Below are 130,195 nucleotides of genomic sequence, written 5' to 3'. Positions count from 1 at the left end.
ATAGACTTCTAAAAATCTTTAAAATTTGAAATCAACCAATGAGTTCTTAGGTTTTAGTTTTTCTTTTCTTTTCTTTTTTTTTTTACACCCTGCTGCATCACTGTTTATATGTCCTTATATACTCTCTCATTTTCTCAGGGTGGAAATGTGATATGACTGTCATTTCCTTTGCTGCTGTCAGCTTCTTGTGCTGTCTCATACCACAGTTCTCTGCCGTTCGCATCTCACTGTCACCAAACTGCTTTTTGTTTTAAATGTTTTGTCTTTCTCTTTCTCTGTCATTGTCTGTCTCTCTCCTCCCTCCTCACAAGACATAAGGGAACTCCTCATATCTGTCTGTCCCTTGACTACATCTCCTCCTTTCCCTCTCCTTGCTCCCACTCTACTTGGGCTGTAATTGGATAAGTAGACACAGTCTCATCTCTCTTGTAGAAATGTAGTGTCTGAATATATCATTAATGTTGCTAGTCTTTCATTTAGAATGTCACTTGGCTGATATCTTATAGATCTTCGTATGTCTTTATATTTGCCTAGGGATTTGTGACATGTTCAAATCTTGTTTTTTTTTTTGTTAGATATAGAAATTTGTTTTTTAAAAATCAGAGCCCAGTATTTAGATTAGTGTCTCTGATAAATATCTTGTTTTCCTCACCTAATCTTGTTCTGTTCAGATATCTAATTTCTCTGTGGTTAAGATTTGTTTGATCCAACAACAAAGTGCATAAAACTCGGGCTGCTCATAAAAGAAGGTAGTGCATCGAGTGACGGATATTCTTGTTTATCTTTTTCTCTGTTAGCTATCTCTCAGGGGCTGTGTAAGCCCATTTGCTCCAATAATTGCCTTCTATGGTTACAGCACAGTGTACACTGTGAGCACCAATGCTCCTAATGGGCAGAGAGTGCATGTAGAGCTTAGTAAGAGGCCAAGTTCAGCCAAAGTAATTGAACCCCCCCCCCCCCCCCCAAATCTGTGATTCACGACAGTTGTTTGGTTAACCGAATATAAAAAATTATTTAGCTTAATATCCTTTTAATGTTTTTTCTTAGAAAAGAACATTGGTCTTTTTTGATTAAGAGTTTAAATAATGAATTTAAGGTTAACTGAAGACATATAGCCATCTCTGTCATTAAAGATTGCTGGTCTTAATAGTTGTTGTGACCACTTGTAGTCATTTGTAGGGAACACAGATTGTCTTATCTGAGCCTTATTTTGATATTGAAGAAAACAGAAGTCCTTGTAGTCCATATGAGGATTATAATTAATTGAAGAAGAAGTGAGCTCATTACCATTAACCTCAAGTTCTCATCACAGCTTCTCTAACCCACAGCCTCTCACTTCCCTCTTACCACAACTCTCTGTTCTTTCTGCTTCTGTTATCTGTCTTAGTTAGCCCTAATTTTTTTCTGGAACATCTTGGAAAAGATTTGTTAAGTGAAACTGTTTTTTTTTTTTTTGTTCGATTTTTTTTTTTTTTTTTTAATTTCATTTTTAATGATGAAGTTTTTCCATCAAGCTTCTCTTTGAAGGGCAGCGTGGGGAAGACAATGGACTGTACTCTGGCATGCTAACATCCAGAGCAATTAAAACATCACCTGATTCTAGTCCTTGCTTTGTTCCATTTTTATTAACTGTGGGCACTATACTCGAAAGTTTACCAGTACTGATAATTAACAAAGAGAAAAAAAAAAACACTAACAACAAAAAGAACATTTTCAAATCATTTGAGACTTGCATGAGGTCTTGTTCGTGCTGACAAACAGGCTCTTTGGAAAAACAGAAAAGCACTTAACCAAATGCTTGACCGTTGTTTCCTGTTTGTTTGTTTGTTTGTTTGTTTGGGATTTCTTTTTTTTCTTTGTGGTTCATTTAGCTTCTTTTCCTTTGCTGAGTGAGTCTTGGGGTGAGAATGGGAGGGAAGAGCAGCTGCACTGACCGGAGACCACAGCAAAGGAATGTGTCGATAACTCTCCTCATCTCTTAAATGTATACACATCTGAAACGTGTGTGTACATGTGTGCTAAGGCCTCCTTTGATTTATCCTTACAGCATGAGCCTGGCTGGTTGTCATCACACGTTTGTTTCGTTAGCAGAGCGCGGCAGCTACACTGGAATGAAGTAGTCACTCTCTGTTCTCTGATGGGTTTTTTGTGCTACTCTCCTCCTTTTCCACGTTAGCACGACTGAGCCAGCTTCATCATCACCAGCTCACCAAACTCTTCTTTTCCCATCTGCACCTGTTTGCAAATGCTGCATGTCAAGCAATGCTCGCTCTGTCTCTTTCTCTCTCTCTCTCTCTCTCTCTCTCTCTCTCTCTCTCAATCTTTCACAAACACACGCACATTAACGATTTAATGATCTGCCTCAGCTCTGTCAAAAACTGTTACCAGCAGTAATTTTCTGACAGTGTTCAGATATCTACAGAATCAGTTTTCCGCATTAGTACAACTCTTAGAAAAGACTCAGACCATTTTTGGGGTGAGTTTAGCTGCTTGTCCGTAAATGCAATGCGTTGTGTTTGTTTGTCGTCCTAATATTCTGTGAATGACAGTGCAGAAGGGCTTGCGTAGCCCATCTGCCACAGCGCAGATATTCCAGGCAGAACACTGTCAGTGTGACAGAGGAAACGTCAGGTGTCAGACTAGGGTAAAGGCGTCCTGTTAGGTAACTCACTTCCCTTATTAAGTCTTAACATATCCTACTGAGCCTTTTTGTCTCCTCTGACAGTTGATGTGATCCAATCACATAACAGCATAGCTTTACTGCAACATTTTTTTTAAAAAGATATCATAGTTATGGTTACGGATCCCAACAGTATGTACTTGGTACCCTCATGATTCAGCCTCTTTAGTTTAAGACAATAGAAAAAAAAAACCTGATTCACTGATTTGTTTATGACCTCATTATGCATGCTAACACCTAACACTACACTATGATCTCATGACCAGAGTTCCATGGCTTTAATATGCATTTGTCCGTGTTGTGAATCATGTCGTCCTGACTGCTGCTAATGCAAGTGATACCTTCATTACACTTCCTGCCTTTTCTAACCTCCATTAGTGTGGGTGCACTGCTTCACCCATTTCACTGCAGGCTCCATGTGCATCCTCCATCCACCTGGTGGATCCTCATTCATGTGTCTCTACCCCAAACATTTTGGTTCTTTCACCCCATCATTGTGTTGTGGATTCTAACCCGTCTTCCTTTGGCTGCGTTCTATGTGTGTATCAAGGCATCTGTCTATTTCTCTTTTTCCTCTCCCTCCTCTGTCACTCTTTTTCACTCTTTCAGTTTTTCAGCTTATGGTCAGTATACACACATAGCTGGCGTTTATTATTATTTTTTTGATATTGGCTGTTACATGTTGTTTTGTCTGTTCGAAGCTTGTTATTTTTGTTAAGTTCATGTGAATGTCCATTGTCTTGATTCAGAGTGATAATTTTGAACTGACAGTTTGAATACATTTCGTGAGGTTTAAGTTTTTATTTATTTATTTTTTTAAATCATATTTCTTTCTTTGAGAAACTCTTGAGATCGGGTTGCACATTATTTATAATTATGCATGAAATGCAGAAAATATACGTTGCATTCAAATTTTTATGAAGCCTCAATATATTAAAATTTTTCCCTGCTGGGAGAGAAACGACTTCAAATATCGGAATATTTGCGAGAAAGAAAAGGCTTCTGAACCATTTCTTCTCTAAAAGGTTAAAGAATTAACAGATGTACTACATCACAGCAACCTGATCTTGAGTTGTCTGTGCACTCTAAGGCATGTCCAGACAGGGTGAATTACTGTACTCTTCTTTGGCTGGTACTGAGAGACTGTCTGCTCCTACTCTTTTCTCTCTCCACCTCTATCTTTACCGCTCCTCTAAATTCCTCATTCCATCTCCTCTTGCTCCACCCTCTTTCCATCTCTAAACTTTCCCCCCTCCTTCTTCTTCTGTCTCATCCCCTCCACTCATATCCAGATGCGGGTGGTGAAAGCGTTCCGTAGCTCCCTTTACGAAGGCATTGAGAAACCGGAATCCAGGAACTCCATCCACAACTTCATGGCTCATCCCGAGTTTCTCATCAACGACTACATCCACAACATCCCTCTGATCGACGACACAGACCTCGATGACGAATCCGAGCTCTCCAAGCACAATCACCACGTGCACCCGGCCTTTCGCAAGCCCCCTCCGCCACCTGAGCCCCCACAGCGGTCCCGCCACCCGCCACGCCCCTACCGTCAGTATAGCCTTCCTGTTACCCCCAATCGCAACAACAACGCCATCGAGACCAGTAGCCATCCACATCCCACAGGCCCCAGTAGTCATTGGACCTCCAACACCCGTCAAGTCTGCCCCCTCCTCAGTTTGGAGACCTCACTATGACTGCCTGGGCTCCCATGAAAAAGCTATAGAAGGACTGAGGATGTGAACATGTGAGCAGCAGGAGCTGGAAGTGGTGGGTGTCTCCTGTGGACATATCATTGGGTGAAAACAACCCTATTCCTCCACGTGACTGCCATCACTCATCCTTGGCCCCACCATCCACTTTACTATCATTATTACCCACATTCTTACAGCCCTACAGACAACCACTCCTCTCGCTTTATGGAGGGGACGCCAGAGAGATTTTGTCTGTGGAACCTGAGGCAGGACTGAGGAGGGTGTGGAACACAGTCCAATAGCAGAGGTCGAGTCAGACTGGACATTTATAGGCTAACCTACATTGGTGACCTTTGACTTTCCGGAATGCAAACGAACACAAGTTTCTCAGAGGTGAAATGGGGGTCAAAACACCTTCACTTTTTATTGGTGTTATTAATGTCATTGTTATTATCATTATAAAATACATTACAATTTAATTACTATGACCATCATCATTAGTGCTCAGAGTCTCATCTATAAGTTTAAAATTACAGCTTATGATATTACTTATGCTTTATGGATTAGCTTTAACAACATTTATTTATCATTATTTATTTATTTATTTATTTATTTTTATGATTTATTTGTTCACGCTGCAAATTCTTCTCATTTTTGCTTTGTTTATCGCTCTCTCTCTTTCTCTCTTGCTCTCTCTCTCTCTCTCTCTGTATATATGTGTTGTGTCTGTCCTGAAGAACAGAGGAATATATATATATATATATATATATATATATATATATATATATATATATATATATATACATATACATATAACTATGAACAAGTACTAACAAAACAAAAACATGGTAAATTTAAACATAAAGTAATTAAATTACAAAGCATCTGCTAAAAGCAAAACAAATGAAAAACAAGTAAACAGAAAAAATCACTGCATTATTATCCTCCATCAGTCCTCGTCATCAGGTTATTTTTAAAGTTAAATGTTTTTCCTCATGCCTGTCAATGCAGATCATGGAGTGAGCATTAAACATGATGAAGACTAGGCTTTGTTCAGCTGAGACAAAGACATATTGCTCTTTTGATCATTTCTGCTGATTACGTTTAACCACTTCCCAAACAAGCCATAGAGCAGAGATTTGTGCAACGCCAACCCCCCCCCCCCCCCCCCCCCCCCCAATGCCAACTTATTTTCAAAGCTCTTATCCACAGCCGTGGACTCATGACCCTACAAGGCTTAGTGACAGGATTTCTTTTAAACTGAGTTCAGGATCATGTGTCATGATTTCAGTATATGTGCCCGGTCTCACAGGTTGCCATAGTGTTCCTTGATTTATGCTCCTTGTCTCTTTCACGGGACAGTCTGTGAAATGTCATACTGACTGCATCAATAAATGCACTGACCCTTTAAAGCATCTTAAAAGAATAAGACTTGCTCACATCGTTACATAGCGTATGTGCTGGCCCTTTAAATATATTCATATGAATATTCATTCTTGCTTTTATAATTCATTTTCAAATAGTTTAAAAATAATGCCTATTGCATATGACAAACTAATATATTTGTTTGCCAACTGCCATGGTGAGTGGTGTTACATCATATTAAGAAAATCCATCTTATACTGCCACTGTTCTCATCATATGAAATTAATATCAGAGATATTAATGGTGGACAATCGCTGAATCAGACAACACATTTGCACATTATTGAGGTTCACTGGTATGTACAAATGGTTAAAAAAACTTGAAACACCACTATGGTAGCTTGAAAAACTAAATGAAATGTAAACACAATGTTAAGTTTTGCTCCATGGTGTGTTATGAGTTCCAGTCACACTTGAAGTGACCACACAGAAACATGCCCCAGCATGCCGTTAGCACGCACTACATATCAAATTCCAGGATGTATCATAATATGCTAAACTCGAATACATTCCATTTACATTCCATTGATCAGAGTACCATCAGGGGGTAATCTCCTCAGTTCTGGGTCGGTACGACAAGAGATCATAATGCTATTGTCAATGCATTGCAATGCAATACAATCATATGGCGAATGGGACCTGCCCTTATGCAACAGACTGCCCTGTCCACAGTTCTGTGAAATAGGCTTGATTACATGTACATAGGGCTCTCTCAGAAATCCTTTATCTGTATAGAAACCTTTTTTCTAGAGCGCCCGTATCAAAAGCAGACAATGCAAGTATGAAACACTGCTGGGTCATAACATTGCATTGGTCAGTAGATACTGTGCAGAGCATGTGTTGATATCATAGCGTATTCCCACTGTCATTGTTGGACTTCACTTTTGTCTGTTAATGGTCCGGTGTCACTCTCACACTGTGTCTCATGAGCAGTAGATGGATGTGTACTTTTATCCTGTGGTTGAATGCTAATTTTCACCCTCTTGCTCCTCTCCATGTCTCAGAAACAGTACAGATATTCTGGGGGGTGGCAGAGCCTCAGTGTTACTTTAATTACTATACTCCTACATGTCTGGAGATGCACTGCTTTAAATGGGTGGGTTCTCCCAGTTAGCGCTAAAGGGTTTGGATTCAGAAATGTCTAAGTCTTAGCACCTCCTCCATGGACATTTCAGACCCACAGATGAGAACACTGCACACAGTCAGTGCTTGTATACCTTCTGCCCATTTTAAGCTCTGTATAGCAGAGAAAACCTGACTTTTTCTTTGCAAGTTCAACCTTTACACGGGTACCAATATTTCCAGACAGTGCCAGTGGAGTCTCCAGTAATGAGAGCGCTGGCAGGTCTCCGAGAGAATGGACCCATTTGAAGGTGGAAACGCTAGTCAGCCAGACATGTGATCATTACGTCTTGTTAGAGGGTGAAATTATCATTGAACTTAACTAAATCATAGACACAATGTACCCTTGTCTAACTTTATCTAATGATCATCGTAGCCTAACTGTACTGATATAGTCCTTAAGCTGTATCTGGCTCTGACCCATCTCTAACATAGCTATATTCAAATTGTATGCCCTGATCTCATCCAACTACACCCAGGCTGTAATAAACTATATTACAATGACATACATTCGATAACTGTCCTCCCCACCTCCCCATTTATATATGAAAGGATCCAAAAAGTCCATCGTCTGCCTTCATTTTGTTCCATTCTGTTGTAGGAAATTCACCTGAGGTGAGGCGAAAAAAAAATGAGACAAATGTGAAAAAGAAAATAGAATATAATATATTTAATATAAAAAGTTATAAATTATTGTACAACTGCACCATTGCTGTACATTTTTGCCAAAATGTGCACACGTGCATCTTTTGTTTACTATTTAAGCACTTCTTTTGTTTTAATGTCTAATGTCTCTTCTTTATTTCTTTTTCCTGTTGCTTTTTTGTAAAGAATTAAAAATTGAACAGCTTGTACATTATTATGATGATTATTATGAATATTATTATTATTATTATTATCATTATTATTATTGTTTTTTCCAACAGTGCTCTTTTGCTGATGGAAAAAACAGACAGTTGCACATTCTCCTGAGCATACTCTTACTGCGTTAATATGAAAAAAGACAAAAAAAAAGAAGAAGAAGAAAGAAAAGAGAAACAAACTTCAAACTATTAAATATATTAATAATTACCTGCCTGTTACTTAAGAGAAAAAAATATCTATATATGATGAAAGAACACACCTGTATACTGTAGACTAAGCTGTATGGAAATCTAAGAATTTACTGGGAAAATAAGTCAACACTTTTTGTCTGTATAAAAAAAATCAAAGTATTCTACAATAATAACTTTGACCAGTGTCTGCGGTTGTGTTTCATTGTGTTACTACACTTACATCTCATTACTATTCTCTTCCACATGTCATATGAGACTTAGTATGGTGAAGTCTTCGGCTTGCACTTTGTTCTGAAATGTAGCTTCGTGTTACTTTTAGAGTTGTAACCTAAAGACAAAACTGAAGGTAAAACTACACACAGTGTTTAATTGCTTACACTGCCTTTCTTTCAGCTGGTGTCCGGTTGTACTTTAATACAAGATTTGTAGTTTATTAAGTGTGTGATCAGTTAGGCCTCACCAGAGATCCACAAGTTACAATTGTTAAGCATCTATTCGGCAGTTAGTTCTCAGGTCTTTGCTTGTAGCATTTCCGCCTATTTTATAGATAAGAAGCATTCCCCTGGCTCCAGGGCCGGCGCCAGGGGGGAGGGGGCAAAGGGGGGCGCTGCCCCCTCAGATTAAATTTTTGCCCCCTCAATTTTAACTGTAGCCTTAGGCCTAGGCGATAAAACAATAGCGATATGTACCGCGATAGACACTTCGTCAGAAGCAATAAGAAAATATTCGATAGGATGTTCGATAGTTTCACCTAAATGCAAACCGCAAGGAAAGCACATAACGTATACGCAAAGTTGGATTGTATGAACAAATCCCAAGCGTGCTTCATCCCCCTGCCTCATAAAAAGCCTATCATATCCCTGCTTCGAGTGTCACGCAAACAGCCATTCATTTAACAGGTGTACTTTTCGGTTGCACCATCGACATGTGATACAACAACAGAAACAGACGGTGGATAAATTGTTGATAAAAGTAAGGTGGTTCAATTCCGAAGTACGACGGAGTATTAGGGCCACATTGAGGAAGAAAAGAAATTCTCAGATTTCGACAATAAGGTCATAATATTACGAGAATAAAGTCGTACTTTTACAAGGAAAAGTCCTAATTTTAGGCTGTGTGTTATTTTAAAGGGGAAGTATCAGATGAGCAGCCCGCCGCCTGCATTAAAATTCGGAACGTGGAGCATCTTGTGAAGTTATAGTTTAGTGTAGAAATAACGAAATACTTACTCTTGGCACATCAGCACCACATGAGCATCAGGACTTTGAAAAGATTGTGCAAGAAACTGTCTATTGCGAAGGAAGAACCACACGGACTTGGAGGAAATTGCCTCTTTTGTTACGATTTTATTCTTGTAATATTGTGTTTTTTTCTGGTAAAAACACGACTTTATATTCGTAATATTTACTTGAAATGTTATGACTTTATTCTCATTAAATTACGACATTATTCTAGTTATATTACCCCCCCTTTCCACTACTACCTTATTCTCGAAATCTCATTGTGGCCCACTCCGTCGTACAAAATAAAGTGGTTAAATTCAACTTCTTTCCTCCTGGTAATTATTAAAATAGGTCATTTAAAATTGTCAGTAATAGACTGAAAAGAAACATTTTATCGTGATAAGTTTTTCAGCTACATCGCCAAGCCCTACGCCTAATCATAATGTACACGTTTGCCCCCTTGCAAATCTCAAATGCCCCCTCAGTCATTGCACCCCGCAGCCGGCCCTGACTAGCTTGAAACGAAGTTCTTCCATCATCGTACCTCCATATGTCCATGCAGATAATCTCTTGTAGCAGAAGAGACAGCTTTGCGATTTGTATGAGCTCTCAGCAATTTTAGTTTTGAGTTAAGGAGAAGCTTTCATTTGGCACTCTGTCTATCTATCTATCTATCTATCTATCTATCTATTACCAGAGACTGACTGAACTCACTCAACCATTGGCTAAAGAGAGGCAGTAAAAAGCTATATCTTTCACAATGGGTGTTAAAGACAGTTTAGCTTTGTTTAGTAATAGCCTACTATTTTCAGTCAGTTACACCAGGAAAATAGTGAACTGATATACTTGTGGAATCGCGTTGACAAAAACAGACGATAGTTAAAACAGGCCCACATATCAAGTAAGCCCCTTTTAATACAAACTATTTCAGCACAATTCATATTTTTTTATAACTGAACCAGTTTTCAGGTTTCATATTTTACAGAAGTCAATTCTCCGCTCGGTGTCGCTGTAGTTCCACCAAAAACCCTGTAGGACGTCAATAATAAAAAGGTGTTGTCTCGCGTGACTCTGAAAGTATCTGGCTCGCTCGCTCTCCGCCTCAGTCAAGAAGCAATATGGCGATGGCGGGGATTTCGAAAGAACATCAACTGTCTAGAGACGTTTACAATACTCTTCAAGTAAGTTTACAGGACAGTGTAATCCAGTTTGCTTTAATGCTGAGTAGTCCAGAAGTAGAAAAAATGAAAACTAGTGGGGTTATGTCCTTATGTCTACAAGTTCACTGATTCTTTTTAGCTACAACACAACTTCTAAACAGTAATATAGCTAGCCTTGTGACATAAATGACATCACCGATGTATTCCATACAGTTCCAGATTTTACTAACAAGCTGCATATTCTTAGACTTACCATATATGTTGACCGGCATAGTGCTTGTGCGGTTGAATCTATCACTTAGAAACTCCTTTGCCTGAGCTAGCAGTTGCTGGATAGCTCTGCCAACTTCGCAGGTCCAACCTTTGTGTATAGTTTTCATACGTATCTCCTTCAGAGTTCTATGTCAGTTGCATTTGCGTCTGAGTTCAGTCAGTGTATAATAATTGTGGACAAATTACCACTTTACCTGGGATTCTTCAGCCAGCGCTCATACTCACTCTTGTTTACATCAAGCGTTTGAATTGTCCTCTGGTTGAGGGTCTGTACCTGAGGGAAGCAGAGAGCATGCAAGAACTTCTCTGTACGCCATCAGTACACAGAACAGATATTCTGAAATGGACTTGTGTAAGGTGAGTGTTGTGGCTTCCTCAGTATTTGCTACATTGCAAGTAAGCAAACAAGTGGCTTGCCAGTAAATGGTGACATTTGCAGAAATGAAAACAAACTTTGTTCAGATTTGTGCTTAATAAAAAAAGAAAAGGAGATAGGAATTCTTGATTTGTGTGAAAGCTCAATGTGCGTTTACTCTCTCTCTCTTTCAACAAAGTATTTGTCCCTCACTGAGAATGAAGTTCTCTACCCTCAAGTCAGCAGAAATGGATAAAATAAATCAAGGTAAGTAATTTCAAAGCTATTCAGAGAATTACCATAGAAACATGAACAAATGTTCTGATCAAATTTGCACCTTTCTTACATCTCCCCATCTGTCTTTAACATGTGCAGAAATTGTATGTCTGGGCTATGAAATGATGATATGCAAAGCTGATGACCTGGAACTGGTCAAGGTAGGGACTGATTACAGATCCTAACAACTATTAGAAACTGGTGATTACTGTGTCACAGTATGTTTGCTGTCATGGATAGTTAATTAGCCAACTCAATGCTAATGTAACTGAAGATACTGGATGTAAAAAGTTGTTCTATATGTAGATTAGCCATGGAAATTTGATGTTTTTTAAAAGTCAGACATTGTAGCTTAGGCCTATAACATATGGAATACATAAATGCCTGTAAATGATTGGAAGGAACAGGTGATCATTCCTTTTTAACAGGTGATTGGTCATTACAAAGTTGCTCGTGAAATCTGTATTAACTGAGCAACACAACAGTTTTCTGTAGGATAATTAAAGTTTTATCTCCTCAGTAAAATAGGTTATTTTAGACCTAAAGCTAAATGCTTAAGAACCAAAGCTGTATCTGTTCACTGGGCTTGCTATCGTTTTGGCATGTTGCTATGGTTACACAGGTTAGTTTGGTACTTTGTGGTACTATACAAATTTAGAAGATTGTTTAAACTTCACTTTAACTTCTTGTTCATTAAATGGTTTTTACACAGACCTTCCAGCCAGTCATCATCAAGTACTCCCCCAGACATAGTATAAGGATGCATAACTTTCATGATTCCCCATATCTTTAGTAACAACAATCAATGGAGAATCTCAACTACGTCGAGAAGCGGCAAAATACAGTAAACAGCCAATGAGAACATGTTTGTATTTTTGTTTGTGGCTCGCTAAGAAAATCTCATTTTTTTCCAGGGCTATGTTACCCCTTTACAACAACTGCTGTTTTGGGGGGAACTCCTGTCACTGATTCCTCCGCCTCCTCCGACAGAGAAGAGTGAGAATAACACCTCCTCTTCCTCTGGGTATGTATGGACTTTCTTAAATGAGTGAACATGTGTTGCTCAAGCTCTGTGTGTTTGAGAGGTACATATAACATTTCATGAAAATGCTCTTGAGGCCTTACTAAGGAAGTACTCATTTCTCCATTTTGTGCTAATAAGCTACTGTTATTACCTTGTGCAGAGTGGATTGCTTCTGAAATAGGGGCCTGAAAAAAGAAACCCTCTGGAGAGGAGCTCCAGTGGGCGTGGCTGTGCTATACTGAATAAAGACTACCCTGTGTGTTGTCAGGTTTACTCAGTTGTATTGAGCAGGTTTTTTGACATCCATGAACAGGAAAGAGTTATGTGCTGGAGCAGCCATGGGAATGAATGCGGAATTTCTCCGGGAGCTGATCTCTCAGGAACATCTGTCAGACTTACATCAGCTCCTGACCCCAACCAGCAAATGCCTCAAACGCACACAGTGTGCTCAGAACAACACCGCTGCCGTCCGCTCCCAAAACATGCAACGCCATAGAACAACTAAACCGAAGGGCTCCTTTAACAAGTATGTTATGTTTTCCGTATTGCTTCACAATAACATATCCACACCCCGGTGAATCTGATGGAGTGACTCTATGAGAACTCACTTATATTTCTGTCTGCTGCTGCTCTGTGTTCAATATAGCACTGTTGTTCTGGGTGAACTATATTTCTTTTGTCACTCAACACGTCGCTGTGATGAGTGGAATTACAATAGAGCTCACTTGACCTGAGTTGACTTGAATTGCTTCATGCCACATTCACTTTATTGGTTAATGCACTATATTTGTATGCAGACATTTAGATTGATTTAGGGAGCTGAAGACACAATTAAAGTTTCATCTTTTGTGATTTTAGGAGTCATCAGAGCTCTACCCAGACTCCCCTTTGTGACGATGACCCTGCGGATGCGACAGCACTGCTGCATGCCACTCAGAGCGCCATAGAGAAGTTGCACAAAGAGGTTAGACTTAAAGCTTCTGTAGATTACACAGTTTTGATGGGTATCCATGTAGTCTTACTACCTCTGACTTCTCTATCTGCAGCCTTGCATTTGTACTTAGGTCATGTCTTTTTTTTGTCACTCTAAACCTCTTCTTCTCTTCTCTTCTCTTCTCTTCTCTTCTCTTCTCTTCTCTTCTCTTCTCTTCTCTTCTCTTCTCTTCTCTTCTCTCAGTGTGAGTTCATGCAGGCAAATGCCTCTGGTCCTGGAGCAGCAGTTTTGTCGCCTTGTGCACTGCGAGTGGCCATATCAGACCTCTCTCAGCTCATGTCTGCATTCAGACAGGTTTACAACACAGACTTCAAGGGTTACTGTCAGAGATCACCCCCTGCCCTCAGTCCCAATGCACACATCTTCCAGAACGTTCATCAGCTCCTGCATACCTGCAACATGGTACAGCCAACACATCACACAGGGGCTCTGATATGAGAGAACAGTTTGCAGTGTTAGGAGGGATGAAGAAGTGTTTGACAAAGATATGTGTATTATGATGTGTATTTGTGAATTAAATATTATCTTAGCCCAGTTATGCTATTATGAGTACACTGTTCCCGATTGTTTTGTAGGTTAAAAATGGCCAAAAAAACCCTTTATTTGCCGAAGTTGTTTTGAATCATGAAACACTCCTTATCGTGTCGGTGGAGCGAGACCCATACACAGTTTTAACTTTGTTGATAAAGGCTGGGAATTTGTGATTTGAGGTTTTTTCTGTCTCTGTAGGAGCTGCAGGCTCTTCAGCAGCTGTCAGATACATCCACCTCACTAACCGAGGCAGTGAAACATGTGCAGGCAGACAGGCGCTACTGGGCTAGTGGGGAGAAACACACACTGCGTGAGTACCATTATGCACATTTTCAAGGACAGATGTAGGAAGAGAGTGGAGAATGACATGAAATGATATTGTGACTAAAATTTTGGCATGTGTGGTTCTGTTTCTTCAGTGTGAATAATTTTGTTGTTTAAGTTCGTATATTGATAAACTTTCCTTTTTTATTTTTCAGCTTACTGTCTGGAGGAACTGATTAACAGATATACTGCTTTTCTCTCTCTTCACCAATCGTGAGCTTAAAGAAATATGGAAGCTGTCTCTCCTAAAGTTTAACCCATTGTATAGCTTGTGTAATCCATCCCCAAGCTCTGAAAAAAATAGCCCATGGTTTAGCTTGTAGAGAAATTCACTGAGGCAGTATTGCTGTTAATAAATAATGTAATTTATTTGCATGTTTGTCTTTGATAGCTGATGCAACTAATAAATTTAATGAAACCTGTTGGTTTTGTTTGTTTCTTGATGCAGTAAATTTATTATGTGAAATTTGTAAAAATGATTTAAAGTAACAAATCATAACATTTTATTTGTCAGAGAAAATATTAGAATAATGAATAGTTATTTGATTCCACTGTGAAATGTGACTTAATGTGCACAGATTAGCCGGAGAGTTTTTCATTTAGGCCTACACTCTTTAGGAGGTGTAACCTTTTGCCAATGGGATGAACCTTTCTAAAAGTTTAAGAACTCTTACCGACAAATGTGGGACAGACTCAAGGCAGCATCTCAGTGGTGGAGTCACAATATCAACATTGCTCACTGCTTGTCTACAGGGCATCGATTACAGAGGCATCGAAGGTAAACTAGTCTCAGGACCCGGGCAAAAGGGAACAAGAGCAACTTTGTTGTATTTTCATATATGAGATGCACTTTTTAAATGTCTTTCCAGTATGGAGAAAGAGGGGGGAATACCGAATGGAGAGGATATTGCTATCGGCAAAATTGATGACGCTGAGGTAAGGCAGACACAGATTTAAGGGAGACGCTATGGAAACTAATGACTTCTTGAGAGAAGTTATGTTATCGGTTCACGGAGCAGTTAACGTGAATGTCCGAACTTAGTATGGACCAAAATTGTGTGTACGCCGCGTTCCACCAAATTAAGGAAATGTTTTCCTAAATTCCTTCGATCACTGAACGAGGAACTTTGTTCAGTTTCTCTTGAACAGCATTCCTCTCACACTGAGGCGATAGAATGTCTGGGTTTTGAAATAGGTATTTGAGTTACCTCTGTTCGCAGAAAGATGTTTATTTGTCATTTACTTCACATGGCAATTCCGCTTAAAGTATCCTACGTTTCAGTCGTTTTAGGTGGGTTTCCGATAGATTATTGATATAAAGCTGAAATAAGACAATCTTTTATGGTTAGGGTTAGGAATAGGGTTAGGATTAGACGGTCAGCCACTGGCCAGAAACTGCTGGTCTGAAACTGCAGCTCTGCAGTCTGACCCTTCCTCTAAAATTCGGACCGTAAATACCGCATGATACTTCCGCCAGTTTAGGTATAAAATGTGAGAGCGAACGAGTAGCGAACTTAACGGCTTTACTGTTCTTATGTACTTCAAAGTTTTAAGTCTGTAATCAAGAGGGGAATATACAGCATCCTGACTGGAAATTTCCACCTTGCTTTTGAGAAGTTTCACACACAGACCAGTCACGCAAGTAGACATCACAGGCCACACCTTGGTGTTAGCCTCATCAAGGTGTTACTCAATACCTCTGCAACGGCAAAGACGCACGTTCTGTACCTTTTATCTGTTTCGGTGATAATTACTATGTTGTTTCAATTACTCATCATATCACTCTTTCATTTATTGTTCACTCTGACAGTGCCTTCATTCACAAACCTTTGCTGCTATTTGGTGTTCATTCTTACATCTATTTTCAGTCAAAACACGTTTAGATGTTTTCAATGTGTCAGCCATGCATACATGTGGCTGAACATGTGAGGTGTGTTTGAAATAGAACATACCATTCCTCAGCTGTCCATTGTTAAGAAAAATAGATGTCCTTTCACAGATTTTGTGTATTAGAATTATCATTGTATGAAACTAAAATATATAATGACTATAAAAGAGCTGTCTGGGTTATGGCCTTGGAGCTTTGTTGGGTTGAGTATATTATGTTGAGTATATATCTATTTTATGAATCCTTTCAGTGATATGCAGTTACTTTATAGAGGGATTAGAGATGACAAATACATTTTGAATTATTATTTGAATTAGCACTGGTTGTATGTTTACTTTCATCAAGTGTCATCAAGTATTAGAGTTGTTCAAGGCATATTTAAAGCTAAGGAGGGGGGGCATTGTTAAACTTTCACAGTTTTAAAAATAATTGTGGCAGGGTTCCCCTAAATTTGTATTTGGACTGTCAAATCCAGGCACATGTTTCAGTTCCAGTATTTTTAGATCTACAGATTATATATGTATATATGTGTATGTGTGTGTGTGTATTTATATATTTATTTATATATATATATATATATATATATGTGTGTGTGTGTGTGTGTGTGTGTGTGTGTGTATATATATATATAGCTTAGTTTTCTATTGTACAACCTAATGCACTTAATTTTGGTAATGTAAACTCTACATCAATATTAATCAGCGTCATTTGGACTCCATAGGTGGGTGCCCAAAGGGCAAAGCACCAACAGGCAATTAATTTGAATCACTATGCCACTAAGAAGAGTGCTGCCCAGAGCATGTTGGACGTGGCCCTGCTCATGGCCAACTCATCCCAGCTGAAAACAGTGCTGTACGAGGGACCCGAATTTCGCTTCTACATTCCTCTCATAGTGCTCATCTCTCTCTCCATCACTCTTCAGGTCATTGTTGGCCTCCTGCTTGTTTTCATAGGTCAGTTTTATCTTTTTAATAACTTATTATCTTGAACTGGGGTTTTCACCCGTTTTCTCTGTTAATCAGCCTTTTACTCAGTCTAACTCAGTTGTGTGAAGTAATTTTTGCATGTTGCAGTTTTACATCTTATGTGTTGGTTAAGATTTTACTACTCACCAGACTGTGAATGGTAAAAGAAATGGGGAACATTAGATGTAAAACTAATAAAGTCAAAAGTAATAAATAAAAAAGATTTCTATTAGTCGTTATCAGGAGCATACTGGAGGTGTTCCTGTGAACAGAAAGCTTAGCCAGTTCGTTTAAACATCATTTTGATTCTTCCTCAGTTAAATATGACCTGAATGATGTGAGAAAACAGCCCAAGCTTAACAGGATGAACAATGCGACCACAGTTTTTGTCTTCTTCACGGTCCTCATCAACATTTTCATCACTGCCCTGGGATTTGAGTCTAATCGGTGAGCAGAGACTCCTGTCAGTGACTCTTTACAACTGTCCTGTGACAGCTGCATTGTAACAATGTGTAGTGCACGAAACATTAATCCGCCCTTCTTTTTTTCAAAGTACTTAATTTTTTTTTTATCTTTAAATTGGCATTAGTTAAATCCACAGTGTATGTGTTAAGTGTCCATGTAATGTTAATGAGCAGCAGTACTCCTTTTGCCTTATGCTCCCTTAAAATCTTTAAACACCTGCAACACTAATTAATTTAATTTTGGACATACAGATGTTTTAGATTTTTATGGTGCTTAAAACCTTAATGAGCTCATAAAATGCAGTAGGAATTGTATTGGTTGTTTAAATTTAATTTTTTTTTTTTTTTTTAATTTACAGAGAATTTACAAGTGCTGACACAAATGAATATTAATCCAAGTGAAAGCATCATGTTTAGTGTTAGACCGTGTTTATCACTGCTGTGGGAAAAGCCATGGGACCATAACATATTTCTGTCTTTTTTCAGTGTTCAATCACACTCTCAGAATCATGTCCCAAAACAAACTCTTTTTTTTAAACTGTGAATATGTACATATAACTTGGTGTGTCACTCCATGCCTTGTTTTCTATTACAGGAGCAGTATAATGTCCACACCTTAAGTTGCTGCTCTCCCACTGAAACGCTCTAATAACCACACAGGCAAAGACTAACTCTCACAGCTTCATAACAGGGATTCCCTTGCTCCTTTTTACGGCCAGCACACTCTACAGCCTCCCTCAGGGTTTAGATGGCACAAAACAGTGTTGTCAGGACCCAGTGTACAATTTGTTATGACATGTTATGTGTCATTCCAGAGCAACTATTCATACTTGTTTCAGGAACTGCACTCAGTATCACGCCTATGAGTTTAGTATGCACAGGTGAACTGATAATCTCTACCTGTGTAAATGTGATTCAGTGAGTAAATACGGCACTCTCGATTTCTTCAGTACTACACCATTCATTGAATCAGGATTGTACTTGACAATTTCAAATAAATTATGTGTTATAATTAACAAATATGCTTTTTTTAGTGAGAATGGGACTTTTCTTCTATTTATTTAAAATTCTTTTTTTAAGTTATTTTTACGTACCATGTACAAAAGAAGAGACATTATAGAAACGCACATACTCACATATGATTGTACTGGTAATGACCCAACACTGAGAGTTACAAAAATGCCTCTAATGCAACAAAACATAAATGTTCAAATGTACAATATGTCAAATGTCCTAAATGTACAATAGAAAGCAATGTATTATAGTGCTACATTGTCCACAGAGACATCAGCAGAATATTTCCATGTTTACTACTTTTATTCAACTCTATGCATATCTCAGTGCAGTAAATTAGAGGCAGACAGACTTACACTACCTTTTGTAAATGAATTAAAGTCAGTGTTTTAGCCATTTCTCATATTAAGCACTCAATAAAACATATTTATTCATGGGACAGTATTTTATTTTATTTAATTTTTTGTCAACATCACATCACAGATTTTATTCTAATCTCAATAATCAGTACTGTTCATGAAAGTATGCAAAAAACAAAGAAAAAAAAAATCAAAGAAAAAAAATGGGCTGGCATAGGGGGGCTGTGATTTGTGTGCATCGTTTAGTATTCTTTGGGCAAAAAAAAAGTCAATTTACAAATCCGCTTTCATACTGAATCACTGTCAACTCACTGGATGTACAAAAATCATAGACAATGAATGGACCTACAGTCTGCATGAACACACTGTATAATCCAGCAGATTTTACAATGTAGTGGGGCAATTAATGATGTACTATAAAACCTAATTACAAAAAAAATCCATAATGCTTATAAATCAATACAACAAACGTTGTACAAATGTGAGTTTGGATTTGTATCATGCATAAAGCTCAAGGAAAATCTTTCATAAACATGACAAGTAGAACCACAACTGAACTTGCCCCCCCTCCATCAAAAAATTAGTGTTGTCTTCAATATATATAGTCCCACACTTTTTCAATAATATCCCTACTGTATTAAACATACATTTTGAGTTTGTTCTTCATAGATGAAAATCATAGTCCATAAAACATTTACAAATGTATGTATATGGTATTTAAAAAGGTTCTTAGGAAAATACTTTCATCATTGTAAAAGATCTGATATTAAATATGTATGTGTGGTATTTAAAAAAAGCTCACAAAATTGGGCACACAAATAACATCAAATCCAAATACTAAAATACACATGCTAAAGAGCACAGTCCTGAATTCATGTACATTGTTTCAACTATACAAGTATTTATCTTACTCTGTGTTAACAAAACATGTTTCTCTTTTAGACCTACCAATAAAACACAAACACAGGTTACGCTGAAATCTCATTGAAAGGATTTTCCTCTGCAGGCTCCATGGTTGAATAAACGTAATATAAAAACACTGCAATGACCAGAAACACCAGGATTTGAAGCCAGCCTGGGAAACCCCCAGACTTGGCACTGTTTGTATCAGTCTTGCGAGAGATGGTTTTTGGGGGTGCCGATGTGGTACGGGAGGCGCTCTGGTAAGTTACATGCGTGGGCCTGATAATTGGGCTTCATGGCAAACAAAGGAGAAAAAAAACTAAGTGCAGGACTGGAGCAAACATGTATTTTGGTCATTGTAAGTCTTGGATGCTACACGCATACAGTGGAAAGCCAGGAAGGCCAGTGATGTAAAGTCTCTTTTTTAACAGTGATACAAGAGGACGAAGAAGAAATTTAGATGATCATTGAACACGATTATTGATAGGAGCATACCAACATGTAGAATACACACATACCTCTAGATGGATTTACGTGTAGCTTAATTTCTAACTTTGAAAATGGAATGACAAAACCCCTTGACAACAATGGTGAAATTCAGTGTAGGCCAGAAGTAAAATAAATATATAAATAAATAAACTCACTCACTCATACTTATGATCCCCTGCACTGTCAGTGTGGTCAGTATAGTCCCTGGCCACTGTTCTCCTTGTGCTGGCGGCACATGATAAAACGTTAAAAAAACTGAGATCAAATCAAGTGGTTAATACATACACTGTTGAAGTATCTGAATTTTTATATCATGAGGCAAATCAAACTATGCAGTGACCCCAGGCGTATCTGAAATTAGACATACTCACACATCTCCATAGCCTTCAAGTCTGGTCTGTTAAGAAAAAAATATTTAAAAAATGTTGTTTGGTATGTTAATAACAACCAATTTGTTTTTAAACTACACACAGAAAGCACTGATTTACAAACAAGTCTTATGCTGTGGTGTTTATGTTTTCATGTGGCATCATTTTTGGGGGGTTGTACTCACTGGTGCATGGTAGGTAATGTATTCAACCTCTTCTGCTGTAAGGATGAAAACAAAAGAGTCATTTCATGTACAAATCAAAAGATAATCTTTTGTAAATAAGGCTCATTGATGCTGCATTGCTTAAGTGCGCTTTTCATACACTGATTCAAATTTTGTATCCATAAAAGAAGCAAACACTGAAATAATTGAGAATTTTGTGACTGATAAAAGTGTGGATCTTCAAGTTTATACATGCTCAGTCACAATTTCATCAGGGTTTACCTTCTTCTCTGTAGTAGGTCTTGTCAGATGAAAGCGGCTTTGAGTTTTTAGCCATAGCCTCTCTAAGCTTCTTTTCATACAGGCCCCTTGTTGAACCTGCAGAAACCAAAGCATCAGTATACACAACATTCAGATAATATGCACACACACACACACAAAAAAGCCGTTCGGAATCAGAGGCGCACCTCTGCATTGCTCCACATTGTTCATACTGATCAATGGTAACTCTTCGTTGTCCGCTTACCTACTATAGGTCCATGTTTGATGCCATAGTCATCAAGGAGATCACTGATTTCCTTGTCGGATTTGTTGCTCAGTGATGACATGACTGCAAATCAAAACATCACAACAAAAACCTAAAAAAAAAAGTAAACTACAACGGCCTCTTCCTGTTAAATCTATCATGCGTTACATTCTCGTTCTGTTAGCTACAGCGAGCACAGATGTTTACCGAAGGTATGCACAGTAAATACTCGCACGTAATAGAACGTAGCAGCTCATATTGTCAATAAAAATAAAATATCACTTGCATGTGTCATTTAGAAGTTCATACATCGTAAAGAGGATTATGTTAAAATAACACCAGAGTTTCGATATCACTCCCTAGACCGCAACATGTAACGAGCACTAGCGTAAACAGCTAGGTACTTTCATGGATCTCGGACAAAACTGCTGGTGATGCAATAAATCAGAAATCAAAATAAGCTTTATACAGCAAAGACAACAAATTATAGCTAATGAATGGGCCGTGCCACATTCACTGATACTGGCTGGACAAGTTTTTAGCGGAGCGTGAGACTGCTGGGCTAGTTTTTAGCGTTTACTTAGCTACATTTTATATTAACGTTAGCGCCAAAATGTGCAGCGGTTAGCTTCCAACTGAGACCAACATTGATAATCAAATTACAGGTTACATTAGGAAGAAAAGACTTAACACGCTTGGAAAAAAAATAGTTGTACATATGTGACATGTTAAAAGCTTATGTTTCGCTGCTCAAAACGTGCACATTTTTGTTGTTCATTCCCATAGTACATGGCTCATTCAGGCTTAGTTCCTGCGCTGACGCTAGCAAGCCAGTCATGTTCGGATGTATATTTAAAATCAAAACAAAATCGTGCTTCGCTTAAGATAAGAATTTGTGTCGGCTGTGTAACGTCTAGTTTAATATACTGAAGTAGAATTTACTTACCTTCTGAAGCGTTTTTCCAGAGCTGTGTTAAGTTTCAAGCTACAGTGATGCCGTGCAGGGGCGTGTCTTCAAGTTAGCTGGAGCCCTTTGACGCTGCCCGTCATAACACGCCTTCAATTCAAAATACGCTCTAAATTCTCCCGTTATTTTCTCTCAAAATGTATTATGTATCAATGTATCAAGGAGAATTATCATAATGCCGCAATCTCCCAGTATTAGTACACTATTGTTGTAAATATTATCGCTCAGACAAGTTTGTTGTCTTAGAGCTCCTCAGTGAAGGTGCATAGTCTTATTGATATTACTGACAAACTTCGTAAGGGACGTTCAGAAGTTTCCTCAAAATGAAGGTACGATCCCCCTGGACAGGAGAGACACGATATGATAGATTAGAAACAATATAGATACCGCTACTTATACGCCACCTAGTGACAATCGTAGGTATGTGGTGAGATATACCAGTACCAAATATGGACAATATATGAAGTTTTTTTTTTTCCCTTTTGGATTTCGAGTATTTTATGAGTGACTCAGCTGCATGCTATGGGCGTTGGCCTGGTACGAGGTTCAGTGTAAAGCCACTTTAATATATCCATGTGGACACATAAACATACGTATCTGGACCTTCTTTAACACGTTTTACTTTAAATATTTATTTTCTTGTAAATTTTCCTCTGAAAATAATCAATGTGAGCTCTAGGCACTGTTACATGTATGACTAAGCAACTAAGCAATCCACAAATTAAACCAATTAGACTTAGGGGGCAGTTTGGTTTTCACCACCAATATCTATTAAAAAATCACTGAGAAAAAGAGAAGTTTGTTATGCCCACCTGGTAATTATGGTTGTATTTAAACCGAAGACAAGTCTGGTTTCCTACAATCAACATGCAACATGGTGCTATTGAGGTAATGTGACAAAAAGCCATCTTCTTTTCCTCACTGTGTGATGCATCATGCAGTAAGTACCTAAGGTTTGTAAGGACGCTTTTGTAAGGATTGTATTTTTCATTTTTATGATTCTTTTCAAGGCTCAAGTTAATTATTTTGTCATGATCTCTGAAATGAACTGAAAAAAAATCTCCCTACTACTACTACTACTACTACTATTCTTGAATTCAGTTACTTTTAATTGATTAAGAAATAAACTAAACTGCACAATGTTTTGAAAATGCTAACAATCTTGAACATGCTAAAAACTTCAACAAAGAAAACACCTAACTAAACTGTCAAGGCACAAAATAAACACAAGACTTAACATTTTGATTGACAGAAAAATAGTTAAGACAACTTTATTGTGTATCAAAATACTGTAACAGTCTTACAAACATTGTTGGCTTTCTTTCTTTAAAACACAAGATTAATTTCTATGATGTTTGAATACTGATTACACATTGACATTGAAGCACGGAAAGGCACTGAGGGGTTGGGGAGTGAAAGTGAACAGGAAACATTTTGCTTAAGGAATGCTGAATCACTTTATAGCCACAGAACATCAACATGTAGCCAAAATCTTACTTTCGTTTCACACCCCACGGCAAGTGACATTCACAATTATCCCCTTCATTCCAAAATTGTGTTTCCCTTTTTTTTCTTGCAAAATATTGATGCTAAAGACCATCAAGCAAGCATTAATATCCACCTTCTAATAAGTCATCTGGTTTCAGTCAGATATTTCAGTAATGTTTTCACACTTGGAAATACCCTCAAGAGGGCAGAAAGTAGTTGAATGGTTTGCCACAGAGGATTCACACATAAAATACACGGGCAAATCCATAGAACTTTGGCACCAGTGTTAATTTAGTTAAAAAAGGCATGATAGACATGTTTCAGATTACTGTGTGTCACTTCCCCACTATTCTAAGTTTAACAAAAACAAAAGGATGTTATTCTGGAAGTGCAACACTTCAGTCCCTCCTGGAGCAAGCAAAGACTATTCCAATCTGAATAGCAGTGTCCTAAACCAGGCAAATATAGCAGCAGCTACTTACTAGGGATAGATTCATGAACGAATACTATTGTAAACCAACACAGAGTGAGCCAGGGCTAGAAAATCAACTGTATCCGCTTTAATATCAGTATTGTGGTGGACATCCACTACAAAGACCAACTGAAGGTTAAGACCCAACTTAAGATGGTTTACAGCAAAAAGGTGCGTCTCTATCCTCTCTGAACATTATGGGGGCAGGGGTGATGGACAGATGAGGCAGAAGGCAAGAAATATGAATGCAGATGGAGAGAGAGAAATAGAGACGGAGAGAAAGAGTGAATGTTCAGTGTGTATTCATATTTTGGGCACAGGGAAACAATTCTTGGGTGGGGTTAGAGGTGACTCTAAGCAGTGGCTGGGAAAATTAAACAGTGATGTGGTATGGGCTCCCAGGAATGTGCTCATCACCCCACTTCACCACTAAGATGTATTCGCCTTTCTCTTTCAGCTGGTAAGACACATTATAGAGGCGATTGCCCAGGTGTTTAACAAGGATCTCTTCACAGGGCACTTTAGGTCCATCCACTCCAACCAGCAGCATGTTCCTCCCTAGTAGGAGAAACAAACAGATGAAATTCACTAACTTAAAGCGTTATGTGCTAATGGATTATCAATCCTGATCCCCAGAAAGTGATAAACACTTTTTTAGTATTGAGAACTCCAGCTTGGCCAAGTTTAAATGGTTGTGTGTATGAATTAAAGTGTGGGGATAACTGTATTCTTCAGACTTGAGTATAAGCACTGGCCAAGGCAACTGCCAAATAGGTAATGTGATTGACTTAGTGCATCAATGACCAGTACCTGCTTTGCTACAGTCCACACTAAAGCTGTTCTTCTGGCCAATGAAGCCCTTGGTGAGACCCAGGCCCTTAGCAACAACACGGCTGGCATCAGAGGCTGCCCAGCCGGGTGCTGCCTGCTGACTAGAGGTCACACTGCGGGTCACAGGGTCAACAAGCACTGACGATGTCTCATGCATGCTGTGGCTGCTGACCAAGCGAGATCCTGGAAAAAAAAGGGACAAGCGAGTCATCAGTTTCTCACAATTCTTCAATAAAATCACTTACAAATGAATGATATTATGATAACATGTCATTAACCGAACTCCATTAACACAAAGAGCAAAGGAAACATTCAGTGACAATAACTGAGTAGTGGTATCTCTCTTCGTCCAAATGGACTTTCTGTTAGAGAAAACTGACCATGATTCAAACCAAAAAACATACTCTCAATGAAATCAAAAAACCATTCACACCTGTGATTTTAGCTTTGAAAGGGCTGCCACCAATGTGGTATGGTCCACCATATTTGATAGAGATTAAGTAGTTCCCAGGGGCCATGGGGGTGTAGGTTACTTTGTACCCCTCTGAGCACTCCTGGCAGTCCATCTTCACCTTAGATGGGCCATCAATGGTCACTGCCAGGGCACCAGGACCAGCAGAGCTTGTGTTCACAATGAACTCACATGGAGATCCTGTAAAGAGGATCAGATATTTAACAACATCCTCAGTAAACAAAGTATCATTTCAAGATCAAGGAAGAGAGCAAATCCACCACAGCTACAAATAAGACAAGTTTACAGACAGATAAAAGCCGACGGTACCTGTAGTGCCTCCTTCCAGGCCAGCACCGTAAGCAGACACCATCCCTGGGTCTCCTGCCTGGCCTGTCTCACCCACCCGGATCTTGAAGGGGCTACCGGGGATGTGGGAGCCATTGAATTTCACATCAATCAGATACAGGCCATTCTCCCTGGGGATGAACCTTACCGCATACTTATCTATGACAGGGTGAGGAAAAGAATACAGAAAACAGTCTATGAAATCATGCAGTTAATTTAGGGTCCATGAGGCACTTCTGAGTGAGATTTCAGTGGTATTATTAATAGCAGCTTTTAATATGGATTCAGCATTTTTCCAGGGAAAGACCTCCCAGGACAGTATTCAGTAGCAGTGGATGTCGGCTGATCTGTTTTTACCAAGATATACAGCTCTGAGATATGTTCCTACACCACTCTCTAACAATTCTAAAATGAATCGTTGTGATATATTTGCCTCCTCTGTATCCATGGTTACCTTCATCAATCTCTGTAACACAGCATTCCTCCAAAGCTCCTGATGGGCTGTGAACTTTAGCATCAATAACACCCTTTGCTCCATTGAGGCTCACTGCGAAAGAGGCTGGTTGGTTCACCTTTAACCCCGACTCCTGTGTTCAGATGACACCTCCACATTCAACTTCAGCATCAAACACTTCACAAAGCCTAGTTTCACAATTAAACTCAATACCTTACCTTCAGGCTAATAGGGTTAAAGAGAGAGGCCAAGCAGAGAGGAAAAGAAAATTATAGAGTGAAGAGGTACAAAAAATTTACACGAAGAAAGAAAATTGACAGTGGAGAATGAGCCTCATTTGCTCTCTTTAACCCTTTAGCCCGTGGATTCCATCTGTGTATCTCCAAGAAGGAGGATAGGAAAGGGACAGGGGAGGGCTGTTGAGAGCCTTTAGGACAAGGCACGAGAAACACAAACAGTCCTTCATTATCCCAGAAGCCCTGGTGCATCCCTTCAATACAGCAGCAGCAGAAAAACTTAGCTTCTCCTCATGATGACTGAACCTCACCTGACTTGCGTCACACCTGCCTCTGACACAATAACACTGCTTTTCACTTTTTCACTGACGCTTCATATTTTAGGGTCTGAATTTTCGTAGTGACGAACAAACCATTAGAGAATGCTACAGTAAGAGACACCAAACCTTCCATTTAACCACTTACTGTATTGAACATCTGCCCATTTTTGAGTTTTGGTGAGGCAGAAGCAACCCTAAAGCAGATATATAATACAGCTATGGTATAGCACATTGCCAATTTTCCAACTTTTTGGACAAGGTGATTTCTCTTTTGTTTCTTTGGCTGTCTCTAAGTGACTGCAGCTGCTGCATTGTGGGTAGCCGGGGGCTTTTCTTGGGCGGACAAATGTCTGTCTTCCTCGAAGCCTCACCTGAAGACTGGCAACAGTGAGGCGACGGGCATCGTCTGAGGGCGAGGCCACGGGCACCACGAAGGGGCTGTCAGGGATGTGCTCATCATTGAACCTGATGGACACCTCATAATCTCCTGCAAGGGAGGCCGACAAATCAATCAGCTGTATGGTGTGCACAACTTCAAAATCAGAGCACAAACAAGTACAACTCTCATGTTTCACTATGACAGAAAAAAATACTACTGGGTTTGGAACAGTCACTGATCATCTTACCTGGCTCCTGGACAATGTAAGAGACTCCACTGGAACCGTCTTTGCGGTCTTCGAAGGCAATCTCTGCTTTGCTGGGTCCCTCAACAGCAATGGACAGACCTCCAGCCCCAGCTTCACGTGTCCATATACTGAACTCGGCTGGTCACGGAGGAAGCCGGGTAAATAAAGTACTGAAAGTCAACTTCACTACATGCCATGCAATGCCCTCACCCCACACACAGCTGTGCCTGCATTGCTGTTATATTTTAAAGGTGTACGTATCCCCACACCCCACAGAAGCATTTTACCTGGAACTCCGGCCTCTGCTCTCTCCAGGCCTGGTCCTCCTGCACGGACCTTGTGGGCTCCTCCTTCCCCGAGTGGTCCCACAGTGAACTGGAAGGGGCTCCCAGGGACATGCTGGCCTTGGTATTTCACACTGACTGTATGGACGCCCATTTCCGTGGGAACGAAACGGATGCAGTAGGTGTTGTTCTCACCCTCCATGATCTCAGCCTTGTGAACCTTTCCAGAAGGGCTGGTCACTTGAGCAGTCATATCAGCAATGCTGATCTCTGAAGTTACATTTAAAAAAAAAAGAGGAACCAAGAAGTGTTAAAAAAACAAACAAACAAACATTCGACCTAAAGAGATACTGTGATTCACTTCATTAGGGGGCAATTTGACTGAGCCTGGCTGTCAGATTCATTCTTTATGGATCAGGTTCAGCATGTGCAACCTCAGTCACTGTTTTTCCTGTGTTTTGACCCTGCCTGGGACACTGATAGCTAAGGCTTGAGATTTCTTTGAAGAGAACTTACCAGGGATTTTAAGACTTAGATCGCACTGACTGCCAATGTTGGCCACAGATGCAGCTCTTCTCCTTCTGGTGATACTCTCCTTCATCCTGCCTTCTCCAGTCACCTTCACTGTGAAAGCACTTCCTGTGATAAAAGGTAAAGTAGGAGAAGCTCAGTTCACATATTTAAAATGTATATCAATGAGAAGATCAATTAAAATCACACATCATATGCCAGGAAACTGGGCAGTTACCTGGAACATGCTGGTCAGCAAACTTAATGTTGATGATGTAATTTCCTGGCTCAGTGGGACAGTAGGTGACCTTGCAGGTTCCATCCTCCTGGTCCTCAGTATTAATGTCGACCTTACTGGGACCTTCGATGGACAGACTGAGACCTCCATAGCCTAGAACAGAAAAATGAGCCATTTAAAACTCATTCAAAACTCAGTCAGCAGTAATTAAGCCTCGTGAGATATTATGTCTCTTGCTCGCTAATAATGAGCCCCCTTTTACCTGCTTCACGAGTGTCGATGATAAACTCAGCCGGCTCAAAGGTGCGAGCCTCACTCAGGCCCTGGCCATAAACACGCACGCGGCTAGCATCGCCAATCTCTGACTGGTTGATCATGACAGCAATGGGGCTGTTGGGGATATGGCGGCCATTCTTTTTGATGTTCACCAGGTGTTCTCCAATCTCTTTAGGCACAAAAGAGATACCTGCAAAAAACACAATGAGAAACTTGTAGTACAAACATTGTTCTTGTTAACAATTTAATACTGGTCTAAGTCGGTCAAGGACATCTAACTCAGGTCATCAAGAATCCGATAAATTCACAAAACTCTGTGTAGCTTCTCCATTAGCTAAAAATCATGCTCTCTTGCTTTACTTCTGAAATACAGTTGTAAATCTCTCCGTTCAAACCTTGGTAGGTTCAAATTTTTGCGTCTGTTCCAAATTACACTCACCCACATGACCGTTGCGCAGCATTTTAAGCAGGCATGGCTCCTCCCGTCCAGATGGGGTGGTCAGAGAGGCTGTCAGCTGACTGAGGTCCAGCTCTCCAATATCCAAAGGAATGTCTGCAGCTGAGCCCACCTTCAGATGGGACATTCTCATGGAGTCATCACCTGTCAGCAGGGAAAGACAAGCACAAATCTATCATTAACAATGAGCACAAAAAACCCTGCAAAACTCCCAAACAGCACAAAGAGTATTTTAGCATCTGCCCTGTTTGGAAATCATTTTTCTTGCAGCAGGTTAATGGTATGTGTGATATGGAAGGACTGACCTGTGATCTTAGCCACAAAGGGGCTACCAGGAATGTGCTTGTCATTGTACTTGACCAGGATGTTATAGTCTCCAGGAAGGACAGGCAGGTAGGACACGGTGCAAGTGCCATCTTGATTATCTGTGCAGCTGATGTCTGCCTTTGAAGGCCCCTCGATAGCCAAAGACAAGCCACCTAAAAAGGAGGAAGCACATTTATGTCGTACTCATAAAAATACTGCATATATATGAAGAGTTGAAGAAACAACTTTAACTGTCACTTATAACTCTTTTGTATAATAATGAAATTAGAATAAAGTAATGTTTATACTCTGATCAATTCAGAATGATTATTCAAAAAGCCAATACATGTGTATAATTTACATGCAGGCTAAAAGAAAATGGTACATATTTAAAAAAAAAAAAAAAGCTAAAACAGCACCGCCCCCCCCAAAAAACCATAAAAAAGGCTGTTTTACCTTCCCCAGCGTCTTTGGTGTTGACAGTGAACACTGCGGGCTTGTTAACCATGCCATGAATCAGTCCAGGACCATAAGCAGTCACATGTCCACTGTTAACATAGTCCACATAGAACTGCAGTGGACTTCCTGTTTGAACAGAGCATTAGTTTAGGGTTAATGAAACTGAATACCTAAATTATTCCCATCAAACCTTAAACCTCTTCACATTATTCCAAAACCTTTCGTCAAGATTTAAAGTTACAGTATAACTGAAAATTTAAAAAAATTGAGTAAACATCATAGCATCTCATATTCTCCATTTCGTAGAGCTCTCTCACCTGGGATGTGTATTCCGTCATATTTAATATCCATCTCGTGTAACCCAGCCTCAGTTGGGGCATACTTCACAGTGACTGTGCCGTCTTTGTTATCTGTGATGTCAGGCTTGGCCACTTTTCCGGATGGCATTCGCACATCACCTAAGACAAACAATATTGAGTTTATCTCGCGAATTTCCAAAAAACCTTCAGCAAGGCCATGTAAACTTGAGCAGAGATGTATAAAGACACTCACCTGTGATCTCACCCTTCTGGATGGTGAATGGTATGACCAGGTCGAAAGGTCGCAGCCCAGCCACATCTAATCCATTCATGCCCATTGGACGGTCTGTTGCCTGGGGGACAAAATGCATTATTATACAGTTAGCCTGAATTTTGACAATGCTGATAGCTTAATGAGCTAAGCTGTGAACAATGTCACACCTGCATAGGGTCTTAGACCAAGTATGCATAACTCAAGATATGTATCTATCAAAACCAAAAGGCTCCTGAAATACAGTCACACAGTGAAGTCAAAGGCACATACGCCAAGGGAAAAAACATAAAACACAATACAACAACAACATGAAAAGCTATGATGTTTCAGTACACCTACACAAATGATGGGGGAAAGAGGGAAGTGAGGTGAGGGAAGACAAATTAAGGAAATAAAATGATAAGAAGAGAGTGATATTGAGAATGATGACGAAGAGTTATGATGATGTAATGATGATGATGATGAAGATGCAACCATCAAGACTGATACTGCAAGAAAGAATGACATTATGACAGAATGCAGCACCAGGGTCAGTGATTGGGTAGTCTGGAGGCAGGAAGTGGTTTGAAGGCAAAGCGGACAAAAGAAAAGGTGACTAATGGAGACAAACCACAATGACCGAACCAGCATGAGTTTCAGGAAAAACCATGAGGTCGGCACCAACAAAGAGCAACACCCAACACAGAACAAAGACACATCAGTTTTAATGTAGGACCAGCAGCCATTTTGTTAAATGTAGACAAAGTTTCAGTCCACATTCAATCACTCACAAAATGGCTGCCAACATAACATCGAAAATATCCAGTGTCCACAAAAATGTAAACAAAAAACTTTGGTTAGATGACACAGGACCAACACCTGCAGAGAGATATTAAAGTAGCGATAGACGACACGAAACAAGATGTTGCTAAGTGACAAAAATGACACGGAATGGAAGATGTGATTGTGGAGAGTGGGGTATATCACTACCCATGGCTGGCCCATGTTGGGCGCGTAGGCGTACTGCGGGACCTGCGTCTGCTGCATTAGTGGTTCAGTGGAGGCACCTTCCAAAGCCTGAGACAAAGCGACAGATTCATGGATGAAACACTTTTTTCCTCATTATAACTATAGGTCTGACTCACAGAGGGAGGTAAGACCGCCAGGAGGCTATCGAGCAGGAATTAAGTTCACAGGAGTTAATTAAGTCATAAGTAAAGACTTCATATGAGTCAAAAATGACATGTTATGAAGCAGTGATGACCAGAAGAAAGAAATTAATATTAATGGATAGGCCGGGAAACCTAGAACTCATCCCACACGAAACGGAACACATCAGTTCTGAGGCAATGTAAGGGTGCAGTAGACGAAAATCACTAGTGTGCTGAATGAGAGACTAAAGGTCTTGACTACATGTGCCTTTTTCAAGTTAGCACCTTGAGTAACCAGTGTCTTTTGTTTTTTTACTTTTGAAAGATAATGTGCAGTATGAATACCCTAAATAAGCTGCTACTAAACTGAATTAGAGAGCAATTCAACATATTCAGAGATATGTGAAAAGTATGCATGTATCCTCAAAACACAGTCCCATCAATATATATAAATTTTAATTTGTCATATCATGGCTCAGGGTAAATGTGGTAAAGTTAGACCATCCTTGCCGGGTTTTGCAGGGCTACCCTATATCACCTAATTTAATACAGTTTCTATGTTAAGGTCAAGGCAAACGATATAAGATTAAGAAATCTTGATATCTGTACATACCGTGACCTGGAAGGGGCTGTTCGGAATGTGTTCCCCTCCAAAGCGCACACAGATGACGTACTTCCCAGGCTGTGGGGCCGTGTAGAAGATGTCAAAAGTTCCATCCTCGTTCTCAACCACATCCACATCCACCTCTGCTCCATCTGGAGTGCACACTGTGCACGTCACCTTGCCTTTCCCAGCAGCCTTTGCATCCACAGTAATGACTGTCTGTTCTCCAATTTGAATAGTGGGTCCCACTCCAGCTCCTGAAGGATACCAAAACGAGTGTCTCATTTTTCAAAACTCGCACAATTTTTTGACTTAAGTGATGTACTAATGTTTAGTCTCCATCCCTCCTTGGAAACATTCAGACATGCAACTGGCCTACGACGAAACATGACGCTGACACTGAGGGAACAGACAGGATACAGTAACTGAAAACGTCTGAAAACTCTACCCTACCAGCTCAGAAAACTGCTTTACTTTTAAACATTTCTGAATGTTTTCTTTTTATACTGTTAAGGAAGGGTAGTAAAATAAAACTAAAACGGGTAATAGTTAGACACAAAGGGTGAACTGACTATTTTGTATAAAACCTGATATGTAATTTTTAAAGGACAAATGAAAATGTTTTTTAGGGTGTCTGTTACCTCAGTTGTCTGAGCACTCTGTCACTTATTAATACAATCACTAACATGAAGTAGTATATAAAGGTAAACAAATAAAAAAGCTCCAGGCTTAACATTATATAACATAACTCAGATGACCATTCCACCTCACAGGCATAGGAAAGTAGAGCTCAAGTTAGTCATTAGTCAACTAACTCCAATGGAACATGCTGTTTGTTACACCAACCAGACAGAGAGAGAAATGGGAGGGGCAGACAGAGAGAGAGAAAAAGACAAAGGGCTGGGTACCCCCTACTGAACAGCAGCCGCAATGATATAATGTTAAAATGTTGTCACTACTCCGTGTATCACCAATCTATAAGAGGTTACAGAGGAAATACCACAATGCTCCTCCATGCTACAAAACAAGATAACTGATACGCCCAGGACTTCTGCTGAATGGAGTGAGAGTACAGTGAACTGGAAAAGACAGGCCCTTTCTTAAGAGGGATGGCGCCGTTGTGCATGCAAAAAAATACAGTCAAAAATCTGATACAAGACATTTATCGAAGCGCTTACCCAAACCGTGACCTCCAATTGAAACTGAGAAATCGTGAAAAGCAGAGAGCGAAAAAGTGAGAAGTAAAAAAAAAAAATCAGTGCAATAAAACAAAGGCAACAAATGTGCTCGAAAAGAATGACTGGGGAAAATAAACAAACAAACAAACTAAAAAAAAAAACAGCATGTGATGGGAATGTGAGCAGCGCTGCACAACAGGTGTGTCCAAGTGGGAGTAGCACACACACTAAATACGCAGTCACAATATACACAAACACTGCATGTGTATCCTCCTAAAATGTGTGAAGGTTTTCAATGTCACGTATTTAAATTATGTGCATGTGTGAACGGCTAACTGATTTGTGACCAGTTTTTACATGTGGTGTGTACCTGTAACAGTGCATTTGCTGGCATCTCCAGTGGGAACAGCTCTGATACGGTAAGGAGAGTATGGAATCTCATCTCCACCGTACTTAATGAGGATGGTGTAACGACCAGTCATGTCAGGTACGTAAGACACAAGGTAGGTCCCATCCTGATTGTCACGAATGTTGGCCTTCTTTGGTTTCCCTTCTGGATCCTAAACAATTGAAAGAAATCTTCAATGTGTCATGTCTTGGTAAAAAAAAAAAATGCACCCCAGCTGACCACTTTTATGTTGTGTACTCATCAATTAGACCAGTGTTTTAAAACATAGCCTTGATGACCCAAAAGACTGAATTCTTATCTTCAACTCATTACTAACAGAACTGATGTCTGATAATTAACAAACCCTTAATCAGAAGGGTAAACAGAAGGAAACATTGAAAGTTCTGTCCAGCAAGATGCCAGGACTGGGTTGAAAAAACACTGACTATTCAGGCCCGCACTTGAAAAAGCACCACACGAGGAGTAAGACAACTGCACTCACAGTGATCTGGACTGCCAGGAGTCCTTCCCCTGCATCTTTGGCATCGATAGTGAACTCCACAGGCATACTGGCAGGCACTCCCGTGGTATTTAGTCCAGGGCCGCTGGCACGCACCTTACTGGCATCGTGAGTGGGAAGAACCTTCACCTTATAGGGACTGAGAAAGAGAGAAAAGATGCGGTGGAGGGAGGGGTTAAAGAATGAGGACAAGAACAGGGAGAGAGTTATTTAAACTAGAACATGAAACTATTTGGCTCTACACTAAGCATGATAATATTGATAAGTGTGTGTTTGTATGTACCTCCGTGGAATTTCCTCATCAGCATACAGCACATTTATTGAGTACGGCCCTTCTCTAGTGGGCACGTAATTCACAGTGTGAGTCTGATCTCCATTGTCCACTATCTCAACTGGCTCCACAACTCCTTTACAAAACACAGCAGGGATCAGACAAAATAATTAATCAAAGTACACAAAATATATTAAACACACAAAAAATAAATGTAATAAAGCTGCATGTTTTGCCATGGTGACAACAGTATACAGTTACTCCAGAGGGCTGAGAGCCTAAGCACTACGACTCAAACTAAACAATGAGACTGTTTCCTCACCTTTAGGTCCTTGCACTCGGACCTGCAGTGGGGCCACTCCCGCCTTACTGGCGTCTACAGTGAAACTCTGGGGAATGTTGGCTCGCACATTGTTACCCAAGCCCTGACCTTGACATTTGACCTTTGTGGCATCAACTGTGTCATGGACAGGGACAGAGAATGGGCTCCCTGTATAAATATAAGAAAGAGAGAACAAAACATAGGAGTTAGAGATCGACAGAAATGTAAAAAAGACACAAGTAAAGCCCAGTTTAATCAGCACAGAGCTAGGAGTTTTAGGATAATGCAGATCTCAATGAACTGGCTAAGACAAGAATCAGGATAAATGAATATACTTACCAGTAATTGGCTGGCCTCCATAAGTTATGTTAAGGTTGTAGGTGCCTGGCTCATATGGTATGTACTCAACAGAGCAGCTGCCATCTTTGTTATCAGTGCACGACATCTTAGCTTCAGATGGGCCCTCCATGGCCAAGCCCAGTCCACCAGTACCTGCCCCACTGCGATGGGAAAGAAAGTGTTGTTAAGCAACATTCCCTGAGCTTACAGACTGATATGATCTCAGTCAAACAAAAACATGCTACACTGCTCTGTCAATGCTATGGGCATGTATTACTGATATAGTGGGCTAGACTATCGGAGCCTGCAGATAAAGCCAAATGTTTATTTGTTTATTTATTTTACCGTGTCTCCACAGTGAACTTGTTGGGTTTGTTGGTGGTGCCACACTGTAGTCCTGGGCCATGCACACGCACACGGGCTGGGTCACAACCCTCCGTCACAGGCACACGGAATGGACTTTTAGGCACTGGGGCATCATCATAGGAAACCTCCACACTGTGTACACCTGACAGACAAACCTCACATAGTTCATTCGGCTCTAAGACTAAACATTGGTTCCATTTATCAATCAGATAAACAATTCTTTAAGCTATGGTAAAGAGATACTATAGACTTGTATGTCCCTTGTCATTGCTTCAACTAAAAGTTCCAGATATAAGACCAAATCCTCACCCTCCTCATAGGGAGTGTACTCTACTTGGTAGGTGCCATCTCCAAGGTCCCTGATGAGAGCATCAGTGCGATTGCCAGATGGGTTGTTGATGGCAGTCTTGATGTGGTTCCCGCCAGTCTTTGTGAGGGACCGAGCATCGACAGTGAAGTCTGTGGTGGCTTCCCGGAAAACTCCTGTAAAACAAAAAAACAGATAGTATGAGCTGGGGCAGATTCCACGTCTCTACTTAAACAAGATTTGAAGTGATTCTGACTCCAGATGTGGCAAAATTCTTTTCCTTTATATTCTTCAATGTCATTATCTACCTTTGCCCTCCACACCAGGTCCAAACACCTTCACGCCGCTGGAGTCCACTGCAGGCTCTACATTCAGCCTGGCTGGGAAGTTTGGCACATCCTGGCCACCGTAGCGGATGGTGAGTGTGTATGCTCCTGGATACAGGGGGATGTAAGTGATGGTGTAAGTTCCGTCTCCATTGTCCTGGATGTGCACCTCTGCCTCAGTACCATTGTCTGAGATGATCTCAATGGTCAACTCAGCTGGACCAGCATTGGTGCAGTCAACCACAAACTGACCAGGCTCCCCAACTTTGGCTCGTTCCAGGCCTGGTCCAGAGCAGCGGACCTGAGGATGGGAGAGACAGTGTGTGAGACAGTCTTTGAGAGAGAGAGAGAGAGAGAGAGAGAGAGAGAGAGCAAGACTCATAGACTGTCTTAGTCTATATTCCCTATAGCTAGGATAGGCCTTAGATATTTACATTTGACATAGTCTTACATTTACAAAACATCTCTAGAATTTCACATATTTTCAGAAAATCTTACTAAAAAGGGGAAATCATGTAAACATCTTTCCTCACCTTGGATGGGTCAGTTGGAGCCACAGCCTCGACTGGGAATGGACTGCCTGGGATGGGGGCTCCATCGTAAGTGAGCTCCACCTCGTAAGGCCCCTTGTCTCTTGGGATAAAGCGAACTTGGCTTGTCTCAGGGCTCAGACCTGGTTCTACCTTGCAGGGTACAGATTTGCCTGCTGGGCCAGTGACCTTTGCCCCCACCTTACCCTGACCCCCAGCACCCTTAGACTTAACAGTGATATCTTGGTCTTTTCCGACAGTCATCTCTGAAAAGCACAGGAGGTTAGGAGTTAGTTATATACTGGTTTTCACAGCAGTGCCCACAACACAAGAAAAAACAAGGTTTAACCATTTACGATCACTAAAATTAAGTCCAGCAGTTCAATTAAAATTACACAATGAACACAGCTAAGACCAAAGCAAGGCAAAGAATAAAAGTAAATGGTAGAAACTTACTGTCTCCAAGGCCTGACACCTTTATCTTGCTGAGGTCCAAGGAAGGAGCCACAGGCACAGAGAAAGGGCTCTTGGGAATAGGGTCACCTCCATATGTGACATTGACACCCATGTTACCCTAAGAAAGAAAAGTAGGATTGAGCACTGTGCTATTAAAAGATGGATGTTACACAAAATACACTATTATTCTCCCCGGTTATTCCATTCACGTTTCCAATTTACGAAGCAATTTTGCAGACTTAAATTTCATCTTGTAATGTGTTCCTCACCTGTTGTACAGGCGTGTATTTGACAGTGTAGGTGTTGTCATGGTTGTTGATGATGTCAAAGTCACGAACAACGTCGCCCTTAGTGGGCCCTGTGAACTGAGCATCCAGCTTGGCCTTGCCAGCACCCTTAGTGTTCACAGTGAAGTGAGTGGGTTTGTTCAGCTCCACACCTGGAACAAAACAGAGACATACAGAACAGCATTACTACATTAAAGATCATTAACTGATTATCACTTGGAACTGCAACCGCCCTATTTGTTGCTGCAGGAAGCACGAACATAACCTTCACCTTTGAAGGAACTACAGTAGTAAAAAAATCCATGGGAATCAGAAATATTGATCTCACCACTGCGGTTGAGACCAGGTCCCTCAGCTTTGACTTTGCTGGCATCATGAGAGGGGTCAACTTTGATTCTGATGGGTGTCATAGGAATGGCCTACAAAACATAAAAGAACTGAGAACTGAGCACAGGTCCAAAGCCACATGCATGCACACACACACAGAAACACACAGACACACACACACACACAACGATCTGATTTGTTACCTGATCAGCAAACAGCACCATGATGGTGTAGGTGCCAGCACCTGGAGGAGTGTATTTGACAGTGAACGTGTCGTTATCATTTCTGATGATGTCAAAGTCGATATCAGCCTCAGCTGCACCCACGACACCTGGAGAACACTTAATTCCAATGCTGATGTCACCTGGAGAGAGACCGAATGGAGGGAAGGGATACCAACATCAATGCCTCAGACACTATATCACAGGTAGCAAAGTGGAATCATTGTGAGTCAGATCATTCAGTCATACTTTAAAGTATTATTTAAGGCACTTTAAATATGAGCCAGCAGGCCGCATGTATTTGAATGTTACTTTACCCTGTCCAGCCTCAGCGCAGTCTACAGTAAAGTATGTTGGCTCAAAAGCTTTCAGGCCAGTCTTGGCAACACCAGGTCCAGATACTTTGACTTTGTTAGGATGACAACCAGCCCCAATGTTCATCTACAAAAGAAATTGAGGAAAAATGGCAAATGATGTTATGCAAGTAAATTATGTGTTCCAAAATAACCTAACATTTACAGACTTTAAGATTATTTCATTAAATATATATGCAGTCTTGATATGAGAAATATAAGACCCTGCCTGACTAACAATTGATAAGTTGATGCTGTAATGAAATTTTCAGTGTCTGCAGGTATTTGGTCTGTGGTGACTAACCCTGAAGGGGCTTTCAGGGATGTTGACTCCGCCCCAGGACACCATGACAGTGTGTTTGACGGGCTTGCGTGGGGTGTAGCTGCAGCTATAGGTCCCATTGCCATTATCCTTCACCTGGACATCCACTGGGTTTCCATCTCGATCCTGCGAATCAGAAAACCCAGGGTTGATCAGTGCTCTGTTCATCCAAAGTCCTGTTAAGTAGAATATCCTTAAGTTTGTCGAACTGACAAACTAAAATACATGCCTGAGCTTGGATCTTCAGAGGAGCTTTTCCAGCCTGTTTAGCATCCACGGTGAACTCAGCAGGCTTACCCACTGACAGTCCTGTGCTCTGAAGACCGGGACCATAGGCTTTCACCTTAAACACACAGAGACCACAACTTAACCCATCAATTCATAAAAACAGACCGACACTTTAAATGAACTCAGATATGTGGCCAGGAGCAGCCAAAAGGGGTTTTAAAAAGTTTATTGCACAGACAAAACCAATTCAATTCAACCAATTTTCAGTTACTCAATACTCTGACTGAGGTATTCTGGTTAAAGGCGGATCAGTTCAAATCAAACAAGATGATAAAACAGACAGTACAATCCCTGTGTAATGGTTGTGGGTGTATTGTTCTGGGCTCTACCTTGTCTGGGTGGAAGTCTTTTCCAGGGGCTGGTAGGATTTCAGCCATGAAAGGGCTGTGCTGGATGTCCTCATTCTTACAGAGGACATGCACAGCATACTCTCCAGGTTCTGTTGGCCAGTACCGTACATCACAGGATCCATCACCCTTATCATCACACTCAATCTTAGCTGGTGATGGTCCCTCTACAGAGAACCCTGTATGAAATGGAAAACATTGGATAAGAACGTTTTACTGTCACATTCTTAGCTGTCGAGAGTTTAACCTTAAACGTAGAGAAACGGGAAGTTAATACCGTAAGCTAAACCCACCTAATGTGCCAACGTCATCTCCAACTGCCTCCACCACAAAGTCAGCAGACTTGCCAACTACACCACCCTCCAATCCTGGACCCCATGCCCTCACCTTCTGTGGCCCTGCCTCACCTCCAATCTTAACCTCAAATGGGCTGAGAGCAGAGGGATTGATTTAGGAAGAAGGAATGTAAAATAGACAGAACATACATTTTTTGTTTCAGCACTCAGAGATATTTATATACTGACTGATCAAGGATAAGTCATTTTTATTGGTTGCAGCTGACAGAGTTACGGTTAGCAAAAGTTTTAAATACCAAAGTAGTCTTTCAAATCTGAAATAACAGTGGCCTCACCTGCGAGGAATGTGCTGACCGCCCCATGTAATGGTGATGATGTAAGTTCCTGGGGTAGTGGGGTAATACTCAAAGCTATAGACTCCATCTCCCAGATCCTTCTTCTTACAAGGTTCCTCCAGTCCCTCTGCAATACACACACACACACAGACACAGACACAGTGAGATACAACCTCAATGAACAGTTTGAGCAGTCCTGGGCATGTTACCATCAGCTGCTCTACAACATTAAGTTTCAAATTTGAGAAAGGCAAATTTTCAATCCAAACACAGAAAATGTCAAAATTTCCAGTTCCTGCTACAATCCTACCATGTGGTATGAGGATTTCATTAAATCTTTATGACATTAATGAAATTTCACGAATATATTTCAAGACAAGGCCTAGTTACTTGAGTGATGATTTGCTGCCTCATGAAATTGACCAATAGGATGGGTGGGAAGTTGGAAGGGAAACAAAGTGTGATTATTGTCCACTTACTTGGTCCTTTGATAGTGACTTTCAGGTCTCCTGTACCAGCTCCTTTTGTATATACCTTGAACTCTGCAGTCTCCTTAATTCTCAGGCCTTTGGGCTGCAGACCACGCCCCTTAGCTCTGCAAAGGCTGGGGTTGCAAGCTAATTGGAAAAGAGAAGGTTTTGAGAGATCTAGTAACTACATGAAGTATTTCTGTCACACTCAAATCAAACTTCTCATTTGTGATCTGTTAGATGCCAGGGCTTCAACTACAAAACTCATTCTGTTCTTTATACTCTGTTGCAGACAGGAAATACTTGTTGGAGATAGTGCACTGAAGGATATATGGCTGCTTATCTACTTCACTTTGAGTCTAAAAATTACCATGGGAAAAGGTTCCTTATGACCAAAGGGAAGACAGTGTGGCAACAGTGACAGTACATAACACGAGGAAACAGGTTTATGCCAGTGTCTGATAATAAAAGCTATTATTAATACCGCTAAAGTACTCATGTGTCATTTCAATATGAGTCATTGAAAAAGATCCAACAAATGTGGAATGAACGACTCAGAAGGGAAAAAAAATGTGTCTATACTTACGGGAAAAAAAAAAAAAAAACCTATCAAAGACATTGCAAACCTATCCCTGCCAAAAAGTATGCCAAATGAGAACATCAGAAGGTTCTGTTTGTCATTAAAATAACGAATATTTTTTTATTGGTTTCACTTGCTGATTTTAGTGGCAGTGCAGAGGAGATTTGCTGCCCAAAGCAAAACCATGCAGTTCACCAACAATAAGCAGCAGATCAAGTACCCAATAAAGCTCCAAGGAAACAGGAAATGACATCAGAAGCCAAGAGGCTGATCCAAAGAGACAGGAAGAGATATCACTTGACAAAGATGACACGAGTCTATCAGGAGAAGAGACAGAAGCAGCAGTGAAGAGATACTGTCCAACAAAGAGTGCAAAATAGAGAAAGAGCCGTTTAGACAGGCATACGAATCAACGAGGGAAAAAAACAGTAAAGCTTCGCACAAGAAGCTAAAGAGGACAAACAGGCTTTACAAATAAATACTATTAGGTCTATTTCCCTCTGAAGGCCTTTCAGTGGCTTAACTCCACCTCCATCCATTCTCCATCCACCCCATCTACACCAGCTCCCATTTTTATGCCTCTTGCCCTACATGCATCGCCCCTCTAGTTAGCTCTCTCACCTTCTCCCACAGTGACTGTATATGGGCTCTTGGAGATCTGGCCACCAGCAAAGGTGATATAGATGGTGTGCTGGCCCTCTTGGGTGGGCTTGTAGGTGCAGCGATAGCTACTGTTGCCTTTGTCCTCAACATGGCATTCTACTGTGTCCTTCTTGCCACTGGGGTCCACAATGACCACCTCAACCTCGCCCACGCCTGCACCTGAGAGAGTGTATGTAAGAGTTATTTAGTAATGTTTTAGCCAGACTTTTTTTTTTTAACATAGAGAGGTGCTAAAGCATGTTCTATATATATGTATTGTCTTTAAACTGCTTACCTGCTGTGTAAACATCAAAGTAGGTGCTCTTGTTTGCAATGTTCCCTGTGGCCTCCAGTCCAGGGCCTTGGGCTGTGACTTTGCTGGAATCTCCCTGCGCCATTCCCACAGCCACTTCAAAGGGACTCTTTGAAATGTGCTGTCCTGCGAATAGCACAGTCACCTAGGAGACGTGACAGGGATCAACATTTAACCAGGCAGTGCAATAATCATGAAAGCGTTAAACTGGAAATTCCATACTGTTTTCAGTAACTGACAGATACTATTAGATTATCTCAACATAACATCATTTGTACCAGTAGAGAATCATTACCTTGTGCATTCCAGTGACTTTGGGTATGTAGAATACTGAGTAGGTACGATTTTTGTCATTGTTAGGAGTCACTTTAGCCTAATAGGAGAGAGAAAAATGAACACAGTTAAACTGTCATTAAAAAATAAAAGCATAAAGGTGTTCACTAACTAAGTAAATTCTCTGACTTAAAAATTTCGTTTTGAGTGAGGTATTATGTCTAAAGAAATTGTTCTAAGTCAGAGAGCTGATATAAGACAATGTTTATTTTAGAGCATTAGGTATGCTATTGTGTCTGTGTGCTCAGGCTGTCTTCACACCTCCTCACGGTGTCCAGCAGGGTCCTCCACATACACCAGCACCTCACCCATGCCAGCACTGATTGTCTCAACAGTGAATACAGCCTTCTTCATCACCACATTACCAGTAGGCTCAATACCTGACCAGAGACAGCAGGGTTTCAGCACATACAGGGTTTAAAATACACTCTCGTATTACTGGTTAAATAACACTCCCTGGCTCAGCCTTTAGAGTCAGGTAACAGTACTTTCAGTTAGAATAGCAGTGATGGTATAACATCTAATCCATAGTGTCAGTGAGCCATACTAACGGGAACGATGTTAACATGACCTGATCAATTATGCCACTGCAAGCTTACCTGGTCCATAGGCACGGGCCTTTTTGGGATTGAGTTTGGGGCGCAGGGGGGCACCAGGCTTGAGTTTGGCTTTGGGGAATTGAGACAGGTAAGTCATGACAGAGTGCTCATCCACATTGGGATCAACAATCTCCTCTGGGGTGATGACCTAATATTCAAAAGGAGGAAAAACAGGGAATATAGAGATATGAGCTAAATGGGACATATAACAAGTATAGAACAGCCTGATGGTATCGTGACTGTCACTGATCAACAAGAGGAAATATGGTGTTAGTGTTATGAATTGCTATGACAACCGCCATCACTCGCGACAGACTGGCAGCCAACAGACAAACCACATTTTTGTAAGCTCTACTTGTACCTAAAGAAGGGAAATTCTGTCAACCACACAAGCAAACGACAGTACACAATACACAGCGCCTGGCACGCAATCTTACCAAACACCAAAAGCCTGAGCTGCAGGCACCTTTAACCAGAATACCTCAGTAAGAGTATTGAGTAACTGAAAACACTCATATGAAACCATTTTCATTCAAAGGAAGTGCCTGGCTTGGTGATCATGTTTTCAGGTGTATAATCTATAAATTAACTTTTAAAACAATGCACTGAAATACAAACTGTTATAAACAATGATTTCTAAAAACACACTAAGGTTTTTAAAGATGTCAACTAGGCATTGAATGATGTGTATAGAATGCTGAATGTTGTGTCCTCATTTCACCTGTAGTTAGCACAACTGCACAGAAACTCGGGTGCTACAGTCTCAAAACCCTCGACCACTTCTTTTATTTGAGTCATGGTGTAACCACAGCCACCAGTACAGGAATAAACTGTCACTTTTGCCCATGTGTTTGCTAGAATTAACAACGCAACCATTTCTGCATGGACATCTACAACAATCTCCACATCCACACTTCCTTTCAACAATTTCCTATTTTATCAATCATTCACAGTCACATTCTAAAGAATGCTTGAATGAGCTCTGAGGCTTACAGTTAAGTATACAGAAGATGTGTTTAACGTTTCGTACGGATGCCTTTGTTCAGTTATTTTTTGTGAACTGAAAAAAAAAAGACCAACAATTTGTCTATCAAATGGATCTTTGTAGTTGTATGTACAGTCTTTTATATACAATGTTAGCTGTGAAGGCAACTATACTTTTGGCTATTGAGATGGCTCTGATTCTTGGAATACACAATATTCATGAATAAAGACAGAATGTGACCTGTGTCATTTATAATTTGCTTTGTAAATCCTAATACAACAAAGCATGATTGCTTTGTCTCTATATTGGTCATGCAAGATACACAAGATATACACTAAGTGTACTTAGTGAGTATCATAACAGATATGCCAAAGACAATTTTTTTTTTTAATCTGCATTCATACCTGGGGAACACCCAGCCAATCGTCTGCCTGCTGCATGGCCTCACGTGCATTATCCACAGGTTTAGTTTGATCCCAAGAATCCCAATCAGGACACAGACCTACAGGGAAGAAACATCATTTTATAGATAGGCAAACTACAAACCACTAACCAAACTACTTCAACCACGATGGACAGAGCTTTTGTTGCCCTTTTTGGCAAGCAGCAAATTGTAATGTTCCTGTTCCTACTCCCATTACTGCACTCTCTCCCCCCTTTCTCTCTCTCTCCCTCAATTTGACGACCACCTTGTTCCAGGTTCCTGATCAAATTACACAGGTATGCCAAACATCTCAGAAATGTAAACAGCCCTGTGGCCCAATCCCTTTTAAAATGAGCCACACTGGGGGTTGAACCAGCCGTCTCAGTTCTCAGCACCCATCTGTGACCCTCTGCCTCCCTCCACCCCCCACCCCCCCTCACCTGGGGCACAGCTGTCCACCAGAGCTCCAAGGGCCTTGCCCGACTGCCAGTCGCGGCTGAAATTGGTGATGGGCAGCTCAGGCAGTTTGTTCTGGATCCATCCGAGCAGCCTCTGCTTGGGTGTCTTCTGTTTGTTGTCGTCTGCATCCTCCTCCTCGTCCCACATGGGCATGGAGATGGAGTAGTGCAGGATGAGAGTCCATATCAGCCCCAGGATCAGCTTCAGGTTCCCATCCACTATGGCTTTACTGTCTGAGAACAAAAACACACACAGCCAATAGAAGGGTAAGTTAGAGAGGGTAAAAAAAAAATGAAGAGGGAAATGAGGTATAGTGATGAGTGTAAAGGAAGGGAAAGTGTGTGTGTGTGTGTGTGTGTGTGTGTGTGTGCATGTGTGTGCATGTTTGGGGGCAGCTACTGAAGGCAGAAAAGTTGAGTAACTGTTTTCAAGATATAAAGCTCTTTTTACAAATTTAAAGAGCTTCCAACAACTGAAACAAATGATGTGAGGATTTTTACATGTAGGTGCCCCCCCACACACACCCACACGCACACACGCACCCACACGCCCACACACCCACACACAGTCATCTAATGACCCTGCTTTCTATAAGTAATACTCGAGTTATTAAGACTGTTTACATTTTTTTCTTGAATGCACGTTGCCTACTGGCATGGGTCCAACCCCAGAGTGTGGAAGATATGAATAAAGGCATAAAGCCCTGGGTTTAAGCATGCAGGGAGCTGTTATTGTCTCATCTGTGGGGCATTTAAGGACAAACTCAATTCAGCTCCTTCCAGAACACCCTGTTACAGAAGAACTCCTGTGCATGCTGCAGAAGACTGAAGCAACAGCCTGTAGACTCAGTCAGCAAGGAGGAAGTAAAACTGGCCCTCCCTGGGTGCCTCCACCCTTTATCAAGGGTAGACGCACACATACCAACACACACACACACACAAAATTACATTCACACTTGCCTAACTTACTCATTTCAACACTGGGGTATGCAATCTTTCACACTTTCTCTGTATATCACAAACTGTTAGAGCACACACCCATCCAGCCAAATGAGAATGGACAACATATGCCCTCCATGTATCCTGAGTCAGTGCTGACGGTAAAAATGCGATTTATGCACTGGACTAGATGTGTAAAGATAACATGGATGATTACTGACTGTTAGTGCAGTTTTGCTTTCAGGGGAGGGGTGGGGCAGATAGGGCTTTTCCTGTTCTAACTGAAGCGTGCTCCCTGATGAAATGGATGGGAGTTGAAATAAGCTTGACTGGTATGAGAGAGGAAGCAGTTTTCAGTCTGAGTCCACCCTCCCCAACACACAGCTTAACAGTTAGAGAGAGAAAGCAAAGATCAAAAATGACATTATTACATCACCTTCATGGAATTCATGCAGACTAGACAACATGTTTGTTATACAGCTTCAGATTTAATGAGCTTAGAGAGTGTGCACTTAGACATCTCTCTCTCCCTTCTACTTTTTGTCTCCCTGTCCGTCTGTGAATCTCCCATCTGTTCATTGGTCTAACCGTCCATCTCATTCTTGGTCTCAGCAGGGAAGGTTAATTGTTCATGTGTGTATTGTCTAAGACCAGACTAAATGCTTCCTCTCCACATTGCCAGACAAAAATAGCAACTACTACATGTTAAATTAACATGCTGCTCATAACACTGCAAACCATAAGAAAGGGATACAGAATTATGAACAATAAACCGACGTAAGTAGAAAGTGATGATGGTCATTTCAGAGTGTATTAAGAAATATTTTTGGATATCACTCTTGACCCCCCCTCTGGTTACCTAACAACCCTACTTTTGCCATGTAAAACAGCACATTTGCACTTTTTATTTTTTTTATTTTTTATTTTTTTAAGAGAATGGTTTATAAACCTCAAATCCCCAAAGTCTGCTGGAATCTGGTCTGGCTTCTGTGAAGTGGCGATCTGAACTTTTTTTTCCAGATTCTCTATCTGAAGGCTACAGCACTGGAGATTGTTTTCAGACCTCAGGGAAATAAAATGGAATTTATGGACCCAGAAAAAGAACCCTTCTTGTCCTCAGACCTTTAAAGAACATGGGGAGAAATGCAGGCTGCTTTTCTAAGGCTTCCAAAAAAGCAAAAGTTCACTTACTAAGTAGAACATCCAAAAGCTCACCATCACATATTCACACACAGTTACACTACTCACAGCAGAGTGGTCAAGAGAAAAAAAAAAGTGTGTGGATGACTGACCAAGCCCAAAGCCCAACAACTGTTCTGTTGCCATGACAGCCTGGACAGTGATTCGATCTGTATGACAACAGGGTGGCTACTACTGTCTGACTCACTCTCACAGCAAGACAGAAAAAACAAAGGGTTAGAGAGAGAGAGAGAGAGACAGAGAGACATATAGACCAACAAATAGAAAGAGAGATAAAAAAAAAATGTGGAGAGTGATGGAAAATCTTGTTCAGTCTGCTATGTGGCAAGCAAGTTGGAGCTTGTCAAAACAATTAAAAACTATGGACTTGTTAAATGTGTTATTCAGTGCCGGGATGGTCCTGACACTCCTGACACAGCACTGTTGTGCAACATGAAAAGAGATAGACAGGCAGTATCATATTTCAAAAAAAAAAAAAATTCTGTTCATCTACTTCGCCTTAACTCAACCAACATCAACCCCTCTTCTATTTTTTTAAGTCTCTAACCCACACAGTATACTTTCTCATTCAATAAACCAACAGGCCAAGGAGGAATTCTACGCCCCCTATATGGTAAAGAGGACATGATGACAGATTCAGTACACGTCAACTATGAAGTGGCAGCAGCAGATTAAAAAAAAAAAAAATTATGATTCCACAAACAGTAACTGAGACTCAAAGTTGAGGTTGGCCCTTGAAAAACTAAGATACGATCTTTACTACCTCAAGCCTAATGGATAGGGCATTTCATCCATTCCATAGACACCAATGACCCACAAAACCCCACTGTGGTGATGAAAGAATGTATAGTCACATCCAGAAACATTATAGAGGCAGTGTTGTTTTGGGTTGAGGGTGAAGAATTGGGATCTGGTGACGTACGTCACACTGCAACAAACATATAAACCATGACAGGAATCTGAGTAGTATTCCCACCACAGTACCAGGAACTCTGTCTTCACACTGGCCTTTTTTGGATATGGACACTCTGAGGCATTCATCCGTTTAAAAAGACAAATTCCCAAAACATGATTACACAGAGAGAGAAGGGGAGAGAGGGAGAGCGAGAGATGAAAAGATGTAGAATAGAGAGAAAGGACAAGGGGGTGGGTTGTCAGGGGGGGTGGGGGGGTGGGGGGGTGGGGTTTGGGGGTGGGGGGCAATTCTGTTCTAGCCATTTCAAAGCTGTGACGCATCATGTCTGATATGAGCCACAGAATCCCTCAAGCAAAATTCCCATGACTCACCGTCTCTGTAGACATGCTATTAGACAGCACCTCTGACATCAGCACTTAACTCTGACCCTCTATTCACTCACCTCTGTTCTTCACCATCCTAACACTGTCCTGGTATTTGGTGCAAAGAAAAAAAAAAAAAACCTCTGAGAAGACCTGAGCATTTTGTTCTGAATGACCGTCCGACATATCCCAATAAAATGTTCTAAAACCACACTGAGTTTTACCTCAGGCGTCCAAATTAACAGACTGATCAACTGATGGTGCAATAAGCCACACTGTGACAGAGGAAGATTCCTGCATGCATTCCAATAAGATCATCATCAAGCTGGTCTGGACTCCTCCCTAGAAACAGTCACCATGGGAGACACAGAAAACACTCATGGACATTAACCCTTTCACTGCTAACCCTTGGGGGCAACAGCATAGATACTAACTAAACATCATGAACTCAGTAAAGCACTGCTAAAATATTAAGATTATATGGGTACAGCTGGTTTCAATGTCTGAGTATCTTGTCTGTCACATCTTCAAATGTGACTAATAGACATAAATGTTTAAAGAAACCAATGTGTTGAACTGAGATCAAATTGTGGGGAAAAAAAAAAACGGCCAATTCAGGAAAGACTTCTGAAATAGGGCACATCCAAAACATGGTTCTGAAAGCATGAACTCCACGAGCAAACTTCCTCTTTCTTTCCTTTCTGCTGCTTCCAAATGTCCCTCCCTCCCTTTCTCATTCCCTACTTCTCCCTCCCTCTCCTTCTCCCTCTCTCTCTTTGGAAATGTTCCCCTTGGTTTTTTAGCCTTAAAAGGGCAGAAGCAAACTTGATCCTGGCAGGCCACCCATTCCCCTGCTCAGAGGTTTCTGATTACAGCAGAGAGAGGGAAGGAGGGAGGGAGAGAGGGAGGGAGGGAGGGAGGGAAAAAAAAAGACTAGAACACTGAAAACTGCTGTGTTTGGACTTTTGTAAAACCCCATATTGACAGTGTTGGATTGTCATTTGGCTGCCCTTGTCCTGCAGCTGGATGGATACCAGACCCAGCAGCATAACCTCCCATCAGAGTGTATGACTGTGTCCACAGACAAAAAAGCAGTGCACGCGCACACACAGACACACGCACACAGTGGGTAAAGACAGTTGAATGTGCCTGTCCATCTACCTCTTACATGAAAAGTTCTAGCTCAACTCCAGAAAATCACTCAAACTCTGCATGCATATGCAAGAAGCTGGAAAGCCATTTGAAAAAATTAACGCACATCATTACAGCCGCACTGATAAGCCCTGCTGATGTGATAAGAGCAGCCGCTCAAAGAGAAGTCAAGCTCCACTCGGTGTACTCATAAACAACCGGGGAAGATATGATCGTGTGTATACAGTACAACAGCCCAGGACACGAGAGAATACCTTACATCCAATAGTGCTTTTCAATACTACTTGGATTACGTAAGAACTAGGCACTCCGGGACAGAGTCTTTCCGGTCCAGTATGCATATGCAGATAGAATGGCTCTCTTTATTTGGTCAAGCAATGAGGACCTTGACAGTCATTATGGCCACTGAGCAAAACTTCTGAAAACGTGCTTTCACACATCTTTCTATTCTTTATTCTTCCCAACAACTCTGCCTTAAAAAAAGGAAGCTTTGGTGTAACATATCATTCCTTACAATTAGCTTAACAACTTCTGCCAAATTTAATTACCTTATCAACTAAGCTAAAGCCCAGTGGAAAAGCAAATTACAGAAATCTCAGCTAAGCAAAGGAACAAGTCATTCTTGATCTTGTGTAAGTCTTGCTGCCTTTTTCTCAGTTTGTCCATCTATCTGTCTGTCTCCTTCTGCTGAGTGGCAATTGTTTTCTCTTTCTGTCTTTCTTTCTATCTATCCCTCTCTCTTGAGTGCTGAGGTTTAGATCTTCACCAACAGAATGAAACTTACAAAATGTCTTCATGTGGTTTGTGCAGCTGTTGCCTTGGTGGGTCGTGGAAACTTTAAAAACAGTTTTAAATGTTTTAGTAAAACTGCAAGAGTTCAGTGAGTCACAAAAACCCCATCAGTGTTCTGATTCATCCATTTCATTGGAGATCCAAAAGGGAAAAGGCCATAGCATCCCAGGCCTTGAGCAATGAATCTAATGGCAGAAAGACATTAATATTTCTATGCTAAACAACAAGTGGTTTCCATTCTGTGGCACAATATTTGCATGCACACAGACCTAAAAGTAATCACTGGTTTTACAGGCCCAAATGTTGATCAGTTTTACATAGCACCACTTTCCTCCTGCTAACCCATGTAAGGAACTACTTCAAAACCTAAAGAGCCTTCTCCAAAGATTTCAAGCTACTGCCAAAGGGAAAGCTGAAAATGGACAGGAAATCCTGGCATTGATCACAAAGGACAGGATCCTGTCAGAGGGCCCATGGTTAGCACCTATGCAGTGAGCAAAATGGTTAAAATACAAACAAATGGCACCAGCCCAGGATAACATCTGAATAAATGAGCTCCATTCTACTACCAAAATCATCAAACTGACCAGAGCAAACCATGAGCAGAAGGCCACTTTGAACAGATTAGAGCCAAATAGCACAATCTGCTTGAATTTTCGCCTTATCCATACAACATCTAAAGGATTATGGCAAATATTGTAAATTTAAAGTCCCTACTGTTCTTTAACAGACCAAATTACAGAAGACTCTCTTACATCTGAAGTTTCAGCTTTTACAATCCATGCAATTCCACTAAACATCCCTGAACTTTTGATCCTGTTCACCATCCTAGCCCAACAGTCTATTTGCCAGATACTGATCCTTAAAGAGTTACAACTAGGCCCTTTTACAAATTCTTTTGCAAAACTTTCGCAAGATTACATACGATTCGGGGATAGGCATTTAAGACCGAGATATACTGTTTCTTTGAATTTATTATTGTTCTTGCAAGTTCTGTCCTGACTAAGGGGCTTGCAGGAACACTCTTGTAAGATCACTGAGTAACAGATTTGATGAAAACATGTTCCAGATGGCAGAGGCCACACCTAGAACTGAATGACAAACAAGGGATCTGGAGGGAGCCATATCTAACTCTACCTAGAATCCACCCCATCCCTCCACCCATCTCGGCACGAGTCAGGAAAGGTAAGACCTGTCATGACTGAGCTGCAATGAATACTCCCCCTCCCCGTCCTGTTGCCTTTATACAAGCAAGCAGAACATTCCAGACATCATACTGAATAGATGAACCACAAGACCTGAGAACATCTATCTCTAAAATAAAATTAATGTTAAATAAATTTGTTTAGCACTTTGAGTAGGCCTATATTTGTTACGAATGTACAGATGTCCAATAATGAAATTTATTAAAAATCTTCATTCGTCATCCATTCATGGGTTGAAACCTCTAATGTTGTGGGGGGTGCACAGTTTTGTATACGAGCAATTGTCAAGGTTGCAATTCTAAGTTCCTATTTAAAAAGGAGGCACAGTTAGATAGAATTTAACTGAACGCTAGGATCGTGTGTCATATGTGATGATGAAATGATGATACATCTGCATCTTAAATATCTTGTTTGTCTTGAGCAACCATTAATTTAAGGTCAATCAACATTTTGGATTTCTTAAGGAAAAAAGAAACAGCTATTAGCACATGTTTGATTCATATCCTCCAGGGCCTGTTGGAACCAGTGCTCCCTGAAGCAGTGTTCTTGCGCAGTCATCCATTCACTGGTTCACCAATGGCCCGCCATGCTTTCTGTGAGGGATAATGTGTTGTTTCCTTGCGAGACAATTCTTGTCACATATCATAAAATCTGATTTTGTCAAAGACAGAGACACACAACATATCATGCAAAACTGATCTGTTGTACGTAGTGTGTTGATGAGAAATTAGTATAGACTGGAATGGAGTCAGCATAAAGTGAAATATGGATTCAACTACACAGTCAGTAACTAGATTTTAATCTCCTTCCTGACAGACTCTTCTTTACTTTGCTAATTTTTCCTCAGTGTCTTTAGTCTGTTATTATTGCGAGATTTCATTCCTAGTGGTGCACACTTGGAGAAACCACTCCCATCTCCAAAAATGAGCCCTTAAAAATATGTCATATGTCACCAGCAAAAATCAAAGCACAATATTTAAAAAGACATCACACAGAGTATTGAAGCCTAAGTTTCTGATGGCAAACCTCCATCGGCCTCTCCAAACTGACAGCCCTGTCTCTGCATGAAACCCATTCCTGAGGCATACGTCTGAACACATTAAAAAAGCACAGTGTTGCAAAAGTATGTTGCACTCAGTTTTCTCCAGTAAATAAGGTGTGCCTTTTGGCAGTGCTTTGGTATGTATAGACCCAAGCATAAAATGTGATGGAGTCAGGTAGCAACGTGATGAACATGCAGTTAATGCATTTTCTTCTGTCTTTCTCTGAGTTTTTTTCTTTACCAGGATAAATGTTCTCTGACTATCATAGACAGTGCCCTGTGAATGGGTATATGCATTTAGCTTTCACAGCACCAACTTTTTATAGAGGAAACCTATACAAAGTGGCATATAGTAGAATAATTTTCTAAAAAAGACAGAAAATAGTTCTCTTGTTTAATACCCCACGCTCCCAAAATATATAAATCAAGTCCGTAAACAGAGCTTTAACACGGCACCCTATCAAATGATCAAACTGGTCCAGCACTACTGCAAACAATAGCCTAGTCCACTTCTGGATGCCTAAAATTCCCATCAACAGCATTTGCTCCCCACCCTCCTCGTACTCGTCGTAACACTGCCAAAGTAAGATCTAACAAGAAACAGAAAAGTGTTTATGATTATTTCAACATTTGAACCTAACACGGAATTACAACGAGAGGCGCTCGAAGCACCCTGGAACTACAAGCCACGGTGTCCGCTTTACGACATTAAGGGCAGGTCCACAGCTCGCTTAAAAGCTGCGTGCTGGATTGGACCAACTTCTTTGTCACAATCTCAACACATAGGCTATTTAGCAATATCGTATTTCCACTTTCACTCAGTTACATGTTTAAAATGAGCGGTTGACCACAAAGATGTGATAGTTAGCATACAAAATAAAACTCTGCCGCAAGAAATGGGTTTCCAGCAGAGTTAAACTTTACATAATTCAATCCCGTTATTGTGTGGCCTGAGTTGGTTTCGTGTCCTGAACATAACTCAATCTGAGCATGTTCTCAAAAGTGCATATCTTTGGGGTTAGCCAGTTTTCAGTAAAAATCACTGCATCCGCGTTAACTGCCCATATGGAGTAAAAACAGCGTACAAGATGTAAAATAACTTAAATGCAATCGAATACAATCGTGTAGACAAATTAAATTAATTTTAATTAACGTAGCTAGAAGTTAGCCACTCTGTGGAATTTCAACGAACTCTTTATATGACACAAAATTCAGAAATCATACAAAACGCTCACCAACCTATTGACACAAGTTTGATATTCTCCCTATCAAGGAACTCTAGAGCCACAGAGACGTTCTCCAGCTGCATCTGCCGGAACGTCGGGCGCTGGTTGTACTTGCGGAACATCTTCTTCTGGCTGAGCACCTCCAGTAGCCCGATCAGCCGGAGCCCATCGCTCAGGTCCGTTTGAAGGTTCGCTATGCGCTTGTTCACACATTTTAGGTGTTCGTTACACCACCTTGTGAATGTATTTTGCTGAATCTTCTTCCATGGCGCGTCCTCAGCAAGATCCTTCTCCGTAGCAGGCATGTCTGCGTCCTTGTCCTGGGCGAGAGAGGCGTTGGATACGGGAGCGGCAGTGGCGCTCGACTGGTGGAGGCGTGGGTGTTGACTCATTTTTATTGACTCTGGTCTCCCTTACTAGTTCGCTGTCTAGCTTTTTTGGGTGGAGTCTTGCAGGATTTTTACAATCCTTCGGCTCTTCTTTGTAAAGTTTTTGACTGCTGGAGAAAGAAACAAATGGAAGAAATTTCAATCTAAAAATGTCTTAGATAGAGGAAAGCTTAATTGTGCAGACGGTGCAGAGTTGTGCACGCCATTACGCTGATACATTTCATACACTGGGCAACATTTACCACTTCACTCTTAATAGACTGATAACCATATCATTCAAAAGACACAAATCTTGTTTTATGAATGAATGGATTTTGAGCAACTGGAAACAGCATATTATTAACACAACGGTTTTCACCGCGATTATAGCTAAATCATTTGAAAAAACATATCATATCATATCATATCATATCATCTCTCTCTGCCCCCCCACCCCCACCCCCACCCAACGCTCTCTCTCCCTCTCTCTCTCTCTGTTTGTGTGTGTGTGCGTGTGTGTGTGTGTGTGTGTGTGTGTGAGAGAGAGAGAGAGAGAGAGAGAGTAATCATAGAGAAATAGATTGATAGATATTTCATAGAGACAGCATGTCACTCTATCCACTTAATAAGACAGTGGTTTTAAATTACTGCCAGTACATGGACATAAATATTTATTCATTTATCTCACACATAAATGTTAACCTAGTTCTGAAGCTAATATGAGTAAAAAAATCTTGGACATCTGATGTCCAAGGCACCAAAAGCTCTTCAGCTACGAGTGCAGCACAAAACTATGCAAACATTTTAGACTCTTGAATGTTTTTTTCTCTCTAGTGTATAAGCACGGCAAAATATTGTGGTAAACATTGGTAAATACTACTTCAAAAGTCATGCACCTTGTATCTGCACTTTAACTGTGTGGAAACAGCTTCCAACAGTCACATGTTTCTAATGAAAGGTATAAGATGTTTGTTTCTTTTCTTTTTCTTTAAGTTTGAAGATTTAAACTTGAAATATTGAAAACTGCCAATCCGTAAATTTATTCTGGGGATTATATGTGGATTTATATGTGATTTATATGCATATATATGTGATTTATATGTGTATATATGTTGTTATGCATCCTCTATCCCTTTCTTAAAAAGCAACAATAAATGAAAAAGAAGTATGAAAATTCTGTTAAAAAATAAGGTATTTTGACATCCTTGGATGTATTCATACATTTACAGTATGATGAATCATTTCCTGCTTTTTTCCACTTCAATGTGAGAAAATCCCTAATTGGGTGAAATCTGGCTCACATAACTGGTGTATTAATCCTGCCTTGACTAAATAAGGCAACTCTGCCAAAAGCTTGAGTGAGGACGCAGTTCATAAAGAATGTTTTCCTTAGGCCCTTTTCCTGCTTCTGCCTCTCCAGGAGAATCTAAGGAATGCCAGTGTCCAAGTAGTCAATGATGCCCCCTGACCCCTATCAAGGCCTCTGCATACGTAAAGGTAGATGTGCACTCTGTACCCTCCCCCTCTGATGTTTTAGACACACACACACACACACACACACACACACACACACACACACATCTTTGTTGTCTGAATTACATGCCATCCCATGAACTGAAAAAAAGTGGCCTAATAGTCCCTCACAATGTGTAAGATCGGTGATACTACTACCAGTTTCATCGCAGAGACAACAGGGACTAAGATAGTAGGGGCTGACAAATTTCGCTGTGCTGTAAATTGTACTTTGGCGCCGACTGCAGGACCTTTTGGGTCCTACATGAGAACCCCCATGAAGTTATGAGTCAGATGTCCTTATCTTTACAACAAGCGCAAAAGGTAAACAGGGCATAGCTCAGTAATGTCGACCAGAAACAGCTATTTGTATCATGATGCAGAATTTCAGTTTTTTCATAAATGGTCTACACCACCAGTAGAGCACCTAAGTTCTGTAGAAATGTTTTTTTGTTGTTGTTGTTGTTGTTGTTTTTTTTGAGAGATACGGTGTTAAAAAAAATCCGAATATGCTGATTTGAGACGATGCGTAGGATGTTATGGATATATAAATGAATATTTTATTACAGCAATATGCAGATTATAACATACAATTACAACCACGCCTCAGCGGCACGGGGCGGGGGGGCGAGCGGAAAAGGAAAAGGCGAGCGGTTAACCTACATCGTTGTTGCAAACCACAGAAAGCGAAGTGCGTCTTGTTTAAACAAATGAAAAACAGAGATTACAGTTTTCTAAGAGGAAAGACGACATCTAGAACTGGACAGTTTTTAAATTTTTAGATAAACAGGACGTACGCTAAGCTACATTGTAGCATGGCACCCCCGATAGCTTGATAAGAGCTATTTAGTGCGCTTTTTAAAACTACGATGCTGAAGAGCAAATCACGTTTGTCAGTTAAATTACATCATTATTTTGTGACTTAGTGTACTTTAAGAGGTAAAGAACATTCTGTGTCAGAAACACTTCATGTTACACTCCTAATCCACATTCGACATTGTCAAACATGGTAGGCAAAACTTTCTGTCAAGTGGCGTACCCCGATGTAAGAAGCGCAGTGAGCGTACGGGGGCGCACGTAAAACATCAGTGCCTTGGCAGACAGAAGAGCTTTTTCATATTTTCCCTTATTTGGTGCGGGGCCTTTATTAGATTACTTGACTGATGTGTTTAAAATTCTACACAGCATCGAATGATCTGTTTACATGTCCATAGCTTTGGCATGCGAAAGCCACAAAGGCGGTGTAGGTGACTAGAATGGAAACGGACAAATGACTCTGCGGTAGAGAACATAAACTGCAATTCCAGGGAAATCTTGTTTTGACAGTCATTCAGTAAGAACAGTTCTCACAGGATCTGTCTTTAGCGCGCTGATGGCCCGATTAACTATCCAACAGTAATAATAACAACAGAAGGCACCAATAAGCAGAACAGAACTCTTAACACAGTTCAGAACATCATAGCACAGCTGTCATTTGTTGAAAACAGTTTAACAGTAGTTGGAGATGGAGACGGGGCATACAGTAGAATGCAGTACTTTGAGAGCTAATACATTATTTTTTATACAATGGAGAGTCTGGGAACTTTACATTACACGCCCATGCGATCGCCTAAGGTCACATTTATATTAAAGTGTCTAAAACATATTTCTGCCGGCAGCAATTTTTGTATACAGCCTGCCGCATACTGCGCACTACTGTTGCGCGTCGTAAGATCAAAATGCAAGTTTGTTTATAAGATAATAAATCCGTCCCAATATATCGATAGAAGGGCGTAGAGATATCAATATTCTGTGGCTAACCAGAGCATACACACATGCTTACGTTATCTCGTTGAAGATATAGAGACAAGAGAAAAAGAACATTTCTTACATGTTTGTTTCACCACGGGTTGATCGAGTTGAACTGTTACCTTGAGGTGATACTATCTTCCTCTGTACCCTTGATGGGTCTGCGTGCGGCAACGACAGAGAGCGGGGCTATCTGACTTTACCTCCCACCCAGACCGGACGAGCCTCCCTGGTGCAAACGCTTGTTGAGAGAACTCGAAAGAGAACAAGAGTGACACCCGTTGTTCTGTTCTTCTCCCTCTCTCTTTGGACTCCTTATTGCAAGTGCCTTAATTGGTAAAGTATCAAAGAGGAGGGTTCCTCTTCTCCTCGGAGTGAATGTGTTTCAGCAAAGGCTGACGTTATACCGGCGACCGCGCCTTCGGATTTTAAAGGTATGATGTCACCCTGTTCAGTGCGCCTGTATCTGCTACGTCTCCCGGTGTGGGATGCCTAGGGACTGTTTCCTCTCAGGTTGCACTTTTAGACAAATGGCTCCTTTATATTAGAAACATCCCTAAGGTATGGTCTAGTTACTCTCGTGATTTTTTTCAAAGCATATCAAACCAGAGGTCAATAGGAAGACCCTACTGTGAGCTGAAAATAAGCGTATGCCATTCGAAGAGGGTTTTTTTTTTTACAGAATCCCACGGTGTCCATTGATTAGCCTTTACTATTTCGTGTCCATACGTTAAATTTTCTCTGTATCGGTCACATATGGAATTACTGAACAATTGTAATATTAACGTTGTGCTGGAGTAAAAAACAATAAGACTTCCAAAGAAACTTCGGTCTGGCCATAATGTGTACTCCCTAATACTGTTATGTCAGGAAATGCATTCATTCATTTCCAGATCATTCCCAGATATGCATGATCTACATTAGACTTTATAATGGATATATGGTACTGAAATTTCCTAATGCTCCTTTGTATCGTTCTTCCACTGCATGTCAGTATAGTCCAGTATGGGCGGACTGTCTGAGAGGAATGGTCACCTTTATGAACATTCTTAACTATTTACGCCTTAGAGGGAAATCTGAGAGTCCAGCTGCGGCAGTCATGAGTTTATCAGGGCATCTTTAGAGCCCAGTGACAGTACATTGTTCCATCCATGACTGTGAACAAATCTAACAGACCAACTTCGGACCTAGTCTCTGACACCATCTGCACTTAAACCCAAGTATATGTTCACTCCCAACCCTCCATGCTAATTTTAATGGTAATTTTTTAATACTAGTGATAATTCTATGTAATCCTAATTCTAAATAATACTAATACTAAAAAAAACTAATTCTTTAATACTAATTTAAACCAGCTGTTTGGAAATGATTTGCTTCACTGACTGTGGATATAGTCCAGTGGTCAGTGACAATACACCCAGTCTTAACTCTTATCTAATCTCTCTAATCCAGGTATGCAAACACATCATTGTTATGCTATGACAAGGCAGATAAATAGTCTTTTGAATATCTTCATGACACTTAGACTTACAGTCTCTTTGTTTGCACTCTACATTCAGAGAAAAGGAAATTGTGAGAGAGACCTTCTCGAGTATATCTACATCTGTGGTGCTGTGAAGCAAAATTTGATTTAGCAGCTGCTGTTTTTTTCTGTCTTTCCTTTTTTTTTTTTGTTCATCTCTCATTCCCCTCAGACCCAGAGTTGGAGTCGGTTAACACAGGTCAAGACTAGACAGGCATGACACAGCCTCAGAGATCTGCTGGCAGACCAGAACAGAGAGAGAGAGAGAGGGAGAGAGAGAGAGAGAATAAGCGAAAGGGCAAATGAGGATAGGCACATCTAAACCAACATGGTACTTCGCAAGGTGATAACAAGCAGTCAGTCTAAACACTGGGCTGCAGGCACAGAGCTTGTTAAGAAGACTGTAAAAGTGAAGTGAGTTGAACAAGCAAATGTCACACACAAGGAGCCACACAAAATTTTAATGTTTGATTGAGATGATTGCATGACTGTGTCATCTGCATTAGTGGTCTTTGTTCTCTGTAAAAATTCATAAAGTCTTTTGTTATCTGTCTGCTATGGGGTACTATTACAAACACACACACACACGCATGCATACACACAAGGACACATATTAGCATGCATACACGTAATGCCAAAGAGAACAAAGCAGACAACAGAGATTCCATCTGAAAGTTGGTGAAAATAGGAAAAATGTTCGTCATTCAGTGGCATGGAGTGAACTAGGAGTAATATGGAGTAATAAAATATTTTGTTGTGTTTTTATGGCCAGTAAAGTCAAAATTAGCAGTTACAGACCGAATATTAAAGGCAGGAATACAGTATTGAAGATGAAAGCAAGATGAGGACGTTAGCCATTTATTTCCCTTCATTACTTCCCATTGTGTCCAAGTTGTTTAAGTGTCTTCTTCTAGATGTCAGCAACAAATTATCACTGATTTGAAACACTAAGGAAATACATGAAGTAATATCATCATCAGATTTTTTTTTCATACATTCGTGGGCCCACAGAAAGTAATGAACAGTAATAGAGTTTTTTTTCCTTAGTATTCAACAGAACTGAATAAACGCTGCTAAGGAAAAGAGAGGTGTGAATGTGATTCATGTGTTTTCATTGTTCCTCTGTTTCAACAGGAAGTAGCCATTACAGATATATCACTTTTTCCACGGGAAATCACAGCCCAACACGATGGGATGGACTGACAGAGTGGTCAGAACACTGTCACTTATTAAGAACCAAAGGCCTGTTGAGGAGAAAGGGGACCTTAATGTATGTTGGGCTCTCCTTCACTAACCTGAGATAAGAAGAGACACACTAACTGCTCTCTCTCTCTCTCTCTCTCTCTCTCTCTCTCTCTCGCTCTCTCTCTCTCTCTCTCTCTCTCTCTCTCACACACACACACACATACACACACTAGAAAGAAGCCTGAAGGCAGTTAAGCTATAGGTGCCATCTGTTGCTGTGTGTTTGTGATTACAGTGATCTGAGTCACATTGTGAGGAACTCTGACTGCGTAATGGGAGACATTGGCTGTAGGTTTGGATGTAATGACTCTCTTTGTTCTCCACCCCTCTGTAGATCAGAATACTGAAACAAGCTCAAATCAAAGTCAAGTCATTACAGATGGGGAAGAGCCTCTGTTCCTCTAGGATCAAACTGGACACAAATGTACAAATACATTCCTGTGCTATGAACGAAACAAATATTTAGAGGCTCAACTTAAAACTTGGGATGCTTAGAGCCTTTTATAGTGCTGGAGATATCACAGATCAAATTTGGAATGGGACCAGTACATTTGTAACAATGGAGTGGTATATGGTTTCCAAGATACAGCAAATTCAATACCATTAAATTAATTCTGGGAGTATTTATTTAATCCACACTGGCGAGTGTGGATCGTATAAACACTTTTTTCAGTGTTTACATAAATCAACAAACTGCAGAGTAAACACAGTTATTAAAGCACTCGAAAACGGCAACCAAACGCAAGTAACTGTAGCACTGTAAATTGTCAGTTAACATAATTAACTATTATTAACTAAATTGTTAAGTAAGGACTGTGAAGTGGGAAAGAGTTTTTGCTTTTGAAAAGCAGTTTGCTTTACTGATGAAAAATAACTGGAACCTCAGGAATGACCCGAGCCATTAACTTAGTTATGTAACAATGTATAAGTTAAGTTTGTCATGCTTTAGGATGCATAGCTTGATGGAGTCATAAATACTCTACACAAGGTTAACTTGCTCTCACTGGTACATTTGTAAATTCAGACAGTCAGAGACAAACGAATGTACTGTATCTGGGCCTGCTCCACCTTATTGTGAAATCTCTGAACAGCACAAGTACTTGGCATTGCCTGAGGCATTTTGCCATTTTATTAACATGCTTTCTATGACAAGGCTAGTCTTAAGGTGATTGCAGAATCTACTTGGTTGCCACATAGCTGTGTAAAAAAAAGGTTATGACTGAGATTGCATGAGAACCTTGCTGATGAATGAGGATCATTGCAACAAAAAATAACACTACTGCAAACTTGGATAAAGCAATTATTCTGATTGGTGCACAGATGCACTACTGCATAACCCACTGTTAAATTCATGTGACTTGTTTTGTAAAGTTAGTATTATCACATCAAGCAGGGAGGCATACCCCCCTTTCTCTCTATTCTACATCTTTTCATCTCTCTCTCTCTCTCTCTGTTAGAGATCTGTTGCTCATTGCTTTGCCTTCACTTGTAGAGCACAGAGAAAAGAGAAAGTTATCAACAACATTGCTCTTTTGTTTTGGGACCACAGAATTCCTCTAAGATGAACATTAGATCACTTTCACATGGCTTTTCTGTGGCTTAATAATGGTGTTTGCTACTAATTACTATTATTGCAACTTTTCTCTTTCTTTCTCCATGCCATCACACACACACACACACACACAAACACACACTCACAAACACTCCCCTCTCAAGTCTTACCATATTTAGGAACTTGTCTTCGAAAAATGGTAGCAGTTACAACACGACCTAGTTTGATATATGCCTCTCAGCATACATATATGTGTGATTTTGTGTGAGTGTGTGTCAGAGTTTGTATGTGTGTGTGTGAGGGGGCACAAGCTTCAGCCTACATTGGCTCATGGTGTATGTGGGTAGAGAAAAGAAACATGTATAAAGTGTGTTGGTATGTGAGGATGTGCTGGTGTTCTGGTTGCTGAGTCACTGAGAGTTACAAAGCCGAATGGCCAGAAGAGGCAGAGCAGGGTCAGCCTGGCTATAAGCTTAGTGTGAAGTGCCAGGGAGAACCCTGCCTTTACTAGCACTGTTATGTGAGACTGTTGATTCATTGATGATTTAAGAGAGAGCGCATGGGTGGGTGTCAGTGTTTGAATGTGTGTGTGTGTGTGTGTGTGAAATGGAGAGAGAGAGAGAGAGAGAGAGAGACTGTCTTGGTCTGTTTATCGTCAGTCTGATTCATGATGACTTTAAAAGGTAAGCCAACTGAACCGAAAGTGAGGAGTGCATCAGAGCCAAAGAATCTCCCACCAACTACTGGTCATTTCAGCCATCAGACAGATTCTTTCTCACTTATACACACACACACACACACTCATACATACGCATGTATCCTTACAGATTGTACTGTCTTCTAGAGCTGTGCCAAGCTTAGTATTAACAGGAAAAATCATCTTTGATCAGTTCATCAATTTGAACAAGAAGCTTCAGGCTTTCAAACACGCACACACACAAACTTACACATACACGTACCCTTTTCCTAAGCTCTACGAACACAGCCATTTATGGTAAGCTCTCTCTCTCTCTCTCTCTCTCTCTCTCTCTCTCTCTTCAGCCATAAGCACAGGATTGGTTGTGAAAACAATCAGTCAGAATAAAGTATTGAGAAGGATTTCCCAGGGGGCCGTGATGCCCTGCTCTCCACAAGGAGAGCACTACAGCCGACACTATCTGAGCATTAGGGATATTATTGATAATTATTGGCTGATATGGAGTAGGAGCTAATGTCAGTAAATAAGGAGTGAAAGAGAGAGAGAGCCGTGTGAGAGCTGTGTGATGGTTTTCAATGACATGTTCATTTTGATTTCTAGGATTATTTCACCATATTTTAGCATATCTATAGACTGACTCTGAAAACAGGGTAAAAGTATTGAATGTCAGTAAATGTCCTTGCAGACCCAGTGCGAGTTATCTGTCTCAGCTTTAAAACAGCCTTCTGACATGAGTGAAACCAGGAGTTACCACTGATTCCACAAAATACAGAAAAATTTGGTAACACAACTCCAAAAGTTTAGTCATTCTTATCAAAGAACTCCATGTTAAGCAGAGCAGGTGGTAACCCAGATATACTCTAGCAATAATCAAATTTGAGAGACTTTTGATGAGACTGTGACTTTTATAATCCTTTTTTGTTATATATCTAGAGCAGTGAAATATTGTAAAAATTCAGACTCAAAACACTTATGTTTTGGATCTTTGGGGCCAGAATGTTGGCATCTACTGAATCTACTGCAATGAACAACATCCAAAGCTGGAATATGAAGGATTAGCCCCAGCCCTCACTGACAGAGCTGAAAGGACACTGGATTTCATTGGTTGCTCAGATGATGGGCAGATATTTTCTAGCCTGTACAGAGAAAAGCAGATGTATAACCTTGTCTTTCTCAGAGCTGCGCTCATGAGAGTCTGGATCTCTCAGACCTAAAATAAGAGGCCCAGAGAGCCCTTTCCTTCTGACTTCAGTCTGAACTCCAGATCATCCCCCTCAGAGGAGCACACAAAAAAAACCTCTCCCTCATTCCATGTGCTACAAACACATCAAGCGCACTACCACAAAACAATACTGCAGTATACAAACCATTAAAACAGACAAACAAAACCAACTAGATAAACAAAAACCAACCAGATAAACAAAGATTTTCCCTACAACCACACAAACAAATAGGCTGTAAAATTCCAAAGCGGCAAATACCAAAAACCTAAGTTACAGTAAAAGATTATGCTTATATGCATTTAAACTCTGTCGGATCAGAGATAACTGACCAAACCTTATCTAATAAGCAAAGCTAGGTATAGATTTTAGACTTTCAGTAAACCATGTCAAATGATATTACCACAGAGAGAGGGGGAGAGAAAGGGAGAGAGATCCAGTAGTTTTGTCCATATTTGGGAGGAGGAATGCGGAGGGGGTTGCGAACTAGGCAGCTATGAATGACTGATCTTTCTTTCTGTACATGACCAACATCTCTCTCCATTAAACAACCTCCTTCCAGCACACGCACACACACACACCCAAACACCTCCCCAAAAGAACCAATGAACATGGACACAAATGTGTCTGTATCACACAGGTACTGCAGCAAGGTGATTATCTGTTTTAGTAGATTACAAATGTATGTTTGAGTATGCAGTGTGGTTCATATTGCAAGAGGACCATAAACAAAAAGAATTCATTACAGATTATTTCAAGCAGATATAAGACTATGGCTCTGACTTTCTCTCTTGATACACACATTACCACGACAGATGTGAGGCTAAAGTAAAATAAGGATAAAAACCAATATAGGCAAGATAAACTATACTTTTCAGAAAAGTTTGTAATATTAGCATTGTACAGGGGACACACACCTCTCTCTCTCTCTCTGTCTCTGTGTCTCTCTGTCTCTCTGTCTCTCTCTCCCCAGACACACATATATACATATCTACTAGGTTAAACAGAAATGAAAACACGCTCATTTGTGTAAGTGATGAGTCTAAAATGTCCACTCTGACACTCTCCATAAATCACTGCAAAAACTTACATAGTGACACCAATTTCATACCTGCATCTGGAGTGAATCAATGGAAGCAGATGTTGGAGAAAAACAAATGATGATGTCATTGGTTCAGTGATGCTGAGGCCTGCAGTGGTTTTCTGGTGAAATGAATGCCCCCATAAGAATCCCTCTTTAGCTCATTGACTGAGTGAGTTTGTGTGTGTGTGTGTGTGTGCGTGTGTGTGTGTGTGTGTGTGTGTGTGGACAGGCTAAGCAAGAAAAGATCTTATTACTAACTAGATGGGAATGACCACTAGGGACCCCCACAACATTGTGTCATAGATATGAAATTTGTTTACTACGCCATAAACATTAATCTTTCTTGGTAACATTGTTTTTCAGTGTTAGAATGTTTCACTTCGTTATCATCATAATGCTATACAACTATCTAAATCTAAATTGTAAGTTGGGCTTTTCCTAAGGAATTCTGCTATAACGCACTCATATTCAACACACTGTTTTGTGCATATCAGTGAGTTTGCTTGTCAGTGAACCTGAATGACATCATATGATCTCATGACTCAGGCAGTCAGGATGAAGCATAGACTTGTGCAGACAAGCTGCTTCAGTACATGACTCCAGATGAGCACACACTGAGACATACACACACACACCCACTCACACACACACACATACACACAAAGATAGAGGGAGAACAAGAGAGAGAGGGAGAGAGAGAGCGAGAAAGAAGGAATAGATAAAGGACAGGCAAAGAGGAAGAAAGAAACAAAACACTGGGCAAACTTTCAAGGGGAAGAGAGGAGAGGAGCCATACTAGTCATGAAAAAACGGAATATCCCCTGTAATTAAGAATAAAAAGGAAGTTACACTGATTCATTGTGGATCATTCTTTTTTCCCTTGTTTAAGTTTGTTTGCAAAACTGGCATTGATCTCCGTGGCAACAGTCAAACTTTCACTTCCTGATTAGAGCAGTGTTACAATTCTGGTGCCTACTAACCTGATTACTGTCAGTTCTGGGAAAGAGATTACACATAATGAGGACATTGTTTTGCATTGTCAGCAAATGATAATAAAAAAAGTGAAAATTTTGTCTTTCTTTTTTTAATAATGCATTTTTAATTACTAATACATTCATTTTTATATAAGAAAAATACTTAAGATGCATTGTACCTGACCTTTGATAAGCTGACCCTGATACATGTTATGTTTATGTGGCTAGTAGATGAGATATTTGAGTGATTATGTATAAAATATGAACACTCAGACAATACACATAAATGAAGTGAAATGGCAAACATACCATACATTCATGTGACAACGCCCATAACAATGTCCTTTAATTCATATTTCTCTTTACTGAATGTATGTTTCACCTTCGGTCCTTTCTCTCTCAGACTACCTCATATTTTCTGTTCTTCAACCTGTATTTTCTTTTTTTCTCTCTCTCTCATTTGCTCTCTCCATCTAACTCTCTCTCTCTCTAATTGTTTGTCTCTCCATCTAACTCACTCTCTCTAATTGTTTGTCTCTCCATCTAACTCACTCTTTCTAATTGTTTGTCTCTCCGTCTAACTCACTCTCTCTAATTGTTTGTCTCTCCGTCTAACTCTCTCTCTCTAATTGTTTGTCTCTCTATCTAACTCACTCTTTCTAATTGTTTGTCTCTCCATCTGTCCCACTCTTTTTCTGCTTTCCTTTGAATGTTCCTCCCAAGACCCTTCTTACATGATTTCCACCCTTAAGCACTTTCACATTTGGAGTTCATTTACACAAAATTACCCCATACCCCACCTGAGTGCATGTGCACGCACACACACACACACACACACACACACACACAGACACACACACACACACACAGAGACACACATTAATTAATATCATGAAATATTTGTAAATAACTGTGATCTTGTTTCTGTGTAACACTTTCACTCCAGAACCCATTATTATACCAAGTGCATGATGCCTTAAAATGTTTACTGCAGGGGTGGCGTGCCTTTATACTTGTGCCTAAGACTGGACTGCAAAGATACACCCATCTTGTGGTTCTATGACAGGAAGTGAAACTCTCTAAGTAATGGGCGTGAGCTCGTTAAGAGCCATCACGCTGCTGTTTTCTGACCTTTTTAACTTTGCAAAAAAAAACTCCAAACAAACAAAAAAAAAAATATACAGAAGAGAGAGACCGCAGTTCAAACCACAGGGTTATCTTGATGCTGTAAAAAAAAATGCAGCAAAGAAATTCTCTGACATGCAAATTTTAATAACATGAAAAGGTGTTACCAAGAGAAGGTTACAGAAATATTCTCTTATTGAACAAATATATGTAAGGACAAAAAAACAGATTATCGTTGAAAGATGAGTTTTAGACTAATGTTTATCAATACTTCCCTCTCTAAGGAAAATGCACAGTCCTTGAGTGTTAATGTTTGGTCTTCATTCTGTGAGGAGACTGCTGATTTGACATTCCTAGCATGTTGTGTCTATTACGATAGTAAAATAAAGAACATTAACACTTCATAAAATGATTGTGTGTGTTTGCGTGTTATTTTTAGTGCATAGAGCCTCTCTTACTCTCCTACAGAGACAGTCAAACCTCCTTCTAATTGTTTGCCCTCCCACATACCTTTGTTCTACCCTGAGTCTAACACATCTGATTCAAACTGATCAAGGTTTTCAGTAGCATCTGAATGTTGGAACTAAGCATATGGGATCAGGTGTAATACAAAATCCTATAGGAAGAGTAGATCCTCAGGGCTCGATGACCACAGCTTTATAAAGTACATAGTGGTTATTATTGGCTTTGGACTGACTCCAGAACAGATCTGTGGCAGATCAGATGATCAGTATTGTGCTGTGACGTCAGGCTTCATCTGACCTTTAGAGAGTCCCATCTAAGGCAAAGAGTGTTTGCCTGGCCTATCAGTGAGGAATGCAGCAGGCTTGGAGACAAAAGAGAACAGTTTAGGTTGCTTAGAAGCCCTTCAGCGGAAGCTGATGTTTGATTAGATCTCACAGGTTGACAGGTTGTTGAGAAACATGAACTCTTGGTCCTCACTCATCATCCAACCCCTATAATGTGTGTCTTCTGTGCATTGTTTCAGTGGAGCTATTACAGGTAACTGGGCAAGCCTTAGAACAAACATTTTGACAATGCAAGAGGTAGCATCAAATCAGAACCGAGAAATATGGTGCTAAAGTTTATGGTTTAGGGTTGAGGACAGAGGATGGTTACATTATTTTAAGTAATCTCGGTACTGACTGTGAACAAATGTTAATAATTCCTTGAATTCCAAAAGCCCAACCCAACATTTGTTCTTCATTAACCCAAAGTGTAGAGATGTGAGGTCATTCCTTTTGAGAAATTAGGGAGATTGAGGAGAGGGCAAATTTTACAGACGTTTCTCACGACAGCATCACCTGCTGGACTTCTTTGTCAGTCGGGGGCTACCGATTTACTGGTCTTCGTCGCCCTCTTGTGTGTCTTTAGGTGCACAGTTTTGGTACTTTTTATCACAATGTGCACGCGTAGAATTTACACTGATCTCGGAACGGTTCCTCTTGCCAGAATTGTGACCTCAGTCATTGTAAGACTAATGGCCATAGAGATATCAGATCAAACGTGTTACCCCTGGAAATTCTGTAATATACTATACTATTCTATAATATATAGGAGAAAACATCCCCAAGCCATAGCCAAATCAAATGAGTAGTTTTTCCTGAATATTTGACCACTGTCAAACGGAGATCTCAGCCAGATATTGGCACGTTGCTAAGTGCAATGGACTACAAGTAAACAGAAAACTACACTTCCCACATTTTACATTTTAAAAAATAGGAGGACAGATATAAGTGTTTTTTATTCACAATTCAGACCTTGTTTTCATCTTTATATTTTAAATTATTCAAATGAATTTAAACATGAAAAGGTAATTGCAAAAGTTGAGTAAACAGCAAATACACACGCGCTTGAATGACAAAAACCTCATATAAGGAGTGGCCTTTTAAGCATATTACGCAGCGGAAGTCTCTTACACTTCCTTTCCTCCATTAGGTGAGTGCGTGGTCAGAACGCGTTTTCGCTCGCTCTCTTAAAGCTCCTTAAAATTTAAGCATTTCATACTCTCCTCGCCCCTTTATTTATATTTACAAACTTTTGTTTGTATGTTTATTGCAGATTGCAACCATGGGCCGCCGACCAGCCCGTTGGTGAGTTCCAGATTTTGTCATTTTCTTAGGTTGTAGAGTGTTAGCAATCTAGGCGAAAGGCCGAACGAAAATGGCAGGCCCGCTAAAACTGTGACCATGTGCAATGGGTCTTACGTGAAATAATCCACATTGTAGTGGTGTACGAAATGTAACAGGAATCGCCAATATTTTTCTATTAGTTTTAATGGACAATTTTAAGACATGCAGTTGATGCGCCGAGTTATTCAAAGTGAAGTCATGATGACATGTTAAATGCTAGCGTTAGAAGCCTCGTTGGCGTTAGCTTGCCATTAAGATGCTACATTATCAGGGCAGTTTGGCGAACTTATGAGTCTGAAAAGGAAAGGAAGAATATAATGTGTTAAGCGGAGCTGTCTGAAATTTAGTGGTCATATGTCTTGAGTATAATTTTAAACATATTTTGACATCGACAGGGTGTGATATGTAGGCTCGGAGTTTCATTGGTCGTAGAATAAATGTGACAAATGTGTGGTACATCTATGCTGAACATATTGAGTTTATATTGAAGCATCTTTTTTTTTCCTATATAGTATCAAGAATGTCAGTGAGCATCAATGCTCTTAACATTCGCCAGTTCATAAAACTAATACAATGTCTTGATACAGTTACAGATATTGTAAGAACAAGCCTTACCCCAAGTCCCGTTTCTGTCGGGGTGTGCCTGGTAAGTGTCCTTCAAGCCATTCCACATGTTTACACAGGCTGGTTTTTAGTTGTTATGCCTATGCCCAAATGTTTGTGGCTGTTATGTTTATGTGCAACACAGTTCCCATGTAACTCACTTGAGTCCATTGATATTGCTGACAGGATTCTGATGTTCTCCCCTTGCTGGCTGTGTTTTGTAGGCGTGTTACTTCATTGTGCACTGCTGTTTCTGTGAGTTTGGTACTGAGCTGTACTTTTCATTTCAAATTGATACACAGATCCAAAGATCAGGATCTTTGACCTGGGCAGGAAGAAGGCTAAGGTGGATGAGTTCCCCCTGTGCGGTCACATGGTATCAGATGAGTATGAGCAGCTGTCCTCAGAAGGTGAGAGAGGAGCTTTGTCCCAGCGCAGAACTCAGGCTCCAGGAGTCTGATGTCTTTGCTTGCTGTTTTGAGTACACATATTTGTATTTAAAGTCTTAAGATTTTGTAATGAATGTGCCTTGATGTTAGTTTGACCGTACTGACGAGGTTTAAACTTGACACATTTGTGCTCAATTCCAAGCTGTCTGAGACTAACCTTAACTCTAAAATTATCGATAAATGTTTGCAATTCCACTGATCTGCTTAACTCTGTCCAGCTCTGGAAGCTGCCCGCATCTGTGCCAACAAGTACATGGTGAAGACTTGCGGCAAAGATGGTTTTCACATCCGTGTGCGTCTGCATCCTTTCCACGTCATCCGCATCAACAAAATGTTATCCTGTGCTGGAGCTGATAGGTGAGGGAGAGGCTTGAGCCACAGATGTAACTGCAGTCTATTAAGCCGACCAGTCCTGTTGTCTGTACTAGTCTGGTGTGCAAAGGCTGCAGACATTGAAGTCTTTGGTTTGTGTATGTGCCCAGCTGGCAAGTGCTGGGTCCTTAAAGGGACCATTGATACAAAACACAAAACTTAAGTTATCATAAGCCTGCTCTGAAACTTTGTCAACTTCCCCGATGACTTCAGTTTCGTGTGGAATAAATATACTGTAATTGGTAGCAGTGGTGAATCTCTAACCTGTGGCTTTTCCGCTCTTTCCTTTCACCTCAGGCTCCAGACTGGGATGCGTGGTGCCTTTGGAAAGCCCCAGGGCACAGTGGCCCGTGTGCACATTGGTCAGGTGATCATGTCTGTGCGCACAAAGACCCAGAACAAGGAACACGTCATTGAGGCTCTGAGGAGGGCCAAGTTCAAGTTCCCCGGACGTCAGAAGGTATGGTTTGTAGAAAGTATTTGGAGTGTCTTTTTTTTGTTTGTAATTGGGGCTTTGTAGTAGTAGTGGGTTTTATTTTGTAAAAGGGTAATGAAATTTCATTTCTTGGCAACACTGAATTTCTGCTTTCCTCCCCTTAGATCCATATCTCCAAGAAGTATGGCTTCACCAAGTTCAACGCAGTCGACTTTGATGACATGCTGCAGGAGAAGCGTCTGATTCCTGATGGTTGTGGGGTGAAATATATCCCCAGCCGTGGGCCACTGAGCCGCTGGAAGGCACTGCACGCCAACTGAGCACCTCACACGCACAGCACTCACACTGCTGCTGATGCGACACATGGCCTCCAGTGACCCAGTTTAGACCATAATAAAATCAACATTTGATTACAAAAGTGAGTGTGTGTTGACTTTTTTTTTTTTCTTCCTTCATGAAATCTTCAAATGAGATTTTAGACAGCAAAAGCGGTGTAGTCAGTTTGGCACTCTGGTACGGTCATCCCTGTAGGCAACAGTGGGCAAACTTGTTGCTGTGCTTGACTTTGCAGTCGGCCCCCCGGGTTTAACTGTCACGGATTCGATTATTCGTGAGTTTGCCGGCATTAATTAAATGAGAATTTTTGGGGGGAGTTTTGCAGCCTGCTGCGGAAAATCGCAGACAAGGTGCTTAGATTAGAAAGTGTAAATGTGGTACACGCCCCATAATTGTACTTTGTGTCTCCTCCAGGATTTTGTAGACTTTTTTTTTGTGTTATTATTCATGCTGTTGCATTGAGACATAATTTGCCGCTATACCTTTGAGAAGAGGAGTTAGTGAAGTAGCGAGGTTCTTGTTGGTATAGTAGAGAATTCGTGTAGAAGAAATGAAACTTAACACAGAGTGAGATAAAATGTTAGCGTGATGTGTATTTTTTTATGCTGTTACGGAATAAATGAAGAAAACGTAGCAACACACTTGTTTCGGACATCGTTTAATTCAAGTGTGCAACATAAAATAGATTAATAATGCTAATATTTTATGCATTTGTGATTAATCTTTTTTTTTAATTTTATCATTTATTACTATTAATATAGGCCATGGTATTAAGAGTTAAGGTCTAGGGGGGGCCCAAAGATATTTGCGGTTTTCCACTTTCCTGGGGGTCCTTTTTGCGAATGTGGAAGGCTTACTGTACATCACCTCCAGCCTTGTCCTCATGGCCTGATCGGATGAGATCCTGATGAGCATTTGAATAGGAGTTTGCTCTAAGTGTGTTGACTTTTACTTATTTGCAACAATCTGAGACAAATTTAATATGAAAATATTTATTAAAAAGAAAAGATCTCAGCTTTGAGTCAAAAAGTGCATCCCTGTGTTATGTGACTTACATAAGTGGTATAGTCTTAACATTACAGTAAAGTCTCAGAATATGAATTCTTGGCACTTATCTGGGCCTTGCAATGAAGTACATTGTAATGTAAATTTCATATGTATACCAGGTCTCCTGAGATGAATGATCCTTGGTTTAAGGTACATTTCAGCAACTGTGATGTTTTTCTTTAATTTAAATACAGCAGTGGTATTTACTAATGTCTTCAGCAAATCTCTTAGGAATTATCGCCTTAGGAATGTTCTTTGTTTAAATATTATTTCCATGCTGAAAGCGATGGAATCTCATACAGCACAAGGTGGAGGATGCAGGTCACAGTTAGGAGGGAGAGCCATGAGGGCTGTAAATTTACTGCCCCAGATTTAAGATCCACTTCCACAGGGTAGTGATCACTCACGTCCAGTGCCTACAGACAACAAACCATAACGAGAAAATTGTTTTTGTAAGTTGTTCTTTTAGTTCAGTCAGTCGCTAATCAACAGTCCCCAAAAATTACGGGGCAAAGAAACCCAAAGCTTATGACTTAGATTTTGTGTGCGTGTGTGTGTGTGTAAGTGTATATGACGGAGAGGTAAATCTTACATCAGCTTCTGAGAGACGGAACTTCTGTGCAAAATTGAAAGGGCCTGCTGAACGTGGAACCACTGCTCTGGCAAAAGATTCCCCGTGCACAACAATTCTGTGAAAGCAAAATCAGTGATTATCATCTCTGTTCAAAGAAAATGACAAACTGAAGTTGTATGCCTTAAATGAAAGTTGGTTAATAATAACGTACCTGTCGTAAGCACAGTCTGTGGATTCTTTCACTGTAGTGTCAGTCTTATCATCAATCAACCAGAGGAAGGGAGGATTGGAAAATAACCTAATATTTTTCCTGTTTTTCTTGGCCACATATCCACATGCTGCATTGAAGTCACCCAGGAACATCACATTCTGTATGGGTGGGCAGCAGATTATATATGAAAAATGAAAATGTGATCATAGGGTTATTACAGCACGACATTATCAGTAAATGGGCATATTCCTCAAAAAAAACCCAGAACTGTGTTTGATATAAGAGTTGCAGGCTTCTTGTTACCACAGCTGAAACACAAACAATATTTCACATGTGTATCAAACAGTTTAATATTTTTAAATATATATAATTTGACCAAGTTACCTGTATCCTCCACATCTTTGTGACCTCAGTAAAAACATCATACAGTTCATCAAGCTCTTTGGTGGCATTGGAAGGAGTGGTGTGTTGTGGAATCAGAACAAACTTCCCCACCTCTGCTTAGATGGACATCACCAGTTAAACACATAAGGGTAACAGTAACCTAAACATACATACTACCACTCAAACCTAAATGAGTATTCAGTGTGCTCTAGTCAAACCCTTCCTCATATTTGATACATGTATGTAATGTTAAGGGTAAAATAGTTCTTTGCTCTTAGCAGTTTCCTGTACATTTAGTATTTTGTTTGTGTCCCAGTTCCTACCAGTTTTAGGAGCCTCAAAAAGTACCACAAAGGGTTCCCTTGAGAATGCATCCTCGTCTCCTTTCTGCGTGTCTGGATACTGATATGTCTCTAATACCTTGACTGTCTCTGTCCTAGAAATAAGACAGATGAATAGATCTGAGGATATTAAGACCATCTATGTACCAAAGTAAAAAAAAGAAAAAAACAGTAGTGCACTTAGAAGTTTCCACTTAATTAGTTTAATACACACACACACACACACATACACACAGCCCTTTTACCCATCCACAGTCAAGCTGAGCACTTACTTGTACACAAAAACATACTGTTCCTGGTAGGTTGGTGTCCTTCCCAGGCGTTCACTGGCCACATAGTCGTAACTGTGACCACTGTCATATCTAAGAGGGGAATATATTTATATTTATATGTATATATATGTACATATGTATGTATGTATGTGTGCATATATATATATACAAACACACATTTACACACACACACACACACACATATACATATATATTATGTGAGTATAAATATACATATATGAGTCCCACTTTTCAACTATGATTGCAGTTTTTCAGGATTGTGTTTATTTATTCATTTCAACCTAAATACAAAGGTTAGTGTCTCAGTTCTGTTGATGTGTCATAGATTAATTTGTACCTGTTAAGGGCAGTCATCAGGAGTGGAATGGCTTTCTTTTTGTGATCTCTTACCTCCTGGAGCAAGCATATATCACAGCGTGACACTATCTGAAACACCATACAGTCAGTATGGTTAAATGTTGACTCCTGGATTGTGAGGTATCATGTAACTGTTGTGGTTAATGTTCAAACTGACAAAGCAAACAGAGTTTCACACAATGTGCTTAAAGAATGGACAAAGAAACAAATGAAAATATACACATAAAATCTCACCCGGACCAAAGTGTGCATGATTCTGGGATTAGATGACTTGGATTCACCGAAACTTTGGACATTAAAGGCACAGATTTTGAATCCAGAACTTGCCCATGGGCCCATGATGCTTACAACAAAGATTGTGAGGCAGGAAATAGGATACATGATGGAGCTGTGGAAAGACAACCATGGTTACTGTGTTACTGTGTTGTGATTACAACCATGGTGTAGGTTTTGAGTCACAACTCAATTACAGGTGTTCCAACACCTAAACCAGATATATGCCATACATTTAATGTGCATTTCTGTAGATCACAGGTGTCAAAATCCAGTCCTGAAGGGCCACGGTCCTGCTGCTTTTCTTGTGGACCAGCTAAATACAGTCTCTGATTGGCTGAAGAGTGTCCACACCTGTTTTCAAGGTGAAAATCAACAGGTAACTAAAGGTGAAAACAAAACACAGGACCCTGGCCCTCCAGGGCTGGATTTTGACACCCCTGCTGTAATTGAAAAAGGTGCAATAAACATATAAATACTATAACAGTATAGCCTGGAGATTTCAAGCCAAATCACTATGGTTGAAGTTAGACATCATTAATTACTTCAGTCCTTTCCTGCAGTGTATTCTACATCTATAGGGAGCTGCAAGTTTTCAGACAGTGACACATTTTTCGTTATTTTGGCTCTGTCCTCCAGCACTGTGAAATGATACAATAAGACTGAACCAGTTGAAATGCAGACTGCCAACTTTCACCTATCTTATCCTCACCCATAACAGATTAATAATTTACAAATAACAGCATACTTTGTACGTGAAATCCATCATAGGGTGCACTAAAGAAGGATACTCTAACCTCCAAAGATCTTTGCTTTAAGGCAGGTGTGTCTGTGTCGGTAGTGCACGCATAAGAATACCACATAGTCATGATTCTAGGTCGTTTATTTGCTTTTAGACACAGTTACTGGGGTTGGGCACCACAAGGATCAAGAGGTATCAGTGCTAGTGAAACTGCCTACAACAAGGCAGAACATTCAGAATAAATGAGTCATTGACCTTTCAAATGCATCTGGTATGCCAAAATCACTGGTCTGTTGAGTAATTAATAAAGATAAACACACAGAGGAAAAACTGCACACTATACAAAAATCAAATGTGTCACTGACCAAAGGCCTTCAGAGCTCACTATGTCTGATGGAGGAAATAGTGGAGGAAGCAATGTAGAGAAAAAAACAACTACTGACCCAGAGCTTAACCCTAACCCTAACCATAACTAACCCCTAAAATTAGCCCTAAATAAATTAGTCTAAGGCAAGGAGGATCAATATGATTTTAGTATTAGAACAGTCCCATAATACCCATAACAATTAGGAAGAATGCAAGAACCAAGTGACTAAAGTTTGAATGCACCAGTTTCAGATATCCTCCTATCAAAAACAAAACAAAGATAGGTAAAATAAGAGCAGAACTTGTATTTCCTAAAACTCAACAGACTGTCAAATTGTTTGGAACTGATTAAGTTTTGGAACATGTTCCATGCCTGATATGACTGTCCCTGCAACGAGTCCTGAATGCTGTCTAAACTGGAGAGACAAGCTAGACCACATCCTCAGTCAATTCGTAAAGAACTATTTTGAGGTTACGACTTTTTCCTATACTGTACTGACAGACATAAACACATGTACATGGTGTTCAAAATAAAAACTGTTTATACAGTTAACCTCCCTTGCTTAATCAAAATAAGGAACTTTCCTCTGACCATAGCTTGCACTTACACACAGTTTCTGTTCTCCAATCTGTCTCCGAATCACATTTGACGTTCAGGAAAGACACACCAAGGATATATAACTACACCCTGGTGTCACGAAGCGGAAACTCAACAGTAACAGTGCTACACAGTAAATAGGTTTTTGAACCTACCTGAAATTTCAGAAGAAAGTCCTCGGTGCAGGGTTGTTTCGTCTGTGTAACTGCAGTTTTCCTTCACGGGGCAGGTTTAGGCACTCTGTAACTTAAGGAACTACTCTCCCTACAGTCGCGTCTGACAGAGAGGGAGGGGTTTGTTCCTAAAATGAATTCTGTGTTTTTCTAGCCCACCCCGACTGTTAAAACTCTTTCTGAGCAAAAGAGAAACAGACTCATATTCTACAAAAGCAACTATACATTAGGGTGTCACTTGCTTTAAGTCCCGCCGCAAAGTAAGTGGTCACGTTTTACTGAATACAATTTATGGGCACTGTATTCCAATGCGGACGCACCTTCCAATGCGGAATGAGAGGACTTTATCTGAAAATAGATTCATGCATAATCTATAAAGTATAGTCTTGTTTCATTTTGTCAAATAGTCATTTGACTATTGACTATGGTCTCACCAAAAAAAAAAACGTTTAAACTCAGACGGAAATTATTTGTAAATGAGACTGATATATGCATTCGTATTTGTAACTGAGCATGTCCTTTGTTCATTTTAGGATAAATCAACAATTTCTTCATGGTTGTCTTTTTCAACCCAATGCTGATTTTGGTAACACTCGAAATGAGGTTCAAAGTTTTTTTATTTAAGACAGTCCGCTACTTTAAATTGGTTACCGCAGTGACATTTGTCCATGATTGCCAAGATCAAGAATTGTATAGAGGTCACAGTGTAAACAATGTATCTCGTACATAGGCAATAATTCCTTGAAATAGCCTGTGTCTAACGAATCTGCAATGAAATGTTGTCTTCCCAAGCAATGCTTGAGGTTAAGGCTATTACTCGCGTGTGTGGACAAGTTATACGCACGATGGCGCAAAAGTGACTACGAGTAGCTCTCTGACATGGTCTCCAAAAATCCAACACGAGCTTCTTTCTACGTTTGTGACGTATGGATGTTTACTACTCCAGAAGCATGTCTTTTTATATTCCGGGTGGATTTGAGTTCTGTGTTTATTTTAACTTCTCTCATACAATCATATCTTTAGAGTATGACTTGATTTTGACTTTGATCTCGTATTAACTTGCCCCTTTCATTTGCACAAAACAAAGCATTCGTAATGTCTCCCTTGCGTAAGATCGCACATGGATTGTACTCATTTATTAAAATGAAAACAGAAAACAGACAGTTCAAACAACAGACCCCACTGATTTTCTCACAAGAGATGAATTCGACTTGTATAATTTTAGTGTAATAGCATTACGGTACAGTATTCGGTAAGATAAATAGCCGGCAGATATTCGGAACGTTGAAAGAACTTGTGTTGCATGCCTCAACATACTAAACCCGTTCATTCCCTCTTTCCTATCTTGTCTTCTCCACCCTGACTATGGGCTACCTGTTCTGAGGTCTCTAAAATACTACCTCCAAGCCCTTGGACTCAACATGAGGCCTAATCTGGACCTGTCGGGGAGTCCAAATCCTGTAGTGTGAAAAGTGTTGTGACTGACAGTGAGTGCCGCAACGAGCTACAGCCAATGAGAAAGCAAGAAACGGGGTGAGGGCAGAGCTCTGGGTGAGGGGAAACCAGTGGGAGGAGTTGTAGGACATCAACAAGCATGGCTACAACAAAAGTTTCGCGGTCTGCTTGGACCCGAGAAATGGAGGAAAATTTGGTAGAACTTTGGCAGGAGCACCAATGCCTTTTTGATGTTTCCAACGACCTGTACCACAACCGAGTCGAGAAAGAGAAGAGGTGGAGAGAAATTGCCGGATCTCTTCAACAGCCAGGTGAGCAAAATCGGTTGATTCAGTAAGAGTTTCTCATATTGCAATGACGAGATAGACCAGATAGGCTAGCCTACATGATGCCTTTACCTTGACAAATATGTAAACGCAGTTTGAAACATACAAACAAAATTCTGGAATGCATGACAATTGACGAAGCATTTGCTTTCTTTCTTTTCCTTTTTTTTAATTTTGTCTGTCAGTTGAGGAGGTTAAGACCAGGGCAGTATCCCTGCGGACACAGTACTCAAGGCTGATAAAACCAAAATCAAATGGGAATGGGACCAAACCCTTGACACCAAGACAAAGGTGGCTCCTCAGGGTCATGGATTTCATAAAACAATATATTGTTCACCGTGCATGTGAAACCACTGTAAGTTATACAGTCTACAAACATATGTTTTTCAGTATACACAACCAAGAAACTGTAAACATACGTTTTAATTGCTATTGTTTTCATTTCTTGCCTTCTTCTCTGGTTTTTGAAATATATTTCTTAATTAAATTATGCTTTTCAGTTTTTCATTATGGTGAGCAAGAATCTAACACACTCAAACTCACTGTGCATCATGTAAAGTACAAGTGTACAGTGCTATGAAATACATACTGTACATGTAATGGTGAGGTGCGCCCCTGACTTTTGCAGATTGCTTTTGTGCAAAGTACTATAGAAATTAATTTAGTAGGAAATTTGAGTATGAGATATATAAAGTATAAAATGTAAGTGCACATTATTAAATTAATTATCAAATATTAAGGTATGTTTTCATGAGTAACATAAAAATTATTACATTGTTAATGTCAAAGTTGAGAGCAATGACCATGATTTGATATTTCCGTAGAACTGTGATGTCCACTGACACTATTTCATCTCTTTTCCAGCTTGATGTGTCATTCAGTGAGCAGGATGACACAGAACATCAGAATGACCTCTCAGAATCACTCGATCAGTGGCAGACACCGCTGTCGAGACCTGGCACACCATCAGCTAGTGCATCACGTACTGCCTCCCCCCTTGAATGGTTAGATGAAGGAGCTTCCCCAACAGCTGTTGGGGAAGCTCCTTCACCTGCTCCATCAACTGCCAGCAGGAAGGCGCAAGGGGAGTCAAATGCAAGGGGAGTCAAGCGCAAGGGGAGGTCAGAATCGGACATAGAGCTGCAAAAGCTTGTTGTTTTAAAGCAAATGGCAGCAAAAGTTTATGCTGACCCAACTCCTGATGCATTCACTACATTTGGAAACCAGGTAGCATCTGAATTAAGGCAAATACAAGACCCAGCAAATCTAACTAGATTGAAAAGGAACATCATGAATATGATATATGATATTCAAGACACTGAAAGGAATGGATCCTCCTCCTGCTCACCTGCACCACCAGCACCTGTTTGTATAGCACTTTTCAAAACAGAAATTCCTTAAAAGGCAATGCAGTAAAAATGTGAAAAATGTATACAAACACACATACATATATACAAAAATAATTACTGTGACATCCTTACACTACTAAATGTGTTCCTCCTGCCAAGGAACACTACCTGCAGATGAGAGAAAATGATCTCGCAGTTTTGTTGCATTTTTGCAGGAATTGTTGGGTTGCGCTCCCTTCTATGCTCCACCAGCTGTAAAGCCCCCGATACCTTGATTCCTCCATTAACCATATTGTGGTCAGCATTCTCCCAGTCTGCAAAGGCTGGAGGTGTATATGCCTCAGACCTGCGCTCGCGGAGGAAGTTATGGATGCATAGGGAGGACATTGTTATCATAACCACCTTATCTGGCCCCAAGCATATGGTGAACCTGAAAATCCTCAACCTGTTTGCAAGAATACCAAATGCATTTTCTACCACTCCGCGTGCCCTAGAGAGACGGTAGTTTAGTACCCTTTGACTGTGGTCCATCTGCCTGAATGGATACGGCTTCATAAGGTCATGCCTTAAAGGATATGCGTCATCGCCCACAAACATGTACGGCATCGTTATGTCGGAGTTGGGCAAAGGCTCAGGAAAGGAAAGTTAAGCAGGCCCTGGTCCTTCGCTTTGCACAGGTCAGAGTGCGCGAACAGTCCAGCGTCTTGAGACCCTGCCTTGGGTATCCACACTTGTGTGGATGAACTTATACTTTGCATTCCCAGCAGCCATCATTATCACAGAGAACCTGCCCTTGTGACTGTGGTAAAGGCTACCACTTTTTGCTGGTGGTTGTATATGGGTGTGTTTTCCATCAAGTGCACCAAGGCAATGTGGAAATTGCCATTTCAATTAAAAGTCCCTGGCTACTGTCTGCCATTCTGCCTCTGTAGACGGTGTCTACCAATAGAAGAAAATAACAGTCAGGGCTGGGGGTTAATTCATTTGGCACACTGACTCTTATATTTGCCACATATGGTTAAAATAATACATTTCTGCAGTACTGTGAATATGAATTCATGACTTAAGACTGTGACTCTAACATTACAATTTAATTACATAAACAATATCAATAATAGCAGTCCCCTGTCAAAATACAAATATTGTGAGATGAGATTTTGGCCATATTGCTCACAGAGTATATTATCTTTGTCTACAGTAGCCTAATATGTGGTGGTAACCAAAGCCTATGGCAAGTTTTAATATTTTATCAAACCAATAGTATAGTTTCTGTCAGAATACATTGGCATATGCACAAGTTTTTCAGTATTTTTAACCTTGTCATTCTTGCCAACTCACAGGACAAGCAGGCAGCTACCTACATAATCATTGCAAAAATATTTATTTACCTCCAGCTCTCTCTGCAGAGCAGACACATATCCCAATCCATTCTCTCAACCATATTCCTTTCTTTTTCCTCCTTGTTTTTTTTTGCTGCAAATCGCGCACAAACAACTTGGATCGCTCATTTCTTGCTGCTATCCATTTTTGGAAGAAAAAGATCCCTGTATCACGTCATTTCCTGTGTCACTTCTAGTGTGTGTTTTCATGACAAAATGTAGTTTGGAGATCAGACAGACTCGTCGGAGAGTCCCCCTGGCGAAAGATCTTGTAATGTGTGACCCCCTATCACTCATCAGTCATGTACGATTTCAAGATTCCCAATGACAAGACAGCAAGTTGTGTAGAGCAATCTGACGACTTTGAAAGTCATGTAGTGTGTCCGTGGCTTAAGAGCTCCTCCCCCCCTGCCTGGACCTCCTACAAGCTCCTGTCCTGCCCTGAGGTCTAGAATCCCCTGCTCTCCACCTGAGACCTTGAATGTCCTGCTCCTGTCCCCACCAGTACCCCATATTCCTCATACCATTATCCTTCATACCACCAGCCTGTGGTCCACCTCTCAACCAGACTGTGGAACTATGACCAACCTGTCCTTTTTACCCACTGCATAACCGCAGCATAGTATTGCTAACAATTATACAGCTACTGGTGCTAAAAGAAAACCACACCGTTTTCATATAAATAAGTTATCAAGTTGGCCTATATCTCACAGCATCTAGAACTTCTAGAATCTTCTGTATCTTTTTTAGTGTAAACATAATAAGTTATATAGCATAAACAATTATGTATGCCATAGAATTTGGAAATCCTGGACTCTGTGTACTGTGAATATCTCTGTTTTAGTGCTGGCCAGAGGAGAATGGGCTCCAGCTGTTGAGTCTTGGTTCCCTCCAAGGTTTCTTTCTCCTGTTCGCTACATTTTAGACAGTATTTCTTTGCTTCTGTCACCCTTGGCTTGCTCGAAGGGGGTTTAAGCACTGTTATCTGTAGCTTTACTGCTTTGTCACAATTTCATTTTAAAAAGTACTTTACAAATAGACTTGAATTTGTATTTGAACATATGGTATGAATGAATTCATTTCATCACAAAGAGCTCAAAACCTATGCATTTATAGTTTTGTACTGAATTACCTTCCCTTGGTCACATGAAACTACCGCCTGCCATTTTGTGATGCTTTGAAAGTACTTCAAGTGAACATGAATTCTCCTAAATTATAATTATTAGATTTGTATACTTCTGTTATGGAACGCAGTTCTTAAACTGAAAACTTACTTGAATAAGATTGTGAATCAAGAGAAGCCCTGGCTTAGTCTTTGGACCCTTAAACCACAGTTCAGCTCACAAAACATTGAAGCCCTAACAAATGCAGGTGAACCTTGCATCCTGGCTTGAGGACCCATGGCTCCACTCTTAAAATATTGAATGTGTTTTTCTTTTAAAGCTTTAGGTATGGATAGGATGAATAGCAAATGTATATCACTGTATTTAAGGCATGTAAGAAAATTCATTTTCATGTCTTTGAGATTTATCTTGGGTCACCTTCTCTGCATTCTCCTGGATGATACACACAGTGAAAGAAAAAGTAATGCTCTTTGTTTTTCTTCTCATCCAAGCAGTACCTACCTTAAATGCAGACACAGCTTAATAAAACATCCAGTTTCAGTTTCACATCTGCTGGAATATTCACTGTCTCCCTGATGAATCAGATATGCACTGCTGCACAGCTGCAAGCAACTCAGCTTAGGAAAAAACAGTGTTTGCCATAAAGCACTGATTGTCTTTCTTTCTTGCTTTCTTTCTTTCTTTCTTTCTTATCTTTTCTTGCAATCTGTTTATCTGCCTCTTTGTACTTCCCATCGCAAGTAACAGCAGCTCTTGGGATATAGAGTAACTGCTTTGCAATATGAAGGCCATAATATGCATTTGTTTCAGCAGCTGTGGAGTAGATTCAAGGTTGTCTTTACAAAGGAATGAAAGGTTTGTAAATGTTATAACAAAATGTTCCTCTGAAACATTCCTTAAAATATAAAGCACACCCCCGTGTGAGAGTTGCTGTTAAAACTATCAACTCATAATCTCCAAATCCAGAGAGACCAGCCTCCAGGATGAATTTCAGAAAATGTCTGGAAACATCGTAATGTTTATATTCACAATCCAAGATTTCTAGAGGAATTTGGAATTTTGTAATAACTTTTCAGCATTTATATAGCTCATGTTTCTTTTCATACATAGTTCGTCTCCAAAGACACAAATGGGTTTTTTTTTCCTTGTTTAAAGAAAATGAGACTTTGCATTTAAAATGAAGGAGAGCACGTGTCACTTTATTCAACAAACAAATCACTCTACATATTGATAGAATCTCTGTAAATTCATATTAAATATCTCTGTGAACCCTGCAAACTGTGCAGAAATGCATGAGTTTGTTTTCATATTTTGAGAAAGGAGACTCATGGGAGATACTTATGTTATGTATTTCTTGCTTTGAGTTTAGCTTTCAAGTCCATTCAGCAAACAAGTTCTGTCCAAGATTCCTGCACTTATAATAATTTCCTGTCGAGTCCCTTTTCTTTTATTTCCACAGCCAGTGCTCTATTCATTCTTGACTATATTTTTCCTTTCTACCTCAAACAGACTTGTTAATTGTCCAAATGGTAACATTTTCCATGACAGTGTCTACTTGTTCCAGGACAAACATTTCCCTTGTCATTCAAAAGGGGTGAAAATAAAAACCAAATCTTTAAAAACAGACAGTTCCCAGACGTCTCAGTGAACTCATCTGACATCATTTTTCAAGTGAATACAGTACTTTCATGGATGTAGTGTATAAACTGAAAAGTGGCATACTGAATTAATGAAGAACCATCAGTTTTAGTTCCACTACTATCTATACAGAATTTAATAAAGAACATCCACAAAAGTAATGACAAATGAGGTATGTACGTTACATTTTGAGGAGTCTTTTAACAAACACCACTGATTTCTTATCAGCACACTGTGGGTTAAGACAAGTTTCATAAAATGTTATTCAACAGTTCACAGGCAGCTACTCCTGAGAATTAGTTTTCACGGGCTCATTTCATTCCAGCTCACACAGACATTGCACTGCCCCTTTTCTCTGCAGCCTTCTGAGAACTATTCCAGTTCCTCTACACAAAAATGATGGATCTGAGAATTTTGCTTTTATCCTTTATAATTGTACCATGGATGTTCTCTGAAACTACAGCAGATGAGCTACGGATGTCAAGATACACCCGTGATGTGGATTATGATGACCTGTACTCAAAAGGGGAAGTTTTTAGGGAAGTCAAAAAACCAAAGGTAATATAGAACAGTTTTATTTATATAACATGTTGGCGAATATGAATACTTTGTAGATAAAGAAGATAAAGTCGATTTTACCTTAGTCCTAGATTGTTCTACTCTTTTTTTCTTATACTCTAAGATTTGTAATACAAGCAAACAACTAATAAACTTGGCCAGCAGTTGATCAATTTGAACATAGAAGTAAAGCTGAAAAAATCAGTTAACTTCTATTTGAAATTATTAATTTGAAACCTTTGAATTGAAACTGTATTATTATCATTTTTTGCTTTCTTGAGATGTTGTACCTCAGTTTTGACAAACAGCCAAAAGCCTTAATGTAGATATGGGATGAGTTAGTCACATGCACATCAACATAAAACATGACAATAATAAAAAAGATCACATTTTTTAATTACTTGCATCTCAAAGTAGGGCATATGTTAAAAGAATAAGCGGTGCTGATGACATGGTGTTAATAATTGCATACAGATTCAGGAGGGTTGATTTAGTTTTCAGTCAGTGTTACAGAGTTTAATGCAATCAGTATGTCATCTTCCACGCCTCTTGTTTTCTTGGATGTGAATCAAAAGAAAAAGCTCACGGCTATTTCTGACGTTGAGAGTCCAGATGATGCAGATGACAAAAGTCCAAGAGAAGAAGCAAAAAATGATGAAGGTAATCGTTGAATTTAAACACATACACAGCGAGAGTCATATCATGTATCCCTATTTATTATGAGGACATGAAGTGTTGAGAAAAATAATTGTTGGTGTATTTAAGTATTAACCATCTTTTAACTGTTTAAATGCTTTTCAGAGCTGCCCACATGTTTGCTCTGTGTGTGCTTGACTGGCTCAGTGTACTGTGAGGAGGTCACTCCTGAGATGACAGCAGTTCCCCCCTTACCAAAGGAAACGGCCTATCTCTATGCACGCTTTAACAAAATAACCAAAATAACCAACAAAGATTTTGCAGATATTGGTGAGAATTCTTTATGATTTTAAATAACCTCTTGTACATTTGCTATGCTGGGAGAAAAAGTGTTCTGATTGTACATGTGGGGTGGAGTCCCTTTAAAAAAGAATTTAAATAAACAATTCAAATAAATATAATTAACACACATATTTTAGAATATTACCATAATTCAGAATCATTTTTTTTAATTTGTTATTGTGTGTTATTCTGTGTGTGTTTGTGTGTATTGCAGCCACACTGAGGAGGATTGACCTGACTGGCAACCTGATTTCTGAGATTGAAGATGGTGCATTTTCAAAACTTGATCAGCTGGAGGAACTGATGCTGGCAGAGAACAAGCTTCTCAAACTCCCAATGCTACCACCAAAGCTTGTCTCATTCAACGCAAATCATAATCGTCTGAGAACTAAAGGAGTAAAGGCTAACCTTTTTAAGGTACAGTGAGTCAGGGGACATGTCGTTTACTTGTATTTTCATTTATTCATTTAAAACCAATTGTGTAAAGTCTGCCTCTACTTAATGCCTATTATTTTAAGCACGATTTAATACTTACATACTTTTGCTATGTACATGGTCATGTCTTGGGACAGAAACTCACCAAACTAGCATATCTTTATCTTGGGGATAACGAACTTGAAGCAGTCCCACAACTCCCTGAGAGCCTGCGTATTGTGCACCTACATGTGAGTTTATTTTAAATCACACCACAGTACAAATATAGTCCTTTTTTTATAGTCCCATATACATAGATACTACAAGCTAAAACATCACATTAACCTTCTCAAACATTAAAAATATTAATCACATACTCTGTATTCCACTGTCCTGTTACCTGCAGAATAACAACATAACAGCTGTGACTGATGAAACGTTCTGCAAAGGAAACAGTAGTTACTACATCAGGCATAACATGCAGGAAATACGACTGGATGGCAACCCTGTTATGTTGGCCCAGCATCCAAACAGCTTCATCTGTCTGAAAACTCTACCTGTTGGAAACTACAAGTGAGTGGGAAGCACATGAGCCAGCATAACCAAGAATGGATTCCTTTGGCAGTTTCTGGTCAGCAGTAATATGATGTATGAATGTAATGCTAAGATTCTTCGATATGAATCTACAGAAGCTTCATACAGAGTTGAATATTGAGTGTATTAGTCTTTGTCAGACACTTCGATAGTTTAAATGGCATGTGTAAGAGAAACCTTTTAAGTGTCTACTTGATATTTCTGGTGCATAAACTTTCAATCACTGCACAAGTGAAAATGATAAGTAACCTATATATGTGCATCAAATGTAGCTTAATATAATGCACATTTTTAAGTTTGCAGGACATAGCTTTCGTATCTGTCTTTTGGTGTGTCATTTGCCACCGACAAGAGAGGAATGTTTGATTTAATAATAAACTTTTACTGCATTCCTCTTATTTTAAAAACGATATTAAATTGAGATCCTGTCAATCCACTGAATACAGCAGCCTGTGTAATCCCTTATGACCACAAAGCACAAACCCATATTAAGAAAATGAACAGAATGTAACCAATGTGAAATGTCCTTATTTACAATCAGTTTATTTACAATAAATTCACATTTAATTTAATTTTCATTACTCAATCACCGACCCAGCTGCCCAAATGTTGACTGAAATTAAGGCCTACATGGTAACATATTTGGCATAACCGAAAGAAAATTGTGGATCAGGGTTGATACTGATTATACTTTTTTAAAACCACACCTACAATTATGTGTACTCTGGTATCTGGATAACTGGTCTTTGCATTGAACACAGATATGTATCTTTAAGGAGGGTATCATCCACATAGACGTCATCATAGACGAGGCTTCTCTTTTTCTGTCTTTTTGTTTGTTGATTAACAGACAGGTATATGTTGATGGGTCTGAATAACAGAGACCGTTATGAATAAACAACAGCGTGACATTGAATTTATAGGTTACTCATACTATTGCGTTCTCTGAATTATGTTCATTGAACTGTCAACTGAACTGTGTCCATTTCCTGAGGATATTCTTGATCATTTGGGTGTTGACTCAGTGAGTTCAGTCATTCCCTCATCGATTTTCCTTTGGTATTCCCTCTCTGAACGTTTTCTTCGGTAGACATCATCTGAATAACGCAGAACAGGCACAGGTAAGATGTGTCAGTATACTGTAAGTCATCTTACACTCAGAAGCAAGTCAAACAGAAACAAATACATAATTACATTACTGTATTCTCAAAGAACTACAACTGCCAACATCATTCTCCTAAATGCACCACTTAATAATTTGAGATCAGTGTGCAAACAGGCCTATTTCACTCAAATGTTTGCTATGAACTTAGATAAATTCAGTTCATGGGGTCACTGTTCAGAGGGTTAATACACATATATATCATTCATACTATTTGAGGGTGACCTGGATGGATTGTAGTACTTAATAAATCAGAGCTATTAAGTTTCCCAACCACAGAAAAGCTTTAAATGACGACAAAAGAGTAGAATATTTTGACACTTGCTACCATCCCCATATCTAGTTACTTTCAGGGATTAATGCTTCTGTGCAGATTAGAAAGAGTGACATTTGACCAAATCTTGGGCAATATTCAATCCAAAAACACGAGAAGAGTTGCTAAAAGTGCCTAAAAAGTGCTAAACCAAAGAGGTTTTACTTTCTATTATTACATATTGGAGTATACACTTGCGCAGGAATCTGCAGCATAGATATGTGTTACGTTGCGTCTAGCAACCTTCGTCTAGGTCGTGGACGAAACTGTCCTGACATACTTACAAAATGTTTCTTTTCCTATTCTAACGTTGATCATTATCCACTCCATCACGCCTCCGATGCAGAAAAAGAACGGTAAAAATCTGTACACCCCAAAGCGTCGCTTTCCCGGTACAAGACTGAGAAAATATTTTATATTTCGATTCTTTCTAAACATTCTTCACTGTGTGAAAGCGATAGGTGCAATCGACAGTTTCAAGTGTAATGCTTGTAAGTTCAGTAAATCAGGTTTTTATATCGAACGCTAATTTTCTCGCACGCTGTCATTACTCCTACATCACTTTTTGTCCTTCCATATTGTCTTTTTTAAAGGCACATGCACAATATTGCAAGCTGACATAACAGGGAAGAACATGGCGACTTAAACGTCAAGATCGCCACAGGCCTGTTCTTATTGGTCACCTTTCAGGAAGGTACCAACATTTGTGCTGAGAGAGGGGGTTCGAAATGAAAGTCTGCATCAAGCTGAAAACGGAAGGGGGCGTTTCATTCTGTGTCTGTATGGGCTAAAATAATGCTCTTGGCTAGTTGCAGACTTCTTTAAGGAGCTCTAAACAATTACCACAATTGTCGTTTGAACGCTGATATGAGCTTAAACTTGCATGGTAAAATCACTGGCATTAGTTATTCTTACATTATGGATGCAAGGCAAATTTCGCTATTACAAACCATTTGCTGAAATGAGGGAGTATTGATAAAAATTTACACGGAGACAAGATCTTACAAACCGACATCGCTGAATTATATTGACGTACGACTTAAAATCAGACAGGACCACCAGACTGAGAGCGAGGAGCAAAGTTGTAAAAAGCCTTTTCTGTTCTAAGTCTCCCTTCTAAAATCAAGGGAGGGAGTAGCATAAAATCCATTAGACCACTGCATGAGGTACGTAAAAAGGTGTCACAGAATGTGTAGATTACACTACTGTTGTCATCCTATTAGCAATGAAAACAGTGATCACAAGTTCTGTGCACAAGTTTGTATAAGCAATGAGCCATGTGACTTCATTTATTCTCTCAAGTTTTGATTATGTTTTGAAACTTAGATTCTCTGACTTCTGATGTTATAACATGATGTTTTGGTGATTTGAAGAATCAGTGGCAAGATAAAACATTTTGACTTTTAATACTTCAGGGAATGTCAAAAGTACATGCATATAATACTAACATGATGTTGCACATAGTGCATAATATTATACAGAGTAATTTTTTGAGGGAGTGAATTCCTTCCCCACAAGTCTTTAGAGATGTTCTGGTCACCTGATAAGTTCTTCATGATATAGTGGAATGAACTGGAATTTTGTTTAAGGTTTGTTTGTTTTTTTTCAACCACAGAGCTGGTATAACATAACCTTTCTTTGATTTTGTACTTATTTTTCTTTAAAGAATGATGTTTAAACAAGATATCCCCATATTTTCCACTGATGATAAAAGTGAGGTGCTCAACAAATAATGGAATTTAATTTACGTTACTGGTAACAACATGGAAATAATATCAATGGCTTCTTCAGTCCTCTACTTTGTAAGCCAGCCTACAGAAAGTCCAGTGATGCTCCACTGTGTTCTCATTGGCACGCTCACTCATGTGATGCACCCTTGTGTTCCTGATTGTGAAGCCCTGTTTTGTTATGTACTCCATGAGGTGAACTCTGAGAGACACCTCTTGGTGGTAGTCACAAGGTCCAAATGTGAATGATACCTGACAGTCTCTTGTATCCATCATATGTTTGTTCCATTTGGTGAAGTTATTGGAGATACCCTCAAGCAGTGAGTGAACCTTTGTTGTAATGGTTAGTTGTGTGATGATGACTGCCACTGGATTTGAGTACTTTGAGAGTTTGCGGGTACTGGACAGTTCTACCACCTGTTCAAAGGTATCCAGTGGGTACAATGGTTTTGGGTCACTGAGGCATTGGATTAAAGGTTCGATCTGATAGAAGTCAGCCTCTTTCCGCAACAAATCCATCTCCATGAAATCAACTGGAAGCGTGAGCTCAGATGTGCGTAAGAAGTTCAGTATGTAGCGGAAGAGGGTCCCATCTCGATCAATGAAAAAGTTTCCTTGGGCATCCCGTGTGGTGGGGAAGTCTCCCCGGAACATAGCACCCAGCATTGAGTCTGGGTATCGCTGAAGAGTTGATATAGAGGTGGTATACAGGTGACCGCCGACATTTAAGGTGACTGGGTCAGTCATCTAGAAATAAATACAAATAGCTTTAGGTGACTAATGTCAGTCTAAACTCACATGTACCTGAAAATACCTGCCATGCATAATAATGCAGTCTTACCAGAAATATTAATTATGTTACCTGTAGTTACTCAGCATAATAAACATGTGAAATTAAATGTATTTCATTGTGTTGGGGAGGGTAAAACTAAAGGTACTCTACAGAGTATCAGTGTACTCTTCCAGTCTTGTCTCTCATTTACTTACCCTATACCCCCAGTCTCCATTATCCATTTGATAAGGATAGGTAGGGCCGTCTGTAACACAGAGGTTCAGGTTACGTTTTGTTAAGTCTTTAACAAGCAAACAAATACGAAAAAATCACCGTGTTTTAAATGTACTACGAAATATAATTAGTCAAGACGCTGTTGAAATAATTCTCTGTCAAAGATTCATTGCTCCTTACCTTATGTTTCCACTTGTAGCAGGTACTTATACCTAAGTCATTGGTATATACATTACTGAAACCCTGCTCAGCAATTAAACCACTGGAACTATGCAGTTTAATTGCTCTTTCGTTTTGACCCCCTAACAATATTTTTACTGGACGGGTTTCATCTAAAGATACGAACATCAAGGTCACAGTAGCTGCGAGGCTAAAGCGGTAATACGAATCAACACAAAATTCGTTGATTGGTTCTCAATTCTAGTACCATAAATTCAAGCAGGGTAACCGAGTCGCCTGGGTATTTCACTCAGGTTGAGCACAATACTACAGCGGAGACTAGCTAACATGCAAAACAGCTCTCGTCAGCTAACAGTTAGCCAGGTAAATTAATTAGCTGGGTCAGTCAATGCAAGAGCTAAGCCATCAAAATCTCGACGACAAACACAAACTATATCCTATATTCAGCAAGGTACCGAGGATCTTATAAATGCTAAAACCAGTCGGATTTCACACGATGCCAACGAAAGACATAAAACACACACACGGCCTTGTACCACATACGATGGCTAAATTAGCTGCAATAGATGGAACTGTCGCAGCAAAAATGAATGGAACTCTTCGGTCTTTTTAAGGAAGTGGATATCAGAATCATTACCTTTTCCAAGAACTGCGTGTTTTGTGCGCGGAGAAGAAAAGCCTCACGGTGTAGCCTGATCTTATAGTCGAAGGTTGCTAGTTTGATGTGCTGAATGAGGATGGCCGGCTAGCTGCTTTCCCCAGTCGCATCAGAGATATCAAACGCAGAGAGAGCGAGCGAGAGGGCAATTCAACCTCATAGTTGCGTACGTAGTCACATGGTACCTAACCAAATACACTGACCTCTTCGCTAAAACGATATTCAGAAAATTAAAGTGATGCAGGTGTTTTGACAGGATTGCTCTGACCAGTGTGTACTCTTTAATGTAATTGTATGAAAGACAGCCTTTGTGTGAGGAACCTATTTTGTCTTTTATTTACAGAGAAAACATTCCAGTTATATTTTCATTTGAATATTTTTACATAGTTCATTTACACAATTTTACAAACGTGGGGAGCATACAGTATACATCTGCTGTGGTGATGCAATCTTGAGAAACAGTTTGGATGAGTGGATTAGGGAAATATTCTCATAACTGACTTTCATTGCACCTTTTGGTTTTTACTACTCACTCACTGGCCACCGCACGCAAATTAAAAAGACATGAAAAGACGAGGCAATATCAGAGCAGATACTTTTAGAACACAAATTGTTCATGATTTCTTTTTGTTGCTGCCACTTGCCATGCTCTGCTGAGAGATGATGAAATCTAGAATAAGTTTAGCAGTCCTGCGAGGCCTCTCCATCACCACAGAGTGACCACAATTCTCCAGCAGATCAACTTGGCACCCTGGCAAAGCCTCAGCCAGCACTGAGGCTCCCGAAACATCCACAACCTGAAGGGAAAAGAGAGGGAATGGAGACACATTACATCATACAAATGGTATCAGCATCAGGTATTGTTTCCAAAATTTCTGTAGAGGGAGCATCTTGTTGTGATGTGAATGTGTGTATTACTGTTATATGAAAGGTCCCAATGGATCAGAAGCATTTTGATGCAGGTTTTCTTTGGCATGAGGTCAACTTTCTTTTTACGTACCTGGTCTTGCTTACCCCAGATGACTTGCAGAGGGGCTGTTATTTGGCGCATGTGTTCATGTAATGCATATCTAGAACTCTCCCCCATAATCTCCATGAAAACTGCAGTCCAGTGTGAGAGAGAGAGAGAACAAGTTGTAGGCAGCTGTTCTACCTGTGATTACTTTAAATAGACACACTAAGAGTGGGATTCCACTACAGGAGTAACAGAACTGAAAATGAATTAAGTTAATGTTTGACCTGAGAGACAAACACTAACCCTCTTGATAAAAGTCATTGTGTGGTATTCGAACGTCTACCAATCCTTGAAGAACCTATAATCGAAATTTAAAAATTAGAAATTTAGTCAAAATGTGGTATAGCATGTTGAACATCTGTGGTCAAAAGACTTTATAAAGGGGAGGAGAGGGGGGGGGGGGAGGGGAAGAGGGGAGAGGAGGGGAGGGGAGGGGGGGGTCCAAAACCAACCTGCTGTGGGACTTTGAATCGAACATGGGAGCAGAGCTTCAGCATATCCTCCATCTCCTCTGGAGTGGATGGTATGAGTGGGATGCTAAGTGTGTATTGGCTGTGTTCCAGATCCTGTAGCTGACAATCAAACTTAGTCTCATTGGGGTACTTCAAACCTACAGAAGGAGAAGGGGAGAGTGTGAACAGGAAGGTAAAGTGTCTGTGGAGGTAACAATTTGTGCTCTGTCTTGTGTTCATCTGTGTTTCTCACTTCCATTTCCAACTACCCACCTTCTATGTATTGATTCTGAGCCTGTTCATCACTTACATGTTTGATTCAAGTGGATTAGATTCCCATGGATTGCAGTATGAGAAATCTACATCATCTATTTACTTTTCCCTCCCACTGAGTACATAGAATGAGTTTGGGTTAGACTAACCAGCAGGGCAGATGAGAGTAATACTGCAGATATCTGAGGGATAGCAAGCTGCATACACCCCTGCCACATTCCCACCCATGGATGTTCCCACCAGGTGGAATGGTCTCCTGTTCAACCGAATGGATTCCACAAACTGAAAGTAAAGAACAAATTTTCAGTAATGTTTGTTGTGGTTTTAAAGGGATACATGCTACAGTCTGCATTATTTTAAAATAGTTTTTTGAAAATATGTTTTGATCTGTCCAATCAAATACATAATTACATTTTTTATATTGTACATGTGCGTGTGGCTAGGTAGTGTGTTGCAGACACACATACAAGTGTGTGTGTGCGTGTGTGTGCGCAACACACTACCTAGCCACCTTGACCCTGCTTGTTGCTAGTTTTATGATGAATCAAAATGTGCCGTTCATGTCGTGTTGGTTGCACACAGAGCTAATCAGACCCACCTGATGTATTCTCCTAACCTGGCCTTGAATGGAGTAGTCATCAACATTGGTACGTGTGGTGCCCTCATGTCCTGGCATGTCCACACACAGTAAATGCAGATGCTTGGGTAGATACTGCACAGAATCCAAACAAGTATATGAATTGCCAGACTTGGTGTCTAGTGACTCTGTTTTTGGCTATGTAGTGTTCTCGACTATATAGTGAAGCAACATCCTTGGTTTCTTTTTCTCTCACTTTAACATTGCTGGTGTTTTGTGGCACTCTGCAGCTCACTGTAATTCTTTTGCGAAACTTTCGGAAATTTGATCTATCACAATTTTAAAAAGTAAACATTGCAAAACACAGATAATCATTGTAAGCAAGCTAGTTAAAATATGACTACTGCAATGTGAGTGAAAAGTGTTAGCAGAAACTTTTCACCCAAGTCTAGGTGATTTACCTTGACCATGGACAGCCATGTATCTTTGTGGGCAGAAAAGTCATGCAGCATTAGTATGGATGGCCTGTGTCCTGGCTTCCCTCTGTAGGAATAACAGAATCGATAGCCCCCACAATCTGCATAGCGAACTTGCAGACCAAGGGTTCGCCTCCAGTACCTAGAAGAATGAAACTAGACTTATACTGGATGAAATTAAAAAAAAAAAAAGCTACACTGAGCACTGTAGATTCCAGCTGTTGACCCAAAAGTCACATAAAACAGTAAAACATGCTTAAACCTAGAATATCCAGTCTTCTTTCAACTTGTCCTTGTCACACTGTTTGCATGCGGAAATTTGTAGGTTTTACCATGTGCAGTAATCTTGGAAACTCTCCAATATGAGTGGATATATTTACAAAACTACAACAAAACTAAGACAAACATGTCCCTTTACCAGTAATATATTTTGATCAGCACTGAAGGCCATAGCATGAAGGAAGCCATGAAAGCCAGGAGAGGTACAGCCAGTGTCCCTGCAGCAATGGCAAACAAGTTCACCACATCCAGTTCCATGGTTACTGGTGGTTGACCAGCTCTCCAGGCCTAGTGAGAATTTTGACTCTAAAATAAAAAGATATCAGTGGCAAAAGAGCATATATGTATTCATTAATTTAAGCTCATTTTTGGTAATTACACAAAAAACAAGGTCGTGTACATGTCTGATCGGAGTACAGTCAGAATGAGGGGGGAAGGGTGTCTGCCACTGTATGTAATAAATCAATACATATGACCCAGTTAACTAACATAGCAGTTCAAAACGGTCATGTTTCCACTGTTTTGTTCTTATGCTTCATATTAGAGGATTAATCCTAAATGTCACTCAACAAAACAGAACTGTTCATCAAATTTTGTAACATTTTTCTGTAATATCATCTGATTGTAAAATTGTCAGACAATTCATCATTTGGGCTGTTTAACTGATAAATAGAAGAGGTTAACTGTGATTTTTTAAAGGGCTCTTGAGCATACAATAATAAATTGTCTTAATCATCATTATAAACACAAGTATAACTGTAAATATATTCAAAGGAAAAATGTTGGTAGGCTTAACATCTGAAAATCTGTAAAATGTGAGATATTACATAAATACTGACGGTACATATTTCAAAGATATTACCGTCTGTAAACTTACTTGATTTGATGAGAATATAATCCTAGTCCCAGATGAAAATCATTCAGTGTTGTCCATGTTAACGATGGCAAAATTCAACCAGGTTGCATGTTTTATTAAGACATCATAGTTTAACACAATGAACTCAGCAGTTAGTCGCTAAACTTTCCATGCCTCCTCACCATTTGCCATTAATATCTAAACCAAAATGGGACCAAGGTAGAACAGTGTATGTTGTGTTCCCTGATGTGTCTTTTGTGGACACATTTTAATTGATTTGTCTGTTCAATTGGAAAACACTGGTCACATATCAGGGCTCACTCTGTGTCAAACATTTAAAGGGGACAATAGTCACTACCATATCTGAGATTTTCTTCAACTGAAAGTTTGATCCTCCTCAGATTATGCAATCTCTTCAGCAAATAGGTATTCTAAACACAAATACATGAAATAGAAATTTCAATAATTGCAGGAGGCTTGGTTCTGTAAAACTAACAGCACAATTAATAGAAATGTGAGTCACGTGAAGCTCACAATGACAGCAGACACATTGAAATATTGTCATTATTTTACATTATGGTGTCTTAAAATCACACACTCTTATTCTCAGTTGGTCAATAAAATTAGAACGTTGTAAAGCATATACTTTCACTGATCATAATTTCATTAAAGCTTCATTAAATCTCACTAGTTACCTTCCTGTTTTAATAGTATAATGTTCAAAGGAAACCCCAGGATGCTCCTGTCACTCTGACCTCATGGCAAGAATAACAGTTAGACAGGATGCTGTCTACCAGCTTTGTTTCCCCTCTCCACTGTCTCTGTACCATTTATTTTCTCTTGATGTTAATTTGAATCACAGCCTGGAAAATGGATTCATGTTGTTGTTATTTCCCCGTTGCCAGCTACTCTTTAACAGTAGAATTAAATCCTGTCTCTTTCTTACAAATCACAGCTGCCAGGAAAAGCAGTGCTTCACCATGAGACAGCTTTAACACCTTATGATTTAATGGAAGAACATTTCAATATGGCAATGAGTTGGTATGTATTACATTTGGATGAGGAAATGAGGATTTAAAGGATTCAAAAGACAAGCCCAGACAGGGAACCTAAATAGAAAAACCTGCAAAAACTGAATCCTCTCAAAGCAGGTCTTGAATAATACTATCATACATTATGTGAAATCATTTGTGTGTCTTACAAGATCACCTTAGTGCTGGCAATTTTATGATTCGCCCTTATCGGTCAAAATGTTGTCCCAGACGAGGTTGCCATCGAAACCGGATTTGTGGCCAAAGGCATAAGTGTCACTGAGAGCCTCTTTCTGTTTCACTTCCACTTCATTACCACCTGTCGGAGAAGAAGACAAACCATATCGATTGCGGATGGCGGTGACATACACTTCAATGCACACAGAGATCCCCGCTGATGATCTCTTTACAAACATCTGTAGAATTCCACACCATGACAGTGAAACTCACAAGCTGATGGTGTGATTGTAAGCACTAAAGAGAAACAATCTTGAAAGTCAGGAGGAGGAAGAAGGTCAGGAGGAAGTGATAGTCCTTCAATATGAAATATGTTTGCTCCAAGAGAATGAAAAAAGTATATATTCTAGGATATAAAGAAATAAATAAGAAATAAATAGGTGATGGGTGAGGATATGATGTTTAGTGAAAAAATTCAGTGAAAAGAGAGAAAGAGAGGGGGGGGGAAATTGGACTCAGTATATCTTTGGCTTTAAAGTGTAAAGTTGCTACAAGTTTCAGTCTGACTTTTGAGGAAGAACAGGAGACTTATCATAACAGACAACTCATCATGATATGGTCAAAGTCCTCCTTTAGATTTACACTTTCAGTCAGATGCCAAGGAAAGCTAAATATAGCCTCAGATAACAAGGATTCAGTGCACCAGTGTTTGAAAGCATTTTCTCTTGACTACAACATCAGTTGAAAGTGTGCGATCTTTGTGTTTCAGAGCATTGGAACACTGAACCGAAGTTTGTAAATGTCAGACCCAAACAGACACGTTACTTGCCTGACTCTGATAGGAATGTATTAACCAAGCAGACAGATGCCTGAATAACAGCGGCGATCTGCTTTAGAAGCGAGATTAATCGCTTCCTGAGGCTAGATGACAAACTGCCACAAAGGATGTCATCACTGCATCACCACATGACTTTGCTGAAATTACTTGTCATTTATTCACTGATGGGTGCACACATTCTTTATGAAAAGGGGATATATCAGTTAGATAGACTGCATTACAATATTAATTGTATTTAATATGCTATACTGAACCTGCATTTACATTAGCAGACAGCATGGTGGCCTGCATTAAACGTCTGAGTAATGTAGTGATTCCATATCAACATAAAAAACATCTGTACTTTTAATTTAACCCCGTTTTTTGACATGTTACTGTTATTCCCATGATATAGTGAGGTCTTTTTGCATTATTAGAATGCAACCAAATCAAAAATCAAGTACAAGTACTACTTATTTTTTATTTTCTCTTATGATAGTCTGAGAGTGACTCAAGATTTAGACTAGAACATGAATAGTTCTGTAAGGTAATGTGGATGACATTTTAATGGAAAATATCTTTGACCAAGTCAGCTTTGAAGCCACCCAACGTGATTGTTAAGATGGACAAAAGGCTTACAATGTTGGTTTCCTTCTGTTTATTTTCCATGAAGCACACATTGCTGATTCAGTTCACATTTATCAATTCCTCTCCATAGCTGTACAAGCAAAATATAATATAGGTTACAAAGCCTCTATTAAAGATCTTTTCATGACTAGTTAGTTCTAAATGCTCTAGATTTCATACATAGTGTTATTATTGCCACTTGAAAGCTTTCATTAATGCATCTTTGATAAAAGAAAGCTGATGTAAAGTGCATGTTCACATTCAGTACCCAAAAATTCATAATTATTAAGATAAGACCAACACTGCTATACAGGGTTCCCACACAACAACAGTTTTGTATAGATTACAGAAATGATGTGTTCTGTCTCCTTGCCACAACATTTTCATAGTATTTTTGCATGAGATGTTTGGCCAGAAACAGTTGGACTGATTCAAATGTTTGCCTTCATGACTTGTAAAGAAATGTAAAGTTGGGATGGGTTGCTGAGATTTTGGGGGTGACTTGAAAGACCCAGATCAAAACATCAGTATGTTCTGCTGTACAATGATTTAGTAAGAAATTTAGCGAGAGTCAGCAAATGTTTATTCTGCACAAACAGTTAAGACACCTATTCTGAAATGGCATTTGAATGTCAACTTACAATATCAACATATTGAGAAATGTTTAATTGCTTACTAAAAAGCAAGACAGTGCACCACTTTAACTTCTTCTTCTGTAAAAGTCTAAATACTGGAGATGTAGATTTTACGTCATATTTCATATGTTATAATAGGTCTTGTTTTCTATTATCTGAAGGGCTTAAATATTTGAGTTGTGAGATAAATAATTTAACAGTTAGGGCCCTCATTTGAACTGACTTGGCAAATTGCTAGAACAGAGTGTGAGTCTGTGTGTGTATGTATGTGTGTGAGTGCATGTGTGAGAGAGAGAGAGAGAGAGAGAGAGAGAGTGTGTGTGTGTGTCTGTGTGTGTCTGTGTGTAATAGTGTGTGTATTTTCTGGTGCGTCGTGACAGGCTCTCAAGCTGAGGTCTTATAAACCACAACCGTTGTCACAGCAACCATTACTGCTACGACAGGCATCCACCTGATCCATCTGCCCTGAAACAACAAAAATGACAGAGATGACATAGTCAAGTCAGCACTATCTAATCCATCAGAACATGTTAAGAGTCTTAGACATATACAAGCAGTGGCAGGGGTTCAGAAGAGGTGCACAAAGGACACAGACAGTAGAACAAATGGAGAACAAAAAAGCCAGGATGCCTCAGAGCAAGCCAGGCAGGAAAATCAGAACCTAAAGAAAGAGACGCAGTTAGACACAGTTAATGCCACACCTGTTAGTGCCAAACAGACAAATGTATCGGTTATAAAGCACATCATCCGCAATGAAGGGACAAAAGCGGTTCGACTTCACGGTGTATCTACGCTGAGGCAGGGAAAGAGAGATACGTTTAGTCGTCTGTCATGCAAAGCTCCAAAATGATGGATGGTTACAGAGACAGAAAGAAAGAAAGAGAGAGAGAGAAAGAGGGGGGGGGGGGGTGACGGACAGGAGCACTGTGTACCTTTCTACCACAATGGGCTGAAGCACCAATACAGCACTGCCAGGACAAGGCCGATGATTACGGCTAGTACAGGTTGCAATAAGGAAAGCTAAAGGGAGGGAAGGGATTACACAAGTCAATCCTGGGAGGATGAGAATTGGAACCGACCAGATCTGACATCGAATGAGGGGTAGTTCTTGGTATCTCACAGATACACAGTACAACACTGTTTTTGGATGTTTTTGAGCAGCTGAGCCTGTGTCTAAAAGCAAGGTGTGAACGGCAGTGAGGGGTGTCCATGCCACCAACCACACAAAAAAACATAATCTGCTCATGCTAAACCCTACAAATCAGGCTTCTACACATAAATACATCCTTAAATGTTGTTCAGATAAACTAAATACTTGCTGGCATGATATACACAATCATTTCTTCTTGAAACATTCCTTTTGTCAGACTGTCTTTTGTTTAATGTTGATTCATATAAGCGGTTTAGCTTACTTGGCTTCCTTTTTCCTGCAGTGCCTTCAAGTGTTCTTGGCATTGCTGTAGCTCTTCAGTGACCGACTTTTTCTCTTGTTGTGTGTTTTCGTATTTGTCCCTCAGCTCTGACAGTTCTGCCTGGGTCAGTTCATACTATGATAGGACACAAACAGCAACACACACACACACACACACACACACACACACACACACATACACAAAATAAAGACTGTTTGATCACAATCTGCTAAACACACATCACTTTTTTAGATATCGTAGATCTTTTTCTGACCTGCTAAGGGACAAGATCAGTTTTTATCTGGTTTAGGTCTTCCCACCTCTTTCTGCAGCTCTTTTATCCTGCTGTTGTTTTGCTCCAGCTGTGTCTGGAGTTTGCCAGAGTCCTTCTGATGCTGCTCTTTCAGAGAGCTGAGCTGTTTCTCTAGGTCGGCCTGCGTCTTCTCCAGGGCCTTCACTGTCCTGCTGAGCTCTGAGCTCTGTGTCCTACAGCTGGAGGGGAGCAGATGTTCAGCTAACTGCCAAATTAAGTGGATCACAACCCATAACAGCAAATTAACTTCCACGCGAGACAAATATTTCATTATTTTACAGCATCTTTGAAACTGATCACATGGAGTAGGTGCTGGATACAAACGTAGAAATAAAGCATTAATCTGAAATTGCCGTGTAAAGGAGCTTAGGGAGTGACCTTATGATCAATCCAAAATCTACACATCTAATTCTCTAATGTTGTTTCTCGGTGTAAAATGTCTTGGAGTCATTTCATTTTAGAGATATTTTATTTCCTTTAGTTCTTAGATTGCCTCGGGTACAAATGAGAGTTTACTTTTTACCACTATTTTCATAATTGCTTTCACTCTAGTGGATATTGATTTATGTTAATATTCTTAAAATTGACATTGAACAGAGCTATTTATTGAATCTTTTGTGCGCTCTCTCTACATGACCATGTCTCTGGTGAGGACAGACCTGTCCAGCTCTCTCTCAAGCTGCTGCTGCTTCCTCTGCAGCTGGTCTCTTTCTGAACGGAGAGTGGAGCTCTCACTCTGCAGGCTACTCCTCTCTTTCTGATGTTTATCCACAAGCTGCTCCTTCTCTGACCTCACTGCTGCACACTCCCTCTTGAGACCGTCATATTCTCTCTGCAGCTTCTCCAGCTCACTTGCTGCTCACACACACACACACACACACACACACACACACACACACAGACGAACATTAATTTTCATGACTGACGTTCCTTTTTCATTTTCATAAACATACAGAGTCAGCTGCAAGGCTATCATCTAGTAAACATTTAACGCAGTAAGTCCGTCTTTAATGTGTGATTGGGCTATACAGGGCATAAAATCCTGTCTTGATTTTGTGTTCCTGGAAAAAAATAATCGGTAAATGAAATCAATGTGGCTCTTTTTCGCTTCTGGGAATTCAGGCTGCAAATACACCTGCTGTGTCATTCACCAGTCAAGTGTCTGTGCTGATAAGAGTAGTAAGAGGTGACTGAATGTGGTAATATTTCACCCAATTACGCTTTTCAACACTCAGTTTCTCAGTTTCTCAAACTAATCTCATGGCCAACCAAAAGATTTGAGTTGTCTTCACAAAGTATGTTTTTGATTTTTGATCTATGGTTGATGAAGCTTTAAATTTAGATTTTCCAAAGTGTTGATGTAAGTGAAAACAGAAAGCCAAAGCAGTTTAATTATAGAATTTACAGGCAGAAGGATTGTGAGTACCTTGCTGTTTAGCAGCCCTGTCTCTCTGCTGGTTTTGTTGCTGGTGATTGGCCTGGAGACTGTCAATCTCTTGCTCGTACTTGGACGCGGCCTGTCGCCATTTCTCTAACTCCGTGGTTACCGTTGATAGGTTACCCTTTAACATGTTGATCTCATGCTCCCGCTCAGCGGACGTGTTCTCCATGGCGCGGCGAAGCACCTGCACTTCCTCCTGGGCTGCGAGTACTTCCTGTCTCATGTTGGAGACAGCCATGTCCCTTTGTTCCCTGAGGTTCTCCATGTCATCCTGCAGTTTCTGGAGCTGAGCTACACACACATAAAAACATCAGCTAGCTATTTGTATCCCACATCGACATTTTAGATAAAGGAGTTTTTCTCCTGTGGGAATGAATGAAAATGAATGAAAAGACTTTTGGGGGGCATTCATTACTTCACTATTTTCTGACATTATTTTTATTTTAATTTCATTATTGTCCTTTGTCTAGATTATGTTTTTGTTTGCATTCTACTGGCCTGTCTATCATAATTAATCAAAACTAAGGATTTGATTGATTAATCTACTATTAATCTAAGTTCTTCTAATTTTCCACATAGTACTGCTGAATCTTCCTTTACTCAATCTAACACACAAGGTACCTTCAGACAGACAGGTACACAGATGCATTCCTGCACATACACCTTAACACACACACACACACACACACACACACACACACATACTCTGAAGGATCTTCATCTGCTTTGAGGATTCTTCTGTCTGTTGCTTGTTGGCTCTCTTCTCCTCCTCCAGTAGACCTGTAATATATATTTTACAAAATGAGACAGACATTCTGCATCATGTCATAATAAGATTATAATACAAATTATAATGGTTACACACCTTGCCTTTTGTCACACATTACAACTGAAACAATTATATGCATTTAATTAGCAGTGATGGATCATTAGGGAAAAATATACTGTACAAGACTGCAAATGTTGAAATCACAAATTGCGGCTTTGTATCTGTTAGTCAGAGAGATGAAACTGACCCCTTGCTAAGGATTGCAATGCTTTGTAAACCAGACACTAAAAAAAGATAAATGTTGTGGTAGGCTGTTCAATACTGTCCATTGTCTGTACCTTGTAACTCCACACATTTGTGTTTGCTACTGTTGGCTTGCTCCTGAGCTTCCTGCAGCTCCGTATTCAAGTGCTGAATGATCTTCTCTGTGTCACTAGACTCCACGTTGCTCCGATTCAGCTCATCTAAAACATATTTCAAAAGTATTTATGTCTACAAAATATTTACAGTGGAGGATTATCTTGACTGAAGGTGTTTTGAACACCATTTCTCTGCAAATTGCAGTTACATTAGAATGTTTGTCAGCAGCATAGATCAGCATGTTATTTAGAGAATGAACTATCTGTAATCTTCAGCTCGTCATTGTATTCACAGACTCTCACAAGTTATCCTCTGACGTTCACGGTTAAGCATGGCTCTGTAGGTTAAATTTAGACTGGAATGAACAGCAAGATAATTTCCCATGAGATGGAAAAAAATGGGTCTATTCCATGAATTAATAACCCAACCCAAAATAGATATACCCTAAAAATGAAATATTCGCTCTCGTAAACTAGGGCTTTGCTCTCTGTTAGTGGTGGCCAGGGCAACAGAGAGTTTCAGGAAGTGTTAAACAGTGCCATCGAAAGTTTACTTATTTCCATTCCATAAGAAAAAAATAACCTCAAATTCTAAGTGTAGACTAAAATGACTGTAACAGAATGCAATGGTGCACCATGGTCTGAATGCCACGAGAATGATACTATCATCCAAATCATCACTGGCAAAAGTTCAACAGACCAAAATATCTGTCTGACAGAGGAGTGAAATGATATAAGAAAAAAAATATATTGTTAGCAAAAATGCATTTGCATAGTTATGTGTCAGTCTTATGTATGTTACCATCGATGTTGTTTGCTTTGGAGATAGATGAAAGTCTGTTTGCCCAGACGGGGCAACAGAGAGAATCAGGTCATCTTATCAACTGCCTAAAAAACACATGACCTCATCTTAACAAGTGCTTTGAGAATGTGCACCATAAATGGTCATTTTAGGAAAGTACTAAGACAATATTATCACTCTAAACCAAGTTGTAGAGGTCAGAGAGAAACTGCTATTTCATGTAACCTTTGAAAATGAAGCTAAGAAAGCATGTATTCTTTTTCAGCCACTAAACCACACTCTTCATCGTCCATGGATGGAGATGTGGGCAGTGAGGAGAGGGTGAGGACATGAAAGATTCATGAATTCCAGCGTGATTTAAAGTCTCAGAGCCATACGCTTTGTGGTGCCACTCTGCATAAGGCACACTAGCCCTCAGTGTGAGGCTGCCGAGAGGAACACTCTGGCCTATTTTAGCCTTGAGTGTGTGTGTGAGTGTGTGTGTGAGCATGTGTGTAAAGGGGGTTAGGAGGGAGCACTCTCATATAGCATGCAGTAAGAATCATGTCTGGTAGCATTGGTCATGTCAAAAAGAATGTGATTAAACCAGGAAAAACGAGATTGTGAAAGCATTTGTCCTTGGCTACAAAGCCAATGTCTCCCACGTATAGTTGGCCAATTTTACATAAATAAGGAGAGGCGATACACTGCCTGCTCTCATTCAGGACACTTTGTACAATTCATCTCAGTAAAAAAATTCTAATGATCACCCAAGGCATTCTGTTACAACCACACAACAAAGCACTGTACTGGAAGTAATTCTGTGTTGAAACGCATGAGATAGCGCGTCTACACGCGTCAGTAAGGAAGAAAGCTATCCATTTAAAGCATAAAATCCGTGATAATGTTGTAAGCATGTGATATCAATATCTAGATTTCAATATGTACCACTGGATTAGTTGTTTTGTTTTTTTTTAATTCGCCCCTCCGTTTTCAAGTTCACACAGCCTTTTTTTCTTTTTTCTTTTTTTTAAAGCACAAACACGACCTATTACCATATATAGTCATTGCAGCACTTAATTCTGCTGTTTTCTCATAGGGAAAACAGTTGCCTAACAGAGGTCTCTCCTCACACCTGCCCTGTCTCTGATGGATTCATCCTACATCCTTCATCATTCAATCAAAGCTCAGACTCATGTCCAAAAAAAAGGAATTTTACAATAATTCCACCTCAACACTTTTATGGTAAAAATAAATATAAAGGTCATTACCTTTTATCAGAGAGACTTTACTAATGGGCTCTTTCAGCTGTTGTTCATCCATTTGACCCTCTGTAACAACAGAGAAATAGCAGTATTACAATAATATCACATAACAACAATATTCAGACTGAATATTCTAAGTGGTATGGCTTTTCAGCTAGTTTGTATGCCTACCAAATACACTGGTCATTATAAAGAAAAGAACAACTGACATTTTTTCCAAAACATATACATCTGAAGCTGAGGAAACCGTGTCCCACACTGTATACATGTATTTAAATTAATATATAGACTCAGTGAAAATCAGCATAAAACAGAAATCATATGCCAACACCAGCCCTGACTTTATTTATAAGACAACATCAGCCTCTACAACAAGTGCTCTGACAAAAATAAAAACACAACTGGTAACAATAACTTAAAACTAGAACATTACCTGGAGTGTCTCTTCTGCTAGAGGTGTTGCTGTGACTCGGAGTCTGTGAAATTGGACTCTTTTCCATGTATTTGCTTTACTGATGAAGGATGGAAGATTCCATTTCTAAAGGGCAAGGGGAAAACAACTATAAAAACCAAATTCATAGCAGCACATGCCATACCAAAGAGAATCTCAAATGAAAAAAGAAAGTATTTACATCAGAGAAACTATAAGAGGGGTGACAGAAGACGTATTCATCTTTACTCCTCAGTTCTGGCATAGAGACACCATCGTGACATGACAGTGATGCACCCCTCTCTCGGTTCGTCGAAAGGTCCTGAATGACTCACATGGTCACATCCGTCCTGGAGCATCTGAAGGAGGCTACAGCTGCATGCCATAACAGTCAGGGTCTTTGTTCAGGGAGCAGAGCTATGCTGATGTAAAACTGAACAGAACAAAAGGGGTTACCAGTGCATGTTCCTGCCATGACAAGAAGGGCTCCTTCTTCACTCTGATGATATTGTGTGTTCAGATCATTAATTGCCTTCCTCTATCAGGGAAAACATAATGATAATAATCATATCATTACGCCAATGGTCATTTAAAACAATGCTGTTCCCTAAGAGAGAACCTTTGCAAATATTCAGTCCATAAACTGAAATGACCTTCAGCCCTGTCTCCAAAGAATCGTGTATCAGTTGTCAACCTATCAAATTTCACTTTAAAAGGGAAATGTGTGAGCAAAATGGCTCTGGTAAGCCTCATGTCATCCCTGAGATAAAGCTTCTGATGGGTATATAGTGTTGCGTATGAAACAGTACTTTCAATGGAAATAAGTCAAATTTAGCTTTGTCTTCCACTAAGACAGCTTGATTAAGGTCAGTGCACTTCATTTCTCTCTAAAATCTCTGCGGAATGGAGCCTGATTAGGTGGGTGAAGTGACAGACATGAAGACTGAGAGAGACTGAAAATGTTTAAATTATCATCAGTTGAGGAAATTATAACAGTTCTTCCGAAAACATGGAAAACAGATTATATTTATTTGATTGTGTCAAGTGCATGCAAGTCTAAAGTATTTCTGTAAGTTTCAGTTCCTTGCATAAAAATTCCAGGAAAGTGTTTGTGATGTGATGTCAGACAAAAAGTCCCTGTAAAATTATGCTTTAGTCTTGAAGGTAAACTGTATACATTCTTGCTAATGAAAAATAGCAGTGAATTATTACTTTTTGAGTTGTGTCCTAAACAGGAGAATAAGTATCCTTTAACATATATCTCTCCTATTGTCATCATTTAGTTTATTCTACCACAAATTCAGAGCCAGACCCTAAAACAACTATACTGTCTTCTTCCTGATGCCACCTTCTGTCTGGTTTTGGAAACATACAAAATTTACAGCTGAAAAATAACGAGGACAGCATAAGTGTCGTGGAAGCATCTGCAATATTTCTTGTAACACATAATGCGTGAAGTATTTTTGTAAAGACCTTGAAATGCATGAGGTTCTCCAACTTGATGATCGTCAAATCAAAGTCAACTAATGTTAGAAGACAAAAAGCCCTCTCAGAGGAATAGACTGGGGAAAAACACTGAGATCAAAATTCCATCCGGTGACACGCTTACTCCACAAACAATTCTCATGTCTCATGAACTGTCGCTGTTAAAAAAAAATCAATCAGAGAGGAACACCACTGAGATTGACGTGACCTTGTCCTTCACTGTCAGTGGCTCTTTGAAAAGGATGAGTCAAGTTCAGAAATCTTACCTGTGCTACTGACTCACAGGCAAAGTGCAGCTGGGACTGGATTTCAAAGAGATAAAGAGATAGACATCTTAAGTCAGTCCACAGTTTACCTATAATGAGTTTGGGGTTTTGAGTTAGGTGACATGGATAATTTCTCTCTCTCTCTCTTTCTCTCCCTCTCCCTCTTCCTCGCTCTCTTGCTCTTTCCCTCTCTCATCTGTCTGACTGACATTATGGTCAATCTGAGAAATAATTGTCTCTGACTCTGATAGTCTTATGTAACACACATATATATGAAAACAGGATATTATACATGAGGGCTTATATTGAATTGCCATTCTGCACTAACCTAACAGCACTCTGTCTGTGTCATGTGCTGAGCATTTCCATTGGCTGTTTATTTTATTGTTTGAAGATGCTACCTGGCTAATTTCACAAAAACAGGGTGTAACACATCATCCTACTTATTAATGTCTCTTTCACTGTAAATAAAATGTAGTGTTGCTCCAAACCACATCCCTTGATGGTGCATGCCTTGATGACAACTGCATCTAGGCAACTTGTGTAGAGTTTGAAATGGTGCAATTTTCTTTTATGCAGTTAGCATATGTTATAATTAATTTAGATTCTCTTCCACTGAACACTGAAGAACGGAGCATTAGGAGTGGTGACCCTCCTCACAAATTTAGAAAAGCTTCACAACAGTCCAGACTGATTCCAGCAGAGTAGCAGTTAGTGACTGGCAACAGACTGACTGGTCCTGCTTAAGCACGGGAGACAAGTAGCTCTGAGGTTTGGGAGAGAGCCGACAGGTAAACTGGCCCAGCGAGAGGGCAGCATGGCATGCTCTGCTGGGAGCTTTGAGTAGTGAGCAGATGGCAGAAAGGGCAGACAGAAAAACAGTGCCAGGAGGTGGTTACTCTGAGGAGAGCTCTCAAAACTCCAAGCATAACGACACATAATAAACCAGGCTGTCCCTCTGACACTGTATGGTCTGACTTTTGCCAGTGTCGCAGCAAAGACATTCATTTACAGTAGACCTCTGAATTTTTGGACCTGTTGCTGATCTTAATGTTGTTAACCAGACTGTGTGTGTGTGTGTGTGTGTGTTACGTGTGTGTGTGTGTGTTTAGCACTGTAAATTACAACTATACGATATCCCCCAAAACCCCACTGTAACATAGTTTGAAGGGCATGTCAGTTGAAGAGATCTGCACGTGGACTCTTTTGATCTGATCACAGTTTATTTGTTAAAACTACATAAACCGATCCTCAGGAAGGTTCCACATGTACAGAGGTACGTATGATTCCACTGTGACCAAATGAACACATTTCACATTGCTATGGTTATGACGTTTGATTGCTAATCATTGTCATGCTGTGGGTTATTGTGACTGATAAATTACTGGTTTTAATCCTGTTCCTACAGTGCTCTCTTGAGTATGATATTGAACGTATTTAAACCCTATATGAATTTCTGTAAAGCATTCATTCAAGGTTACCTTTCTATAATTGCATTGCTTGCACTATAAATGCTCAATTAGTGCTAAATATATCTACTAGACCGAAAAGCTCTCCACTCAACAAAGGAAGGAATCTATTCAGGTCTAGCCCATATAAGTCCATGTAAAAAAATCTGAGATATGCATTACAATTATACTGTCACATAAAAAGAAATGTGTATATTCATTATCAGAAATCCTCGATGCAATTTTCATTAAATAATTTCTTTAGTACATGTGATAGCTTACGATTGTGAATTACTAAAATTAATATTAGTCATGTGTGCTGCTAGATCTAAGTGACTATTGTACTGTATACTCTTGAGATTATGAGAATCTTAACAGAACTCCTGTATCTACTGTAGTTGCATGGATTATAAAAAGTCCTTCATTAATCTCACTATGTACTATTGTACTTTTCATGTTCACATTAGTTCCGTCTGTAAAATGTCAAGGCTGACAAACAGTTTTGCTCCACTTTGGCAGTCAAAAACAGGTTTTGGAATTGGCAGATCAACAACCTCTCAGTCTGTGGATGTCTTTGTCGATGGGTGATAACTGTGACTTTTGAAATATAAAAAGAAGAAGAATTCCATTTCTGAGCAGATCACAGTCTTTTTTTTGTCAAACAGGTAGTCTTCATTTTATGGGTATTTTTTTTATGTTATTAACAACAGTACTCAAATCCACTCATCATAGTGCTTATCAAAGTTATTCTCCAAGACCATCTCATCATTTACAAATCCAGTCATCATAGTGCTTATCAAAGTTATTCTCCAAGACCATCTCATCATTTACAGCCTCTCTCCATGATCGTCCCAGTCCTGGTCCTGAAGAGCCGTTGCTATCCCTGGGTTTTAGCGCAAGCCAGGGATTAAACACCTGATTCTGCAAATAATCTCACCTTTGGAAATAGCCAGTGGAACTAAGTTTGCTTGCGGGTGGTCGTTCACAAGCTGAAGCAGGAAGTTTAGAGCCAGGCATGGTAAGACCTCAGGGACCCTGCAGCAGTCCAGTATCAGGAATGGAAAGCCTTTCTCTGGAGCCCCCCACACCTATCCTAGAAATGGCTGGCCTACAGGTGGTGCTGCTCTGCAGTTTTGTCCCCTCACAAGCTGTTTTTGTCGGGGTGCTCGGCCTCGGGGGTCCGAGGGAAGTAGACGGTGGTCTTGTGCTCTTCGTAACGGTCAATGTGCTTTAGATGCACCACCATGTGCAGGGCGTAAGCCAGCACCAGCAGCAGGATCAGAGAGGTGATCAGGCCCATTAGGATGGCTGGAGTGAAGAAGGTGGCACAGTCACTAGCTGAGGCAAACTTGTTCGACTGAACATTGAAGGCCTGGATCTGGGGGAAAAGGCAAAATGGAAATGTACCTTATTGTCACTGACACAAAGTTTAGATTTTAAAATTCTATCCCAAAATTCAATGAATGACTACTTGGCAGACCTTTAAAATAAATGTGTATATATGTATGTTTGTATGTATGTAAATAAATGAATAAATACATGTTTTTCATTGAATGTTTATTTATTTCAGTCTTAATTGAATTATGTTTAGAGCTAAATATTCCATGTATTTTTTTTTTTTGGTACCATTTACCATTAATGTAAATGTTGTGAATAGCACATACCTGGAAATCAGTAAAAGTGATGTGCCAGTTTGCAGAGCTGTCAGTGTGGGAGCTGGGCACCAGGAAGGTGTCATATTTCTGTAAGCTGCTGACATGCTGGCAGTGGTAAGAATAGGTGGCGGGGGCGTAAACCTCTGTGGCATTAAATGTGGCTTCATGTGTCCAGTTGTAGTGAATATGAACGCTATCTAGAGTGAACCAGTTCTGGCCTGCAGATTCATAGAAGGTGTTGGACATCTGGAGTCTTTTGGAGGAGAGATACGGAGAATTGTGTGTTAAATCGATACATTTAAGATGCTCAAGCTGTCAGAATATAAAAAATAGGATAAAGAATATAGAATCTAGAATAAAGAATAAAGAATACAGAATAATGAACATATATATACATATAAATAAACAATCATGTTTACCTGATGACAAGTCCTCTGATATCTTCCACATCTCCTAAGCGAAGGGAGAGTCTGTTGGCAACATAAAGGTGTGTCATCAACATTGTAAAATGTCAAATCCTCTTAGCAACAGAATAACACTGATGTCATCTTTATAAATCTAATCTAATATAAATCTAATCAGTGCTTATCCAAACAACAGCTGAAATATCTTTAAACCAAGTTTTGGTCATACTCTGCCAATGTACCTCTAAAAGGTCTTTAATCACTCCTATACATAAACTTAAAAGGACAATGGAATGAAACAATATATTAACACCCACCTACAAAAAATCAACTGCATTTTAGGGCCAGAATATACACACAAAGAAGAACATAATATAAACTCATACAAAAAAAAAACTATGAAGGAAGACATACGTGGCTTTCTCCTTGGTGCAAACCGAGCCTTTCGTATCTACTGGTGCATTAGGCCCAAACACCCTGTCTGTCAGATCCAGAAAGGTGTTGTTGCGGTAGCGGATAGCTATCCTCTTTGCCTTAAATAGAATGCATATCTTGCCATTGTAAGCCACATTCAGTGGGGAGTAAGGACCCGAGCTTGTAGACTGAAGTAACTTCCGTTTAGATCTAGGTTGGGCATGTAGATGCCATCCATAAGGCTGTTCAGATTTAAATAAGAGACCAGAATCAGTTATAAAATCTGCCTTTCATGCAAATAGGAAATGTGTATCAGACATCACAAACACAATCCTTTTTGTGAATTAGATCATTCAAACAAATAAAATCAATTTAGATTTTTTTTTTGCCATTTGTGATTATTCACAAGGAACGTTTCAGAATGTTGCAACATTAGAGCTGCGTCTTCTAGGATGTGTTCGATGAATTTGGGCAGTGATACTATTCCTGCATTCAAGGTCACATTGGCTATCAGGGAAAATGCAATACCTGCAGTATTCTTCTGAGTGGATTTTCAGCTGCAGGCAAATAACTGCCCTCATGTGAGGCACTTGGACTCTCAACGCCTACTCCATCTGCATCACAAAATTTAGAAACAGGACGGTGGCGATGTGGGATAGTGAGGTCATCCAACAGAATGAATCATGACTTCAAGTTCATGTCAAGCACTTATGATATTTATTTTAATATCTGGACACAATCTTAAAACAACTTATTTTTCCTTTTCATTCAAAAAATGAAATGAAATGCTCATATAATTGATTTGTTCTGCCTTCAAATAATTTTTGTATTATATTTCTATTATTTTTGCAATGTATCTTATACTCTTCTTATCTTAAAGCATCAATATTTGAAAAATCCAAAATTATTTCTCATTTAACATTCTTTGTACATAGGACAGCTAACAATAAAGTAAAGAACTGGATTTGGATTTACCACATTTCAATACTTCTTAACAATTACATAATTCTGAAAGCAACTATCTCAGTGTAGTAAAAAAGCCTGCGTGAAAATAAAATCATAAATTGGAAATGAAGATTAAATGTCGATACTGACCTGTCCTGATTCTGATTGCTTGATAAGAGGGGATCTCCGAGCTGTTGTAAAGAAACAAACAAAAAAAAAGATTTAAAAAAAAGGTCCTTTCCCTGAACTGAGATGAAGCAATGTAAACTACTGACCTACATCTCAATCTTAAAAGTTAACCTAGAGACAGAAAACTATTTGATCCACTCAGTTTGATCATTTCAGTGCTACATTCCCAACAGGATGTCTAAAGATGAAGTGACTGAGAAAAGTATGATTTGAGACATTGAGCTCGAATCTGTTGCCCTCTTGGCCCCGATCAACATGTATATTTACATGGCCCAGATGTCACACACAAATGTTAAAAACCGCTTACACCACCTTGTGCATGCATGCGTGTTCGCACATCACACCACCTTGTCCCCTAATGACCGTTCGTGTTTTACGGGTACCTGCAGGATTATTTTAAGACGGACCGTTAAACATCTAATCACTGGCGTAATGAGCTTGTCGGAGAGTATTTCTAAAACCTTATTAAGAGTCTGCTGCCCTATCTGGCAATAATCATCCCCTGTGTGGATCTTTGAGAGGCCTTGAGATAAATCAGTGCCTGTGTTACTCCAACTGTCTTTGGTCTGGCATAATACTGATGCCCAATAACAAGGAGCCAAGCCCCAGAAACAAGGCTTTGTATTCAGTGAACAAGAATCAAGGATGACTAACGCTTAGTTACAAGGTAATCTTCTGCTTCAGTATTGATACAGTGGTGCTACAATATTTACAGGCCAAGATTTACAATTTTCTACGATCTCACTTGATCTTGATTAAGTTGTTCTCTCTCTCTCTCTCTCCTGCTCCCGGACTGGTATTACAGTCCTGAGCTAAACATGAAATCTGCAGCATGTTTCATATCAGTGAGTGTTGCATGCATTCCCAGGAGAGTCACAAACATGAAATCAAACTAAGGCACGACACGGTGACTCAGTGCAACCCTGTAATCCAAACGAGATTAAAATGCATGGCATGTGTTTTTAAATATATGAACAGAAAAATAAGATCATCATGTAAATGTATGTCACAACTACAGTTCAGCTGTGAGGTCCCTTATGTTTTTTTTCTGTCTAAGTGCAGCACAAAACTGTTCATTTAATCAAGGCAAACATGATTTTGTGGGCTGGAAATGACTGCACTGATTGGAACTGTGTGTGAAATGACTCTCGCCTTTGTTCTGATGCCAGTTTACTGAGGTCAGCAGCTGAGGACTCTGCTGCTGTCATTGCTTATGCCTGGACACAGAGGACTAAGTGCTGAACATTGCATTTATGCAATGAAAAGCCATGCTCACGCCATGTCACCACATCACCTTACACAAATGTGTTAGGGTGTCCCCCCCCTTCCCCACCTCACCCAACCCCCCACCTCACCCCCACTGTCAAAAGAATTTTGGATCTTTGTCTTTAAGGAAGTAGTATACACCCAGCGATATCTAAGTATAGATGTGGTAATTAGATAGGATTAAGACTAAAGCCTTCACTTTAGTTCCACATGCTGACTTTCTGATCCATCTGTTTTGGTGGTGCTGTACTGGCCCCAGGACACTTCTGGAGAGTTGTGGACCACTGAACCATTTTTACCCAGGGCATACATGTACTTCCCTTTCTGTACAAAAAAATCATCAAGTGTTTCTCTGATCACTTTACTGGACCTATCGTCTCTAAAGACAGACAGATAGATAGATAGATAGATAGATAGATAGATAGATAGATAGATAGATAGATAGATAGATAGATAGATATGTATACACATGTATATAAAACTTGAATAGATGCATCTGGAGGAAAGCTTTTGTGACTGAATGCTTGCATTTGACAACTTTAAAAATGAGTTGCCATGTCTGAATGTAAAAAATAATTTCTAATTACCAATGACACTGAAAGGTAGTTTAGGTAAGCTTTTTGTGACAATGTGGCAATGTTTTAGATTGGTTAACTTGTGGCTTTAAGAGATAGCTCAAAGACAAACATATAGTAATTGTAAGTATGGCACTCTTCCTTTGGATATCAAGTAATACTTCTTTGATCAACCCACTTAATTTATTTATTTGATACTAAACTAAATTCAAAAGAAAACAACCATACTAAATATGGTGCCATTTCAATATAATGTTTGTGTGTGCATGTTTAAGATAATGTGAATTATATGATGAATCAGAATCAGCACAGTACTAGTAACAAATAGATTACAAATTTATGATGATAAGTACTTTATGAATTTATATAAGACATAATAAATCATACTGACAAGAGGAACTGGATTTAAATATATCAAAACACTCAAATAAAGAATGATTCTGACCACTTGTGTTATTACAAAATCATACTGCTGTCATGTTGCTATGCTGGGAATTGTTTGTAAGTACTGAAAAAAATGAGGATCAGATGATTGGAATGGTTATATTTTGAATTTTTCAATAAACTTGCTTTTCTTTGCTAAAATATAATAACTCCAGTTTAATTTTGAGACTTTATTTAGAGAAAAGTGTCAGTAACCTAATTGTTTTGGAAAGCAAGACCAGCGAAGAAATGCTGGATTGGAGTGGAAACAATGCAATGAGGATGGTCTCCATTGTTTACACTGAGTATTTTTTTGTGGGGAGTCGTGGTTCAGCTAAAGCCCGTCTAATTCTCTTCCCACATACAGTGGAAGAGCATCTGTAAACTGATTCCAACAGACATAACAGTGGATGAGGTCTGCCTCATGTCTCATTGTCATAGCCATATTTAAATATGGTGCAGTTACAGCAAAAAAAAAAAAAAAAAAAAAAAAACCTGCATAAACCTGTTCATCGCTTTGGTTATTTCTGGACCCCAGTTCATTCAAATACATAAACACATAAGCTTATAAAAGACTCACAAACGCTGTTTGAACAATATTTTTCCTTTACGTGGTTGCCTCCCGGTGTTCACTGGCCACAGTGAAAGACCAAGATAGTGCAGCTGCTGCACAGCATCACTGCCTGATTCCATCATACTGAAGCCAAACAAACCACTCTTACCTCCTGTCTAGGATCGCAGGCACTTGATCGAAGGACAAAGACGGTTTCATAAACAAAAACAATAACAGTGTAAAAGCCAGAAAACGCCTGTATTTAGCCATTGAGACAGTCAGATGAGTCTGCCAGAGATGAAGTCTGCTTCATAATCTGCTCTGATGGCATATCCCTGAACCTGAGCTCACTGACTGACGAGAACAGCGGCCAATAAACAGGCAGAGAGAGGATAATCGTGCGTCACACTCCTCATAGCCTTCATTCTTGCAGCCTAGCTCTCCCCCCACCTCTCCCCCTCTCTCTCTCTCTCCCTCTCTTTCTTTCTTGCACTCTCGGCATGCACGCTTGCTTTTTCCCTGTGCCCCTCCCCTTTTCTTTGCCCCTCTCTCATGCAAACATTGCTGCTACCAAATCCAAAGCATACGGACATAAGTACTTTAGCCTTTAGCCCTGCATCCCACATTCATTCTGAAAACAACACAGAATCACCACAGTCATATTTTCAATACTTTATTTTCATTATTGGTTAATAAGGTAAGAAACTGACAGTCACATATGTGTGAGTTAAAAAATACTGTAACATGACCTAGATTCATACTCCACAGCCATACTGTAAATGAGGAGATAAGAACATTTTCCTCATTTCCAATAAACTGTTGTTGAAACATTACATAAAGGCTGTACTGTAGGAGCCATATTGAATTTGTTTTCATTTGTGTGATAAAATGCACAATAAGAGACCAGATGATGTTTCTTTTAAACCACAGAACTCCCAGTCAGCTCAACAAATTCACTCGTGTTGCAATCCTGTTTGTTCTATGATGGGAGCAAAAAGATTAAACCAACATGTGCGAATAACAGTTAAAACACAGCACGCAGTGCATTTATGTGTATCCTGGTTCATAATCTGGAGTTAAATACTTTACTTGTGTGGATACAAATAAGAACTCAGTGATCCAAATACATCATACCTGTGGGGCGATTGGGTGATCTGAGTGATTTCTGCATTCGTATTCATAATAATAATAATAATAATAATAATAATAATAATAATAATAATAATAGCAATAACAACAAGAACATCAGCCATAGCAACAACAACAACAACAACAACAATAATAATACTCAGAATGAGATATGCCATAGGACATTTTTAGAAAAAATGCTGTATGTTAAATCAAAAGGTATATTAAATACAAATAAGATAACTTGTGCAGTTATGAACAACTCCCTATCTCATCCACGACACTCAGCTGTAGATAAAAGAACAAAGAAAGGCAGTAGAGAATGTATTATTGCCCCCTGGTGGCTAAATTCTGTTACAATGCTTCTTTTGAAAACCCTGGTGGCATTCAGTAACACTGCTCCATTTAAAGCATGTAGGCTGAATTTATTGTTCTTTGACAGTATTTTGTTGACAAAGTAAATTCATTCAAGAATTATCCAAATATAAATCACAAAATAGGTACAGATGCATTAAAATTAGCATGGGAAAAGTGGTTTCAAAATCACACATTTTTTCTTGACTGCTCTTGATCACTTTTGAGAGGTTGGAAATCATTCAGTGTTAAAAAAAAATGAATTCCATTTGCATTCAGAACATAAAGATAGTAAACTGAGCTCAGATCTATGGTGAATTCTACACAATCTACTTTAATTTATGTATCTCAGCACTATTGCAGTGGTCAGCCCTTTTTTGCCTTATTGTTAAAAACCATCTGCATTTTCATGTTGGGAGGGCAACAAAGTTTATTGCTTACTAATATCAGGCTTTTGCTGTTGCTTATAATTAATATGCTTTGCAGCATTTTACCAAGAGATACTGAAATTTCGTGGTGCAAATGAGTAATGAGAAAAAGAACCAATATGTAACTGCCACTGCAATTTTTCCACTGGTTGGTAGATAGCAATAAATCATTTTTGATGTTTTGAATCAGCACACCAGTTATTTAGATAACTCTTTATAGTAATAATGTTTTTTCACTGTTTGCTTAAAATGATGAGGGTTAGAAAGTTGTTTGGACAAATATATTTGTCCAATCTCCTCCCTAGCCTATTCCTTGCAGGTGAATTACATGTGTCTGAAATGGTTTGTGGAGTTTAGGCCCCCTGGGTCCTTCCAACAGCAGTGACTGGATTCCATGTTGACACTTGAGCCTCGACAGCCTCACTAAAGGCCTTAGCAGCAGAAGCTGCTGGAAGAACTCTGTAAGGAGGTCAGAGAGAACTATTCTAGAAGCATAAGAACAAGCACAAAGGTAAATCCACCAGCTTTGGAAATGTGTGTGTCAGATCTTCATTTGGATCAGTAATAAATATTCCAAGACTTTTTAGGCTAGTGTTTTATCTGTCAGGCATATCCTTGCATGCTTTAGTATATAACCTCAAACTGAAAGAGGTTACTTTTTACATTCATTTAACAACTTCCACTTCACTGTTATGTTCTGTTTTAAGGTGAGACTTGTATTAGTCACTGTGCTCTGCTGATAGTTTGGTGTTGTCCAAATTTTGTGTTGTCTCATTTTGATACATTCTGTGTCCCTAAGTAAACATAGTACTCTGAAAAGTAGACATGAAAGAAGCAGATTCTGGCGAACTGAGACCTTCATCAGCTCATAAATGAGTTAAGAGTCCGACAATGACACCATACGTCTTGAATCTCACATGAGTAGAACATTGCTGTTAGTTACTGAAACAAAAATCTTAAAACTGAAGAAGGTTGAGGAAATGAAAGAACAAGTTTGAGGGGAGAAAACTGTTTCTTTTTCTCAAAAGTTGCAAATATTTGTGGCATCCTTGACGTGACAGATTTCAGAGATCATAAGAGGATCAAAGAAAGCATGCACATCTTGTACTCACTTATGAGACTTATTTGGATATTTGTTACAAACTTTTTGTCAGTTACTACTGGATGATCTCTTAAACCACAGGTATGTAATGGATTTAAAATAATACATTCCATATTCACTAATCTCTTTATAAGTAAAAACTAGAATAATTCAGAATGATTTTGAAAAAGCTCTAAATAACCTGATGCATGAAAGCACGCAGGGGCTGCAGACTGGTATATTCTGAAGAACAAAGTGGCCATAGTGTGTGAGAGAACAGGTTATTATGAAGACATGTTTCCTCAAGGTCATACACTCTCACCAGCAAGAAGACACTAGAAAACATGAAAACAGAAACTAGACTTGTTCTACAACTCCCTTAGAAAAACCTTATCTCTAGATCCCCTCCAATCCGCTGCAGTCAGCCTTGGGAAAAAGGTTCTGTTTTTCGCAAGGCTGTTTGATGTCGTACACATAGAGAGTGATTAATGTCGAACATATGCAAACAGCAGTGGAAAATCCATTGCGCTCTAACATCATTATGACCTTTCTAAGGTCAGTTTTCTGGATACTGAGGTCTCATTTAACAACAGCATTCTTGCTACATACCAGCATACCCATTTCCTCAACATTTCAACCCCTTAGAGTGTTTTGCAGTGTGTAGATAGCTCTTCATGCCAGATTCCTTGTCACAAATGAGGCAGAGGATGCATGTAAAAAAAAAAAAGAAAGTCCCCAATGCGTGGTTTGAAAATTATGAATTATGGGTTGAAAAAAAACTTCCCATGGGGCATTAACTACACATGAATGACATTAAATTTGAAGTGTAAATGGACAGTTTTTCTCCTGTCACATGGTTTTGTTCTAAATATAACTTGAAGGAAAAGGCTACTGAACACACTGTAAAGACTCATTAAGGAATGTTACACTGGGGAACAAGACCATTACAGTACAGGATATTTTTGTCTTTTCAATTTTTTGCAGTACAGTACACCTACAAGACGGACCCATGCATTCACTATGCAATATGGACATGTATCATCTCTCCTAAAGTGAGAAACATATGAACACTTTTAATCTGCAGCCAGAGGTGCCTGGTGCACAGCCTCCGGCTGAACCAGCACTGTGACCACAGACACAGGTAAACTTTGGTTTAGAATAGCGCTTCTTAATCTAAGTCCTTGAGACCTACTTAACAGCACATTTCTTTTGGAACACATTAGACTAGATTCAACTTGCTCAGTAAATACTGAGTCCTTGACTGTCTCACTCAGGATTTTTACTGCAGTGCTAGACCAAAAACATACTTTCTGTAGGTTCCTGGGACACTGATCTTCAAACACATCCAAGATCACTTTGGTGGGCTTGTAACTGATCTCAAAAACAGGTCCCACAGTTGTTGGGAGGAATGTCATCATCCCTTGATTTCAGCTTCATCACAACATCTACAGTATGAACACATTCAGTGACAAAGCTATGGCAGGCATATTCTCACATATGCTCTACAACCATGTAAGTTTTATTCCTATTCTCCTTATCAGATACATAGAGAAACTACCATTGTTTGGGTACACTTTAAGGTTACATCCAGCACAACAGTGCTCTTCGTATCTTAACACTATTTGTTAGAGTTTGAACCACATAATTGATTTATTGTTGTCCTGAAAGTGGCCACAATATTAGAATGCAGGAAATCTTGGATTTGTTGTAGCATGTTAGTCTGCATCTGTGAATATCAAAACAGAGGAAACTTATGTCTTGGTCACTGTAATTTTTCTTGACAGTTTTATAATGAACATGCAAGACCCCTAACATGCACTATAATTTATCATACAAATCAGCCTATCAAAGTTTAAAATGATTTTAGCACAACAGTTGTCTTAAATATGATTTTCTAGTGTAGGTGTCAAACAGTAAAGAAGCTTACAATCAGAATATCAGAAGTCAGATCTCAGAAACGTCATCACTTTGCTCTGTTGGCTTCAGTGTGAGTTGGATATAAGAAACTGGTTGTTTAGGGAGTTCACAAACCCTCATGTGGCTACATGCTAGGTTGCATGTAATGTTCAGTATATAAAGGTCTTTACTTTGTACAGTGAGATTAAGCAGCGCAAAAAATCAAATATTTTCTGGAGTCCACAGAGCAGTCAGTCTATAGGAATACCCCTGGATGACAGAATTTCTGCAAAGTCTTAGCCTGGAGGCAGTGAAACCTTTTTAAAAAACAAAAATGGCTAGAAAATCATGTGCACATGAACATGACCTGCGACACAGATAACTATATCAGTATCCCCTAAGCAGTGCTCTCAGTATGTCTGAAAAATCTTTCGTCATTATCTCATTTTGCCTTCTTTATGATCGGACTGAGAGGAACCTGAGCACCACTACAAGAAAGGTGGTCTTCGTTCCCCAACTGCCTCTGCTTTTGATGTAGCAGTGAAGAGACAGTAGCAGCAGGGTTGAGGCAGCTTGTACTACAAGCCCTCACAAAAGAACAGACATGTTCGCCCTGCAATGAGGTAACCTATGAGCCCTCTACCAAGGACTTCTGCCCTACAAAGGCACTCACTCAAAATATAATGTATTTTACTGATTACATTTTAATTCTACACATTTTCAAATTCGTTTTTATTTATTTATTTATTTTAAAATTAGTTTTCATTGACTTCAGTACTGTAAATATACTGCAACACTGTAATATAATACAGTATATAATATATACTGTAAGGTAATACTGTGATGTAACTGTACAAAGATCATTCTGCATTTCTTTGATGATTATTTAAAAATTCTTTTTAACAATGATTTTACATTACAATTGTATTACTTTTTTATTACATTTAAACACATTTTTAATCTTTTTTTTTTTTTTACAGTTTTCACATTTTTAACAATCACATTACTTTAGGCTCTCTAAATGTCTGAAATTTCATTTCTGTCTGTGTACTTCCTGGACTTATAAGGACTGTGAGTCATGCTTTGCTTTGCCACATGATGAGACACTTTAATGTTAATTTTCTGTGACATTGGCCAGGGTCTACATAACAAGTTACAGTGCAGTAAAACAATACCCATGAGGCTAGGGGAAGTTTGATTTTTAAACAGGCCAACCAACTCAAATGTTCTGGCACAAGAGAGTTGTTAATTTATCGTTAATAAAGTCTACTTTAATCTAAACCTGGCAGCACACTTATCACCAATGTCTTCCACTTACATCCATTTAGAACTTAAAGGTGAGGAGGCCTTTTCCAAACCTATTCCTCAGAGAACTGATTAATGTAGGTGTAACCCACAAGGAGTCTAGGCCCAATGGAAGGAACAGCACGGACACCAGTGTTTTGAAATGAAAGGGCTGTTTTGTTTAATTAGCTAAATAATATTACTGAGAAATTTGGTTGTAAAATAAATCAAATAAGCAAATGAAATAGCGACATACTGACAGTAATTACAGTACTATTCCACCAAAACAAATATAACATTACAGAACAAACAGAGTATCATATCACAATCAGAGTGTTCAAACCCAATTTCAGTTTCAGTTATCAATAGACAACTGACCTGGGTGCACCCTCACAAAGTTTCAGTTTGAGTGTGTGTGTGTGTTTGTGTGTGCGCCTGTCCTGTGGACCACACAGTCATACCACACAACACACAGTCCAAAGCTCAGCTGGTGACTGAATTTTTCCTTCTCTTCAAGCAATTTTCTTTTTTAGTCTGGGTAGCTCGCCAGAGAATCAGAGAATCCAATCACACACACACACACACACACACACACACACACACACACACAAAACAACAACAAAAAAACCCTAGTCTATTCACAACAGAGGTACATCTACCACTTAAAATAATCAAACTTTAGGAAAGTTAGTAATACATAAGAGTTGATTTCCGGTGAACGACATCAATGTTTATCTTCTCACATGTTAAAGCTTTGGTGAAAGGTATTCTAAATGAACATTTTGAAATGTATATTTGTATGGTGTAAAAACAAGTATGATAATGATAAAATAACCGGGAATATCAATTACTACTACAGCTACGTATTGCGAATAACCCAAGAAGCTCGTGACTTCCACGGTTAGCAACAGCATTCAGTGTCGTCAGCAAGTCCAATTAGCTTATCTTCTATCAAAAGTAAAGTTCACTCGCATAACGACATAAACATAAAATTATGATCATCATATGACTAACGATAATCCAACATCGATGAAAAACGTAATAATTAAGTCTATATACATCACTGGTTGAATCAAAAGCTAATAACGCAGCAAAACATAGCCTGGATGAACTGGCTTCATGAAGGTTAATTAACCCAACTCAATGAAATTTGAGTAACTCCAAAAATAAAACATGAATGGCGCCACCAAATCGTTTCAAACCTGTTCCAGAATACCGCAAATATCAAAATGTGAATTAATTATTCTTTAATCTGTAATTTGTCCAATTTCTCTTCTCCGTGTAATGAATTGACCGTTTTACTCCTAATCTAGTTGCGAGTGCTTCCCTGCGTTGCCATTCGAGGGGAATTAACGGTCACGAATTGTCATTAATAGTATTGCATAAATTAATCTCAGAGACACCATAAAAGAAATTAAAAGAAAAGAAATTAATCACATTAAAAATTGATGAACTATGTTTCAAAATAACATTGTAAACAAAATATTCGTACCACACTTGATTCCAATGGGTTACACAGGTAGGTCATACAGGCAGTTGATCCCCACAACAACTTGCAGAGTCTTAAAATGTCGTTATCAGTCTGTAGTTTTACCAGGCCAAATTTTATTTTATTCTGTGTCAGGACATGCATTGTCTTAATGGACGCTTCATATTACTGTTCAGTGTAATGTTTTTCTGTTAAAAAGTCAGCAACTCTGCCCCTTTTCACCGTACAAAGCAGTACATCCGGTCCTTTGTATTCCCATAAGATGCCATAGCTCATTTATGGCTGAGTTTACAGAGACTATTGTGGGGGAAGTAATTTTAATGTAATATGTATTCTTTCCTAAATTATACACTCACTGGCCTTTTGCCCGTTTCTCATCTTTTCCTTCCAATGTGTGTGCCCTTTAAGTGGATTCTGACTAAAGAAATCACTTCACATGAGAAAATATGAGGAACGCATAGGCATGCATATATATACACCAAGCACATACATTTAATAGTCATTCATTCTCTTAGCCACTTATTCTACAGGTCGCCAGTCCAACACATTCACACCTAGGGGCAATTTATTATCTCCAATTTGCCTGACCTGCATGTCTTTAGACTGTGGGAGGAAACCAGAGCTCCCAGAGGGAACCCACGCACACACGGGGACAACATGCAAACTCCACACAGAAAGGACCCTGGCCACCGAATCGAACCTAGGCCCTCTTGCTGTGAGGCAACAGCGCAACAGCCCACTGCACTACCGTGCACCCCATGTTTAATATGTTCATGTGAAAATGCATGGTTATCTTAAGATGTCGTGTAATCTTAAAGGAACATATGAAATACCCGATGCAGTTTGTTAAGATTTATGATGGTAGGAGTGGGGGGAGATTTGGGAGAAAGTCAAGGTGCTTTACTGAGGATTCTCAAGAACTTCTCATGATAGCAGCCAACATCCTTTTTAATAGGGATGGCTTGCGAGTCTTCCCTGAGCTTACAGCTTTGTTGTTCAAAGCCCCAACATCTGCTGATTTCTGTTAATAGACAGAAGAGAGCTTTGATATTAACAAAATGTGGCAAGGAATGCTTTAACAATACATCAGAAAAATATCACACGAGTACTACTCTTTGCCCTCCTAGACAGAGATTGTAAACCTTTAGAAAAAGACTGCGATGAAACAAAAAGTAAAATTAAAACTAAACTCAAACTATTATGTACAAAAGGCTCAGGAGATTCACTCTTGATTGTGTTTGACAGTCTGTCTCTCTCTCTCTGTAGACATTACAGATTCAGAATATATATTCAGCTGAATAGAAGAACTATTTCTTACCTTTTTGCAGACTTTGATTTTGGGGAAACAGAGCCTGAATCTTTCCCAATGGTTCTTCTTTTTCTCTTCATTTTGTGGAGTAAGTCTCAGTCATGTCCACTTGGGTCTCCAGAGCAATGCTCTACCTTCAGGGCATGATGAGCACCTTCTGGCATCTGTTGCTTGCTCCTCTAAAGTGGAAAAAAGCTCTGCCAAGCCCAATAAGACCAGTTCCTCCATGGTCTTGTCCACTATGCATAACAGCTTGTGAGAGGAAGGCCACTCCATCCATGTCTATAACTGTGTCCCTGACAACACACTTTTCAACAGACCCTTCTGAGGAGACTGTGGTTCCTGGGATTGCACCAGGTATGTCTGCTGGATCGACCTCATCTGCCTTTGATGCAGAGCAGGACCCACATGTCTCCTCAGTCTTTGGATCCTCTGGATGGCCCAGAACCACCTCTGCAGATGTGCCTGTAGTTTCCTGCAACAGTTTCTCTGCGTTGCACAAAATGTCATCCACATCTTCAGCCACCTGAGATTTTAGACATCTAGTTGCCTGCTCCCCGGGTGACTGGTGCGCCCTCATTCTCCAGGCTTTCTTGCTGGTTGATCTCAGCTGTTATTTCATGCTGAAAAAATGTAACACAATGACAAGATATTCATGACATGTACATTGAATGGCCATAATTAGTAATTAACATTGAACTGAGCAGTGCCTTTTCCCTTTGCTACTGTCATAGGAGATTTTCTTACAGAGACTCAGTAATCTATTATGTTTAATGTTTCTGATATCAACAAATCCTTGCCGTCTTACGCAGGCCCCTTATAAGACATATTTTGGGCCAAAATCACAGACATACACTAGATAAAAAAATTTGTATGAATTGAGGGTGTTTGACAAATGTGTTGTACTTAATTGTTTTTCCTCCGGCATTTTCTTAGGTTGATTTTTTTTGCATAAGCAAGACAAGCTGCTTATGATTTCAAGTTCAAGTGTTTTGTTTTTAGCAAAATTAAGATCAACTTGATGGACTACAGTCTTTATGAAGGTTAATTAACAGGTAACATTAATTAATTAATTAATTAATTAATTAATTAATGTTATATAGTCTAGCTATGCTTTAACTACCGTTTTGGCACACTGTGGTGAAATGCACATTGAGGTATCATGATAGTGTCCCAAGTGACCTGTCACGTCCTATCCAATAGCGCTGTTTTCTCGTCACACGTGAGAAGCTACCACACATTTATATCGACGTGAGCGGCTGTTTCAGCAGTGCAAAATTTGAATGTCCTCATTACCATTTTTAATCAGTTTAGATTTTGCATAAGGGAAAGAATACATTGGGCAGTGTTATTGATACTAAAAGCTTTCACCATTTTTGAAATAGTTAGTGCTCAGCGGAAACATTAGCCATGCTATATCCCGAATACAGCGTGGGACTGACCAATCAGCATCCCTAAACAAAACTGTGTCTTAACAGAGCGTATAGAACTATTCAACAGCGAATATAGAACTATTTATGGGTCTTATGTACTTGATATTGTGGCTGTAGACCTTGTGAACCTTTCTTTATCAGTGAGATGCACTAATGACTGGTCTATGAGTACCATCTTTCAGCTCACTTCAGATGGCATCTGATTCCTGTCCTGAGTGTTTTGATACTATCTTGGGACGAATCTTTTGAAGTGGCAGAAAACCTCTCAAATGTACTGTGAATTGAGAGTGCTTTCAAGAATCTGTACAGAAATGTAAAAGTTGAATGCTGAAGTGCTCCTCCAAAATTTCAGAATAAAGAACAGTAAAAGTTTAATTTTTGAACCTTTGATTAAAAGAGTGTGTGTACATTAATAACAGGGTCAGTGCTGACATGAGTGCTCACTGCATCTTGTTTTCAGGCTGAAGTGTTTTTCTGTGCTGTTGTATGGCAGCTGGGTGGTTGGGTCAGGTTGCTTAGCAGAGGGTTAAAGCCAGGTGGTGGTTGGTCAGGACAGTCCCGTGATCACGTATTTATAGCTGTGGAAAGATATAAATAGTTATGGGTGTTTTAAGAGACTAATAAACCAGTGAACTTGCAAAAGCCACAAAAAAAGTTTCTCCACTGCTTGTTGACTGCAGGTAAAAAGATAAAAGGATTGCCTTTGTACTTCTCACATTTAAATACCTTTTTCTGGAGACGGTGCTAAAACCAAATAGAATGCTGCATGGAATGGAGTGTTGTGTGTTTACAAAACAGACGTCTGAAATGCATCCTAATTATAACCAGGCAACCTTTAAAAACGAATGCGGCGAAAATCTCTGTTTTTCATTTGTATAGTTGGTTTATGCTTGTTTTCCAAAACTATGTAGTGAGTGTGTTAGCATAACTAATTGAGATACTATACCTTTTCCATGCAATCACTGTGCATGTCCTGTCATGTTTTATAAGTTAAGTGAGTTACTCTTAGTGCTCTCTGTAATGCAATATGTACTCAGTCCCATCATAACATATACTGTTTACATGCATCTTTTTCATCCATTGAAACCAATGTTAAAATTGCAATGCAAACTCCCCAGTCCTTCATGTCAGCACTAATGCATTGAAGGAAAACTGAAAAGCTATTTTCAGTTAGTGGGGAAAATTGATTGTAGGCCACTGAAATACTGCACCGATGCTTCATGTGCAATGTCTTAACTAGTTTTTCTGTCAGTGAAATTACAATAATAAGATTTGTTTTTCTATCATATACATATCAGAGGTTTCACAATTATATCCTCCAGCTATGTCTTCTTGTTGAGACAGCAATATATAAATAGTGAAAAATGTACTGCCACAGAGGATACCTAGGCACATGGAGGCAGACTTTGATGGTTCAGAGGATGACTGGGATGAAGATGAGGCCACTCAGTACATGATTGAAGAGAGTCTGTTGGCGTATGCCAAGCACAGTGGCCCAGTCGCCAGGTATGGTTACAACTGTGCACCACTAATCCTTCACCTTGTGTTTTGATTACTGTGGATAGACAGACACTGAAGTGTTCTCTAATGTTGTTTCCCTCAGTGCCCCTCTGGATAACTTTGACAATGAGGAAATTTTTATTGCCATTCAGAGAGGTGAGTTGTAGATAGAGCATGAGACCCCGTTTCAGCCAGAATCTCTCTCTGTCAGCAAAAGCCCCTTGTAAATCTTGAAATTCTTTTTGTCCATTTGGAAAACCCAGGTGATGAAGAAGCCCTTAAAAGGCTAGTCTGGAATCGAGAAGCCTTTTCCCAACCTGACAGCAGGGGCTGGATCCCTCTGCATGAAGCAGCAGTTCAGGAAAAGAGAAGCATACTGGAGATCACTTTCTCAGGTCCAGCAATGATACTGCTGCGTCTTACATAATTTTTTCTAATACAAGAAACAGTCTCTGAATTTTTGAAGGACATGTCCTTTAAAATTTGCTTTAAAAAGCCCATACTGTGTTCAGCCTCTTTCCAGGGGGCGGGGCAGTGTTGCACCGCTAGGGGAGAGACCCCTCTCTTTCTGGCTGTTGTCAGCGGTCTCAGAGAGAATGCTACATTCCTGCTTCAGAATGGCTGCAGCCCTAACTGCCAAAATGAAGACGAGGATTCTCCATTAGTTGCAGGTGTGCAAGGACATTAATCTTCCCAACACCAGAACAGCTGAAATTGGGGAAGCAGAAGAAAGTAGACACAGAAAACTGAATGGAAATAACATGTTCCTCATTAACTGAGTGGAAATAACCTGTTCCATATCCAAACCATAGAATAATATGAGGAAAAATTGTGTCGTCTTAGGCTGTGAGTCTAACTTGACTCAGGTCAAACATTACCAAATTAGGCATACAAACAGTACAGTGCATCAGAATTAAGATACTCCTGTTTTAGACAATTGTGACACACTAAAAACCTTTCGCGATGTCCCTGTTAGAAAATATTTTACCTATGTATTTTTCTGTCCTACATCACATTACCTATTTTTTCTCTCAACACAGCTATAAAGAATGACCAATATGATTTGGCATCACTTCTGCTTCGCTTCAGTGCTAAAGTGGACCAAAGAGGAGGTCTTCAGAGAACTGCTCTCCATGAAGCCTCTTTATTAGGCTTAGAAAACTTTGTGTACTTACTCCTCCAGTCTGGTGCTGACCCAAATGCTAAAGATGCTAGTGAACGTACCCCTTTGGGACTGGCTGCACAGGCTGGGCACTTAAATATTGTGGAGATCCTTCTCCAGAAAGGTGAGCGGTTTTTTCCAATATAAATATATTTGGTGAGAATATTATGCTTTGTGCTAAATAAGTGTTGTCATAGGTTTGACTTAATCATAACAAGAGAAACCAAAACATTTGAAACAGATGACTAAAATCAAACAACTGTATATGTTTTGTGCTCATGTCTCTTTTTCAGGAGCCAGTGTGATCTCTCTGTCTAAGTCAACTGACTCTGCCTCTATCCTGTTTGAGGCAGCTGCCTCAGGTAACCCTGACATCATCTCCCTGCTCCTGGAATATGGAGCTGACCCCAACCAACCCACGCACACAGGACATTTGCCCATTCACCGTGCAGCATACCGTGGGCATCTGCTGTGAGTGTCATACCTGTGTTTTCTCATACACAGTTCTCATGTGCACACATGGTGCGAGGCCAAAAGGTTCAGTAAAATGCAGTGCCAAATTCTGTGCTCCTTGTTAACATGCACCTGAAATCCTCCCATCAACTTCTCTGTTTTCTCTTCCCACAGAGCTTTGGAGCACCTAATCCCTGTTACAAAGAGGGAGGCAGTGAAAGAGAGTGGCATGAGCCCTTTACACTCAGCTGCAGCAGGTGGACACTCTCAATGCCTGGAGCTGCTTTTGAGTGCTGGCTATGATCCAAACTTCATGCTGCATCCAAAGGTGCGACGTAACTATGACGACGAACGCCGATCAGCGCTGTATTTTGCTGTGTCAAACAATGACGTTCAGTCGGCACGGCTTCTGCTAGAGGCCGGTGCTATGCCCAACCAGGATCCCGTCAACTGCCTGCAGGTGGCGCTGCGGCTCGGGAACTATGAACTCATTAATACACTACTGCGCTATGGTGCAAATGTCAATTACTACTCACGTGTCAACACAACACACTTCCCCTCAGCTCTGCAATACGCTCTTAAGGATGAGGTGATGCTACGAATGCTTCTCAATCACGGGTACGACGTCCAGCGCTGTTTTGATTGTCCATATGGAGAGGGGTCTCATGTGCCTGTAGATTATGAAGGCTGGAGTGCTTCAGTCATAAAGGACATGGTGGTAAGACCAGTCTGGTTAAATCAGTTTTATTAGTCCTGATCCATCTTTCTCTTCCAATTATAAAGTTAATGTCATACATACATGTTAATTATTCTGAAGTTCTGTTTTATGTCCTCAGCTAGGAGTGACTGCAAAGGTGTTTGAAATGTTGTGACCCTTTCTCAGGAAAGACATTCAGACTTTACTGGGCTACAGAATTTGGAAATAACTATTGCAGACATTCCAAGTCTCTGGAAATATCCAAGTTTCCCGGAAATTAGAAGCGTCTCCCAGACTACCGGAAAGGAATGAGAAAAACTTCTCAAATAATTGTAAATCAGTGTCACTGTGTGTGGCGAGCAGATCCAGCTGGACCTCTAAAAACTCTGTTTTGATTGGCTGGCTATTGGCTGTCACGTGAAGGGCCAGCGAGCTAATATTCTGATTGGCGTTCGAAGTGTAGTCACCCACAAAGTAGTTAACCGGGAGAATGTGAACACTGCTTAGATGGACGTAGCCTATAGCAAAAGTTTATCCCCAACAACTCCGAACCATACCCCTTTCTAAAAACAGTAAGGGGCGATCTGACCCTGCCACATTGTGCTGTGTGCAACTCAGTCACAGAGGGGTGAATAACTGTAAAATATGTGTAGATTAAAAGCCAGCTAATGTTTCTGCGATATTATCATAGACACAAAACGGAGGACACTGAAATACAAAGTATGAGATCATGGAATGGTGCAGTGAGAAATAGACGGATAAAGAAAAAAGATGTTAAAAAGATGAGAGGGAAATATGGACTAAGGATACAGATGTAAAAGCCATATGCAACAATGTGATAAGCAAAAAGAGAAGCACTATCCGAGGGTAGCAAGACGGGCACAGGATAAGAACGAGCAATATTAAGCAGACTAACGAGAGAGAGAGAAGACAGCCAAATTAACCGTCGCTTATAGATTTTTTGTCTTGGTGGAAACACAGGGACAATTACATTCCACTCAGATAATAAAAGG

At 39.7% G+C, this 130,195-nt stretch overlaps 14 protein-coding genes and 1 non-coding gene across 17 annotated transcripts in view; 7 read left to right on the top strand and 8 right to left on the bottom strand.

Moving 5' to 3' along the window:
• The window catches only part of atp2b3b (ATPase plasma membrane Ca2+ transporting 3b), a 27,129-nt gene extending 22,749 nt beyond the window's left edge, over positions 1 to 4,380 (top strand). For 2 of the 3 annotated variants that reach the window (XM_030767342.1, XM_030767340.1), the window contains one exon: positions 3,973 to 4,380. In XM_030767342.1, the coding sequence (XP_030623202.1) occupies positions 3,973 to 4,380 (408 nt within the window). The remainder of the gene's footprint in view (positions 1 to 3,972) is intronic. The other variant, XM_030767343.1, reaches the window with a different exon arrangement.
• Positions 4,381 to 10,325: 5,945 nt separating this feature from the next.
• Positions 10,326 to 14,418, top strand: haus7 (HAUS augmin-like complex, subunit 7). Its single transcript, XM_030767748.1, has 10 exons — positions 10,326 to 10,382; positions 10,876 to 10,991; positions 11,189 to 11,256; positions 11,365 to 11,426; positions 12,180 to 12,289; positions 12,603 to 12,815; positions 13,148 to 13,253; positions 13,467 to 13,685; positions 14,013 to 14,124; positions 14,294 to 14,418. Exons 1-10 carry the CDS (start codon positions 10,326 to 10,328, stop codon positions 14,353 to 14,355), a joined length of 1,125 nt encoding a protein of 374 aa, XP_030623608.1. The 3' UTR covers positions 14,356 to 14,418.
• Positions 14,419 to 15,008: 590 nt separating this feature from the next.
• On the top strand, positions 15,009 to 17,442 carry LOC115806888 (ninjurin-1). The gene is made up of 3 exons (XM_030767747.1): positions 15,009 to 15,074; positions 16,748 to 16,979; positions 17,309 to 17,442. Exons 1-3 carry the CDS (start codon positions 15,009 to 15,011, stop codon positions 17,440 to 17,442), a joined length of 432 nt encoding a protein of 143 aa, XP_030623607.1.
• A 1,482-nt stretch (positions 17,443 to 18,924) lies between these two features.
• emd (emerin) lies at positions 18,925 to 22,279 on the bottom strand. The gene is made up of 7 exons (XM_030769709.1): positions 22,225 to 22,279; positions 21,279 to 21,362; positions 21,035 to 21,130; positions 20,774 to 20,808; positions 20,592 to 20,617; positions 20,380 to 20,445; positions 18,925 to 20,022 (listed from the first exon to the last, which is right to left on the bottom strand). Exons 2-7 carry the CDS (start codon positions 21,358 to 21,360, stop codon positions 19,797 to 19,799), a joined length of 531 nt encoding a protein of 176 aa, XP_030625569.1. The 5' UTR covers positions 21,361 to 21,362; positions 22,225 to 22,279; the 3' UTR covers positions 18,925 to 19,796.
• Positions 22,280 to 23,558: 1,279 nt separating this feature from the next.
• On the bottom strand, positions 23,559 to 54,117 carry flna (filamin A, alpha (actin binding protein 280)). Its single transcript, XM_030767268.1, has 47 exons — positions 53,739 to 54,117; positions 44,874 to 45,125; positions 44,414 to 44,511; positions 43,025 to 43,172; positions 42,687 to 42,805; positions 42,388 to 42,465; positions 42,075 to 42,237; positions 41,759 to 41,959; positions 40,567 to 40,704; positions 40,088 to 40,214; positions 39,750 to 39,886; positions 39,439 to 39,635; positions 39,051 to 39,164; positions 38,804 to 38,947; positions 38,464 to 38,587; positions 38,129 to 38,289; positions 37,927 to 38,017; positions 37,581 to 37,750; positions 37,312 to 37,429; positions 36,859 to 37,121; positions 36,308 to 36,626; positions 36,002 to 36,175; positions 35,672 to 35,834; positions 35,327 to 35,487; positions 34,988 to 35,155; positions 34,678 to 34,801; positions 34,377 to 34,533; positions 33,857 to 34,046; positions 33,487 to 33,510; positions 32,318 to 32,565; positions 31,544 to 31,630; positions 30,554 to 30,653; positions 30,319 to 30,459; positions 29,999 to 30,127; positions 29,542 to 29,715; positions 29,219 to 29,380; positions 28,766 to 28,969; positions 28,504 to 28,656; positions 28,272 to 28,394; positions 27,759 to 28,025; positions 27,472 to 27,609; positions 27,217 to 27,332; positions 26,290 to 26,422; positions 25,818 to 25,994; positions 25,470 to 25,688; positions 25,016 to 25,219; positions 23,559 to 24,763 (listed from the first exon to the last, which is right to left on the bottom strand). The coding sequence occupies exons 1-47, from the start codon at positions 54,115 to 54,117 to the stop codon at positions 24,579 to 24,581; spliced, it is 7,662 nt and encodes a 2,553-aa protein (XP_030623128.1). The 3' UTR covers positions 23,559 to 24,578.
• Positions 54,118 to 68,728: 14,611 nt separating this feature from the next.
• Positions 68,729 to 71,222, top strand: rpl10 (ribosomal protein L10). Its single transcript, XM_030768347.1, has 7 exons — positions 68,729 to 68,750; positions 68,874 to 68,905; positions 69,532 to 69,590; positions 69,850 to 69,957; positions 70,215 to 70,353; positions 70,666 to 70,828; positions 70,969 to 71,222. The coding sequence occupies exons 2-7, from the start codon at positions 68,883 to 68,885 to the stop codon at positions 71,122 to 71,124; spliced, it is 648 nt and encodes a 215-aa protein (XP_030624207.1). The 5' UTR covers positions 68,729 to 68,750; positions 68,874 to 68,882; the 3' UTR covers positions 71,125 to 71,222.
• LOC115808834 (small nucleolar RNA SNORA70) lies at positions 70,384 to 70,519 on the top strand. Its single transcript, XR_004025224.1, has one exon. It is a non-coding gene; the product is annotated as a small nucleolar RNA SNORA70 (small nucleolar RNA).
• Positions 71,223 to 72,453: 1,231 nt separating the features above from the next.
• dnase1l1 (deoxyribonuclease I-like 1) lies at positions 72,454 to 74,880 on the bottom strand. The gene is made up of 9 exons (XM_030767746.1): positions 74,854 to 74,880; positions 74,582 to 74,735; positions 74,328 to 74,416; positions 73,970 to 74,059; positions 73,680 to 73,792; positions 73,357 to 73,469; positions 72,973 to 73,130; positions 72,780 to 72,876; positions 72,454 to 72,603 (listed from the first exon to the last, which is right to left on the bottom strand). The coding sequence occupies exons 2-9, from the start codon at positions 74,726 to 74,728 to the stop codon at positions 72,454 to 72,456; spliced, it is 957 nt and encodes a 318-aa protein (XP_030623606.1). The 5' UTR covers positions 74,729 to 74,735; positions 74,854 to 74,880.
• A 9,286-nt stretch (positions 74,881 to 84,166) lies between these two features.
• Positions 84,167 to 86,297, top strand: ognb (osteoglycin, paralog b). The gene is made up of 6 exons (XM_030767745.1): positions 84,167 to 84,328; positions 84,904 to 84,988; positions 85,130 to 85,294; positions 85,521 to 85,723; positions 85,879 to 85,971; positions 86,127 to 86,297. Exons 1-6 carry the CDS (start codon positions 84,167 to 84,169, stop codon positions 86,295 to 86,297), a joined length of 879 nt encoding a protein of 292 aa, XP_030623605.1.
• A 566-nt stretch (positions 86,298 to 86,863) lies between these two features.
• On the bottom strand, positions 86,864 to 88,410 carry uqcc5 (ubiquinol-cytochrome c reductase complex assembly factor 5). The gene is made up of 2 exons (XM_030769433.1): positions 88,074 to 88,410; positions 86,864 to 87,411 (listed from the first exon to the last, which is right to left on the bottom strand). The coding sequence occupies exons 1-2, from the start codon at positions 88,225 to 88,227 to the stop codon at positions 87,320 to 87,322; spliced, it is 246 nt and encodes an 81-aa protein (XP_030625293.1). The 5' UTR covers positions 88,228 to 88,410; the 3' UTR covers positions 86,864 to 87,319.
• Positions 88,411 to 89,324: 914 nt separating this feature from the next.
• On the bottom strand, positions 89,325 to 91,463 carry kctd6b (potassium channel tetramerization domain containing 6b). Its single transcript, XM_030769533.1, has 3 exons — positions 91,340 to 91,463; positions 90,504 to 90,553; positions 89,325 to 90,263 (listed from the first exon to the last, which is right to left on the bottom strand). The coding sequence occupies exons 2-3, from the start codon at positions 90,528 to 90,530 to the stop codon at positions 89,577 to 89,579; spliced, it is 714 nt and encodes a 237-aa protein (XP_030625393.1). The 5' UTR covers positions 90,531 to 90,553; positions 91,340 to 91,463; the 3' UTR covers positions 89,325 to 89,576.
• A 511-nt stretch (positions 91,464 to 91,974) lies between these two features.
• Positions 91,975 to 94,690, bottom strand: abhd6b (abhydrolase domain containing 6, acylglycerol lipase b). Its single transcript, XM_030769682.1, has 8 exons — positions 94,572 to 94,690; positions 94,139 to 94,295; positions 93,699 to 93,812; positions 93,250 to 93,382; positions 92,828 to 92,985; positions 92,619 to 92,673; positions 92,361 to 92,461; positions 91,975 to 92,157 (listed from the first exon to the last, which is right to left on the bottom strand). The coding sequence occupies exons 1-8, from the start codon at positions 94,688 to 94,690 to the stop codon at positions 91,975 to 91,977; spliced, it is 1,020 nt and encodes a 339-aa protein (XP_030625542.1).
• A 4,269-nt stretch (positions 94,691 to 98,959) lies between these two features.
• slmapb (sarcolemma associated protein b) lies at positions 98,960 to 104,973 on the bottom strand. Its single transcript, XM_030767744.1, has 8 exons — positions 104,922 to 104,973; positions 102,849 to 102,974; positions 102,447 to 102,521; positions 101,727 to 102,032; positions 100,960 to 101,155; positions 100,308 to 100,479; positions 99,988 to 100,122; positions 98,960 to 99,040 (listed from the first exon to the last, which is right to left on the bottom strand). The coding sequence occupies exons 1-8, from the start codon at positions 104,971 to 104,973 to the stop codon at positions 98,960 to 98,962; spliced, it is 1,143 nt and encodes a 380-aa protein (XP_030623604.1).
• Positions 104,974 to 109,685: 4,712 nt separating this feature from the next.
• Positions 109,686 to 115,238, bottom strand: atp6ap1lb (ATPase H+ transporting accessory protein 1 like b). The gene is made up of 7 exons (XM_030770240.1): positions 115,138 to 115,238; positions 112,113 to 112,153; positions 111,546 to 111,631; positions 111,018 to 111,259; positions 110,619 to 110,669; positions 110,209 to 110,452; positions 109,686 to 109,922 (listed from the first exon to the last, which is right to left on the bottom strand). Exons 1-7 carry the CDS (start codon positions 115,236 to 115,238, stop codon positions 109,686 to 109,688), a joined length of 1,002 nt encoding a protein of 333 aa, XP_030626100.1.
• An 11,525-nt stretch (positions 115,239 to 126,763) lies between these two features.
• asb14b (ankyrin repeat and SOCS box containing 14b) overlaps positions 126,764 to 130,195 on the top strand; it is a 4,508-nt gene continuing 1,076 nt past the window's right edge. Inside the window, exons 1-7 of the mRNA XM_030769688.1 lie at positions 126,764 to 126,876; positions 126,974 to 127,026; positions 127,134 to 127,265; positions 127,383 to 127,541; positions 127,911 to 128,156; positions 128,326 to 128,503; positions 128,660 to 129,203. Of these exons, the coding sequence (XP_030625548.1) occupies positions 126,764 to 126,876; positions 126,974 to 127,026; positions 127,134 to 127,265; positions 127,383 to 127,541; positions 127,911 to 128,156; positions 128,326 to 128,503; positions 128,660 to 129,203 (1,425 nt within the window). The remainder of the gene's footprint in view (positions 126,877 to 126,973; positions 127,027 to 127,133; positions 127,266 to 127,382; positions 127,542 to 127,910; positions 128,157 to 128,325; positions 128,504 to 128,659; positions 129,204 to 130,195) is intronic.

The sequence above is a fragment of the Chanos chanos genome, chromosome 3 (genome assembly GCF_902362185.1).
Source record: "Chanos chanos chromosome 3, fChaCha1.1, whole genome shotgun sequence".
Taxonomy (NCBI): Eukaryota; Metazoa; Chordata; class Actinopteri; order Gonorynchiformes; family Chanidae; genus Chanos; species Chanos chanos.
This window is presented reverse-complemented; position numbering and strand designations above follow the sequence as displayed.

Excerpts from the sequence above, each read along its gene's own strand:
- ognb (XM_030767745.1), top strand. The coding sequence starts at position 84,167 with ATGATGGATCTGAGAATTTTGCTTTTATCCTTTATAATTGTACCATGG. Across the intron at positions 85,295-85,520 it reads CAAAGATTTTGCAGATATTG|CCACACTGAGGAGGATTGAC; the intron begins GTGAGAATTCTT and ends TGTGTATTGCAG. Across the intron at positions 85,972-86,126 it reads TGCGTATTGTGCACCTACAT|AATAACAACATAACAGCTGT; the intron begins GTGAGTTTATTT and ends TGTTACCTGCAG.
- uqcc5 (XM_030769433.1), bottom strand. The coding sequence starts at position 88,227 with ATGTTTAGAAAGAATCGAAATATAAAATATTTTCTCAGTCTTGTACCG. Across the intron at positions 87,412-88,073 it reads AATAGGAAAAGAAACATTTT|ATGATGTCTACCGAAGAAAA; the intron begins GTAAGTATGTCA and ends TGCGTTATTCAG.
- kctd6b (XM_030769533.1), bottom strand. The coding sequence starts at position 90,530 with ATGGATAATGGAGACTGGGGGTATAGG. Across the intron at positions 90,264-90,503 it reads ATGGAGACTGGGGGTATAGG|ATGACTGACCCAGTCACCTT; the intron begins GTAAGTAAATGA and ends ATTTATTTCTAG.
- emd (XM_030769709.1), bottom strand. The coding sequence starts at position 21,360 with ATGTCATCACTGAGCAACAAATCCGACAAGGAAATCAGTGATCTCCTT. Across the intron at positions 20,809-21,034 it reads GACCTACTACAGAGAAGAAG|CAGAAGAGGTTGAATACATT; the intron begins GTAAACCCTGAT and ends TCATCCTTACAG. Across the intron at positions 20,023-20,379 it reads GCAGGGGATCATAAGTATGA|CCCAATTATCAGGCCCACGC; the intron begins GTGAGTGAGTTT and ends TTTGCCATGAAG.
- haus7 (XM_030767748.1), top strand. The coding sequence starts at position 10,326 with ATGGCGGGGATTTCGAAAGAACATCAACTGTCTAGAGACGTTTACAAT. Across the intron at positions 10,383-10,875 it reads ACGTTTACAATACTCTTCAA|CGTTTGAATTGTCCTCTGGT; the intron begins GTAAGTTTACAG and ends GTTTACATCAAG. Across the intron at positions 11,257-11,364 it reads AATGGATAAAATAAATCAAG|AAATTGTATGTCTGGGCTAT; the intron begins GTAAGTAATTTC and ends TAACATGTGCAG.
- rpl10 (XM_030768347.1), top strand. The coding sequence starts at position 68,883 with ATGGGCCGCCGACCAGCCCGTTG. Across the intron at positions 68,906-69,531 it reads GGCCGCCGACCAGCCCGTTG|TTACAGATATTGTAAGAACA; the intron begins GTGAGTTCCAGA and ends GTCTTGATACAG. Across the intron at positions 70,354-70,665 it reads TCCTGTGCTGGAGCTGATAG|GCTCCAGACTGGGATGCGTG; the intron begins GTGAGGGAGAGG and ends CTTTCACCTCAG.
- LOC115806888 (XM_030767747.1), top strand. The coding sequence starts at position 15,009 with ATGGAGAAAGAGGGGGGAATACCGAATGGAGAGGATATTGCTATCGGC. Across the intron at positions 15,075-16,747 it reads GCAAAATTGATGACGCTGAG|GTGGGTGCCCAAAGGGCAAA; the intron begins GTAAGGCAGACA and ends TGGACTCCATAG. Across the intron at positions 16,980-17,308 it reads CCTCCTGCTTGTTTTCATAG|TTAAATATGACCTGAATGAT; the intron begins GTCAGTTTTATC and ends ATTCTTCCTCAG.
- dnase1l1 (XM_030767746.1), bottom strand. The coding sequence starts at position 74,728 with ATGTATCCTATTTCCTGCCTCACAATCTTTGTTGTAAGCATCATGGGC. Across the intron at positions 73,793-73,969 it reads CAGTATGTTTTTGTGTACAA|GACAGAGACAGTCAAGGTAT; the intron begins GTAAGTGCTCAG and ends TCTTATTTCTAG. Across the intron at positions 72,604-72,779 it reads TCCGTCTCTCAGAAGCTGAT|GCACTGGACGTGAGTGATCA; the intron begins GTAAGATTTACC and ends TGTTGTCTGTAG.
- slmapb (XM_030767744.1), bottom strand. The coding sequence starts at position 104,973 with ATGGATGAACAACAGCTGAAAGAGCCCATTAGTAAAGTCTCTCTGATA. Across the intron at positions 102,522-102,848 it reads CAAATGTGTGGAGTTACAAG|GTCTACTGGAGGAGGAGAAG; the intron begins GTACAGACAATG and ends TATATATTACAG. Across the intron at positions 99,041-99,987 it reads TGCAGGAAAAAGGAAGCCAA|GGCAGATGGATCAGGTGGAT; the intron begins GTAAGCTAAACC and ends TTGTTGTTTCAG.
- flna (XM_030767268.1), bottom strand. The coding sequence starts at position 54,117 with ATGAGTCAACACCCACGCCTCCACCAGTCGAGCGCCACTGCCGCTCCC. Across the intron at positions 44,512-44,873 it reads GGTGGACAGCTGTGCCCCAG|GTCTGTGTCCTGATTGGGAT; the intron begins GTGAGGGGGGGT and ends TCTTCCCTGTAG. Across the intron at positions 37,122-37,311 it reads GGTGTCAGGCCTTGGAGACA|AGATGACTGTCGGAAAAGAC; the intron begins GTAAGTTTCTAC and ends TGTGCTTTTCAG.
- atp6ap1lb (XM_030770240.1), bottom strand. The coding sequence starts at position 115,238 with ATGGCTAAATACAGGCGTTTTCTGGCTTTTACACTGTTATTGTTTTTG. Across the intron at positions 112,154-115,137 it reads CCTGCGATCCTAGACAGGAG|CTCGGAGATCCCCTCTTATC; the intron begins GTAAGAGTGGTT and ends TCTTTACAACAG. Across the intron at positions 110,453-110,618 it reads ATCAGAGGACTTGTCATCAG|ACTCCAGATGTCCAACACCT; the intron begins GTAAACATGATT and ends CTCCTCCAAAAG.
- abhd6b (XM_030769682.1), bottom strand. The coding sequence starts at position 94,690 with ATGGAACTGGATGTGGTGAACTTGTTTGCCATTGCTGCAGGGACACTG. Across the intron at positions 92,674-92,827 it reads GATTCAAAGTCCCACAGCAG|GTTCTTCAAGGATTGGTAGA; the intron begins GTTGGTTTTGGA and ends TTTCGATTATAG. Across the intron at positions 92,158-92,360 it reads TCTGGGGTAAGCAAGACCAG|GTTGTGGATGTTTCGGGAGC; the intron begins GTACGTAAAAAG and ends TTTTCCCTTCAG.